At 37.3% G+C, this 137,927-nt stretch overlaps 3 protein-coding genes across 4 annotated transcripts; 2 read left to right on the top strand and 1 right to left on the bottom strand.

Moving 5' to 3' along the window:
• The first annotated feature begins 20,163 nt into the window (after nt 1-20,163).
• On the top strand, nt 20,164-35,150 carry LOC108674164. The gene is made up of 4 exons (XM_018162077.2): nt 20,164-20,289; nt 23,452-25,150; nt 31,027-31,150; nt 31,822-35,150. Exons 2-4 carry the CDS (start codon nt 23,452-23,454, stop codon nt 34,445-34,447), a joined length of 4,449 nt encoding a protein of 1,482 aa, XP_018017566.1. The 5' UTR covers nt 20,164-20,289; the 3' UTR covers nt 34,448-35,150.
• Nucleotides 35,151-35,515: 365 nt separating this feature from the next.
• LOC108674153 lies at nt 35,516-43,474 on the bottom strand. 2 transcript variants are annotated; one of them, XM_047881421.1, is made up of 6 exons: nt 43,416-43,474; nt 38,640-39,194; nt 38,010-38,178; nt 37,709-37,878; nt 37,006-37,141; nt 35,516-36,606 (listed from the first exon to the last, which is right to left on the bottom strand). In XM_047881421.1, exons 2-6 carry the CDS (start codon nt 39,165-39,167, stop codon nt 36,587-36,589), a joined length of 1,023 nt encoding a protein of 340 aa, XP_047737377.1. In that variant the 5' UTR covers nt 39,168-39,194; nt 43,416-43,474; the 3' UTR covers nt 35,516-36,586. The 2 variants fall into 2 exon arrangements, with proteins under 2 accessions (XP_047737377.1, XP_018017555.1); XM_018162066.2 differs by having other exon boundaries at nt 37,010-37,141.
• A 3,369-nt stretch (nt 43,475-46,843) lies between these two features.
• On the top strand, nt 46,844-137,921 carry LOC108674142 (dorsal-ventral patterning protein Sog-like). The gene is made up of 16 exons (XM_018162055.1): nt 46,844-48,153; nt 103,250-103,353; nt 126,622-126,805; nt 127,910-128,168; nt 128,894-129,035; nt 129,661-129,956; nt 130,653-130,839; nt 131,492-131,529; nt 131,988-132,211; nt 132,337-132,595; nt 133,043-133,185; nt 134,034-134,201; nt 134,804-134,934; nt 135,451-135,678; nt 136,213-136,296; nt 136,618-137,921. The coding sequence occupies exons 1-16, from the start codon at nt 47,946-47,948 to the stop codon at nt 136,867-136,869; spliced, it is 2,907 nt and encodes a 968-aa protein (XP_018017544.1). The 5' UTR covers nt 46,844-47,945; the 3' UTR covers nt 136,870-137,921.
• Nucleotides 137,922-137,927: the final 6 nt, after the last annotated feature.

Genomic DNA, 137,927 nt, shown 5'->3' with positions numbered 1-137,927 from the left:
AATTAATTAATTAATTAAAAATTAATCATATAGTTATATGTTCTGTCAATTGATTCATGCATTGTCTCCAACTTTACGCAAGAGTTAAAATTTCAGATCGGTTGGAGAGGTAGAAGTGTGTTAAATATTGATTATAATATTTGTAGCAGACGCAGACAAGCAAACAAACAACAAGAAGTGAAATTAAAGAGAAGCGTTGTAAAAATAAAATGCTTTTAAAAATTACTTTTTAAATAAAAAGCTTCGAAAGAATACATGCGCAGTGTCTCCGATGTTAAACATCTACAATGAATTTCTAATTTTATTTTCATATATTAAAAAATTATGATAATTTTTTTATCTATGAAAAAAATTTGAATTTTCAAAATTATTTATTGTGGCAATTGATACATGCATTGTCTCCAACTTTAAGTAAGTGTGCAAAATTTCAGATCGATTGGACAGGTAGAAGTGTTTTGAATATCGATTATAAGATTTGTAGAAGACAACATTTTTTTCACTTTTTTTAATTAAAAAATTAATTTTTAAAATTCTTTATTCGCTCAATTGATTCATGCATTGTCTTCGACTTTACGCAAGTGTGCAAAATTTCAGATTGATTGGAGAGGGAGAAGTGTTTTGAATATCGATTATAAGATTTGTAGAAGACAAAATTTTTTTTTCACTTTTTTTAATTAAAAAAATTAATTTTTAAAATTATTTATTCGCTCAATTGATTCATGCATTGTCTTCGACTTTACGCAAGTGTGCAAAATTTCAGATTGATTGGAGAGGCAGAAGTCTGTTAAATATCAATTATAAGATTTGTAGCAGACAGACAGACAGACAAACAAACAACAATTAAGAAGTTAAGTTAAAGAGAAGTGTTGAAAAAACCAATCGCATGCAAAAATGGGTTTCGTTCCACTGACAACTGCACAATCAGAGCAAGAAAAATCAGAGCATTTCTCTCCTCCGGGACATGTTAAAAATACATGGATAAAAAATGAACACATACCACCGGGGACCAAACAAAAGAAAACTTGGTTTGATCGGGAAAAGTAAAATTACACACTGCAAGCCTGGAATAGGAACAATGAATTGCCGGTTTTCCGATGCCATCAATAGCACAGGAAGACAAAACTTTGCTTAAAATAAAGTTTTTAAATAATTCATGGTGCATTCGACGGAAATTATCCAAAGTTGAGCATGAATGGTAAGAAATGATCTAACTTTCGGCAACAAAAGCAAGGTTAGTTGCCAATATACATCATATAAAATTCAAGTATAATATTAAATGTACGTTAAGGAATGTTAAGAATTAACACGAAAACAAATATTCTTATTCCCGACGCATAAATGAGAAAAAGTTGGAAAACAGTTGAAAAATTTAACTTTATTAGAAATCAAATTTATTTCGTATTATTAGCGGGCTTGCGTTAATCTACACTTACATCAACTCTCATTTTCAGAAGATATTAGCAATAAATATTTACTATAGCATTATTTAAAATTATAATTAAAAATATTACATATTATTATTTACTAAAACTCAAGTAATCTATCAGATTCCGCTGCATTGGAAGGAATTTTATGAAGGAGACTTCGCGCTAAACTGTAAATTCAGGAAAATGTTAAGGCATGTTGCAATGTTGATGAATCCTCAGCATTGCGGAAGCTGCAATTCATACAATTAGGAGTTGTCTAATGTTATTGATAGTAGAATAGCAAGGACCATTATTTTTCACGGACATAGAACTTATGAAATATTTTTTATCATATTTATTGTTTAATTATAATTACTGATTAAGGTATTTAATATAATTCTAAATTTAATAAAGATACAAAGCGTGCGCAGTCGGACGCATAAGAAGGAAACCCAATTAATGAACGTCGTTCTGCCCTTGGCTTGTACGATGGAGCACGTAATTTTATTTGTAATTACTGGTGTAAATATTGTCGGTCTTTCCTTTACCATCAATTAAAATTGGTAGCCATGAAAAACATGAATTTACTGCATTTTATAGATCGTCAAAGATGAAATTTGCCGTAATAAACATAAATGATATTTAAACAAGAAAATATATAGGTACTGAAATTTTTCCGCAAAGATTTTATTGTAAATAAAGATGAACTTGAGTGTTTACTTTTAACGTGAATTAGAGTAGTTTTTCTCAAGCATTGCCATATGTTTTTAAATGTTTCAATAGCGTAACGTTACTTTCCTTCGTTGCACGTAAAATAATAAATATATTATCGCGTGATTACTGTCACACATGAAAGCAGAACAGACAACATACTTGTATTTAACGTCCTTAGCAGGAAGCTGCGTTTACACTCGTTCGGAATAAAAAAATTTAAAGTCTTTTGTGATGAGTGTCCGGTTGTGTCTAGAATATCAAGCTTCACATGATTTAGCCAAGTCTATTACCGGTTATTAATTCAAGTTAGGTTTTTAACGAGTGCAACGTTGTTGGCGTACGGCCAGGCCTATTGCCTAAGCAGCGCGCTACCTCACGACGCAACTGAAAACTATATTGAAGACTCAATGGTGCATATATATAGGCNATAGATGCTGTCTCTTATACACATCTAGGAATTAGAGGCATTTAAACGAACATTCACGTCCAAGACCAGCGTGATGAAGGGCCTGCGATACCGGGACAGGTTGAAGCATCTGGGTCTGTAATCACTGCAGAGGAGCAGATAAAAGTATGACTTACTGTACACTTGGAAGATGATAACAGGACAGACTCCAAAATTTGAAGGTTAGACTTTCAGAAAACTGACATCTTACAAGGAAAGAAGGAGGAGACTGCAGGATACCCCATTGAACAAACGAGCTATGGCCAGAGCTCGGATTCATCGAAAGAGATCTCTTTCCGTGGCGGGTCCGAGGCTGTTCAACGCCTTGCCGAAATAGCTGAGAGGAGGGTGGAGGAAGTTCATCATCGCATCATTCATGAGACGATTAGATGCGTTCTTGAGTATGATCCCAGATTGTCCGCCTATGCTACACGTCCCTCAGAAAGTAGTAAGCAACAGAATTTTGCATCAGCTGGCTCAAATGAGAGCAGATTAGGACGTTCAACGTTACCTTTACGCACCGGCGCCGCTGGGTGACATTCTGCATATTCTCATATACCAACGTCCGTCGACATGATCGAGAGGAGTCAAGCGTCGTCAAACTCAGGGCCTGATTACGCTGACATGAAGTGAAGTAGGTCTCCTGAAGATGTGTAGTTATACTGCGAGTCCATCTATACTCAGAAAAACTAATGGGTCATGTCCAAATAATGACGCACTTCCTACACTTGGCACTGAAACGCTCTTAGGTCTGGGCAATCTGGGCCATGATGAGCCGCATGCAAAGGCAAAACGTGCATTGTAACTAGTAAGAAGTCACTCGAGTTCTCCGAGTCCAGGGTTGAGCCTCCGTAGTATCTTAAGAGATATTTCTGGTTATAACCTCTATAGGCTAGGCTAGGCTAAGTTTTTTTTCAATGGTTAGTTAATGTTAGGTTTTCTTTCAATGGTTACGTTAGGTTAGGCTTTTTTTCAATGGTTAGGTTGGGTTTCCCTCCTTTCAATGTTTACCGCCCCAGTTTACGTAATACCGCAGTCAACGTCGAGTGGGTACGGGATAAATCTTTGATATATCAAACTATCATAGGTAAGGTCAACTGTTGAAACCTTTGATAGAGAGGTAATTTTGGATAGCTAAATTGATATAGTTTCGCTATATCAATTTATTTGATTGATAACAAAAAGGCATGCTATTCATACATCACTTAGTATTAGAATTATTGGAATAACTGCAAGCGTGGTGTTGATTTTATTTCTGTTTAATTATCACTAATTGGATATCGAATTCCATGGCAAATGATTCTTTCGTTAGCTTCCTCTTCATTTGTTAAGTTAGAATAAACAAGCTTCTTTAGTGGGCACACGGGCTACTCTCATTTTCCGCAACTCCAAAAATTATCTTCCTGCAATTATATACAATGTAAAGAAGAAAAATTACTAAAACTGATCGACAAATTCATCAACCTGGCGCCTTGCAATACAACAGTATCTTTTCACATTCGTTTCTCATTATTGGAATGTCTTATATTGTAAAATATATAGTTGCGTTCAGCAGTTTTAGTGCCAACCGTGGCTATTGGGACAAAAGTTTGTCTCAATATTAAATTCCACAACAGTTTTTCCTCCAAAGCCAAAGGTGATTTGGCATCATGGGATATTGCGGGGATAAATTCAAGGAGCAGAGACTGCACGAGTGCACGCAGCATACAGGGGCTGTGGTAACTAGACAGTTTATCTCTCATAGAGCCAGGAATAGTGCCTGCTCTATAGACTCCCTGTTACCAAGCTCTGTGAAGGCAGCCCGCCCAGCAATCTCTTCAGAGTTTCAGACGAGCAGCAATGACTTGTAGCTTCTCAGTATTGTAGCTTCTTGGGCCAGATACGCTCATGCCTATTGAGATAGAGTTCCTACTGTAACTGTTGAAATATCATAGGTATGATATTTCCGCAACTTTGGAAAAAATATACATTGTAATATTTTGGTTATACATGTAAAATATCGATAAAACAATCCAAAATGAAGTGGGAATTTTTAACTATNTTGTTTGAAAATATATCTTCGCTTCAGTCATTTTTAGCGCATTTTCTCATATATGGAAAAGAGGCGCTATTGTGCTCGTCATGTGTCCGTCCGTCTGTTGTCTGTAACTGACTTCACGTTTTCATCGATTTTGAGAAAATGCGCTCTCTGTCACTTCACTGCTGTGAGTACTGAGTTAAATTTTTTCCACTTAAGATTGCACGTCATTTGAACGAATAAAATGTCAGTCCAGAAGGTACAACATTACATGCGATCTACACAAAGATACTGGGTAGATTCCGATACACCTCGTCAGCAGCGACGTTAATTCGGACAATTTTCTACGCTTCAGACAGGGTCTTCAACTTTTAACTTTTGATTATGAAAGAAAATATTAAAAAGATTTCTCAAATAAATTTTCTTTAACATATGTAAAAAAAACATTTTTCTTTAATTAGGTCGCCATGAATAGAAAATCATCAGGGTATTTTTCTCATATCGTACTTCGTTGAAGAAGTGCAAGTCACTGAGAAAATAATCCTCAGTTGGGCTGTGTCGCCATGAATAGAAAATCATCAGGGTATTTTTCTCATATCGTACTTTGTTGAAGAAGTGCAAGTCACTGAGAAAATAATCCTCAGTTGGGCTGGGAATCCCGAACCTTAATAAAAATGCTTGTTTGTGCCGCTGCAGTGAAGATACGAAGCTGGTTTTTCAAGCTAGTTTTTCGATTCAAGCAAACGAATGCGTTTGCAAGTGGAAAAATTTGAGAATCACTCATCATTGCAACTGCATATGCGCTTATTGATTCAGTTAATCACTGTTACCTTAAATTCGTCATTCACTTAGAAGCAGCAAACAGAAACGAAACATCATTAAAACTAGATAAAATCTACTGAAAAAGCTTCTCAGTGTTAAACATCATTTAGGTCATTCTACCTAAGGGCCTAGTCTATTTCACCTTTTTTTGCACGTAAACACCATATACAGTATAGAAGTTCAGTGCAAGTCACTTAAATGCAGTAAAATGTTAACAATTGGCACGAGGTCAGCGAGTGGAGGATGGACACGTACGGACGTTCATCACAAAAACTGACTCCATATTAACTTCTCGAAGCAAATAAAAAAAATATAACTCGGTACTCACTGCAGTGAGTGACAGAGAGCGCATTTTCTCGTCGACGAAAACGTGAAGTCACGGACGGACGGACAGACAGACGGACATGGCGAGCACAATAGTGCATTTTTTTCCATAAATGAAAAAATGCGACAATCAGTAAGCTTTTACTTGTATGTTTTTTTGCCAAAAAGTTCCAATGTTCTTGCCGTGTAATGGGAAATTTTTTCCTGACGAATTTATTACTATATAAAATAATTTCCATGGATACAAATTTCCCGTTGTCATAGCACATAGCACAATTTATACGTCAAATATCAATCGAGAAGGCCCGATCGTTAGTTGAAATAAGCAATGTTTTCAGCAATATCAATATTTAGAAGACAAGGGGTAACATTTTTGTACAATAAAATCAGAATGAATATAAATATAATTTTTATATGTGATAATGCCAGATTGAGTTTTACACTTCTTTATATACATTTATAATAATATGCTATATATCATTCAAATGTATGCATAAATACAAATACTATTTGTTTACATGGTGAAATTATTTAATCTTGAAGATTCTGATTGGTCACGATCTAAAATATCCAACAGGACGCACAGTAACCAAACGACGATCACTGCAGCCTACAAGGCTAAAAGAATTAAGTAAATTTGTTGTAAAATATTTGACTTGGTGACTGCGTATTGCCAGGAGGCAGGAGTGGAACAGCATGCAATTGACAACTGCACAATCAGAGCAAGAAAAATCAGAGCATTTCTCTCCTCCGGGACATGTTAAAAATACATGGATAAAAAATGAACACATACCACCGTGGATCAAACAAAAGAAAACTTGGTTTGATCGGGAAAAGTAAAATTACACAATGCAAGCCTGGAATAAGAACAATGCATTGCCTGCTTTCCGATGCCATTAATCGCACAGGAAGACAAAAATTTGCATAAAATAAGTTTTTAAATTATTCATGATGTATTCGACGGAAATTACTCAAAGTTGAGCATGAATGGTAAGAAAATGATCTAACTTTCGGCAATAAAAGCAAGGTTAGTTGCCAATACACACAATATAAAATTCAAGTACGGTATAATATTAAATGTACGTTAAGGAATGTTAAGAATTAACACGAAAACAAATATTCTTATTCCCGACGCATAAATGAGAAGAAGTTGGAAAACAGTTGAAAATTTTAACTTTATTAGAAATCAAATATATTTCGTATTATTAGCGGGCTGGCGTTGTTCTACACTTATATCAACTCTCGTTTTCAAAAGATATTAGTAATAAATATTTACTATAACATTAATTAAAATTATAATTAAAAATACTACATATTATTATTTATTAAATCTCAAGTAATCTATCAGATTCCGCTGCATTGGAAGGACTTTTATGAAAGAGACTTCGCGCTAAACTGTAAATTCAGGAAAATGTTAAGGCATGTTGCAATGTTGATGAATCCTCAGCATTGCGGAAGCTGCACTTCATACAATTAGGAGTTGTCTAATGTTATTGATAGTAGAATAGCAAGGACCATTATTTTTCACGGACATAGAACTTATGAAATATTTTTTATCATATTTATTGTTTAATTATAATTACTGATTAAGGTATTTAATATAATTCTAAATTTAATAAAGATACAAAGCGTGCGCAGTCGGACGCATAAGAAGGAAACCCAATTAATGAACGTCGTTCTGCCCTTGGCTTGTACGATGGAGCACGTAATTTTATTTGTAATTACTGGTGTAAATATTGTCGGTCTTTCCTTTACCATCAATTAAAATTGGTAGCCATGAAAAACATGAACTTACTGCATTTTATAAATCTTCATAGATGAAATTTGCGTAATAAACATAAATGGTATTTAAACAAGAAAATATATAGGTACTGAAATTTTTCCGCAAAGATTTTATTGTATATAAAGGTGAACTTGAGTGTTTACTTTTAACGTGAATTAGAGTAGTTTTTCTCAAGCATTGCCATATGTTTTTAAATGTTTCAATTGCGTAGCGTTACTTTCCTTCGTTGCACGTAAAATAATAAATATATTATCGCGTGATTACTGTCACACATGAAAGCAGAACAGACAACATACTTGTATTTAACGTCCTTAGCAGGAAGCTGCGTTTACACTCGTTCGGAATAAAAAAATTTAAAGTCTTTTGTGATGAGTGTCCGGTTGTGTCTAGAATATCAAGCTTCACATGATTTAGCCAAGTCTATTACCGGTTATTAATTCAAGTTAGGTTTTTAACGAGTGCAACGTTGTTGGCGTACGGCCAGGCCTATTGCCTAAGCAGCGCGCTACCTCACGACGCAACTGAAAACTATATTGAAGACTCAATGGTGCATATATATAGGCGCATAGCGACAGTAGGCTATTCCTACTACGGGGTTGGCTAGAACAGCTGAGCTCTTAACATGTAATACATTTAAAGCAGGGGTCAGCCAGCAAGGCGTTCATGACGTTAAGGCGATATATTATATTAACGATAATCTTGAGCTATTTGTAAGTTGCGAGAGCGTTCCTTTCGACAACTGCAAATCATTGACCGGCGAGAACACATTTGAAGATATACTTGGACATACTTTGAAAGATTCTTAATAATTGAACTAAAAAGAATCATTAAAGAATAATTGAACCAAAACAATCTCTAATTGAACTATTCATAATTATTTTACGACCTGAATAATATTGATTCGGCGGTCTTGACTTGCAGGTAGGATTAGTTATTATTCATATTAACTTTACTTTAAAGTCTGAATGGTGATTTTTCAAATGTCATCAGTTTTCACTGTATATTCAGCTACAAGGGCTTCAACCCCAATAACGAAGATTTATCGCGTTATGAGAAACTGCTGACCAGAAAATTCAATTTTCATTTGAGCGATTTAATTTTTATTCGTGCGTTGGAATCATCCCTTCAGTGAATTTTGGTTTTAATAAACAAAATCGAGTCATAAACTTTCAGTGCCAATTTTATTTCATTTTGATATCATTTTACCTCGTATTTCATGAACAATACATTTGAATTGAAAGGGAACACGTGCATTAAATTGTAGGCTTAAAAATTCAAATTTCAACTATGATTTAGATCTATTCCTGCAATGATTTTATGAATCATATTCATATTCTCATTTTAGCCACAAATTGTGGCATGAAAATATGTCAGAGTACATAACTAAACATGCCACGCATTCAAACCGGAAGTGAGCACAGATTCTGAAAAACTTATGATGAAGGTGCGCATTCATAATCCCGATTTACACTAATAAACCCATTCTAGACTACTCACTCACAATCCACAGTTTGGTAGTAATTCATCGATGCATGAACACTAACCTACCAATCGCATTCGACGCGCATTCGTCATTCTACCTTCACACGCACACGGCGTCATCGTCCACTAAAAGCTCACTTGATGTTGATTTTAATATTTTTAACACGCTTAATAACTGAGGAAATAATTATTCAGTTGAAAATTTTACCGGATTTCTGTTTTTTTACTGGCAAAAATGAGAGCCGTGCATAATTAACGTAAATAAGTTATTTAGATAGTTGATAATTTTTCATTATTATTACCACGTTATTCTTGACTTAATTCGTATCGTGTGTGTCTGTCATACAAAATTCAAACCTTAATTTAGAGCACTTCTAAACATCCTAGTAAGTTGAAATTTGGCATGCATGCTTATGCTGCCTAACAATTCAAGATTTGATCTTCAATGTTTACCGCCCCAGTTTACGTAATACCGCAGTCAACGTCGAGTGGGTACGGGATAAATCTTTGATATATCAAACTATCATAGGTAAGGTCAACTGTTGAAACCTTTGATAGAGAGGTAATTTTGGATAGCTAAATTGATATAGTTTCGCTATATCAATTTATTTGATTGATAACAAAAAGGCATGCTATTCATACATCACTTAGTATTAGAATTATTGGAATAACTGCAAGCGTGGTGTTGATTTTATTTCTGTTTAATTATCACTAATTGGATATCGAATTCCATGGCAAATGATTCTTTCGTTAGCTTCCTCTTCATTTGTTAAGTTAGAATAAACAAGCTTCTTTAGTGGGCACACGGGCTACTCTCATTTTCCGCAACTCCAAAAATTATCTTCCTGCAATTATATACAATGTAAAGAAGAAAAATTACTAAAACTGATCGACAAATTCATCAACCTGGCGCCTTGCAATACAAAAGTATCTTTTCACATTTGTTTTTCATTACTGAAAATTCTTTTATTGTAAAATATATTGTTGCGTTCAGCAGCTATGGTGCCAACCGTGGCTATTGGGACAAAAGTTTGTCTCAATATTAAATTCCACAACAGTTTTTCCTCCAAAGCCAAAGGTGATTTGGCATCATGGGATATTGCGGGGATAAATTCAAGGAGCAGAGACTGCACGAGTGCACGCAGCATACAGGGCTGTGGTAACTAGACAGTTTATCTCTCATAGAGCCAGGAATAGTGCCTGCTCTATAGACTCCCTGTTACCAAGCTCTGTGAAGGCAGCCCGCCCAGCAATCTCTTCAGAGTTTCAGACGAGCAGCAATGACTTGTAGCTTCTCAGTATTGTAGCTTCTTGGGCCAGATACGCTCATGCCTATAGAGATAGAGTTCCGACTGTAACTGTTGAAATATCATAGGTATGATATTTCCGCAACTTTGGAAAAAATACACATTATAATATTTTGGATACACATGTAAAATATCGATAAAACAATCCAAAATGAAGATGGAAATTTTAATTATGCAACACCGACACGCAATGATATCATTTCAACCCATGTTCCTGTGCGATTCTGGGGTCATTGTAAGGAAAATAATTCATTCAAGAGAATTTTATACGAGAATTTTGGTAATCTATTGTAAAAAATATTCTTCGAATTTAGAACATAAATCGTTGGTAGTTAAAATTTGTAATCCAACTAAGTACTGTATGAAGGTGCAGTTTGCTCATTATGCTCCCATCGTCATGAAAATTAAATAATTGAATAAATGCAGGTCTGTATAAATACCTGCTATTTACCTTCCTCTACAGTCTACAATAACATGTGAAATAGTCACCTGAAATGCCTGCAAGTCCACAATATCCTACCAGACTTTTGGTTTCAGCTTAACCTCGTTTCAGCCATCTTCAACTGAACAATCTCACGTGAATAAAATAAAAAAAAATCTGTCACCAATCCCGAGTTGTTTCGCCGAAATTCGTCGCGCCTGACCTGAATGGCCAAATCTCTATAATTCGCACATGTTTCTTGGCATGAGCTTGATTCGTTTTCAGCTGCAGTTGCGGAGCGGCCCATGCAGTTGCCAGAAAACGTTGAGACTTGACCACATGTTTGGCTGTTGTCAAGCGCGACAGACACGTTGAGGCTTTTATTGCATCAGGAACCTAGCAGGTTGATGGCCATACAACTCACGTCTAAAGTTTATTTCAAGAATGATATAAACACGTAATAATAATGCATTTGAGGGCCTGGGACTTGATAGGCGGACATGCACGGCATTTTAAGAAAAAAAAATTTGTTCAAATTGTGTGGATCGTACCATATGACACCCATCATCACGCGTAATTTGTTAGCGGTTGTAGTAACGTAGGCAGCATGCAATCAATATATAGTGGAGATAACGAATCGCGTATTTAGAGAGATGCTTCAACTTGCAATGACATCCAAAGTGGAAACAACTCCAAAGACGATAAATTGCTGATGCAAATTGATAACAAACTGGAATTTCCCCAACAACGAGATACTTAAAATGCTATTCCAGTTATTTCGCCTACCGTTTTGTGAAGGAGTAAGTAACATGAAATGAATCTTGTCGCAGTTTTGAGAACCAGTCGTGAAAATTCCACAACGGTTTTATTTGATGCCTCTGCTTTCACTCAATGTAAGACAATCCAAATACATTTACTACAGATCCAAAGAACATCATGTATTATTTGATATTCTAAAGAACACATCTATAGATGCACCTTCCGTTTTAGATTTAAACGGAATCAGATAAGGCAAACTGAATCCCGTATTCTGTTAAGAGAATATAATTAAATAGTATTACGATAGTACCATTACTCTCACCTTATTAATTATTCAAGTGAATATTTGCACTGTGCTGGAGCATATCTATTAGAGAAGATGACCGGCATGAAGAGGCTGAGAAGAGCTGCAGCAAACGTCCGCACCATCTGTGCTCCACAGCCACGATGTTAGCACGTGATCCCTCCTGTTGCTTGCGCTATGCTACCCTGAGCCATAACCGGCGATGGCGCTAATTTTGTGATACAGGGCCAATTTTATTGACGTTTATAATTTATGCGCTCTTTTAATTATCATGAATATTATATTTTAACTTAAATTTTAAGCGCTCATATTTTTTAATAGCTGTATTTGATGGTGTTGTTTTCCTTATTGAATGTATTGCATAGCACGAATTTGTGAATTGACAAGTAATTTAAACGTGTATGCGGATGAAAATATTGGTGCCGCAAAATATTAGCCATTGAAATCAAAAGTCTAATACAAACCTTTTACAGTAAGCGTCCTAATATCCGCCATGGTTGCTAAGTCCCACACAGGAAAATGAAATATTTTTTTTTTGTAGTAACGCAGCCAAAGTCATTCAATATGGTATGGACTCAAGTCATTTTAAATTTCATTACGTAATGATATCTGACCAGAAAAATGTGTTTGTAGGTATATGAAAATGACGTTCAGAAAAAAATCGTTGATAAGATTGGCTTTCATGAGTTATGGTATATTGCGAGCAGACTGGCCATTTTCAACGTTAATTTACTTCAATATCTAAAAATAATTGCATTTATCTCTGTGATAGATTTATCGATCAGAGATATCTATCTTCAATTCAGCCGTTCGAAATTTTCTTTTCGTTCGGTGATCCCTTTTGGCCAAGGTCCAGGTTTTTTTGCAGCATATGACGTCGGACTGTAAACCGTATTAGCTCACGGCCAGAAAAGAAATTCTGGCCAGTGACTTCATGTTTAATACTTCACTGAATATAACAGATGTCAAAACTTGTTGCTTTTTCATTGATTCATTTTGTGAATAATCCTCAAATCTGAAAGTCTTTACGCTTGCTCCACAAATAGGCACAAACAGTCGTTAGTCAAGATAGAAATGGCCGTATTTTACTTAATCAATTGTCGTTGTTATGTCAAACACTATATGCATGTGCTAGCGATTATATATATTGTAAAACTTGCAAGCTTACCAGATCTAAATTTTGAAAACCTAATTTGCTGGTGCTGAGTTTTATGCATTTTACAAAATACGTATATGCATTCATGCTCATAAACATCCGACGACTATCTACGTCCGTCAAATATAATCATCAGTCGACAGGACGTCTAACTTGGGACATGTAAAGTGCATAATATTGACATGCATCTCTTGCGGTGTCACAGCCTCGTAAAAAAATTCTGTCAGCAATCCAGAGTTATTTCGACGAAATTCGTTGAGCTTGACCTGAATTCTGTCAGCAATCCCGAGGTTCAGTATGATTTCAGCGTTGACAAAACACAAACGCTTGCCGAGACCAATAGCCATCTTATTTGCATGTCAGTGCCCGAGGAACATGTGAATGCTCACACGGACGTTGCTTAATAATGAGTGGAAAAAAGAGTTCATTCTTTTAATATTCCTGAATAAATTCTGTGTCAACAACTGCAACGATGTGATGACCTGAAGAACGTTTGTAAATGTTACACGGATCGTACAGTGGTGTTGGCTGATGCAATGCAACACATACTAACGTAATACAGTCAGCTTCTTTGCAACATATACAGTCGTATTATTGACAGACCATTTGCAAGTGAAAGCTAAATAAAGTTGAAGTCATCTGTATACTGTGGTAGTGTTTTAGCGCATTTTCTCATTTATGGAAAAAATGCACTATTGTGCTCGCCATGTCCGTCTGTCTGTCTGTCCGTCCGTCCGTGACCTCAAGTTTTCGTCGACGAGAAAATGCGCTCTTTGTCACTCACTGCAGTGAGTACTGAGTTATATTTTTTTATTAAATCTGCGAAGTAAACANAGTGTTTTTTTTATTCAATCTGCGAAGTAAACAAAGTGAATAATAAAAAAGCGGGTGTTCGAAATTGAGCTCAAAATTATCGTTGAAAATAGTTTCTATTGTTCGTTGTCCAATGCACTTTAGAATGATTATTGATTTTTTATTTGTAAGACAAATTTATCTGAATTTTGAAATGCTTCGAATACTAATTCATAACTATTGATAGTTTCTGTTGGTAAATCGAGATTTCGATCTTGGATAAAGAATGCTAGAACAAAGTTTAAACTCTGTTTTGTTGATTTCTAAGACGCCAAGGATATCCAGACGGTCGTGTGATGGTTGGTTGCTGATATGAACTGCTCTCGAGACACTGTGAATAATATCTTATCTATAACTTACAATAACATGATATTGGCATAACAACAACCCAATAGTAATGGCAAGATGCTGGCTCTGATAAAACAAGTTTATAGTTGCTCCGAGCAAACCTAAAAACTTGATAACGTTTTTTAGGAGTACTCATATATAGTACATGGAAACGGCAAATCTAAATTTTTATTATTGATTTTTTTTCCTAAGTTGTTATGAATATGCCTTGTGGGAGTATGCCGATGTTTACACTAGTCAAATAAGATCAACCAAATCATATAAGATCAAATAAGATCAAACAAATATCAAACAAATATACTTGGTGGTCGAAATTGCTAGTTTCAAATTTCTTCTTCTGTTCGAATGGCCCGCAGTGAAGATCGCCACCAAGCGCAGTATAGCTCAAAAACCGCAAAAAACTCGAAGTGCCCGTAAAGTTTATCAGGAATATCGGCAGGAGAATGGAAGATTCTGACTAAAAAATTCTTCAACAAACAGGAAGCCATGGAACACAGTCAGGAACTGAAGCCGGTTCATGGAGTCCAGTAAGGAGACTACATATGTACATATTCCTAAGGGGAACATGAAGCAGTGTGTGCGTTAGGATATTATGTGCAAGTCTTTACAAACGGTAACAAGATTGCCCACCACGTAACAACTCCAGGAAATTTTACTTATTTATTTTTACTCTTCTCCCTTACACGTACTATCTTTTAATTCTGCTGACCTCAACCCTATGAACTTTTTAAGGGTCGCTTCTGAACGGAAGACTCCTTGGACACCGGCAAGAGTAAGACCATTCTCATCAATCTTCCGAAGGTCTTTCTTAAAAGTCTCTGCAATGAGGTTTTGAAGAAGGCATGCAGATTTCGAGGTCGTTTCGAGGGCCTCGTTGATGCCAATAAGGAAGGAGGCATAAGCTTAGGTTCTCTCGCAGAGTACATATACTGAACCAAACACAGATTAGATTTTAGTTGATACAATTTTTTTTAATCGTGGGATTCCTTTGGGATCGGCGACTGAAAATAAATATAACTACTGTTCAAACCATGGGCCTTATATACTGTGGATCGACGAAAAATCATTAGTTAAATGAAAATAAATGTTCATTGATCTAGTATTAGGAGTATGTGAAACTGCACTGGCGTCATGGATGAAATGGTGTTTATAAAATTTTTACCCAAATTTGCATTTTGAACAGTTATTGATATTCTATGCAGAAACCACGACCACAGCCATGAAAAATTGATAATAACGTACGATCATCGAAATCGAAATTAACAAATTTATTAAAATGATAAAATTCTAGCAGTTCACGTATTTGTATGTTATGTGATTTAATTTCTGATTTTAAAACGAAAATAAATAATCCGTTTCGCACATAATCTTTCAGAATGTGTAGATTACGGTACGTTAGTTTATGTTAGCCGGTTAAGATGCCATAATGTAAAATTTAATGTTTAGTAATCTGTATTTATTTCAAAATCTCCACCCTGCATTAATAAATATTGAATGTTTATTTCTGGCAACATTCATTGCTGTGTTGCAGCTAGAAAACGTGTGAATGATTTCTGTGTTGCTCCTAGGAAATGTGTGAATGATTTATGTGTTGCTTCTAGTATATGTGTGAATGATTTATGTGTGCTTCTAGGATATGTGTGAATGATTTCTGTGTTGCTGCTAGGAAATGTGTGAATGATTTCTGTGTTGCTCCTAGGCAAAGTGTAAATAATTTCTGTATTGCTTCTAGGAAATGTGTGAATGATTTCTGTGTTGCTGCTAGGAAATGTGTGACTTTTTTGCATTGTATTTAGGAAATATGTGCATGATTTATTTGTTGCTTATAGAAAACTTGTGAATGATTTCTGTGTTGCTCCTAGAAAATGTGTGAATGATTTCTGTGTTGCTCCTAGAAAATGTGTGAATGATTTCTGTGTTGCTCCTAGGAAATTTATAAATGATTTCTGTGTTGCTCCTAGGAAATGTGTGACTTTTTTGCATTGTATTTAGGAAATATGTGCATGATTTATTTGTTGCTTTTAGGAAATTTGTGAATGATTTCCTCGTTGCCTTCTGGGAAATGTCACGCGGTGCTCACGTGTTTCTTGACTGAAGTTCGTTCGTCTCTGCTCGGCCCAGAATTTTTTTAGTGACGCGCTCATAGCCAACAGCTGATCCCGTACCCCAATGCATGCGGACGAAATAGATGTTTTAAAAGTGATGATAGATTCTGTTTTAAGTGATGATTGATTATATTGTTTTCATTGGCTTTGGGACAAAATTATCAAATTTTTGACGAATCATGTGCACCTCACTGATGTGAGTTATCAACCTGAAACTGCGCACACATATTATTGGACAAATTTCTGACTTTTGGCGATTTGTTTTCTTTCGCGTGTTTTATCCTCCAAAAATTTAATATTAAAATATGTTTTTTACTCTTCACATTCAACCGTCTTATTTTTGCAATCGAAAATATACATACAAATTTTTAATTGTATATTCGCCACTGTTTTCCCTCGTTTTCTTTTAATTAATCTCTTTTTTTATATCATGAACCACATTACATTTTATATTTTTCACGAATATATAATATTTTTCGAGGCTAAATTATCAATTTTTAACCATTGAAACATAGGAAAGCTCCCAAGCATTAGACAGTCACGTGATCACTCGACGAGCCTGCTCCTCCTCTCACAATTTTAGCCCTGCAGCCAGATAGCAGACGACCGACTGCTCTAGCTGCCGTATACCAGGTAGTACCCCCACCGAGGCACTCCCCTTATTGTTGGAACCAAGAGCCCACTACAACCCCCGGGAGAGGGAAAAAGCGGCTAAGTGTGTACTAACATTTTTCTTAACTCTAATGTAGCCCAAGTGGAATACTCCGAAGGCAGTCACCGAATCGACACTTCTCCGAACCCGCCTGCGAACTCTCCTACGGACTCAACTGCACAAAATAACTTATTGTTCCCCCGAACCACTCATAACTCCGTGAATACTGACCGGATCTGCTTGAAATTTATACTGTCTATAAGTAGTTATTATCAATGTCCCGCGATAGGAATAATTACAGAGTTTTATTTTACATCGTTTTTAATTAACAAAAATAAACATTTTTAGGGGAACCGAAACACTCATAACTCCTTAAATACTGAGCGGGTCTGCTCGGAATTTGCAATATATGTCGTCATGCTTGGGAGCTTTCAGCTTTCCTAGGTTTTAACGATTAAAAATGGGTAAACTTTTCTTGTAAATTTTTACATATTCTTGAAAAAGCTTACATGTTCATGAAAAATGTAAAGTGTATTAACACATAGGCCACTTTGGGTATGCACTATGCAGCCTGAAACCAGCAAGGAGTAATTTCACCGAAACATTGTCGGAATCCTTGCAACTGAGTACCAATTACTAAGCATGTAAGGGGAGACTTTCTTATAGTTTATAAGAAAGTTTATTGTTAAAGCAACTATGAAAATTATTCGTTATTAATGTGGTTATTTTGTGACACCACAACTCGAATGCGCTGTGGAACAAGCTGAGAATTACTCCGACAGATGCAGCCTGCTGTATTTATGGAAGCGAGAGAAATGACCACTAATTTGATAAGCTCCTATTAGCTGATATTGCATTGCCTCTCTGCACAGCCAAACCCAACCTTTGCTCCAACCACAGAGTCTCTCTACGTTCGCCGGACAATTCCGTAATGCGACGGCCAATCTGTGATATTAAAGGACCAGTCGTTTCACCATATGTGCCCGTCGTTTCCGTTATAATTCACCATTTGTGCCCCTTCAATACTGAACGGATTTGCTCGAATTTTGGAATATAAGTAATCATTAGCAATACGCTGGGGCTAGAATAATTAAAAATTTTTAAAATTATTTCGTTTGCAATGTAAACGAACAAACGCGTTTTTTTAGTAACCTAACCGCTCACGACTCACCTAATCGACACTTCGGCGGTTCGGTTGCCTGAAAATGGCGCTTTTTCGTTTTAATTGAAACGAAGTAATTTAAAAATCTGTAATTATTCCTACCGCAGCGTATTGATAATAAATACTTAAATTTCAAAATTCAAGCAAATCCGTTCAGTATTGAAGGAATTATGAGTGGTTAGCTTGCTGAAAAAAATGCGTTTATTACCCTAACTAAATGATAAATAAATAACTGCTAAATGACCTAACTGCTGATAAATATGATTTTATTGAACACAAATCCATATATTTTGAATTATTTAATATTTTTACAACATTTCAATTGTTTGTTATTATCCACTTCTTGTTGTTTTGATTGTTTGCCTGCCACAAATCTTATAATGGATATTTAAAAATTCGACCTCAAATCGATCTGAAATTTTGCACACTTGCGTGAAATTGGAGACTATGCATGAATCAATTGACAGAATAATAATTTGAGAAATTAAATACTTTATATATTAGAAAAAATGTTAAAAAAATAATTTTTTTATACATTTGAATTACAAAATAAATGCACTGTACTTCTGTACTTTAGTAACATCGGAGACACTGGCCACTTTAGAAGTGTTGTCATCAAAAAATAATTTATAACCGCATATTATTTCATTTCTACATATATGTGCCTCTCCCAATTAAGATGACCAAAAAAATTGCTTAAAATACAAGTTTGCGCTTATTACGATTCCTTTTTTTTATATGAGTCTGCCCTCAAAATTTTATCATTCTCTTATCGAGTTCATGTAGAAAACTTTTATTCTTTGACAAACTGTATTATGATCGTTTTCGCTCGTGACAAAAGTTTAAAGTAAACACTATGTCTTTTGTTATCAAGCCTTAAAAAAATAAGCAGATATGAAAAATTGCATTTATTTTCCTTAAACCTAATATATATTCAATTAATTTATATAATAATGGCGAGATTATATGATTTAGTTGTTTTTCTTGGAATGAGGCTAGTTTTTATACAAGGCTTTTCAGACAAAATGTCTGAAATATTGAAAAAATTATGAAACAGTTGCTGATACATTCAAACGTGCTTGCCAGCCAATGTTTCCCGTTAGGTCAGTAAATATCAGTTGGTGTCTCTAATCGTGAATTGTAGATAATGCAGAAATTTTATATAAAAGGCGTTTGATATGTTACTTTCAGTTCTACTTTTGCGGCTTACAAGCAATTTTCTCATTAAATTTAATCGAACATCTTCATTACAATTAAGGAATAAATTTATAATTACGTCAATAATTTCCTTATAAAGTTTATAAATGCCTTTATACATGACATTACAAATTGTTCAATATCATTTATCAGGCCGAACTAGGTAAATACGGCCAATAAATTAATAATTTAATATTAATTAAAGTAGAACTTCTCGAGCATGAATGTCTTCTTATCTGCTACAGAAAGAAAAAATCTACTAGAAAAAAGCCTCAAGTGCTGTAAAATTTCATTTAATTTTCAATACTCGTGAACTACTTGGCTGGACACCAACAAAAAATGCAAAAAAGCCATTTTCTCGATCACCTTCACTAGGCAGGATAAAATATTTCATCTGTGAAGGTAAAGCTTTCTCTCGAAACTTGTCAGTGAACTGACCACACTGACGCACTGAGTGTGAAGAAAGCATTCAATGTGTGGTTTAACATGCTCCGCTGACTCTAAAAGTTTTGACTGCGGTACCCGATTCGAGACGCGGAATTCCTAACAGATAAAATTCTGCTCCGTGCATGATTGGTTGCTTATGCTAATTGTGCCACGAATGAAAAGTTTCTTCTTTTCTAGTCGCATCATAAGTTATGGTTAGCTTAGTATGTTTTATTTGCTCATATAAACATCGCCCGCCAGAGATATAGTAACAACAATGTAGAATGCAAGATTAAATTATCAAATTGTATCGAATTATATGTACAATATTTTTTTAGATCGATAATTCTTGCTTTACAAGCAGGACCGCGTTAATACCAATTCAGAATTACTTGATTAATTCATGTAATTGCTAGATTAGCAGGTAACCCACTTGCGTACAGTAGCGGTCTTGGCGTTGAAGTGTGTGGTGCCGTTTAGTTAGCCAGCGACTGTGGCGGTGGTAGGTTGGGTTCGAAGTGTGGGACCGCACTATTTTATTAACTGAATGTTTTGAACTGATTTGATTATAGTGATAATTAATGAATTCTACAAAAGTCTTGCCAAGGTGCGTGTTCTCCTCTTACTATCCTTTAATGCAGAGTTTTTCATGAGAAAAGTTTTCAAAGCTCTGAAGCAATTTATTATGACAATACCATAAATTACGCACAAGATCCTTCGATCAATTACGATAGACTTGGAAATGAATTTTAATGTTTGTTTTCATCTAGATGGACTGAGAGTTTTCCACTTCTATCATTTGCTTTAATTTGAGAGTAAGGCGAGGTAAACATCGTTGCGGATTTTTTAGGAAAGGAAAAAATGTGGTAGATGAATATTTATTTTATAAATTACAACTGATACATTTTTCAAGCAGCATGACAAAATGACATCACAATATCTCTAACTTTCTTCCACATTTTCTCTTCTTCGTAATCCCCCGAGAAATTCCAACAGTTTATCAAACGACGCGCATTCGTCATTCTACCTTCACACGCACACGGCGTCATCGTCCACTAAAAGCTCACTTGATGTTGATTTTAATATTTTTAACACGCTTATAACGGACAAAATAGAAAAACATTTACTCTTACATAACATTTTACATGACTTAAATGTTATGTAGGAGTAAATGTTTTTCTTTTTTGTCCGTTAAGAAAACGTGGTTTTTGAAAGTTTTTTTATTTGTTTTATTATCCTTCTATACTATCCGTCCTTCATGAGTTCATGCTCAAGATGAAAAATTGATGGCAATTAACAAATCTGTTAAATTTCAAATAGTTTGAAATTTTCTCGGCCTCTATGACTGTGCAGTGCTCTCAATGATCTCAAATTTACTGCAATGGATTTTTTGTGAAGATAAAAGCAAGAAGCAATTTACAGTCAAAATCTGTCAAAAATTTCCAAAGATTGAAGATTCTTTCCTTCACTTTTCTTAGTAAAACAGGATAAATGAACAGACCCAATAAATATTATCGTTATTCTTTCTCAAATTTGTGATTTGTTTCAATGGTCGTCGAGTCGATTTCGTGAGAAGTTTTCTCAAAAATTATGGCCATTGAAATATGAAATACCTGTTCAGTTAGTAAAATATTCTTCTTCTTGCAATTGTGATGATATTCATGGCTGACATTTTTAGAAATATTACCGTAAAAAGATATAGTTAATATATTCATTCATGTAATTTTTAGACCGATATTATAATGCCACTCTGATCTCGCATGCTAAGGGTAGATCTGGCGGTGGTGAAGGGAGGTTTTTATTCGTAGTTTAGTTGAAAAAAATAAGGTTACAGACAGACTGAATTTAACACTGGACGATTTTTTCTTTTAGAAACAATCCAGATGTATGAAAATTGGCTATAATTTGGCTTTATATTTTTTTAACACCTTGTGCCATTTGCCATCGACCAGCAGCCTGTAGGAGTTCCTTAATTGTGAGGCCTACATTTTCGAATGCATATAAAAGATAGGTTAAAGGCAAGATAAATAACTTATCTGATAAAATAATTGATTACACAAAATAACTAGGAATTTATAACAAAAATTTCATTCAAAAAGGGCTAAAACGTACGAGTCACCCCAGGCAAGCACCTGTTGGCTCTAAAATCTAAATTGTCAATTTGTGGTGAAGTAGATTGCTTTTTCTACTTGAAATTTTAATCCACACAGTCAATAAAAAAGATGGGGCATGCTTGGCGCATACAAGTTTGCACACGTGTAAGTTACTAATTTACGGCGTTACCTCATTTAAGCAGAACATTTAAACACAATGCAATATTTGTGAGAAAAAATATGCGCATCCTCATTTTCATAAACTGGATACAGACGACGTAGAGACAAAGAACTTGAATACCAATTTTTTTGAAAAATACTCATTGTTTTTATTATTTTATTATGTACTTTTATTCTTTTATTTTGCCAACCTTGATAGGCGGCGCTTAATTTCTATGCTTCGCGACCTTCCTTTCCTCGCTTCCAGCCTCTGATCTTATCAATATAACAGAGCGACATTCAGATGTGCATAAATAAGGCTCATGTTTCTATATATAGCCGGAGTCGCAGGTTGGCTGCCGACGCTTGTATAATAATGGACACTCTCACTTTCGTAGCGCTACTCGATCGCTGCGGCCATCATCCGTCAAAGCTCGCAGGCTGAGACGAGGACATTTCTTTTGTTGATATTTTTCAAAATCAATTCATGAGGAACTAAATTTGATCCAGTACGTAATTGATAAATCACTCGAGTACCCATTCATTGTCTGAGGTGCGAACATTCTTTCTCTGGGGTTGGGGTTTTGACATCGATCAGTCAACATTTTCTTGTTTACACTTATCAACATCAACTCATGAGGAACTAACATTTAATCCATTACGTGATTGAGAAATCATTCATTGTCTGAGGTGAAAACATTCTTTCTCTGAGGTTGCGATATCGATCGGTCAACATTTCCATAGAAAGCAAGATCATTGCTTGTGTGACTTGCTTCTTGACATGACTTTTCAAACGAATATTTTCACTAGAAATTTACTTGTTTTAAAGTAGCTCGCAAATTAACAGGCTTTGCTCATGCATGATATCACAGTATAAAATATTTTTACCTTTACTAAGAACGACCTGAATCGACCGTCGATTACCATAGCGGAGTACCGAGTATTTTCGGACACTCTTTCTTGTCATCCAATGAGATCAGTGTAAGTTGCCCCTGTTTATTTCAGTCGGTAGATACACTTATTATCATGGTCACACAGTACTATGCCAAAATATTTAATGTAACTGCAGACAAAATGCTAAGACTGATTGCATGATAGCCCAATCACCGCCCTGGGATACGGGTGACTGAATATAATACGTATTGGAAGTGACTTTGAAGTAACTAGTTCAATTATTTCGAGAATTTCACGAGAAGTTGCGAACTATTTTTTAATATTTTCATTTGTAAATGTAAGATCGGAATACATTATCCTTTGTCTCTGTAATCCAAATGAAAAATTTCGCCAATGCATGAACAGAAAAAAGCGCGAGTTCTGTATAGAACGAATCGAATCTCATATACTTAATACGTACTTCAAAACGATGATAGCAGGTCAGGCAACGTTTTCATTTCTTGCTTTAAATAACATCAATCGAACTGAAGGATCGGGCGCATTGCATGGTCTCCGCTTTTTGTTATGGGTTGCAGAAAATAATAGCAATCAAAAGCAATTGATCGACAATCACCTTTTTTCAGATGAATCTCATCTCCGGTGGCGTGAGAGCGAGAGAATGGCGTCATTTGCAAAAGCTATCCGCCTTCATAGTAATTCTGCTAACGACCAGCGTTTCTTCTACGGATTGGAGAGGAATTTCGAATACGGAGCTTCAAAGAAGGAGTCTGAAATTAGGCACAAACCAGCCTAATTTCGTGCAGCAGTCATCCACCAGCTGGGGTACGAAAGCGGGTAATGACGATGATCTGAAGCAAGAAGAATCTATTAATCATCCAGGACACATTCGCTTAGGTGCAGGAGTCGAAGAAGATTCTCCTCTGAAGCGAGGTATATCTAAATCTTTCAAGCCACCTTATGATGGTCCTGCACGTGATGTACCTGCGACCACTAGAAGTCCGTATGTTTTGAAAGTAATTTATGAAAATGACAATAAATATGGAGGCTTTCTTGACTTGAGAAGCGCTGAAATACAAGCTAAAGAGAAAGCACTCACTACCGAACCTGTTCCACAAACGTTGAACGGAGAGGCAGCAAGTCAGGTTTCGAGCCTGTCCTCATCTACATTGTCCAGCGACCCTAAACCTTCTGTCCACCAACTTGAAAGTGTTGGATTCTTTTCAATCTCTCCCACAGTTCCTGTTTATCCTCAAAATTCTTCAAATGTAGTTGTTGCAAATAGTCCAACATTTTATGAAAAAATCACAACTCACACAAATCTCCCTGAAACAACGTACCATCCTCACATACCGTACCAAATTGAGAATAGCAAGACTAACGATAACTTCAAGCCTTCTAATATTGACATGTTTCGACAATCGATTCAAGCTACAACTGAGACGATCTTTACCACGTCTGCACCTCAGAACAATGAGGGACTGCCCACTGGAATTCATAAAAAGATCGCAACGAAAATTTCTCCTCTCGCAAGCATTGCAGCTGACGCTTCTACAACCACCGCCGAGGGGCTGCCCTTTCTGGTAAGCGATGCCAACGCCATAAAGGGCGGTGTAAAAGTAATCAACTTGGGAAGGCTGGACACAAACGCAGATCCTAAGTCAAAAGCTATCCTAGAACAAATGAAGAATTTTTTTGGAAGTCGCTTCCAAGAGAATGTAAACCGTCCAGCATCTGTATTAATTTTTCAAAATAACAAAGAATCACTTCATCAAGGACATCAGCTCACCTCGCAAAACCACCCTACTGGAGGAAAATTCGATATTGGACGTCTTTCAAATCTTCAGCTACCATCCCTCCATGATTTGTTCAATTCGAGTCAAGCGCCAATAGACTCGTTTAAGTTCACTGGAACGAATGATCCATCATCTGCTCTCGCTGAATCTGTTGGAAACTCATTGTACGTGTCATCAGCTAACCCGTCATTTATTGGCATGAAAATCAATCACGTGAGTAGCACAGATAACAGCCAAGTCAGTCAAGCGAGTGGCAAAGACATTAGTGAAGCCAGTGTTAAAGATACCAGTCAGGCGAGTGGTAAAGCTATCAGTCTAACAAGTGGCAAAGATATTGGTCTAGCTAATAGCAAAGACATCACTCACGCGAACGGCAAAGATTTGAGCCAATTCAATCTGGCGAGTGGAATATCGGACATCAGTCGAGTCAATACTGGCAAAAGTGGCACTATCAACGGCATAGGAATCATGGGATCGCCGGTGCACGCTAAATACCTCAACAAGCTCATTCCTGTCACCGCATTCATCGGTAAGTTACTTTTGGCATAAAAACTTCTGTTTTATCAGGTAATGTATTGATGTAATTTTCTTTCAAAAATATGTCCGTATCTCATTGCATGAAGTAGTGTATAGTTCACGAAACACCATTTGAGATACCGTTCCATGCACTTACCAACAATGCAGTTTTAAATGAACCTGTTTCTTCATGTTCTCTATCCGCCAGCTGGGCTCCGACCAAACTGTCTTATATCAGTGAATGCAATTCAAGTTTTTTGTCTCTCTCATAGAGATCCTCAGCTGTATTCCTCAACCAATCACTTTTTATATTGGTTACACAGTTGTATATGCATGCCCTTCTCCGGAGAGCGTTGCAATTATCCATATCAATGTCGCTTACACAACTCAATGCGTAAAAACGCGTGAACTGGAACGTCTCAGAGATCTCGAGCATGCGAGACGAACGTGCGTGTCTGAAGATGGCATAAACACCAATCTCGCGCACCCGTTTATAGGTTATAATGCACGGTTATGAATCTCAAATTAGAGTGCATTGCGCAAAGCAAGGTTCTGGTTACGGTAACTCGCACCTGCATGGGTTTCTGAAAAGTTTATGTTCTCAAACCCACGAACCAGACTATGTTTTTTTTTCTAAATGTGTGGATTCTAAGTTAGAACTAAAGAGCATTTGCTCGAGAACATACGATAGCTTAATAAATAATAAAGCGAAATTTTATTACTTAGCATAAAAATGTTCGTATGTCTGCATGTAAATGTGTGTCAGGAGCTCGAGAAATTTGTCTACGACAAGGAACAAATTTAAAAAATTGATTTTTCCGACGCAAACTTTCTACTGGGAATTTGAAAGTTACTGGAACCTATCGTCGCGGAAACGACTAAGTGATAGAGTTGGCTGCAAAATAATCGGCTTTGACCTATATTGTTAAGAAAATTTTGTTTCCAATACAATTTTTGTTCAAATTTGACATTGTGCTTGGTGCAATTGTCTCGAATGTGTTGGAGTAAAATAGTCTGAAATAGCCACATTCTGTTTTCAATTTTGGCTAATAAACGGCAGATTTACCGCTTCAGCTCTCATCTCATTTAACTTTACCATACTTCAACCAACGTTTAAATTACGTTTTAACTCGTATATCCCTGATCTCGGAATGGAGATAGAAACTGGTTGAAACTCCCGACTTATTAGCTAAAATTTGAAAATAACGTTCCTTCATATCTTGCAAGAGCGTAATACCTAGAATCATTTCCATTTCATGATTTCCGCAACCTTATATCTTCATTTAATTTGTTTCTATTTACTTTATTTTGACATTTGAATATCAAGAATTGAAATAATTTAAAATCGTGAAATTTGCAATTATGTGGGAAATTTTTCTCACTTGCTCATAGAGGAAACGCCTTAGAAGAACTTTTTTTTTTCTGCTGGATACCACATTATTGAAATTAACATTTTTTATAATTGCTATCACCTCGTCCATTCGGTTTATATATACTCCATTATATAAATATTCTAATTCAGCCGCCCAATCGCCTGGCCCAATCAACGCCAGTAGCACTAGCTGGTAAATCAATTCACAATAAATTTTATTCAATTTCACAATTTAAGTTTTTCAATTCACAATTTATTCCTCCTTTATTTTGTTCGATTTTGTAAATCAAACATAATTCCTCGTAATTATTCAAAATGAAATTATCTAAATTTTGCAATTGAAATAATTTCACAAAACGCGTCATTAAGGCTCTACTATTATTTAAGCTTCATGCGGTTCCAACGGTTCCGATTCTCTCCTTAAAATGCGCAAAGAAAACGAATGTAAATTTTTGTATTTTCGTTTGCGCGTTCTGGCGTGCATTACGGTAACACAGCACACGTGAACACTGATGTATTTCATTATGAGGAAAACAATTTTGATTGACGTAGTGTCAATCGTGAGTTTCTTACATGAGTGACTTCGGCCTCATGAGATGTCCATTGTGGAACGTCAGCACAATTTTACATTCGTATTATGTTACGAAAAATGTTATTCTTTGAAGATTCCTTTTAAATTCTTTCATTTATCAACATCATTCGATGAAAATCATTGCCCAACATCATATAGTTTGGGTAATCATTTCTCTTTCGTTTCGCTCTTATGTATGTTGCGTAATTTCCGTCACGATTTTCTGATTGCGTCCAGTTTGAGTTAGTACGTCGTGCTTCTGATAAGAGATGCACTCAACAAAAACGAACTCTAAATATAACAACGTCTTGGTCTTCGCTCGACGTTACCGGCGAGTCCATTGTTGTGCTCGTGAAAAAAAAAGTCAACCGCATTTTTTAGCTAGCGGATTCAGCGTGGCGTATCGTTGAGATTTCACACCGCAAGGATTTTACCAATCGTTGAAACTAAGGTCCAGGAAATTAGGAGGTTCCTTGTTACTTTGTTTGCGAGCGGTCATTATTCTGACGAAATTACGTTTATTCTTTAATAATTTCCTGATGTTTAACAAGGCAAAATTAGATAAAACGCGTAGCGCACACTTAGACATACAAATGGAAAGCCATTACTTCATGCTAAAAACTCCAATATGTATTCAATCGTGTCATATTTTTTTTACAAATTCAACCATTTGATTAATGCATTAGATTCTCATCACGACTTTTGTGATTCATTGTGTGGTTGAATCGAACCTCGTCTCGTGAGCCTTCGATCGTGACATCGTTCTGATAAACATGCGTACTAATTATCGTTTTTTTACAAAACGTCGCAAATTATATACATCTATACCCTCTGCCGACCGATCACTGCTCAATTTTCTTCTCTCTGTAGTTCACCTCGTTTGAAAGATTTGAAATTCAATGCTAAATTCTTTCATTGAATGGAACGATAGGTTTTTTCACTCGGCACTTAATAGTTAATTTTTAAGAGAGACTCTCTTTTAAAGGCTTTGATTCGGTATATTGAGAATCTAAAACAGGATGTCCATCGAACATCTGCTTGCCAAGCATCGTCACCGCACTTTCTTTCTGGCGCGATGCTCCAACCTATATGGAAGAACCTCTTTTGTTGACCGACACGCTGCATGGATAAGGAAATAATTCTTATTCTCTTTAATGTTTGTTAGTTTGCGTTGTTCCTAATGGCCAATTGTTGTTAGAGATAATAAACCAGTATCAAGATGTCAAGCTCAAGTTGTTGCATAAATGTTTTTATTTTCATAATTGGCAACGAACTTTACAAAAGCTATGAGTCTAAAATAATATAGGGGTCCAATAAAAATAAAAATAAAATAATAAAATAAGTCTAATAATTTATTAATAATTTTTAGATTGAAGGGTCACTAGAATGGCTTCATGCATATAATTGACAAATATTGTTGCCTTTCCTGCAAGTATGGATGACAGAATATTTTGCGCGACTAATAAGAAACTTTGTTTGTTTTAATTAATCCCGTACATGTCGCTCATACAATCCCCGAAATCTCAATCACGTTCCAATCTTAAGAAATTTGTTAGCAAAACATTGATATTTTTGACTCGTCGATTAAAACTGAATAAACGAATGATAATTTAATGCAATGAATACTGCATTATCTAAAATTTGTAACCTACAGCTGCTAAACATTCGCGCAAATAAAAAACTGAATAAATAATGACACACTTAATTAGCAATGATAAGCATTTTTGCCGCGCCAAACTGGGTCTGGATGACTCACACAATTGTCACACTCATTACTCTGAGTGCAGATGCTGGTTGTCCCAGCAGGGTCCATACTTTCAAAACTCGCTAAGTTAACGTAAGTACTTATACTCTCTATTTTCTTGTCTATGATTGGTGGATTTTGCTTGAAATACCGTCAATGATTGGCTGATGAACTTACGATCTCTTAACTTTTTTTGAAAGTATTGGCCCAGGTCTAGACCTGCATGCACCAACATTTGTTATCCGGTCGCTCGGTCACGAGTGGGTGCTTTAGCTGCTTTAATCTCACTGTCATTATTGGCACGGAAAACGACACTTCGTTTCCGCTGTTCTGGCATTCAGCTCTGCACGCGGATCATTCTATGTCTGAGGAACATACGTTCGGTCTTTATTATATACTTTTTTATTTTTAAAGTTTAATTCTGATTATTTGTTTCATATTTTTTAACATACAGGGTTTTAATTTTTCATTGGTAATCATTATTAATGTGTTTTAGTGTACAAAAGTGAGAACTCATATGTGGACATCTGCTTAGCAATATAAATTTCTATAATTAATATCGTGTCTCTCGATATGTTCACCGATTTTTTTTGCAAGTCTCGAATATATTTTGTCTATTAACAAGAAAATTAATCGTTAAAATTACGTTACGATTTAACAAATATCGTATTTTCAACGAACGATTTTATTGAAAACCAAAGACACGATCACAATATTTCCTGAGCTGATTAAAAAACCATTGCTTCCAAGAAATATTTTATGCAATGAGAATAAATAAAAGCTTTTAGGAGCATTCAAGCTTAAATTATAAAATTAGAGGGGTTGAATAAAATAAGAAAAACTACAGGGGTTGAATAAAATAAGAAAATCGCATAACATTTTAAGAACATAATTTTATTGAAAAAATTGCGCATTTTAATCTTTATTGTTTCATTGTTAGTGTATTATTGCTGCTAATTAATATATTATGCTTCTACAGATATTTCACAAAATTTTTGTGACTATAACCTTATAAAAATAGCAAACCTCTCTGACTTTCACAGAGGCCAAATTCCAGATGCTGTAGAAGTCCCGAGGGTAGAAAGACGGAACTTCTAGGATAATTAATTAAGTACACCAAAGTTAGGGAGAGGCTAAGATACGACTGAAGGATGTGAGACAAGTTTATTAGTCCAGTGCTAGAGATGGACTGACAAGGAGCAAAACGGCTATGACAAAGTTAACACAAGAATGAACTGTTTCATAGGTGGTTTGATTCAAGAAGTCAGGCGGGATGTTGCTACAATTATTAATGCTCCCATGGCAGGTGCTACTGTGACAGAGAGTTCATGAATGCTTTACTTTTCAAGAGATATTGTCTCAAAAGTGATAAATGCTTTAGAAAGAGAAGGAAAAAGTCCTCAGCAAAGCACAGGTCTGGCCGAAAGTTAAAGTTTTCTGAGAGAGGCCGTCGGTCACTAAATCAAATTATTAGGGAAAATTTGAAAACCACGGCTCTAAAATTTACAGCAAACCTCAATCAAGACTTACAGATTGTACAGAACCTGGTTTCCGTATCAACTGTTCGTCGTGAGCTGAAAAAATCTAGATCCTAATTAAGAGCTTAAAAAAAATACTTTGGTCTCAAATACAAATGCTTCAAAGCGTTTAGAGTGGTGTAAAAACCTAAAGAATTGGTCGCTCAAGCAGTGGAAAATGGTGATTTTCTCTGACGAATCACCGTGTACCTTATTTCCAACCTCTGGTTGAGTGTACGTTTATAGAGGGTTGAAAAGAAAGGCTGAACGAAAGTTAACCTTGGGTTTAACTGAAAAAGGGGTAGAGAAAGTTCAACTGAAGAATGGGTTAAAATTTATCTGGAAATAATTTAAATTTGTATGAGTCAATACCACGTCGAATTGAGGCTGCAATTGTCGTAAAAGGTAGACTTACAGCATGACTACATTATATTTTAGGGATTTTTAAGGGGCTTCACTTTTTTGACCAACCCCGGCATATCATAGATCCTGAATACGTTAATTACCAGCGGATTTCTAAAAAAAATAAATAGAAAATATACTTTATATTTGCTATGAAGCCGAAATGCCGACATCGTTGTGCAATTTTACGTCAATCATTGGATTTTTTATAACATTTTTCATACCGTCATGATTACTCTTTTGTCTTCCCAGACTTCCACTTACTTATTTATTTAAATTTCAGATTCAAACGCAGCACCTTTGCCTGGCGTTCATTTTGTGCTGAACCCGTGGGTGTACAAGTTCCCTCCGTGGTTCGAGCCTCACAACCCTACACCTCCTGGATATGTTTCTAACAGCACTAACGAGTAAGCATTAAACGCCAAAAACTTCGACTATACGCCCTTCTTTACGGGGTGGATAAGTTGTTTATGTACTCAGAATTAGTTTACCTGTTTTTCTCTGTTCCCGATTTCCCATGCATCGAGTGTCCGAACTATTAAGCCTCAATTTGTTCGTGTAATCAAAGAGTATTTATTGATTATTTACTTGATTATATAACTTATTAAGATGAGATACAAATAATCTATAGCTATAGTAATGTAATAAAATTTAACTGAAATGCTAGTTTTCCGTAGCAATGATGTGTGGGTTTTTCGCAGTTCTATCCTCGCACCACACATTTTCTGGTATCAACAGGCGGCAACAAGCGTTATAAATACATATTTATATCTTTCAATTTTTTTTCTCAGTTTAAATCGCTTCCTGATTTGATGCACAGCACAAGACAACAGTGATATTTTTATTGCTTAACAATTATGATGCCTTCAATATCGGAAGTAAAACTTCAAATTTCATCAGTCTCATTAAACTTCTATGAATGACAATTTCGTTCATTTTAATAACGTTTTACATGTCAATATTGCTGCAAAATTATGATGATTTAATGTAGATTATTTATTTAATTTTTAATCGATTATTTATTTTTAGTTTATTTATTTTTTTAAGATTGTTTCCTTTATTTTGTATCCACTTTTAGATTACCCGGAGACATCATTCTAGACCTAGAAGACTTGCAAGCTCCATCCGACGACGGCCAGTTGGTAAATGTACGAGTTCCGAGCTTCACGCAGTTCAAGGATGAGGTTATCAAAACCATTCTTGAATCCAAATTCAGGAATGAAAACCGAAAGGGAAAGGCAGTTGAACACAACGACAATGGACAGATGAATAATAATATGTTGAAGGATGAAACGGCTAGTGGCACGCATCCAGGAAAAGTGGTAAGTGGAGTGAGGGATATCGAACTGGATGTTGATATAGCAGAAATTGAACACAGTATTGATCATGACTTGGGCAGCGATGATGATCTTTATACCAATTCTGCTGAGATTGACAGTGGACGACAGTATACCTCGTCCGGTAGCTCCAGGCCCAGCGATGGCGTGACGAATCATTTTGGGAATCCGCCGAGTCATGGATTTGATCACCAGCAATCAGTCGGAGGCAGTGACGCATTTCACGATGATGAGGGACATCATGGTGTTCATGGTAGCGGACCATCAAAGAAATATCACGAAACCCATTCGTTTGACGGTAGCAAAGTACCGCCTCCTCATGACGATATTCGTACTTATAAACCCTCATTAACGAACAATGATTATACAAGCAGTAAGCCTCCTGATATTCAAGAGTTCGAAGAACCCGACGAAGGCAGCGATGAAAACATTTTCAACAAGAACTTAGAGTCAGATCATCATTTCCATGACGGAAAAGATGAATTCAACACTGATGCAGATAGGCCCTTTGGTCATGATGACATCGAACTGTATAATGATGGCTATTCGCCCTCACCGGTTTACGGTACTCCTCATTTCCATTTCCCAAATTCACACAGTGGAGCTTTCTCAGGGCAAATTTCCAATTCGGCTGGGAGTGAATTTAGTTCAGAAGACGTATCCGATTATAATCACAGTGGAGAGATTAATTTAAGCAGTGGAATCACAAATTCCGGAAATGAGATTTCAGGAGTACCAAGCTTCCCCACTAGACCCGAGCACACGCAAGCTGCTGGACTTGGACACGCTGCTTACGATCCGTCAGATGCATCCTCTAATTTTGGCTCTGACACCACTAATGATCAAGCAGGAAAATTAAAGTCAAGTGCCGGGGATTACAGCTTTGACAACGTGCATGGTGGTTACCCTTATGGTGTTCATGACAGTGAATCTGATATTGGTTCTGATTCACATGGAAGCAATTTTGAATCAGGAGTTATAGGTACAAATTATGACTCAAGCGCACCAAATGATTTCGATCATCACAACCAAGATGAGTCTGAAACAGAACTTGACACTCATAATCACTTTGGACCAGATGGTTCTGTGGGCCACCATCAGCTTAGTTCACTGGATCATTATAGTTCGTCCGATGGGAACGCTTATCAAAATGATCGCCCTCACCATTACTCGGAGGTACAAAGCGGCCACGGTGGCAACCCTGGACATTCAACAGGGAAAATTATCTTTAGAGATAATGCTGAAGTCAATTATGGAAACAGACCTGACCATGAAGGGGGACAACTTAGACCTTTTTCAGGGCACTCTGCCCCAAATTACAAACCTTTCCGACCCTCTCCTCCCGATCCAACCAGCATTGCGGATACTTCGTCGCTGCAGAGGCCTCTTCAATACCAACATATACGATCCAAAGTCCCCAAACAATACTTTCAGCAGCCGCATGGCTATGCGTACGGAGATAAATACTCGTCGGTGTTTGTGTCGAAACCCAAATACCTGAAGTCGCTGTATGGGCCTCCTAGTAAACAAAAATACAATCGCAATCACGGCAATAAACCCTTTAGGCCTCATCCTATTCTTGGTATGAATTATATACTGACGCCTCACAAGTATTACTACGACAGCCATCGTTCCACACCAATTATGTCATCAGGTCAGGCAGTAACCTACTGGGTTCCCAGTAAACAGAATTTCTACCGTTCTTCGTCCACGAAACGACATGACTTGGAAGACAGTGGCAGCCGCCTGTCAGAAAAAAACCTTGTTGTTGGCTTGCATCCTGCAATTCAGGAGATTGTCAACCCGAGCTCCCGTTTGGCACCCCCTGCAAAGAATGCCGCTGGTAGGAATTTTGGAACACCTCGTTTATCAGAAGGCCTTGACTTACTTCCATACCTGAATTCTTTACACGCTTCTCGTAGAAGGAAGGATAAACTAAATATTTCTGTGCCTGTTAGTTACACAAATAATCCGCTACGAAATGTTTCCGTTACCCCAAGCGAACCTTCCAACCACGATTTGTTGGAACAATCTAATTCAGTAAAAAGGAATACAAAAAAACATTCCATAGAAAATGGTATTCGAGTCGATATAATTTATGGATCTCGGAAACCTATCCCGGCTTTGTATAAAGATTTATCAAGTGAAATCCCGATCCCTCCGCATCTTCTCAATAGTAAATATCCTCACGTAGTGGTGAAAAATTCTAAAATAAGTAATGGAACAGAATCTTTTCCGCGGCCCTTGCTTCTTGCGAGCTCTGCGATCCTTGGACGTTTGAAACAAAGGGTCACAGAATTGAGAAAATATTCGCCGTCACAAACAAGCCAATGGCATTGGCCAGGAGAAGCTCAAACTCACAAGTGAACCTTGTTACAAAAATTTGAATTTCCTAATACCTAAAAATTTGATGTTTCACGTAAGATGTACATTAAAACATAAACAGAAGATACAAATATTTAGCAAATTAATAGGTTTGTCATAAGTGGAAATTATTGCGATTTAATTTTTCTTTGAACATCAAATAAAATTAAAGTTAAGTTTTTTATTAAAGTTGTTGAAGAAAATGGAATTATTCCACGTCCACGGAGTTAAAAAAATGAAAATCGACGTAGAAGTTGAAAAGCTTCAGTATATTACAGGGTCCTGAAGATCGTTGTAAGTATTTTTTTCTAAAGATCTGTTGACATTTTTTAATTAAGGTTGCCAATTTAATTGTAGATTACATTCTGCATTTGGTACGCTAATGCAAGATGAACCCTCCATCACCCATTTTTTATACATTATAAAGTCATCCGTCGTCCTCTGTGATCGATATGCTCTGCCGCTACTATATACTGATGAAAATTACGAGGACTAAGAATTCTATCTAATATTTAATAATACTCCCACATCCAAAAATGTGAAATCCCGCCTCTGAAATCATTAAAATGTGAAATCCCCCCCTTCCCCTCTGAAATAATGAAGATGGTTCTAGGTAATTGATTCTCATATAATAAAACCAGGTCCAGTTAGCAATCGTTGTTATTTATTCTTTGTTTTTGTTTGCTTCTAAATACACAGCATTTATACAGTATTTGAATAGTTTCATTTACAACGTGTCGTTTCTGTATAGTATCATGTTGTAGAAAACGAAACTAACGTTCATCCAGAAGAGATTATAATGAATGCAAATGAGCTATTGAAGCGAGAAGCGTGTTGGTTTAGAGAGTCTTCGGTTGGGAAAGGTTTTACTACTATATAGCCACAAAACCCGGTTGTTTGACTTGAACGTGTTCAAGAAACATTGTTCAAATGTTGCGTTAGCCTTTAATTTAGTAAACAACGATAGAAGTAGAACCTCTCGATTCAAATGAAAAAGTAATTCATAGACACGATTTACATTTTTAATTACAAAACGTTTACAAATGTAACGGGTTTTCAATAAAATGCAAGTCGCTTCTAATTCTTTATTCTGAATACAATAAAATACTTATCACAGACCGTGCTCATTCCAGGTAATCAAGGTGCTTGGCACTCTTTGTACAGTATTGAGCAAACGTGTTCATCGCACTCGAACAATTCCACGCACAAACGTGCACTTATAATACTGGTGATTCATTAGGACAGTTCACTCGAACTCGTATGTAATTGGAAGTTTTCACAACACTGTGCATTTAGCCACTCAAACAGCGCGTATTTATAACAATATAACCCTTATACACAAGTACTAAATGCATGATTCCATTGAGCATCACTAGGACTTAATCATGTATAAATGCACGTTCTATATTCGTCATTTGTACCGTTTTCACTCAAATTTGAAATTCACACTAATTATATTAGTTAATTAGAAAATGCTTTAGCATCCAGATTTACGAAAAAAACGCGTCTTGCCACCAGACAATTCATCTTAAATTTATATAGCTAATAAGTTGATAACTGAACTGAGTAATAATAATAATCATTTAAGCAAGTTAATAACTGAAGGTTGTGGTAGTATAGCCGATTATATGTACATGTTGAACAGAACTCTAATATTAGCCATTTAAACTATATAGCTCGCGAAAGTTTATGAGAATGACGAGTTCAGATATTCTGAACAGAAATTTTGCAATTTAGTTATCGAAGGAATATTATACGTTTTAAAAAATCCGTTTGCTTTAAACATCATAAAAATTTAAACCCCAAAAATTTAAGCGAAATTAAATTTTTATAACGAAATTCGTACATTTATACTTGCTCTTGGGAATTATTTCTTTACACTCACTGCGAAAAGTTTGGTTCATTTAAATATATTAATTTGCTAAACTCTAGGTTGGTTTATTATTAAGGCACTCGAAGAATACTTTTAACTCTAATTATATTATCTATTAAGACTGACTGAATAAGGCACTCGTTTTACACGTATTTAGAGCCATACGCGCTGAATGGACACCAAACGTACCGAAACTGACATATATTCTCATGAAAATTATTCTGCAACGGCCGATTTTGGCGAAATTTTCGAAATCTGAGAGGCGTCATCTAGCTCATTGGAAGGATTTCTGAAAAAAAAAACAACGGCATTCTTAAAATATACCGCCCACTGGAACGCTCTCTTATTCTGAGTGCGTTAAATACGATTTTCATCTAGCCGCTTGTTTGAATTGAGACCATAAAACTTGATTCAACATGTCCAGCTCAAAAATAACATAACGTTAAGGAAATGATGACAGTATTCCAGTAAAAATGTCATCATATCGAGTTAAAAGCTTCATTTTAAATCGGTATTATCAACGATAAATTATTTAGCCCCTTTTATTACAGGCCAATAGAGATAAATTAGAGCAATTATCATTTAGAAATTGCGTTCATCGATTATTTATCCGGAAAAAAGAATAGCAGCTAACTACAGTTTTGATTTTATCATTATTGAGTGAATTAATTAATAAATTTTTATTCACTGACATTAACATTCTTGGGCTCAATTCCTCTTTCAGCGAGCAGGAGGTCCATGGCCAGCAGCTGTTTTTTGAACTCGGCGATTTTGAGCCGAAAATGAGCGTTTTCTGCTTCAAGAAACGCCGCCCGCTGAGTGATCTGGAACAAATTATTAAATTAACCTTCGTTAAATTAATAACATTGCCAAATGACAATTACATAATCACTCAAGTTAATTCATGCAATTAGACTTCGCATTCAAAATGCTCAGCTAAAATATGACACGTGACATCCAAGATTGAGAGAATTCCAAAACAAAATAATATATAATCCGAAATATAATCTCTAAAATGTGCCCTCTAATTCACACGAACGAAATCGTTTCTATATTAATTTAGCTTAACTCAGAAAAAGTATCTGATAAAGACTGATTTATTTTAGTTCAAGTTATGTAAGTTTAATTTAAACGTGTTTAGGTTCATTACAGTGAGGTTTATATTAATTTAAGCAAATATAAATTTAGTTTCTATTGGTTGTTAGTTAATGTAAGTTTAGTTTATACAAATTTACTTAATATCAGTTAAAGTTTATATAAATATATAGGATACTAGTCTTTAGTTTAAGTATGTTCAAGTAGTAGTTTAGTTTAAGTATGTTAAGTATATTAGTTCAAGTTTATTTAAGTCAGCTTTAGCAAACTTGAAGTTAGTGAGCAGTAACACTCACGAGAGACTCCCTGAGCTTCCGCTGGTCCCTACTCTTCTTAGCCGCTCTGTTATTACGCGACCGTCGCTCGTAGTAGCGTTCAGTCTTCATTTCGTCAGGAATAGGTTTCTTCTGACCGCGAGGCTTACGTTGCCGAACAGAAACTAGAGCCTTCATTATCAGCGCTTGCTCTGCACAAAATAGAGGTGATTGCAACAATATTTCCTTAGAAATAATTACATATGCGCCCATAATAGGTATGATAAATAAGGTTTAAATATCCTCAATTGTTATGATGTAAATGCTAGTAGACGCAGCTAACCTGGAGGCAGCGGAGCTGAAGAGTTCAAATCAACATCTTGGGTACGCGATGGCGTTTCAGAAGATGAACTCTGAAGCGGTGACGTCGCCGGTTCGGGGTCAAAATTTCCCAAATTTATTGGAGTGTAATTTGTGAGGGGCTTTAGGGAAGCTTCTGCAGGCGCTGGAGCCTGAAAATGAGAGATTTCAGCATTCATATATATTGATCTAATTGATATTTCCTCTAGCGAGTATAATTTTTCTTCCTGAATTTTATTCAAAAGAAAGTTGTGAAAGGTGAATCTATGATTACATCAAATGAGATTGTTTTGATGAACGTCAGCTATGTCATTCATTTCGAAGAAAAATTTATTGTGCTTCTTTTCCATAACGCGCTGCAAACTAATAGGAAGTTCAAAATTTTTTTACTTTAACTAAATGCTGGTTTCTGCCACCGTAGATTTTATTTCGTTTTCGTTCTTTAAAAATTTTTTTTTACTTCAAACTCATCATTTCTTCACTGGCATTTGTCTGATTTAAGTATTGTGGCATTATGATCACTAATTGTGGCACTATAATCAGTTCTTTATTATAACTTATTTAGTGCATCATGCGTGACTACGCATTATACAAAATAAATAATTAATCGCACCTGTGTAGTGACACTTTCACTGTCTCGTGGGACTCTGGAGGTGAGGGTGAGGCCAACCGGAATGGTGACGGTTTGATCTTGAGGATCATCGCTACAGTGAATCCTGCTGACAGTGATGTCTTTGCCTTTAATTTTATCGAGCACTTCATCGTCCGTGATGAGGCATTCACTTACTTCACGTTTTTCATGAGAGATAATTCTGGTCTTGGTTAAATCAATTGATTCTGTCACTGAAGTTCCAGAGACATGACTAGACACATCAATGCTGCTGTCATTGCTGTCATCGAATGCGAATTCATTGTTGCGAAAAGGGAAATTACAAGCGTTTTCTTTGAGAGCGTTTGCGAGTTGGAGTTGAGCGACTAAAAAAGGGTTTTGAATAGGATTGAACTGTTGTAAGATATTGTTCATGTAAAGCTGCTGGTGTGCCACGGTCACAGGATTCATCTTGAGTGTCTCGAGATTCAGAGGATGCAGAGTAGGAGAGTTGAGGCTGCCTAGGAGACCGAAGGATGGGCTGCAGTTCATGATGTATAGACGTTGAATGTATGGTTACTGTGGAAGAAAAGTAGAATTATTGTCTTCATTGATCTCCAGTGGGGCCATAGCTATAATAGGATGCGTTGGTAACTTAAGAATGTATAGGAATGGCTTGATTTACCTAGCGATGCATTATTATTGGTTCCATTAGTTGCAGTGAAATGTTAATGAAATTCGTACTTGTGAATATTTTTCAAACTCGCTGAATCGTCATGCTTTTTATAATGCTAAACAAACAAAAACAAATAATAAGCGAAATAATATTTTGATTACAGTAATTATCATAATATTAACAATCTTGAATTATTATTCATCGAAATAATGGTGACAATAACGTAATTTTTAATGATAATAAAGTGTTTGTTTGGAAATTTTGTGTGGCATTTTGAGCCACACAAGCTGCGCTAATCAAAAAATTTACATGAAATCTAACGATTGGTGGATGATTACCAGCTAATCTGTTTTGGATAGGTCTGGTCATAAGGCCAGTTTTCATTTCACAAAGAGAGAAGTCAAGAAAATTACAAGAATCGGCAACTATGGTCAAACTTGGCCTATTCTTCAATGCCGATACTATACTATACTATACTATCCTATACTATACCATAATATACTTTACTATAGTAGTTTACTATACCAGACCCCAAACACATATAATTATACGGAACAACTCTTCCATTAAGCCGCCGTACGGATAAGTCTACGGACACACACTGCCATCATCTGTCCAGCCTAGCCTGGTCCAATCAATAACCGTAATTGAAGGTAATGCTTGGTAAGAATTGAACAGTGTTGAGCAACACTGCGACCGGTCAGGTCTCCAGGATAAATTGGGATCAATAGGGAGGTGGAGCTCAGGGTGGAATATTTGATAACAGTGATGGAATATGGAGAGGATATACTGTAAAATGCAAAGGCATTTGACTATATTATTTCCATAGAAGATAGAAAAATGTCATAGGAGATGATGCAGATGAAATATGCCACATGAAACTTGCTACCACAAGCTCTAAGGATATTTACTAACAACAATAAGATGCAAGTAAAAATAATATATTAATTTACTCTGAATGAAATTCCATTTTAAAATTAAATATATTTCTTATAAGAAAAGAAACGCATTTCTTCAGGAACTATATAGGTTGTCTACCCTATGTACTAACTTATTACTTTACTTATAAGTTTTCCAACCTTTTGAATACACAATTGGGTCCAAGAAAATCAGTGCTAGGGGATTTCTATATAATGTCTTCAAATAACTCGTGTGTAGATGAATATTTAAAGGCTTTTTCACGCATAGTTTTGTGGTGTCCAATATTTTTTATGAGTTATATTTCAGTTTTAAATAACGAGTGGAATCACTGGCTTGATCTAAAAATTGTTAAAACAGTTGCGTGAGTTGAAACTAAAAAAACTATGGCTGTTGAATGAATGCATAGCAAATGTCCGGACATAACAAAAAACATTAGCACGAGGCTTCCTCACACCGAACATTTTTTTCTGTTCATTCCATCAATTCTGGTGAAATATATAGTACCAGTGCCATGAAAAAATGCAAATAATTTTTAACACTGAAAATACTAAAGATTTTTTTGTTATATTATTTATACTAATACTAATTATAATTCAATATAACCGTTCGAATTTCAAATGAAATACCTGCTCCAGACTCTCAATTGATATTGAGAATTTATCTCACGGCGATATATTATTAAGATGATTTTTGCGTTGCCGCAGTTACCCATCAATAATTTTGTCCAATGTTAATGAAGGAAGTCGTTAAACATGTAACAAGGAAAACCTAAGTCTTTTCGCAAGTTTTGAACTGACATCAAAGCCAGTAGAAAATATTGTCAAACTTATTTAATATTGGCTCAGACGTTTATTGATAAGTAATGTTTATGGACCAGAACCCATCACTCTTGGTTTGTTTATACTTTCCTTGCCCTCATACGTTGCCCGTAATATCATAACTTGTTCATGGTAACGTAAGATTTTATTCACCTCGACTTTTACTTGAATGCTGCGCTAGATTGAAAAAAAATAAAAAATAATGAATAAATAAATAAAACTAAAAAAATAATAGAAATAAAGTTCTCTTTAACTCTTCTTGAAACTTTCAATAATTCAATCACGCATTAAAAATGGTAAATTAAAAGTAAAAGTTTAATTTAGAGATTGCCTATGAATTAAAACAAATTAATATCAACAAAATTCATTCTTCATTATTATTATTATTATTATTATAAGTCGTAAGGTTGAGCCGTCCAGCTTTACCATCTCTTAAATATCTGCAGGGCAGCTAGAAGGCAGGAAGAGTTCGTTCTATTGCAGCGACGTCGGTTTGCGTGGCCCAGTAGCTTAGGCAACGAGTGCAAGGATCAATGAGCGTTAAGCATTATTTAACGCGACCACCTGTGTAACACGCTAATGTATCCTCGTGCGACCAGTGAACCTGTGTCGTGACCCGACCCGAGGTGACCGCTCGCTCCGCCCCGGGACTATAGCCCCCGCCTTGTCGCTAGCACCAACGCAAGCCGCTCAGGGATCCGATTGATTCGCGCATAATGAATTTATGAAGATTATATTGATAGATTAAATTGAACAAGCGAATTAATTTAAATGTACCACGAAAGAAAATAATGCTAGAAAATCTTCAATTGTCTTGCTGCTGCAATGCCATTACGATTTTAGACGATTTCTAATGATTCATCGATTGAAAGTATGAGCAGGATTATTACCATTTTAATCTTCAGTGAAATTATATTTTTTTGGCCGATGACATAAGTTTAGCGAAAAATCCATTCGGGTAATGCGACATACACCGATCGCAACTTCCACCCCATGCATGCATCATCTTCGATGCCGATGCACCGCTTAAATTAAAAAGATCGATGATGGAAATGGCTGTTTCCATAACCAAGATTAAGAATTTTTAATATTAATATTAATAATTAATAATTATAGTAACCAAGAGAAAGCTCTTCTATATTCAACGGAACCGAGGAATAAATTACCTTTGCAACTGGCGAAATTTAAGTCTTTCTGGGACTTTTAGCTTGATGCGTGTGACAGGATTTGAAATATTCGCAATGGTTATAGCTATAAGATTATTGTAAATCTCGGCTTAAGGCCAATGATAAGTTGTAATATTTCACAAATTATTAGCTGTCGTTATTTTGATCTGAATTCGAATATTTTAAATTCTCAAATTTTCTGTACACTATATAAGCCACACTTTTCCTTTCTCGGCTTTAAATAACTTGAAAACCTAAATATTAACATCAATTAGATAGAATTAAACACAGAAATTAAACGCTTGAAGTGTAATTGAAGACTTGGTTGGAGAGTAGTTTATTTTAAATGGTTCTTATGGTTCTTATATATCCAGCGAGGTCCCCTGCAATCGAACATTGCAATTCTTAAAGGCTGAATTGTAGCGGATGAAGCGTCCTGGAAAATGACGTCGCTCCATATAAACATCGTGAGAATACCTCAGATACGTTTTATTCCGCATGAAATTTTAGCGTAATATTCAAATTATTGAGTAATCATTCAATCGGGTTGAATAAATAGCGTATATATTTTAATAGATTTAAATTGACGAGAAAAGACATCTAACAGAACTATTTAGGTGATCTTGACATATGAAGACCTTTATACATTTTTTAAAATTACCTTCATTCTGTCACTTCATGTTATGAACTCTAATAAATGATTAACTTCAAAAATTATCTATCTACTTCGTTCTTCTCAAATTTACTAGCCGCTATATGGCATCTTGTCGCGTTCAACTGCTTGTTTCTTCGAGGTGAAGTTTGAATCTTAGAAGCGCTAAATCCAACATGCATGAGAAATGAGGTAACTTCCAAAAAAGTTGTCTAAGTGTCTTTTAGCATCATCAAACAAACTTGTCAGATCTCCTCGTGTATTGAAAGGTTAGCAGATCCTTTTATTTTTCAGGTCTTAAGTTGTTTCGCAAAAAAACACATACTTTTGAGTACAATGCGATTTAAATATTTGTATAAAATCGAAAAATAGTTTATATAAGTACTTTCAAATTCCGGAAAAAATCGTTGACACGAAAACATGATTATTATTTCTCAACAGTCTATGTGCTTGGAATATTATAAATTTAATCTCTAACACACATAAGAAATATCAGGGAAATACGCTGCAGTATAAGCTAAATTCTCCCAATGTTACATAATTCCATCATCAAAAACACTCCCTTACCTATAATGTTGAGTGTGTGCAAGCTTGAGGCTCCAGCTGACCTAACGCCACCACCTCCGGAATTACACTAACGCTGCCAACCCAAGCCAGCGTAACGATCAGCGTTGCTTCAAACAACCTGCTTGAACATTTATTACCGCAGCCACAGGAGCCATCGATCTGGAGGGCTTTTCTAGCTCCACGACAGCGAACTCTGACATGCATGGAGTTTTCTAGCTCCACGTTTTCTAGCTCCACGACAGCGAACTCTGACATGCATGCATGGAGTTTTCTAGCTCCACGTTTTCTAGCTCCACGACAGCGAACTCTGACATACATGGAGTGTGTCGTGTGGTTGCGCAGCCGTGGTGCGCGCACGTATTTTGCGTCACTATCATTTATTATTTAGAAGCCTATGACCGTAAATGATTTATAAATTAGAATTCATCTATATTTCAGATTTAGAAACAATTCACCAATTGGGTGACATGTCGTACGATCTTTATTAAATTTGAAAACTATAAATATTATCGAGAATTTGGCCATAACCTATAATTTTATTGTCAGCCGTTGCAAACTACAAGACTCGTTTCCATCTTCGTGAGACAAAGTTTATGTTCACTCAAAAAATTCCATGATGCTACATGAAGAGTTCCCCGTAAATCTAAATATTCGCAAAAAATAGTCAATTTACTTTTTTACAAATTCTTTTTATGCAAGAAAATTCAAATCATCGAAAGTACATAAGCCGTAGGGCACCCTTAATTTCAAACGTCGATTAAGAATGTACAGCATCGAGGGATGGACTTAAAACTCACTCCTTCAATCTCACGGTTCTTCAATTTTTATTTTTATAGAATTGAAGTCAATCTTAAAATAAAACAATTTTTTCATCTATTAGTTAATGATTAGACACTATCCTGGAAGCACTTACGCGATCGATGACGTGAAGTGATCCTTGCCTTGCGCCACGTGCTGCCATTGCGCCGGTGTCCGCAATCCGCATGACCAGACGCCGCTAAAAACCGCTCAGCACGCCATCATATAATAATTCTCATTATATAGTCAAGTTCTCGCAAATCCGTTAAGAGGATCCTTTGCCTTATTTATGTATTAATAATAGATTAGGGTAATTGATTAACATTGGAATTAATTTTTTGATAATAATTTTAAAATAATTTACAAATGAGATCATTCATGGATCGTGACTTTCTTCAATAAAAAATATTTTATTGTTTGTTAAACCGTCTTTCTTTGGATCAAATTTACCTAATAAAATACATATCACTTTTTCAAGTGAGCACTAATAAATTTTCACGCATCTTGAATTTACTAAAACCGAGACAAATGAATATCATTGTATCGGTAATTCCTGTGACAGTAAGAAGTTATCAATATGTGAGGTCAAATATATATTTTTGGAGTTAAATAGATTTTTCTATTTCCGAAAACATTCTATTGGTTGCTTTACTTGCATATTATATAATTGGCCTCAAATCCTACGTAATTCACTTAATTTGATGAAACCTAACAATGAATTCCGTGTTAAATTGAGGCCAGCTGCATTATTACAATGCACTTTAAAAACATTCCTGTATTAGCCTGTACAACACACGAAGTCTTGAAAAACGTCCAAAATAGTTTAAATAATGCAGGAACAATATTTTAAATTCATTGATCTCATTGCACCATTCACATCAAGCACACCCACAGAGCCAGACCAATTTGCAACCTGTCAAACATGGCAAGGTAACTGGGAAGAGGAGAGCGCTCTGCGCATGCGGAATGTTCATTTCTTTGTAATTTCCAAGCACAAATCTGGTCTTTTGGCGCAAATATGCAGAGTATCTAATATTTAGCATAATTATTGCAATATCAATGACAAAAAGTAATGTGGAGACAATCTTTTATAATCTAGAACCCGGAAGAGTAAAAATTTTATCGTGCATTTCATAGAGCCTTTATGCTTTCACACAATGTCGCACCTCCGCGCTCTATTGATATAGATGATCGAAACCTAACTTATATTATTTAATTCACAGAATTATGGAAATATTGTTCAAACAACAATTAACGAAGTTATCTCTAAAATACTTTCTGTCAGAAGCGTTTTCTACTATCATCTTACTTCCGTAGTTGAGACTAAATTAAATTTTTTTTCAGGATGTTTGCTGTGAAATGGCGCGAAATATAAGAACAGTGGTATTTTCATTAGCCGATGTTATTGATTAGGTTTACGAATGAAGTTAGCAACACGAATAGAGATTTATATAATTTGTTTTAATTCGTCGCAATTTCTCATTTAATTCACACGTTTGGCTCTCTTGTTTTCATCTATATTTTATGTCGATAAAATTTGAATTGCTCGAATTTTATTTTTTAGCTGTTCGTCACATTTTTTTATGAAAAAGTTAATTTTTTTCACAATTGTTCAATGTGCTCTGGTAATCGTTTGATTTGCTCCCGAGGCATTTTCTACATATGAAAAGTAAAATGCAATTTATCACGACATGTATCGGGCAAAAACGAATTATCGTGATTGAATTTCAAAATTAGATCTTACTTTTAATTCTATTCAGTTATTAATAATATCATAAATTCATTCCAATGTTTGTGGCACACGTACGATATTTAATTTTTATATTCTCAAGATAATAATTCGTAGAACTTCATAATGTTTACTGGACATGATGTCGGAATGATTGTTGATAGTGTGAAAATGACCACTGGTCTGATGCCAGTCAGGTCAGGTGAAAACTTTTTACTAGAAAATATCGGCCCAAGCCACGTGAGGTTAAACAATATTTGTTGTCTTGTATTCTTCGGTATACTTAATATTTTGAAAATTGTAAGAACGTAGGTTTCCACCTTCTTTTGATAATATTGGTCTCACCATCTGCTGAGCATAAGTGATGCAGACAACTGTTTTTTGTGTGACTAAACGTCTCGTGATCTGAAAACTGTGAAGAGAGAGACAGCGAGTTGCCCGCCGCTGTCGGTGCGTATACTGCTACTTTGAGAGGCAGCGAATCAGTCAGTGCATTGCAGTGATGCCGAAAGGTTGTGTCGTTCTTTAATCTGTGGGTCGGAGGTGCCGGCCGGTGCACCCCTGCCAAGCATAACGTGCAACATACAAATTGGTTCTGTGACGACAACTTTTTGATTCTTGCATCAGCTTGAGATTGAATGCAATTAACTTCTCAACAACGTACAATTTGAGAACTTAATCCGAAAAAAGTTCCCTTGTTCGTGGGAGTTTCCCATGCTAGTATGCACGTTTTTACTACCACATGCTAAGAAGTCAACTATATCCTCCTTTTTTCTTTTGTTTGAATACAATATTTAACTTAGTTCATTCATGATATGTTTTTTTTATAATGTGTAAAGCTAATAGAGTAGCCTCAGTTATTTGTAGAAATTGATTTGCCAATGATTTTGATAAATTTTTCAGAGAATACAAGTCTCGAGAAAGTGTGTGCATCATCTACTTATTTTCAGACATCTAGACATTTTTGTTGTGGTACGAGAGCTTAATTCGTGGGCGTTGATTGAAAATACGCTTATGGGTTTTTGAAGCATTGCAACTTGCATGCAGTGTACCAATAATTCAATGTTTTGTTAGCGATAGAGAAGATCAAATAACTTACAACTCGACGCATGTTGTAAACTGAGACTCGGCGAGAAGTGGTTGTCGTGAAGCATACGGCGTGCACACGTGGCTTTTGAAAACCAGTCGCTTGTCGCTGTCGTTTGTAAGCTGTATACGTCCAGCATCACGCCAAGTGCTGCTGTTGAATGACACATGAACTTTTCACCTCTTGTATAGCGTTTAATTAACTCATTCGGCACAGCTCTTGAATCAGGTGTTGCATAGGAGAAGATTCAGGAATTGAACGTTGACATAAACCGTGAACGCTGTTGCGGCTCAACCGATAACAGCAACAACAAAAAGCTTTTGATGTACGTTGTAGGAGACTGATCGAGTGATACCTGGCAGTGCTCCTGTTACCAAGTTCAGCTCGGTCTGGCATCTCGCTCTATACAAATGATGCCCTTGAATGCATTTAGCTTACTGATGCCACTATACTCTATTTAAACCAATGAAGAACCAACACTGAGTTACGTGACAAGTTCATGGTGTAGTGTGGGCACCTTAAGGAAATTTTTTCGTTAAACTAGCAGACGCTTTCTGCAATGTGTAGTTTAATATTTCGCCTCATGATACACCCTTTTCTGATTATGGTGCAACATAGGTTTACAGTTATGGTGTGTGACTGATTAGTCTCTTCGGTACTGTTGAAAATATAAGACTTGAGCTTAATAGTAATTAATAATTTGATAATTACGAGTACAAACGACAACGAATACTGAGTAATAACTGTCACAACTTACTATTTAAATACAAATTAATCGCTGACAGTCTCGAGTGGCTGCGGCCGCGAGGAAGTTCTAAAATCGTTATCTCTTATCGAGAAAATATCGGATTGATTCGTGCCGAAAGGTTACAATACCGTGCCATTAACGTGGTTAAAGTCTTCACGTAGGCTCACGATGGTGCTAAAGTTGGCGGGTATCTTGGGATTCAGTGCGTGTCGGTGGGTGGTTTCTGTATGGGTGCTGGCGCTGCTTCTGCCGCTCTTACTTGAGGTGGCCGACACCAGCGTTCAGGCCAGCCGGTCTTTGGTTGATGAGTCCGGTAGTCTTGACGCGGTTGTTTCTCCGCGTCAGGAGTGGAGGCGGAAGCGACGTAAAAATTCAGGTGAGCAACTCAATATTGTGTAGGTACTGAATTGATAATGTCAGGTCAGGTTAACCTCCGAGCATTATCTATACAACTGATAATTTCAGGTGGTTATCGAAAGTTTATTGAGTAGATTGTTAAGGTGGTTATCGAAAGTTTATTGAGTAGATTGTTAAGGTTGTTATCGAAAGTTTATTGAGTAGTTTATTATTTTCATGTGTGAAGTAGTATATCATTCATGACAACTTCAACAGTACTAAAGCTTAACAGTGACGGTATTAAACCCATAACAAACTTATTGAGTGTTGTAAACAGAAGCGATTGAGAACCTCGATGATCTCAAAGTTATATACGTACTTTTGTGACTGCCAAGAGAACATCATTGATCATTCCTACCTCTAGATTTACATAGGTCGGCTGAAATATATCGTATTTCGTTTAGTTTTTTTTCTGATGAATTTTCGCATCCATATTTTACGTCTCTGAGAAGTACAGGTGAGCCATAGATTTATTTATTGTATTGTTTAATTCCCTGAAAGTTATCTAGATGTTAATTTCATGTGAAAATGAAATCCATCCATTTTTGCGCGTTATAGCTTTTCAATTAAGGTTATTATCTCGTGCCGTGCACCTAATAATGCAGCTGCTCATTAAATGCCCTACATCATGACGCCTGGCAATCAGTATTTACCGGATCAGCTTGTAAACCGACGAAGGCGGGAATGAGTGTACATAGAAAACTACATCCGTGAGATTAAATTTCTTTAACTGGGTTTGATATCGTATTAAATTCTCGCTCGTTCTGCTTCTGACGACTGTTCTCATTATAATTCTGAGAAACTTTTTAGTGCTAATTATTTATTCTATTTATTTCAAACCGATCACCTAGGTTAGGGATATATTTAGATTGATAGGTGCCTCACTGAAGTACGCATAAATTCCATTATTACATGTTAATAGACGTCAATGAAAATTTCTGCCGCTAAATTCTAATGATTGATTCTTGAACAAATATCTTGCGAGTTAATTTGATCGATGTTTATGGAGCTTTTTATATTTATTTTTGATGATTTTTTTCTTCTGTGTACTATTTATATATATAGTTTGTTAATCTAAACCAATTAATCATTTGTTTGTTTTTCACACAATGGATTCTCTCCCGTAAGCTGTTCTTACATAACGTTTAATTTCACCTTCTCAACCTGAGCATTCGTATTATGTACAGCTTTTTCTATTTTTGCCAGGTGTAGGTTGACTCGTTCGGACGCCACGTCAAGGTTAGCTTGTTTCATATGGTGGCATGCGCTCTCTTCTGTCGTACCGTCCCAGTAAAAATTTACAGACGCGGCAGCTTCTGATTTGGATTACCAGAAGCTGGGGCGACTCTAAATTTTGTTAGGGGTAATCTGCATTGTTGGCGCGATGCTTCGGGAACACGTCGGCGCCATACGTCAAGATTGTATCTATGTCTCGCTCGTATTGTGACCCTAGATGTAGCAACACGTGCGGTTTGAATATCGAGAAACTCAAATTTAAATGCAAATGCTCGCAGTAACTCGTGCGGTTTCAAGAATTTAAAGGCAGGGAAAATTGCCAAAAAATTCACCATAAGGTAATGTTTCAAGGTTATGTTTCAATAGTGAGGAACTATGTTTCAAACTTGAATGTTGCTATGTCCTGTTCGCTTTCAGTATTTAGCACAGAGTTTCACAACCATCGTTCGAAAACGTCACAGTCAGCATAGATATTTTTGTTGAAAAAAATTGGAAATTTTTTGAAATCTGACTCAACGACCCAAACATTCTTTCAGTTCAAGCCTGTGTTCTCATAGCGAGCTATGCACTGGGATACTTTGTTCATTATAATCCTTTAAAAGGCAAGAGTTCAGTCATCAAAGTATCTAATAACCTCAAAATTTGCTTTATAATTGTACGTGTTGTCTCAGTGCGAGGAGTTGTTAATGCGTGTTGTGTGGCTGCTCGGCTGACCGTCTTTAATAAGACAATGTGGCCATAGCCTTATTAACACTTGCGACGTGAGACTATTACTCAACAGGAGACGTATGAATTTGTCTTTGTGAGTCTCTTTACCAGTGTTTAAATGATTGCTTTTACTCAGTACAACATTTTGATGGCACGATTTTAGAAAGATGTGATGTGTGTTAATTAAATTGTGCTTTCCATTGTTTAGTTGTTTTGAAGACAGTTTCGTTTTTGAAAGAAAAGTTATTGTAAATAGGTAGTGGTAACGTAGCCCGGTTTAATTGCATTCTGACTTTCTCTATGAACAGAACGGAGTAGAATGACAGACGAAACAGGAAAATAATAGATCAAATTAGGCGCTGAATGAAGATAATTATCTATTTTACTGAATAAAAATATCATTATATTTTCGGCAATAAATTGTATCAGACTTAACGTCTGGCATTTTCGTAGGTCGTTCTTGTATCGCGCTTCAATTAGTGTCAAATTTGACGTGCATTAAACTCGACATTGCCGTAGACTTGGCTAAGCTCCAATTCTAGCGGCGTTCATGTGTAACTTTAGGCGTATAGGACATATCCGAGTGAACAATTTTACCCTTTACTTCTTTTGCAGACAGGTTCTTTATCTCTTTCCTTATGATATTCTCATCTGAACTGTGATTCCATCCCTTAATTTCTTTCCTCCTCTTCCGGTCGCTAATTTCCTAAAGCAGGTGCGGGACACCTTTCCCTGCATGACGGGATATTTTAGCAATGGTTCATTATGCATTACTTACAAAATTGAATTACTTATAGCACTCTCACCTAGATAAATGACTCACTGACGAAATCCTCTACTTCACTTTGAATCCATTTTATGTGACTTCGACAAGCCGTAAGTATATAAATTAGTTACGCGGATGGATTTTGTAAGTACGTAATGGTTTATACTACGCGATTGCAGACAGCTGTTCGTCCTCATGTCTGAAAATGATTTAAAGTGTTAACAAAAATATTTTTAATATGTACTGATTTAACTAGGTTATAACGTAATACAGTGTGCATTTATTATGTTCAAGCACGACCGAATAGGCTGCCGTGCTGACTCATTGATAGCAGCTTTGTATTTAGGCGTACGTCGTTATTTTCTTTATTGCATCTCATATTCTGCATTGCCAAAACTATAATCATGTGTGCGTTAAAGTGCAAAAATTCCATTCCACCATTTTTTATCCCTTTAAATTTAGAATGCGCAACTATATAGAGTGCAAATTACTATGCCCTGACTTGAATTATTTTCCAGATTTATCTCTGAGCACGTGGATGGTTATATGTAGGTAACCATTGTTGTGAACTCGCATCCATATTTGCGTTGTTCCTCGTGATATCTTTCTCGCTATCGTGCTTTTTACAATTTGGTTACCTTTTCTCGAATAGGCTTTTACTGAGTCTTAGTGTTTTTAATTAAGACAATTTATGGTATGATCCACCTATTTGCTTGAGGGAGAGCAAGCCTCGTTCTTAGTTGGAATGAAAACTATTGTCAATATGTGCGTTTAAGAACAAAAATTTCAGTTCACGAATTTTTTAGCTCTCCAAATTTAAAATGTTGAATTGTAGTGTGTAAAATACTATACCATGACTTGAATTATTTTCCAGAAATGTATCATGTATGTGACGAAAGATGAGAGAAGAATAGTTATCGTCTCGTCATTAGAGAAGGAGTTATCATCGAGTGTATACATTTTTCTTCTCGACTGTCTTCAGTTTGCTTATAGGTACTGTTGTTAATGAAAAACGAGCTCTTTCTATCGCTTCTACTGAAAAATAATCTAAATGGAAAATTGAATTACTTATAGTACCGTCACCTAGATAAATGCCTTACTAACGAAATCCTCTCGTTCACTTTGAATCGATCTTATGTGACTTCGAGAAACCGTAAATATATAAATTAATTACACGGATGTGTTTTGTAGGAACGTTATGGTTTGCTAACGCGTTTCAGACAGCTGTTCATCCACATGTACGTCCTATTTTAGGAGCATGTATGTGCGGAGAAAATGTATTTTTATTTAAAATATCTCCATCGTTCATGCCAATTATTTTAAAATCTATAAGAGCCGAAATGGGCATGAAGGAGCTGCAACATTTCTTTCTGAGTGCACTCATTGCCTGCGATGGAGAGGATGAAGTGAATTTAGGACCTCAAGATGGGAGGTGAAGAGTTGAAGGCGTTTTAGTGTGTGCTATGCATGAAGTGACGTCTACGTGGCGTGTTGCTGCAACTTCTGGTGCTGAGTAGGAGGCGTTCCTTAGTCGTCAACTTGTGACTTGGTTACAAAACAACTTCATCTTGCAACTGCTGGCTGCCGTTAGAGGCTCAGACCGACGTACGCGCGTGCCTATACGAGCCTTCACAAGCTGCTCCTGCCTGCATCTTTTGCGGGTACCTCTTGTACCTGCAATCCTGCTTTTGCTTTGCTTCGTTAACCATCCTCATTTATTGTGTTCTCTCAGACACTCTGTTCGTTTGTAAAGATACGTACCGATCGATTCAATAATCACTGACTTCTACACAAGTCGCCTCAATCACAGACTTCCGACAGCTCAAGCATTTGCTGTTTCTTCCGTTGATGTGTATAATTATTGCATTATATGAAAGAAGCAATTTAAAATTGCGAGTTTTCGTTTACTAACTCTTTCGTAATTCTGCAGGTGTAATTCTTTCATAATTTATTCGTATTTAGCAGACAAACTCTTGATTGGCGTGCCATATCCATACTAATGCCCCAGTTTTCTGATTCTTGGCTTCGAAAATCTAAATTAGCACCTTTGAACATTTTCTCATAAAACATAAAAGTACCGACTAGTTTTTCCTTTCAAGGCAGAATTAAGGGAGTTTTACTGGAATTTTAGTTGGGTTCCTGTAGCCTCGATGTGCTTTAAATTCGAAGGACTCCAATCTTGGCAAGGATCCAAAGACAGCGAAGATCTACGTCGTTGAAGAGGCAGCCATACGAAGAGGCTCCAGTGCACTCCATCGAACTATACGTGCACTTCATTCACTCCTTATATGTACGTGCCATAACAGTTCGATGAATTTCCGCTTATTGTATACGTGATAAGCCCAATTGTCTGCTAGGAGTATAACGTAATATTGATTTGATTGATTTCTTTACGACATCACCGGGACACAAAAAAACTCTAAAATTAGCGTAACGTAAATTTTGCTCCATTAGGTGTTGTTTTTTCCGGTGCCTTACTAATGGAAATTCTTTTCGGTAAGATGTCACGTCACTTAAAAAATGAAGGTTATTATCTCGCCCCATTGCGGTTTATTTATATATTTTTCTTTCTTCTATTATTTGGCCGCTATCTTTCAGCTCTGTTTAATTGTTTGTCAAGACTCACTACGTGCAAATCAGTGTTTAACAATGTTGAACTGTGTGTGGGGGATAAACCCACGGATCTAAATAGTACTAAACAACATTAGGGTTAGTAAATAGGTGCCTCTGCACTCAAGAGCTTCCATGCCAACAGTAGTAGCTATAGTAACTACGGTAGAATTCCGTCTACCGGTAATTAAGACGGAATTAAAATCCTATAATTTGTTACTTTAAAGTAAAATTACACTATGCTCTTGACACCCTAGAACTTAGTTCGGGAAAATGAAATTTGGGTAATCCCGGTTAGTCAAATTTACTTAATTTTTTTCTTTCCTAAAGTCTCGTATAATGCAATACCTATATTTATCATGTATATGGGAATCGTTTCCTATGTTCATCTTCTTGTTTGTGCACAAGACGAGCCCTTTATTGACCGACCACTTATTTTTTGGTGACAATTTTAATTCTTCAGACAATGTCATTTCCTCATTCGAGAGACGAATAGAAAATATTTTGAGGAGATGATAGATTGAGAGGCCACGCATAGGGGTCCTTTGAAAGCCCCATGACGCTCGAGTGGTTCGCCGTGATAGCACTTCAAGCTCTGCTCACCATTGATAGTTGATACCACCTGCCTCTGTAGATGCGGGCTGAGGGTGGAGGGAGAATCGTGGCTTGAGGTGGCGTTAGCGTTTAAATAATTTTATGAGAGTCTTGTTTGATCTGTCTGATGGTGACATTAGCGTTTCTGAATTATTGTCTTCCTAAAACTCCTGGTGACGTTGGTTTGGGTATCAACTTTAGCTCCGGGAATGATCTGTTCGAAACGCTAGTGTTGGTGTCAACTTGTGTGATCTGGTGGTGACGTTTAAAGATTTTTGCATCTTGTGTGCCTAACCTAATCTGCAGGTGAGATTAGCTCTGTCATCTAGTGTGTATAGAGTGATTTTTGATGGTGTTAGAGTTGGGGTTGGTTTCATTTTACTTGCCTGTTGTGAATTGATATCGGACACTAGCCTTGATGTTGGTGTTACACTAAACTGACATTATCTGTTGGCTTTGATCTTTGACATTATCTGTTGGCTAAACTGACATTATCGTCTGTTGATGAAAGCTTTGATGACTGGCATTACCTGTTGATATTGATGCGCACATTATGACGTGTGTGTCGTTTGTTGGTGCCGGTGAACGTAATAGTCGCCTCAAACGGGGCAAAGCTTTAAAGTGTAACATAATCGAATTTTTGATACATATATTAGCGTAGACTACTCTTATCCTCCACTGCTTTGCGAGTTGAAATTCACCAGAGCAAGATTTCCTCCTTTCGGTAATTTTATATGCAGAAATTTGCGCTGATTGATGTCAATGACGTGGCAGGGTGGATTACGGTGATATCTTATCCTCAAGGTGAAAACGGATGGTAAGAACAAGGAGCAGCCATCTCTATAGAGTGCATGAATATTTTCTGCCGATAATAGGTGCATGGTTTTATATAAAAATTTTGGAAACTACTGGTAGTTTTTGAAACATAGTTTTCACGGCTATATATGCGAAAATTATGTTAGCCGAATCTGCATCTAAGTATGATAACACAAGTTCAGGCCATCTTTAGTTTGGCGTATCCCATCAATTGGGTCTACATTTTCCTCTTTGGAAGCCGTCGTTGAAGTGCCTCTTTGGCTCGGTCGCTCCTCAAGGCCAGGCGTCCTAGGCTGCTGCTGCTGATTTTAGTGCGCGTGTGTCTAGCTCATACATTCTGATAGTGAGGATTGAGTTTGTTGTGTGCTGCTAACGTGTGCACTTAGTCCTATAACTGCACACTGTGCCTAACCGAGCTATATATATAGAATATGTGTCGCGTTCCCGTACCACTAACGTGTTTTAATTGTGTTAAGTTGTTTACAGATTTGTACCTTTTACCTACCACATCAGTCTCCTGGGTGTTGCCTTTTATTTATTTTGAGTGTTTATATGCGTAAATTTAACCAATATTTTTATATGCCTAATTACGCTCACATTCGATATTCTCGCTTTATATTCTTGTCTAGATCTGCAATTAATTGAGCCCTCACAGAAATGTGAGATTTTGTGCGAATTGCCATACTCTTTTTGTCCTTGCCATGGGCCATCATATACGTTCGAATCGGTGAAATGACTTATCGGTGCTATGCGCAGAAAGTGACTCTATTTGAACAATGTCAATTTTTCTTTGTCTTTTCATCAATTTTTCTCAGTTTTCTGAGTGTTCAACCCACGAAATTTTCTGAGTGTCCAATTTGTTTCGCTTGTCCAGTGTACTAATTTTCTTCTTAACTCATTATTTCTGTGCGTGTCGAGTGTTAGCATCAGTCATTGCATGGTTTCTGATTTTTAAACGGAAGCATTCCAGTAGTTCCTTCATTTTTCGTTAATTTGTTCTGATCTTAGTTTCCGTGACGAGTTTTTGAGGCATCTCAGTGATCTCACGTAAATTTAGTTGCGTTTTATTGCAGTTACTGTTGGCATCCTTCCGTCATCACTCATCACGTCTGTTCGTTGGTCCAGCTTTCTGCCTGCGCGACAATTTACTTGAGCTTCCGCATGAACTTTGAGACAGCGCCTGTTTAGGAACTGCTGTGTTGACTTTTACTGCCGTTGAGGCTATCCGAGGGTCAGCTACTCAATTTGTCTTCTCTGTGAATTGTCAAAACCTCCTCTTTTGTTCCAAGTGTGCTTCAAAGTGTACTTGTGAGACCATGTGTTTAACAGCTGCTTAAACAGCTTTCTTCACTAGATGGAGGACTGTTGTACTAGCACACACTGCTGCTATTTACCTCCTGCTGAGACGGGTTGACCCTTTACAAGCCTCTTGCGTTGACCCTTTCCGCCCTTGTTTGCTTGGCACTCTGACCCCCACGTCTCAAACTGGCGGTACCCCCCTTTCTCTCTCCCTCTTCGCGTCTCACCGGCCATAACACAGGCAAGCTATGGCTATGGCCCGTCTCCCCGCATGCTATGGCTTGTTTTGATCTTATACCAAGATGGTGCTCTTACACACGGCGTTTCTAAGAAGCCCAGAACAGACTGGACGAAAGTGGTTTTATCTTGACGTACGATAGGGAGCTTGAGCTTCAAAGCAATTGGCACATGCTGACGCAGCTGTGCCTTGAAAGTTTGTTATGTTCTTAAGCTGAAATAAACTTTAACTCCGCTCCATGTGATAATTCTGTCCTAGGTACAGTTAATCCTTTGTGTTGTATCACAACACTGATTCTGAGTTTGTTTCACATGTGGCCCGCTTGTTACTTTCGTCTGGGGCTTGGAATAATTGCAAGTGTGTCTGATGACGCGTAGCACGTTTCAAGCATGATATTTTTAGAATGTTTCTTAGCGTGTGGTCCGATTATCGGAGTGGTCTGCAGTCTGGCTGAACGCAGGCCAGCGAGTCGAGATTTGGCGCTGCCGCTATAGAGCCACTCCTTGCATTGCTGAATGGGCGAGGCGTGCGTGGTGGCGATATAAAAAAGCCAGACGCTGAAGTGAAAAGCGTCGTCTAGACTCGAGAACCCTGAGCACCTGCTTTGTAATGCAACATCTAAGTTTCAAAGAAAGTCTCCAACTCGGAAATGGAGCACTAGTTAAATTTGCGATGATGAAAGACAAAAAAATCATATGATGACTGTATTTGTGATGCAACATCTACGTTTCAAAGAAAGTCTCCAACTCGGAAATGGAGCACTAGTTAAATTAGTGAGGGTAAAAGACAAAATAATCATATGATAACATCATGACAGTATTTGTAATGCAACATCCACGTTTCAAAGAAAGTCTCCAACTCGGAAATGGAGCACTAATTAAATTAATGAGGATGAAAGACAAAAAAAAAAATCATATGATGACAGTATTTGTGATGCAACATCTACGTTTCAAAGAAAGTCTCCAACTCGGAAATGGAGCACTAGTTAAATTAATGAGGATGAATGAGAAAAAAAAATTCATATGATGACAGTTTTTAATCTTTGTCTGGAATGCGAATCGAGTACCGGTACACACATGGAAAAGGAAAAAAAATTAAAAGCTTAGATCTCCATACGGATGTTTGATGATACAAACGATGAGCGAAACTTCTTCTTGGGTGTTGTTTATCGTCTGGTGATGTAGGTAGTTTATTGAAATACGTAAATGAAGCTCATAAAAATATTTTGCTTGCGTTGACGAATGAACTGTCTCACATCCGAGCCTTATAATGATCGTGTTTGAAACTTAAAATGTCATCGTATTCCTGGGGCACCAGGATGTATCATATGTTAGGTTTATTATTTTATTTAACTTCAATATTCCTTTTCACAATTCTTACCTGTGCACTAGACAATGGCCTTCTGTGGTCATAAATTGAACTCACTGTTGTACTAGAACTGTGGAAGTTGTTTGTGGTTCAGTAGCACTATTTTCATGTTATAACGAACAAAACATGATGCTTATATTTTGTAAGTGCTCGTCTCTAATGTAGACTCTATTGTATATTTCATTTCATTGACGCTCCAGTTGTGAGCATCATTATGAGAGTAAAGTTTAACATAGATTATTCATGTTTTTATTAGGGTTAAAGTGGAAACCGTTGAAATTAGCTCGTTTTGGTCTGCCTCTTACAACTCAACCATCTATATATGAGGCACTGAACCGAATGACGTAATTTTTTACGTCATATTTTTGTGTTATTTTTAATAAAATGTTTATTCGTGTGATTTCCATGTCTCCCATACGAGGTTCTTTGTACACATTTTTGTGTGACTGACGTCATTCGCGTTTCCTTCATATTTTTCATTTATTTTGCAGTTCCTGCGTGTTTTTTTACTTCTCACGCTTACTTTCGAATGCGTTCGTCTAATCTCACGTTTTCTATCATTTTCACAGGCTGCAGCCACAGTTTCCAGGCTTAGCGTTCATTACGTCCAATTTTTATGCTTGCTAATTCAACATTCTTTGCTAACGCTGCTAATTTGATTTGGTGTACTTAAATATTAATTATTCACTCTCAAAAATCATGTATTTTTGGTGATTATTACGCACGTGTAGCCTTGGAGCTTCCAGCAATTCTATATGACCGGCCTATACCGTCCCATGCAGTACAGCATTGCTCAAGTGCCACTCCCACCATGCACTACGACTGACGCTTCAAGTTCCTCTCAAGTGTCGAGGTAGAAGTAAATAATATTTTATATATATACTGTTCAAAAGAAGTGGTGTTAAATTTTTTACAGCCTTTCACAAGCTTAATGTATAATTTATGTGCATGATTGTAGGAGCTGGTGTCACATTACGTCTGATCAAACGCGTGAATGGTGGACGGCTCAGAATGCCAAGGTCCATCCTGATACACACATGGTGCTGCTAAGGCTATCATTTTGGACGAGTTTTCCTATGTAGAAACTGGAGTCTTATCGGGGACGGCCGGCCATTAGCGATTGAGTGGGCGCCCATAATAAACTTGGTAGTTATTTATAGTTGACGAGGGGATGTTGGTTCGCCAGTTTCTAATCTTTATCCTTCAGATCTGTCATCTCAAGTAATTGAAAAAATCTATTATATTTCTATTTCATGTTGCAGCGATATCTTCGTGTTTCATAACCGTTTATATGCATTCAGTTTCTGTATTTCTTTCACCCATTTGTTGTAGGGAACAATCAAGATGGTATCATCGTTTGTCGGTCTAATCGACGACTACGCTGATCATTACGCTGTTCATTAGAGCTCCCCTGAAGCGTTACGGCTCTTCGTCATCTCTCTCATCGAGCAACGTGATTGATAATCGCTCCACTAATGCTGATGAATGATGCTTGTTGCAAGTGTTTGCGGTCTCTCTAGAAGAGATCTGCAAGCGCCCATGGTTGGCTTGGTGCTCCTTGCAAGTTAGCGAGGATTCTGGTATGAAGAGATTTGAAAAGGATGTAGCGAAATAAGTTGAATTGAAACTACATTCAAGGACCAATATAAATTTAGAAGGAATGTAATGTATGTTAAAAACGAATATATATAGTAAAATAAAGTATATGTGTACGACGAATCATACATGAATTCGAAAAACAAAAACTTTCATAGGAAGCGAATAGGAACAAATTGCGAAGGGAGCAATTAAAGGGAAATTTAACTCAGAATAAAGATCATTATAAATGTCATTTGATATAGGTGACTTCAGTCCGAAAATGAGCGAATCCCGCATGCTGTAGTTCATTTTATCATATATGAATTCACTATTATGTAATCTTCCATACTAGTTTTATCCAGTAAATACACAGTGTATGTGCGAGCCTCTTGCCTTGATGTTTAGTTATGCCACCATAAGAAAACATTAATATTTTAATATTTCAAAGTAATTCTTATTTTACTAATGCAAGCAAAAAAGATTTCACAGTTAGCGTCAGTTATTCGACAAGTTTGTTTTTAGAACATATTTGTATTTTTATTCCAAGTGTACTTTGACAGCCTCGCGCGTGTAAACTCATTACCTACTGAACATCGTGAGCGAGTGTCCGTTTTCGTTATCTGTACTTTTATTGCGCTATATGTGGGCTAGCGACTAACACCTGATGCACGTTGAAGGTTCATTGCAACAATGTATCCAAACATCAATAATATAGCGTACTTGCATTTGTCATTTGTCACGTTCGTATCGTGCGTGTATCGTGAGAACTATTTGGCAGTTGAGAACAATTTGGCTATTTGCTAGTCGGTATGTCGTTCAAATGTTGATTGTTTTGCATCTTTGAAGTTATGTTTGTAGTCCAGAGAATTAGCATTTTGAACATTATTTTTCATCGCATTTTTTTGTTAATTATTGCTGATGTACGAGTGAACTTTTAAAGTTGTATATTTTTAAAACTAATTTATGAAATTTGCTGTAGATTTTGTTCAGTAAGGAAATCAGCGATGGGACGGAAAATCATTGTGCTTCATTCCTTTTTTTCTTCTTGCTTTGAGCTGCTTTTGTGAATCGTAATGCTGCAAATTATCTTTGTAACAAAAAAAGGATGACTCTGATAAAGTGACCGCAGCGGCCCATAACAATTCATTCACACGAATTGTTATCGACGATTCCACGACACCAGGCCATTTTCGGTAGGAGTCGATCTCCTAACATTCGGCCTTGTTATTTTTTTTTTTGTAGCCAAAAGGACGTAGTAAACTTGTTTAAAGGTCATTCCGGCCGTAAGATACTCACTTACTCCATAGACTCTACCTATCTATGCGTAGGGGCTGAATGTTTGGCCCAAGCGTTGATGCGACTACGCAAATGTGGCTCGCTCCTGAGCAAATTGAATTTGTTTTCTTCTTTCACTTAGACCATACCGCCATAAAATTCTTCCATTGCGTCATGAAACTGGCGGTTATCTCTAGTTGAACTCAAGTGCTGATTATAAGATCTATTCATAAAGTTGCTACTCTATGGTTTTGTTTGATCAGGTTTTTGCCCTTCACTGGCGGTTTTTCATCCAATTTTTATTTATTGTTCGAAATGTTGACTCGCTTACGGCATTCCGGTTGTTTATTGTTGAATACCGGTATATTCATTAATTTCATCAGTAATTTGACTAGGAGAAAATGTTATTGTTTATATGTACTGTTTGTTTCTTCATATGTATTAAATGTTAAGCGCATTTTTTAGATCATCACTGCCGTTCAACTCGTTTTTGTTTGCCATCTGGCAAACAGTTCTGTTTTGTTTGCTTTCGCAGCTCTTGTTATCATAACTTTTGTTATCATACAAAAATTGTCGACTCCAATTATTATTTTAAAAACATTACGCAAATGACTTTCCTGAAGCCCGTAAACAGTAGCCAGTCCTAGGATATCTTGCAGTGATAAAGCTTATTTTTCTCAGAATTCAAAACAATCTGAGCAGGCTCAGATTTTGGCAGTCCTAACTTCCTTATTTACGCGATCATCTCTGGGCTGCTGATGCCAAAACTTCCGCGTGTCGATGGCTCCGTTGTCGCGAGTCTGGCCATTCAACCAAACTTTCGGCACTCATATATTCCAGAAAAGCATTACGAAACAAAACATCTTAGTGAAACTAATACTCTTTTATATAGGTATTTAATAGTATAGGTGTGTTTATGTGTTAGAAGCACGACACTGTACAAGTATAACAGGGTTATTTGAGCGCTAATTCTTGTCATTATAGATATCGCGTCAGGATATTGTTTCCTGTAGTAGAAGGAATTGTATTTTTTGTTATGATCAACTCACACGACACGGGATGGATTGAAATATTGAAATGAATTTGACCATATTTTTGAAAATTGAACTGCTTTGCATAAATAAAATCAGGATTACAAAGAAATCAGGATTAATTTCAAATTACAATCGATGGTTAAATTTGTGTTATTATACATTCTCTGTTCAGTTAGTGTATGATCATAATCTATGTTATGAAGGGATTCTCGAATCTCTGTGATCATCTTTCCCGAGAAACGACTATAATATTAAAGTGTACTCTCACGATATTGCAAAATAATATTACGACAACCTATTATATTTTTAAAGATGTATGTGTGTTCATTGTTTAGGATGTTTTGAGGTGTGGCGGTTTCTTCAGTACGATTGCATCGAACATTATCCATGTTGCCGTGCATCTGTTTCGGGAAAATTTTTGTTTAGATTCTACGAAGAAGATTGAAATATATTCCGAATAAATGTTTGGACAACGCATACTGTTTGAAATTTCTTATTTTCAGTTTATTAATTAAGAATTATCCTGGATGAACTATTTCTTACATTTCGGGATTCTTATTCAATGCAAGTTCATTAATTATAACAGCTCCAAAAGCAGCCCAAGTTGTTTGCAAATTCCACACCGCGAAAATTGTAAAGTTTACTGATATTCATATTCAAGACATTTATTCAGGCATATTTAACTCATATTCACAGCATATTGAAGAGCTACTGCTTGCACAAGACAATATATTCTGTACCTGCGCTCAGAATGATTTACGTGCGTACGTGTAGCAATGATTTTTATTTTATTCTTTATTTTATTATTCTCTTATTTTATTATTACAAGAATGAATAAAACGCTAATACACATAATCAAAAAATTAAGGAATTAGTATATTTTATCGTATATTTATACAATAGTATATTTTTTATTATTTATTATTTATTATTATTATTTATTATTATTCATCTTTATTATTTATTTATATTTATGCAATAGTATATTTTTTATTCATTTTATGCAATATCTCATGATGCAGCGAATAGCCATGAGGCAATTGAATAATGAGTCAGCGAATTTTGATTGCTATTGATGAATTTTTGCCTTTTATATATTTCAATGTGATGAGAATGTAAATGAACAACGAAAAAATAATTACATATAACTCATAATTTGTATATGTTAGCTAACGAATAAAACTATTATTATTTGACGAGTCAGCGGATCTCGATTGCCTTTCATAGCTTTTATTCATTGATATTAATTGCATTGAACTTGCAAAGGCGTGATGCATATGTAGCCATTAATGTTGGCGCGACTGTCTGGCACGCACGTATTAATTAGGTTGTTTTGTCTGCCGCCGAGTCGGGAGCATTGTTTCTTTTCGGCTGATTCAGCAAACGTGGTTTCTGGCATCGGCATTCAACGGCGCGAGCTTCTTGAATGAAGTTAGGTTAGGTTTCTTAATTTCTTAAAATTTGGTTGCGAGCAGGATTCTTGAGTTGGGATTTATGCTATTTTGTTCTGTGATATCTCTTTATTATAATGGAATAGGATTAAGGAAACATTCAATTCAATTTTATTCTTGCCTCAAACGTTTATTGGACTCGTAATTAATAGCAACTTCATTGCTTGACAGCGTACTATATGCAGTTTGGTATATCGGATAAATATTATTAGGAAATATAGTATATAGTTCACTTAGAACTGTTAGGAATAAGTTCACTTAGGAACCATTTGGAACTAGTTCAATTCAGAAACATTTTGGACAAGCTCACTTGAGATCTAGCTGGAACGATGTCACTCCAGAAACATGTGGGACAAGTTCACTTCAGAACGAGATCACTTCAGAAACATGTGTGGCAAGTTCACTTCAGAACAAGAACACTTCAGAAACATGAGAGACACGTTCACTTCAGAACGAGATCATTTCAGAAACATGTGGGACAAGTTCACTTCAGAACGAGATCACTTCAGAAACATGAGAGACACGTTCACTTCAGAACGAGATCATTTCAGAAACATGAGAGACATGGTCACTTCAGAACGAGATCACTTCAGAAACGTGAGAGACACGTTCATTTCAAAACTATTTAGACATCTCACGTCCGTAATTTAGTTAGGGTCGAGATGTCTTTGTATTGATGTATTCTCGCATTAACGCGCGATTTGATGATAATTAACTCAATACATTGTAATTGAGATAAAGTCTCGTTTCGACAGCGGTGATTGTGTCCAAACATTAGATGAAGATACATGTTTTTAGCTTTATTCCTATTTTATGGCATATCGTAAAATGAGTCTTAGCAACTGGAATGTTACTTTAGGTATTATTTAAACTTGAAAATTTTCTGAAGGAGTAAGGTTTTCCTGTTGCAAATAAATTTTGTTGGCAATAAGTTATGTCAACGTTCAATGCATTCAAATTGCAATTGAAGAGTTCAGGAAGTAAAAATGGTGAAGTGGCATGTGTTCAAGTTGCAATTGAAGTTTTCAATTTATTATAATAAGTAATTTTTTCGATGCGGTGATATTTCCTGGAAAGCTCCTTATAATAAATTGAAATAAAATTTTTCAGAAACTTATGAATAAATGTAAATCCTAATTAAGTTTTGTTAGAGCCGAGCCACTCGATATTACGCGTATAAAATGTTTCCAAAAGGATTGTGTGCAACAGAACGGCCCGATATCATGTGAGCATTTGATCTGAGTACGTGGTCTGGTTAATAACACCATGTGAGCTTCTTAAATAGTGTCTGGTCCCATTCTTTCCGAATAATTGTCTGTCTACTTGTTCACTATACTTATCTGGTTACGCTTAGTCGAAAAGATATTGATTTATTTTGAGTTAACTGCGTGTTTCTGCTATGGAGTACTTTTTCATGTTGAAATTCAGGACTATTTTTCCTTTTTGTGGCAAAGGTTTTTCCATTGTAATTCATGTTTTATTCGCTTTGTTCTTGTGTTTTAATCTATTCGATTTTTTTCATAGTTATCTGAAATAAATTAAATTTATTCTACTGACATGTAATTCATTGAAATGTAATTCAAAACCTGTTAACAAAAAGTAAACCTCTATTCTTTTTGATTGATATTTGAAAAATTATCACACTCACTATTTGTATTTCATTCTGCAAAGAATCATTTACGAAGTGATCGGCCGTAAACTCTATGTATATCTGCATGATCAAAATCATTATAATTTTTTACAAGCATTTTGGTGGTAAACTACGTGCATACCTGCTGTACGCACGTCTTGCACGAAGCAAGTTCAGCAGTTATGTTAAGAATTTTCATTATTTTTTATGCGTCAAATTGTTATGGTTAAGCTGTCAATTAAGGTGAGCGCCACAGGTTAAGGAGGGCTCAGAAACTTTTTACTCGTTTTCAAGTGGTTGGTTAAATCGCATTCCTCCGATAGATGTTTATCCTACCCCTGCAGCAGAGATAATTTGTGCCATAGACTAACGTTATGATTTATGGATGCAGCAATACTAAATGGTTAGTTCGTTTCTTCTGTTAATGACCAGCGAAATATGACTGCTGCCACCTTATGGGTTACTCATTGCTTGTTCGACGCAAATGACTGGACAGCTTATTGTGTTATAAGTCCAGAGTTCTGCTCAGTTTTTCTTATGTATAAATGAGACTTTTACATTGTTACTGCTTCTTAGACTTGACAACCTAGTCAATAATTCGTATGTTAGTCGAGACGTCCCTACTACTTTTAATGAGGGCCAGAATTTGACTGCGGTATACCTAATCATTTACTTATTGTTAGTGTGACGCAGAAGTCTTGGCAAGTATTCGAACTATTAGTCGTGCTGTCGTGGTCAAAAATTTGTGTTGGCGTTAATAACTATGATTTAGGTTAGGCGGGGAGCGTCGATAATGCGAGTGGTAAGCTTTTAGTTGCTGCAGTGCTGCTGTGATGCACGTACGCCTCGCCCCAGGCTCCCAATTATCATTCTAATTCGAAAATTTCACCGCTATTTTAGGCTTAGATGCGTTCAAAGTTCCATGGCTTACTATAGATAACTTTTTACGAGCAATTAACCCTCTAACTGCTCTAGGAAGGAATTCCTCGAGTATTTATGTAATTTCAACCTGAAATTTGATTGATTGGGACTCGTAGAAGTAATTTCTTATTAATATTAACGCTTTTTACAGTGAGAATTAAATTGATTAAGTTTATTATTACCATGTACATGTACAATATTCACGGCCGTTTTTCATCTGTTATTTATTATTTTTATAAATATTCACGGTAACGTTGCTTACACAATAGGAGCCAAGTGACCGGAGTTTGTGGTCGGTTTGTTACCAATGCGCCGAAGATTTTTTGTTAGGGGGCAAACCTTCCCTCCTGAGGGAGAGGGGGGGCGCCGCGTCAATTGCCGCGTACAGAAAGCCTTGGCGCCGGCGTAGCACCAGCGTTTTTTTGCACCGCTGTTATCGTATGTCGGGATCTCTTATAAATGAAGTTGATCCTCTATTTTGTGACGCGTCGCTGCCCAGTTTCAAATTATTGATGGATCGTCGCTGGTGCTCCCTAATTTAAATAGTTACCAGAAAAATACCAGGTATGAAACTCATCCTCGACCCGACGTCGAATATTTCATGGCGATTCAGCTTGACACCGAGCATTTTTACTCTAGGCTTATGCTAGATTATTGTTGTTAATTCTAAATCCGGCTGTATGTTCCCACGGTAATGAATTTAATAGCTTGTTTCCTCATGGCGTGCTTGCATGCAGCCTCGTAAAGCGCTGGATATCTCGCTGTAACAATCGCTCTAGCGTGCAGCTTGCGTATCTAAAACCACACTAACACTGATAGCAACTAGCAATAGCGTGAATATTATTAACATAGTTATGTGAAACATGATCTTGTCTTCATTTAGCCGGTACCAGGTTGGAGGGAATAACTTGCTTGCTCTGTTGTATTTTTTTTTTTTTGCATTTTCGGGTGTTGAAACAAGTTCGTGTGAGTCGCTCGAACTTCAGGAGAGCTGGTTACAAGTCAACGAAAGCTGGTATTTGTTGTTGCATTTGCTGACGTTTTAATGCTCGTCGCATTTTAATACTAGGAATAATTCTTGTAGGATTTAATTCTCGCCTTCTCTTTCTTGCGTTTTTAGCGCATTTTCTCATTTATGGAAAAATTGCACTATTGTGCTCGCCATGTCCGTCTGTCTGTCCGTCCGTCTGTCCGTCCGTCCGTGACCTCAAGTTTTCGTCGACGAGAAAATGCGCTCTCTGTCACTCACTGCAGTGAGTAATGAGTTATATTTTTTTCATTTTCATGTACGTTCTTACCGCTGTGCCGTCCCCGCTAAACATCCCATCAATGCTCCAATGACGTCGGTCCTACTTTCACTGCTACGTGTTAATGTCTACGAGGCTACGAGCAGAGCGATACGTCAGAGAGATGTCGCGCCTATGGCCAGCCTTACACTACTGGTTTTAATTTGCTTGCATTCGTATAAAACTACTGGTTTAATTTGCTTGCATTCGTATTCCGCTACTGGTTTAATTTGCTTGCATTCGTATCCCACAACTGGTTTAATTTGCCTGCTTTCGTATCCCACTACTGGTTTTACTTGCCTGCATTCGTATCCCACTACTGGTTTAATTTGCTTGCATTCGTATCCCACAACTGGTTTTAATTTGCTTGCTTTCGTATCCCACTACTGGTTTAATTTGCTTGCTTTCGTATCCCACGACTGGTTTAATTTACTTGCTTACGTATCCCTCTACTGGTTTAATTTGTTTGCTTTCGTATCCCACTACTGGTTTAATTTTCTTGCATTCGTATCCCACTACTGGTTTAATTTGCTTGCATTCGTATACTGGTTTAATTTGCTTGCTTTCGTATCCCTCTACTGGTTTTAATTTGCTTGCTTTCGTATCCCTCTACTGGTTTAATTTGCTTGCATTCGTATCCCACTACTGGTTTAATTTGCTTGCATTCGTATCCCACTACTGGTTTAATTTGCTTGCTTTCGTATCCCACAACTGGTTTAATTTGCTTGCATTCGTATCCCACAACTGGTTTAATTTGCTTGCTTTCGTATCCCACTACTGGTTTAATATGCTTGCTTTCGTATCCCACTACTGGTTTTAATTTGCTTGCATTCGTATCCCACTACTGGTTTAATTTGCTCGCTTTCGTATCCCACTACTGGTTTAATTTGCTTGCATTCGTATCCCACTACTGGTTTAATTTGCTTGCTTTCGATCCCACAACTGGTTTAATTTGCTTGCATTCGTATAAAACTACTGGTTTAATTTGCTTGCTTTCGTATCCCACAACTGGTTTAATTTGCTTGCATCGCTGCATTCAAAACTGGGTTCATGCATTGTGGGACAACACCACATCGAGACCACAATTTCATTAAGATTTTTAAAGCATGCGCGAAAAAAATGGTCTGGATTCTACTTTTTTCTTCGATGTTTGCGTCATCAAAAATCTTTATTTTTGAAGGTTGCCTCTCTGGAAATTCTTATGGTCGAGTATTCGATATCTTCCTGGATCAGATGTCAATTAATCCGGGCTGCGCTTTTTTTAAGCAATTATATGTTTTCTGAACTAATATGGTGTTCAGAAAACGACCTAAGCGAGTTTCTTTTGTTTGCATATGATTTTGGAGTGATAAAAATCAGGACAAGAATGCCGTATACCTTGAACAGTTCCCAATTTTTGTGTATGAATTAAAATTACGATAATTTTGCCGAATTATCACCTTAAACCTTGGTCATATCATTTACTGTTGCCATTTCTGTCTTTCTGTATATACTGTATGTGTGTATTTTAATTTGTGACAATTTTCTCGTCCTATGTAAGATTTAAAATACACCCTTGCATATTTTTTTTATTATTTATCGGTTTTAAATTTTTTCGTACTAAAATTTTGTCTGTGTTTATATATTTTTTTCTGTGTCATCGTTATGATATTTATTACAATTATGTTATATAATGTCGGAATTAATCTGAAATTATTGAAATGTTTCAGTTATACCTGTAACTTATTTATGATGGCTAGTTTTTGAGACATATTAATGTTATAACTTTCGTTACATTGGACAAGTCGAGATGTCATTCACTCACGATATGAAGTTGCGGAATTTGCTGTGTCGGCGAAGTCGGAATAGCTTGCGCGGCGGCCTAGCTGGCGCCAGACGCTATATAAGTAGCGGGCTCCTACAGTGTAAATTTACATCAGGTTGTCGGTGGCCACTGATGTAAAATATATAGTGTAAATTTACATCAGGTTGTCGGTGGCCACTGATGTAAAATATATAGTGTAAATTTGCATTCTATAGTGTAAATTTACATCACGTTGTTGGTGGCCACTGATGTAAAATATATAGTGTAAATTTACGTCCTATAGTGTAAATTTACATCAGGTTGCCGGTGGCCACTGATGTAAAATATATAGTGTAAATTTCCATCCTATAGTGTAAATTTACATCAGGTTGTTGGTGGTCACTGATGTAAAATATATAGTGTCAATTTACATCAGGTTGTCGGTGGCCACTGATGTAAAATATATAGTGTAAATTTACATCCTATAGTGTAAATTTACATCAGGTTGTTGGTGGCCACTGATATTCCCTATGTAAAATAATTTTATTGTCGACCTTGCTGGTCAATTCAAATGTAGATTTACTATCCTACATTGTTTTGTGGTTTAACTAACCTATACGTGTTGAACGTCAGATTAAAATGGAATGATTCAACTGGGAAGTAACAGCAAATTCGGTTAATGAGATTGTCGAAAGTACTTGGCAGATGTCAGTATAATGAGTTGAAACTTGAAAGTATTAAAAATTTTTTCATTCACATGAATGACGGGGATTGCGTTAAGTTTTTGCAGAGATATTAATCATTTACTGGGAAAATTTATTTGTTTTGGAAATATTTATAATGATAAAATAATAACATGAGTTTGAGTAATTAACGACAAATTCAGAAATGTTAAAATTATGTTTAGCAATTAAGGCAAAAATTCGGTTGACTGCCTGCGTGATATCAAAATCACTCCTTTGCGAATGGTAATTTATTTTAGCTTCTCCAATTTGCCAGAATTACATACCCATCCACGGTTGGTTATTTCCGGATTCCTTGAACTTTCGGTTTGTGAATTAAAATGTCATGTCCATGCAGGTGGTATTCTTTAGCAAATGCCAACGAATCAGGATTTTTCGAGATGACCTTGAGCTTATATTAGTGACGGTTAGAATACGAATCTTTTGCAAGCATTTGTCAGCGCTGTGATGCGCGTTATGTATAAGGATCTACGCTCAATGTGTCGAACTCATTGCCTTGAATTCATCTTTCAATAGCGTTTAATTAGCCTATTGTATTAACCTGTCGAAATAAGCTTAAGTTTAGGTAGATCTTGCTTATTCGTATTTCAAAAAATACTTATTTTATGAAAAAGATTCTAGTATTTCAAAGTTTATCAACTTACCGCCGAAACGCACGAAATGTTTATTACAGTATCTGAAATGTTATTAAAAGTTTCAAATAAATTTCCAGCAGAAAATTTCACAATATGTATGATACATAGTCTTTCATGCATGACTATAACTCAGGAAAGTGGTTCATAGTTTCAAAACTTCTGACAACTTTCAAAATATTTTTGTGCACTTCTCTATTGAAAAATGTGTGTTCTCTGCAGCTGTTATATTTATTTATTATTTTTTTATCGAGTTTCGCTAGTTTATTTTATTTTGGAAATTTCAGTAAACACAAAAATACAGGTGTTAGATAAAATAAGGGAAACACCTGAGAAATCCACAAAATATATTTTAGTTTGGTGTAGGTCCACTTTGTGCAGCAATTACAGCCTCAATTTTCCGAGGTATTGATTCATACAAATTGTGCATTGTTTACAAAGGAAATTAAACCCATTCTTCAGTTAAAACTCCCTCTAGCTCTTTTAAAGACGATGGCGGCGGGAATCGACAACTGACTTGCATCTCTAAAGTAGACCATAAATGCTCGATAATATTCAGGTCTGGTGATTGTGGTGGCCAAATGAGATGCCCAACTTCAGTGGAATGTTCCGTGTGCCATTTCTTGATAATTCTAGCTCTATGGATCGGGGCATTATCATCTTGAAAGATGGCGTTCCCGTCCGGAAACAGTGCTTGAACCATTGCATAAACTTGGTCCTCCAAAATTCCTAAATAGTCACCACTGTTAATTCTTGCGCGAAGAAAAATCATTGGTCCGCCGGATTTCCAGGAAATAGCATCACAGATCCCCCGCCATGTTTTATGGTTGGGAGGAGGTAGTCGGGATTAAATGACTCTTCTAGCTATCTCCAAAGCTAAACTCGGTCAGAGGCTGGTAATAAAGTAAACTAATATTCGTCAGAGAAAATAACATTTTTCCACTACTCGAGGGACCAATTCTGGATGTTTTCACAATACTATTGACGCTTTGAAGCATTTTCATTTGAAACCAGCGGTTAGAATCCAGATCTGTGCAGCTCTCGGCGGACAGTCTTTATGGAAACTAGGTTCTGTAGATGTCCATTGAGGTTTGCAGTAATTTTTAATATCCATGGTCTTTAGATTGTCCTTCACAATTCGATTTAGTTAACTACGGTCTAAAGCTGTGCTGTGATGGACATTTTTCCTTCTCTTTCATAAGCAGTCATTACTTTTGAGACAGTTTACCTCTAGAAACGTCAAGCATTCGGGAAGCTTCTTTCACACTAGCACCTGCCATACGGGCACCAACAATTTGGCCTCTTTGCAAGTCAGAAAGGTTTGCCATTTAAATGTTATAGGTTAGGATAAAGACACAAAAATTTACTAAAATGCCTGTGCAAGGATAAAATATCAATTAACAGCAACAATAAACGAGAAAACATAAAAATATGTCACGTTTTGTTTATAACATGTTAAAAAATTACGATATCAACTTGTGAGGTCTTTCCCTTAATTTATCCAGCCCCTGTATATTATAAGTTAATTTTATTAATGAAGAAAAAATATGTTCACAAATAATACGGAGGTACAAAAAGTTGCAGTATTGATGAAACCACAAGAAAAACTTTTTGCGCAATTAAAAATAACATTAATCGATATCATACTTTCATTGCGAGAAGAAAATTCCATTACAAATGGGCGCGGTCACTAAAATAAGATGAAGGCATCATAGCAGAAGCAACATTTTGAATTGAAAGAAGCACTCAATAAACTAAAGGAAATTCTGCTGATATGATATGCAGCAAGTTTATTTAGGAGAACAACATGCAGCTTGTTGCACGGAGAATGTTCACAGATTGCAACGGGTGTTCGGTAGATGCAACGAGACCAACCATTGAGTAGAGCGCGCGCGTGTGCAGCGTGCAGATGATTCAGATCGTGAAAGTTAATTCTTCACTTCGGAACTGCACGTAATTATCGATGGAATTTTCCGTACATATAACTGAACGTAATTATCGATGGAATTTTCCGTCCATATAACTGAACGTAATTATTGATGAAATTTTCCGTACATATAACTGAACGTAATTATCGATGGAATTTTCCATCCATATAACTTGGAATGCATGGAAAACATGAACTCTGCACAGGGATATAAGAGATAGGATGTAGTTTGAGGAAGTACGAAGCGACTAGCGAGTTTTGTTTTGTGCACGATTAGCTAGTTTTATATGGCAATTATCTCTAAATTTCGTGCATCTGTATCAATAAGTTTGAAAACTACTTGTAACTAAGATAAAAATGCAAATTCGGAATCTTTTCGGTTTTTAATGAGATTTTATAGATCCCTTCATTGATATTACGTACGTGTTTTCATTATCGATGGAATTTTCCGTACATATAACTGAACGTAATTATTGATGAAATTTTCCGTACATATAACTGAACGTAATTATCGATGGAATTTTCCGTCCATATAACTTGTAATGCATTGAAGATATGAAATCTGCACAGGGATATTAGAGATAGGATGTATATTTGAGGATGTACGAAGCGAGTAGCGAGTTTTGTTCTGTGAACGATTAGCTAGTTTTCTATGGCAATTATCTCTAAATTTCGTGCATCTATACCAATAAGTTTGAAAATACTTGTAACTAAGATAAAAATGCAAATTCGGAATCTTTTCGGTTTTTAATGAGATTTTATAGATCCCTTCATTGATATTACGTACGTGTTTTCATGTGGTCAAATCAAGTATATGGATACTTATTATATTTTTAAAAGCTTATTGAACGTTTGTGCATGTAAAAATTTGTTCTGCTTCTACAAATGTACTCGCACTTTTAGAGTAATACTCTATCGGGCATTTGAAAAAAAAAACGAAAATCTATCGGGTTTTAAAAAAGTATATCGGACATTTAAAAAAAAACTGGCATTTTAAAAAGTTTTACACGTTACTTCGATGCCAGGAAAAGTAGATCTTCAGATGGTCCGAGATGGTGGGTGAAAGTAATACCTCTTAATTTGATGCTTCCTGGTATGCATGTGGTATTTCTTATCTTCGAAATTTGCTATGGAGTTAAGAAGTCTTACCAAAAGTTTTTTTAATGTTGTTCATGGGCCAGCTATGCCATGAGTCGGTCTATGCATGGAATGCTATGCGCGTTGTCCTTGCATTGACGAAGGTACATGCGTTGCATTCAAGATTAGCTATAATAGGCCATAAAAAGAAACAGATGGCAGGTTACTGCTGCTTCTTTTGCTTACATGGAACGGTTCTTGTACAGCTTATTTAAGCTGACAATTAGATCTAACCAGGCTTTGTTTTGCGTGCGCTCTATCATGCGCGAAGCACGAATGGGCATCTCTCGGTCTGGTTTGAAGTTAAGGAATCATGTTAAACAGTATCAACGAATTGCTGAACTTGTGTATTCTTTTCAAGTGATAACGCTGAGTTAGTGGCTGTTCATATGTATAATTATTATTATATTTATCTAGTATGTGAGCGTCTTTGGTGGCCGCAAGCCACAATAGAGCGATTGTCGTCTTCCTTACAAACTTGAATCTTCATTCAATGCGAGGATTTAATGGCGTTTGTACATGCTAAATACAAGCCATGCGATTAAAAACCGAATATTTTTTATTTAGTTTCCTTAATGGTCCCCATTTTTACTAACATATGAATTCATTTCCAAAAGATGCATCGCTTTTCAAAATTCCTTAAGTATTTATGTGGTTTTACGTTTAAATATCCAATAATTTATGCGAAGAAGTAATTCTGATGAACTAGATGAATTAGACCTTTTTCTATGCCCTTAACTGGACTCCCAGTTACTGTGCAACATCGATTATTGACTCGCTTGCTAAGCCTTCCGTTTTTGTCAAGGACTCAAGGTTGTAGTACTCACCTAACCTAACCTAACCTAACCTAACCTCAATAGATCCACCATTCATCGGTAACGTTTATATGCGTTCAAGCTAACATATTGTTCATATTAAGATGCGTTAACTTAAAGTCATCTTATTTCATCAAGTGTATAGTGTCTTCCATGTTGGCATGTTGATTACATGGGTATTCTCATACATTTAAACTAAAACTTATCAGTTATCTTCATTGAGTTGCCAAGATATATATAAGCTATAAATTTAAAGAACTACTAAGACAAATTAACACTTACCAACAGACGGACGTTGAACATACGGCTGAGCGAAGAAGGTTGTTTGATAAAATAATATTTTAATATATTTATAATATTTCATTTTACTATATTTATACGTTTGATAGGTGATTTTGATTTTTAATATATTTATAATATTTTTCTTGTTAGACTAAGCCTCCTCAAGCCTTCGATGACTGAAGGCATCATCCTTAGCATCCTTAACTAAGCACTGAACTTTTTTTTTTTATTAGTGCACAGATGAGGAAGAATTAAAAATACCCTCGTAACAGTTATAATGAATTATTTCATTTCTCTGGGTAACAAAATTTCAAAAGAATTAAACCCTCCTTGCACTTTGTTTTCAGCTAAGACAACGCAACCGCGTTGTCTTCATGGAACGAGAGCACAGCATTCACTGGGCTTAGACCGAAGGAAAATGATGTCTCTATTATCTAATTCTTATTCTTCAAATAATTTACTAGCGAAAAATAAATAATCATAGCTTCTAATAATAACTCAATTGCACATCTTTCTGCTTTTGCTATGGTGTTGACATAAAAATAAATGAACTGAAAATAATGAAAATGCTCGACGGAACACATGCAGTTATAACAAATTATCAAATACTCCAGTTACTTTAATGTTCTTGTAGTCCGACGACTAATGCCTTTCACGTATGAAAACTTGAGCAACGTTAATCTCTGATACATCGCGAGCTGAGGCCACAACTAACCACATATGTCTCCCGATTCTTCTTCCTCTTACAATTTGTGCACATTGTACTTGTTATCTTCATTTTAGTTACTATTAACAAAACCAATTCACTACACCTAATAATAATTAATTACTAAATTACTAAAATTACTTTTGGATTACACAAGCACAAGAATAAGAGCGAGCAACCTGACTCCGACATCTGTCCAGTTAGGTTGCGCAATTGACACGGGACACGTGAAGTAAACATTATAACAGTGATTTTATTGTTAATATCCGAATATTGAAATGACTAATTCATTTTATAGTTCTCATATATTCGAATCATACATTCAAATTTCAATGCATACGTATTTTATCTGCCTCACGTTTGCGATAAATATTCTACTATAATAAGTGAAAACATTTAAGTTCATCAAGGAAGCCTTCGTCACTAGGGAGTTAGTGAAACAATCTCCACGCGTCCTTTCTATGTAGATGCGCTTGATGGTTGCGAACGTTCATGGTCGCTTCTAAAGTTCTTCGACATCGCAAGTCCCTCATCCACCTTGCGATCCTCAAGAGCTCGCATTCGTCCGCCCGCTGCCATCTCCATCTTTGGATCGCATCACGGATCCACCCTCGTTCGGCTTCCACGTGAGACTCGTTGGCTGCCAGTTCAGAACTTCAGAGTCGAGCTGAGCTGTAGGCGGCTGAACTTTGGGCGTTGAGAGATCTAAGATTTTCGGATAGGTCGTCGCTTTAGCGTTGCATGCAAGAGTTCGTTTACCGATAATCTTGCACATAGCCATCGAATCATTATGCGTTCAATTTGTTTAACTTGCCAATATTGTTAATCAATCATGAAATTTTGTACAAAAATACCTTGTGTATAGTAAAAAAAAGCATGTTGTGCCCTAGCAAGAAAAATGCAAATTTGGAGTAGGAAATTTCCGACTGAATCTGCGTTTTATTTTAACTTTCTGTGCTGTCCTTAGGAATAATTTTTTTACATTTCTCAGCTTTTTTAGCACAAGAATTACAAATCGAATATAATATTAAGACGAATGTACTGCCTGCAAAACGAATTCATCTAAGTATTCATAAAAAGGCACTATTCGATTAATAACGTTTTGGGCTCAGCTAAGTCGTTGGTCGGGTTCTTGAAATGACGTTATCCACTTTAAAAAAATTCTTTTGGGGAGGCTATGCGAAGCCTGTGCGTGTATTCTACGCGACTCGGGTTGTTGTAAATTACAGAGCAGGGGCCGTCCCATACAACCCGGATGTTTTCCATGCATGTATAGCAGGAATAAAAAATGAACCCATGGTCGGCACTTGATGTCGCGACCTCCGGTGAAAAATGAGTATCAGTGTTTTATACCAGCTAAATTTTTCATTTGTTCGCCTTAAATGTCATCAATCTTAAATGTCATCAATGAATCTTCTAACATATTTAGATGGACGTTGAGAAAGTGGCTGAAATGCTCAAGACATAATCCTCTACTTCGCCATGATGAAATGTCCACAGATTTCTTAATTCCAGTTAAAAACATTTCAGTACTCGTTGAATGTTGTTAGGACAAGAACGCCAGGGAATAATACCTTATTCAGCGTCTGCTATGCCAGAAAATAATGAACTTTATTATTGACGTCCACTCTTGTGAAGTTGCTCGAAAGGCCTCGTCAGATCTTGCAACTTACGTAGAACCCGATGTTTTCGACCCACTCTTCGATGAATGGTGAGGATTATCAGATCAGTTCTGTCCGTATAAGAAGTTCGCTGATGAGCCATGGACTGCACATTGTTTTTTCACGTGATTCGTTGAGTTTATTCATGATGATGATGAGACTGGCGACTATCATCCATGTTGTCACGCGAACCTTTAGTTAACGCGTCTGAGTGGGAATCAAGTTAAAAATTAACGTCAACCTTTGTACAATCGTAAAATATTCACTGACCGCAACATGTATTAGTTCGTTAAGGATCGTTGTACCATGTATGCAAAGGAATTTGATATCCTGCATTAGTAACGACTATAAACATAAATTCACAAAAAATATTTTCAAAAATTAGTTCCAAATTCATTCCGGAAATGGTTTTGCCGTATTTTCATTCCATATGGTGATTAAATGTTCCCCAATGAATCTTCGAAATCTGTTTAAATTGATCGAGGTTCGGTCTAGGCTGAATCGATCGAGCATAAACGAAAAAACGTGGAACTTTATGGCCTGGGTTTCGTGTATCGTCGTCACTAATTGGCTAGGTAATAAATCTTTGACAGCACAAAAATTCAAGACAAAATCCTGCAACTTGAGATACGTACGATTATCATTATTTCGAATAATGGGAATAACTTTTCAAATTTATCTAGTACGTAAGAGTGGTTTTCAAGTTTTTTGCAGATACTATAACTGAACGTACGGTCGTCTTAAAATTATTGAGAATGCAGTGCCGTGCCAGTGGAGGATGAGTCGCCATGGACCTCCATGAAAACTGGGAAAATCCCTTCTTAGAAGAAAGCGGTCGACGTCTGCAAAAGACTTAGGTTCTTGCTCGATATGTTTCTGTTTATTTACACGTGTTTTCAAGACTCCGCTTCGTTTGTCTCGCCCACACGGTGCTAATTCTACCCGCATGGATTCAGAGAAAAATGTATGAGTGTTCGTATAAACTTGGCTACAGGTGAGCGATTGGTCTTTCCTCAGTTTATGGTGAGTGCGTCTGCGTGAGCGACTGGTAAACGATAAGAGATCGTTTCCACTTCGGTCAAGTTTTACGTAAACTATCAATCTTTTCTGTGAATTCTGTGTGTCGTCTAGCAGTGTGCAGGCGTGTCGCTAACAAAATTTCCTCGTCGCAAATTTGTATAATCAAGGTTGAATCTTTTTCTGAGTTCAATCTGAATCTCTGGTTGAATGAATCTCTTTCGTATTTTTAGTCGCAAACCTTGTTTGCTATGACCGAAATTACGGAGACTTTCACAAACAGTTATTTATTCCTATCAGATTGATACTTTTTTTTGTTCACTGAATCACTTGATTTGTAGTGTAACTCACTTTTAGTATTGCAACATCTTGCACTTTTGTGTATGGTAAGTTTATATTTAGCTTTTTATTTTCAGTGTATTTTATTTCCCTTGTCGGACTGGATGGTTTCAACTGCACCTACAATAGTTTCAACTGTATGACTACACCAGTTTCAACTATACCTAGACTAGTTTCAACTGCATCTACACTAGTTTCTACTGTACATACACTGATTTCAACTGTACCTACAATAGTTTCAACTGTACCTTCACTGGTTTTAACTAAACCTACACTAGTTTCAACTGTATCTACACTAGTTTCTATATATATACTGTACCTACTCTAGTTTCAACTGCATCTACCTACAATAGTTTCAACTGTACCTTCACTGGTTTCAACTATAACTACACTAGTTTCAACTGTACCTACACTAGTTCCAACTGTAACTATATTAGTTTCAACTGTGCTTACGATTATAAAGTTTTCTTTTATGCAGCCTGACATGAATTAATTAATATGACTCGTACCTGTGGAGTAAACTTACTCCAGAAATTCGTCATTTTCCATCTACCCCTTTATTTTTGTTAATCTTATTGTAATTGTTAGATTTTGAATTAAACCAGAGCTTCAACTTCAACTTTTAATAGATCATCTGATGCCTATGCTCGATGCTGAAGATTTATAAATTTGTCAGAATGTCCATTAATGACCATGTTGCTCGAGGAGGGAGCAGTTTATGGCTTTACAAAGTTCCATCAACAATTTTATTAAGATCTTTATGCAGAAAGATAAGCTCAATTAGTGGTTATATGTTTCAACCCGTTTAATATTGCTATCAGGATGCTGGTGTGCCGAAGAGTTTACACCAAACTCTCGGACTTGCATCAGTTTTACTTGCATCGTTCTCGAGTTCAGCAACTCGATTGAAGGACGAATGCTCGTAGTAACGAAGCTTGATGTGGGCTGTCATATTCCATTCTGGCTGGTGAAGCTGGCGACAGGGTGCGTTAGTGGAGGCCGTTTGTCTCGTCGCAAGCGTCGTCAGCAAGCAGTCGTCGCCAGGCACCGCATACATCAAGCGTCTCACTGACTCCTTCCTGAGGTATTCGTCGTCCGGGTGACCTCGATGTTGCTGCGCTCCTAGCTAATCTTTATTGAGTATATAAGTACTTATATTATCATTTATCAGTCTGCTTAAATCGCAAGTTTACAAGGAATTTAAAAGCAAAGTGCACTACAAATCAAGTGATTCAGTGAACACCAAGCAAATTCACCATATCGATATTGAATACGTTTCGGAGTCCAGCTCCATCATCAGTTCGAAAAACTAAACATGAATAAAATCATATTATTATATCAAAATTCTAAGACAGACATAAAACCTAAACAAGACCTAACATTATATCGAAAAAAAAGGACTCGATTGAAACAAATTAGTCCTAGGGTGTTCACGAAAAGAATATAAAAGCCTAGTGATTCACTATTTCCAGATTACTATATGAAATAAACGTATCAGTTTCAGTTGAAAATAATTATATGATTCATGCTTGTTCTATCTCTCTTTGTTTTGCTGTTGCGTAGCCATACTCATTCTTATTAGCTCGATGTCATCCATGTTTTTGTTGATGCTCATTTTGTATCATTGTCTTCACTACTCTTCCTGTGAGTACACATACTAGTGACCTTATTACCACCAGTGTTGATGTTGTTGCTACATCCTCACGACGAATCGCATTTATGTTTTGCTTTTTTATATTCGTAACTTCATCTGTGCTCGCTTGTTTTTAATGCTTTGTGCGACGTTTCTTGCTTCACAAGGGAGCGCTGCTATATTTCTGTATTATAGTCTTATGATATCTGTAACTAAGTTATTCTTACTCAATGTCAGTCAACTATTACTTTTTTTTAATTATTATCCCATGTGACGCATGACCAATGTTATTCGACTATCTTCATTTCGTGAGGCTTACGTCATGTCTGTTGTGCATGCGCAACCGCAATGAGTCAATTAAAAAAATTGTTCTCCTTCGAAGTGAAGTTTAGTGTTAGTGCTTCAGAGAACAGATATAGTGATGCATCCATGTAAACAAATTAGGAGCGTGATGGTATCAGACACAGCATTTTTCAAATAATTGGCATTCATCATGTAGGTTCATTTGGGCGGAGTATATACATACATGCGACACGCTAGGTGTTCAAAAATCCAAGTTATTTGAGTTCAGTTTGTATATTGAAAGAATTCTTGTTTCGTGCGATCATGTTCCCTATCTTCATTGCAAGGTATAAATATATAATTACATTATAAATGGATTTTGAATTATCATGTTTAATATTTCGCTCTATTTGAAAATTTTAATTATAATTAGAGTGCTTCTAATTATAATTAAAATATATTATTAATTAAGCTTTTGATTAAATTTAAATTAAGCTTCTTAAATTAATTAAGAAGCTATATTAAATTAAGCTTCTGATTTATTTTTAAATTTAGCACCTTTGACCTAAATCTGCTATTTATATTAATAACTTAGTGAAATTATGTATATTCAGTTCATTCTCTGTAAATAGCTTTTCAAACCTCGTTTTTTGCATGGTTCCGTGGCAAGTGATCGAGGCCTCGGTGAAGCGACAAGAGAAGCATGGTAACAGTTTATGATTTGAGGCGCCGGTGACGAGTTTACCCTGCAAATATTTGTGCCAGGTCTAACTTCTGTTATACCGTCTCAACAGATGTCCATGTTGCTTAGTTTCCTTAGCATTTGATCGGGACTTAGCAGTCCCAGGCCACGATAACTTCTGTTATACCGTCTCAACAGATGTCCATGTTGCTTAGTTTCCTTAGTATTTGTTCGGGACGTAGCAGTCCCAGGCCACGATAACTTCTGTTATACCGTCTCAACAGATGTCCATGTTGCTTAGTTTCCTTAGCATTTGTTCGGGACGTAGCAGTCCCAGGCCACGATAACTTCTGTTATACCGTCTCAACAGATGTCCATGTTGCTTAGTTTCCTTAGCATTTGATCGGGACGTAGCAGTCCCAGGCCACGATAACTTCTGTTATACCGTCTCAACAGATGTCCGTGTTGCTTAGTTTCCTTAGTATTTGATCGGGACGTAGCAGTCCCAGGCCACGATGGATCGCCGCCACTGATGGATCGCCGCTCAGCATGCTTGAGCAGTAAAAATTTGTGATATTCCTGTATAAAGTTATATATTGTACACGTCATTAATTGGTAAATTCGAACCCTTATAGGTCAAAGGACGATGGATGGATAATAGGATAATACCACAATTTTTTATTTTATTAACTGTATCGATGTGATTTTATTACTTTCGATAATTATTATAACTTTAAATTATATTTTTATTAGTATTAGTTACTATATGTACTAGTACGTAGTTGTGTTTTTTCTAGAACATGCTTATTGCTTGTATCCATGCCTTCTCACATCTCTCGCTTTTTTTCATTTCACTTATTTACAACCCTTTTCTTACGTATATTCCTCCTGCTCTCACCATCACCGTATATTCCTCCTACCTTCTTCACTACCGTATATTCCTCCTGCCTTCACCACCACCGTGTATTCCTCCTACCTTCTTCACTACCGTATATTCCTCCTACCTTCTTCACGACCGTATATTCCTCCTGTCCTTACCACCGTATATTCCTCCTACCTTCTTCACTACCGTATATTCCTCCTTGCTATTGTGCTCGTCATGTCCGTCTGTCCGTGACTTCACGTTTTCGTCGACGAGAAAATGCGCTCTCTGTCACTCACTGCAGTGAGTACTGAGTTATATATTCCATGTCTATATATTATCGACGATAGTATCTATGTCCAAACCTGTTCATTCCTATAGATACATTTTGGCCGCGTTTTTGGCGGCCGCTTCTGTTACCCACTACAAGGACATAGTATTTTTTTTTTGAAGGCTCGTCATGAATTATAAATCCAAGTCACGGAGATATATTCCATGTCTATATATTATCGACGATAGTATCTATGTCCAAACCTGTTCATTCTTATAGATACATTTTGGTCGCGTTTTTGGCGGCCGCTTCTGTTACCCACCACAAGGACATAGAATTTTTTTTTGAAGGCTCGTCATGAATTATGAATCCAAGTCACGGAGTTATTTATTTATATTTTGATCATGCATGGGAGCGAAAATTTATTGGGGGTTTTCACCACGTTTATCTGCAGCGAGTGTCGAATTCTGCTCTAAGATTCGTTCACTCTGACGTCATGTAAATCCGCTCACTCTACGTCATTTGGGCGCTACTGCGACTGCAGAAGGTTGCGCTTGTCATTTCATCTTCATTATTCTCACCTCAGTGCAATAAGCAAGATCCTTTCTGTAGAAATTCAGTAATAAAATTACCAGTTTGCTAACAATATTTATATTTTTTTCGAGAATGTTTGGTTTAGTTTTCGTTTGTGATGCGTAAATTGTCAAATTCGGTGAAATTTAGTCGGTAATATCAGATTGATCAAAAAAATTTCCTTTTTTTCAGCTTTCTCAGGTAATAGTTTTTGAAGGTATTATTTTACATTTTTGAGAATGTTATTTTTAAGTTCAAATATTCTGTGGCTCTTGAAATTCTATGAAAATTTAGGTTTATTTCCAAAGTTCAAGAATGCAGCAAAAGTGGTGTTCTCGTTCTTGGATGCAAGCCATGTAAGTTGAAGATGTCACCTTTCAATGCCTTTTGCGCTGTGCGTGTCTATAGTTTATGTGGAGTAATGTGCTTCTTTGTGTGCTGTAAGTCAACATCTAACTCATATTTTCGTTCGAAATTTCTGCAAATTGTTTCTAATCACATCCATATTGGCTGCCATATAATCAGTGGCCTGTTGAAGGCTGCATTTCGTAGATAAGATGAATGGTGTTCGTAATCAGCTCTTTAAGTGCTCCATAGGATAAAAAAGAAGGCATGCAGTGGTCTATATGTGCATGCAAAAATTCATTTCTGCACTTATATCATTCCACTTTCACTAGTGGAAATATGCGTGCAAGGTCAAACTATATGAACGAAGTATTCATTTCCATTTGTTTTATAAATTTAATTTTCATTCGTTACATTTCGATACTCATCAGTGTGATGCCTGAATTATTTTCTTTTAATTTTGTACTTATTTTGTGTTACATCAAACTGTTTGTGCACAATTTGTAATGTGCATTTATCAAGCTCAAATATTTGAGCCGTTTTGTTGACACGTGTAAAGGTAACCGAGGAGTTACCTTTTGTGCGCACGTTGCCCAAATTAATAACCTTGCAATTGATGAACTTGGCTTTGATATCGGCACCTATCAAACGTACGAGTGCTCAATGATCACTTACTATGTCATGCTGAGAGATGAGAAGACAGGCTTGCAACATTTATCTGCCTTGAGTTACTCTAATTAATATAATTACAGTCCTATCAAATTACAGGTTTGATTTGAATAGCATGAATAAGAATAATCCAATTATAGGGATATTCATTCAATGGTATATGAATAAATGTTTACAATCGTATTATAGTTAATCGACCTTCAAATAGTCGACGGGAACCTCGAAGGGTTGAAGTTCCTAGCTCCAAAATTGGAGCTTTGAGTTTTGATTTCGGTACGAGTAGCCAACTGTGTGAAGTTCTGGTCGAAATCAGTGAGGTTAAACATGTATAGTGAATTTTGGAACAGCGAGTTGCGTGTTCGAGACCCGTGATAAGCTGTGACAATTGTGTGATGTATAGAATCGGCGCCAGGCCTAATAGTCTAATTTGCAACGCTGACACCGCTATTTCGGGTCAATTTCAATTGTGAGGATATTTGGGTCTCCTATCGTCCCAGAGATATCTTTTCGCTATGAGCTCCATTTTTCGTTTTACTTATGATAGCATCAGTTCGAATTTTCGTAACGTGCCTCTAGACTTAGGGCAGTAACGCTTGAAAAATACTGCATCTCATAACACCCATCATTAATCGTATTATTATACGACATTGAGCCTTTCTCCTCATCTGATTCGTTTGTTGACGCCCGCTATAAACAAATTTCATCATACAAATTATACAAATTTAGACTCTTATACTTGATTCTTTGCAATATTTCCGGGATTTGAATTTTTTCATAAGTATTTATTGACTTTCGTTGGTAAAGTTTGAACAGCGAAAGTAGGCAAGTTGGCCAAGTGGGCCATAATTCGGCCCTTTACAAGTGTCCCACTGAGACGCGACTTGCTGATGCCGCTGAAGATGCGGTGTTTTTGGCACCGTTATCTGGTAAGCGTGCACCTCAACAAACTCGCATGCCGTCTCAACTCCAATCAAGCTTGGCAACGCTCCAAGTTTACCCAAAAGCTCAAAGTTAAGAAACTCTGAGTGCCTAACATCTCTGTGATGGTCATACTTTGTCTGAGTGTAATCTAAGAGGAATTAAACGTGACTTCGACATGAGAAAGAGGATCAACGTTTCCTTGTTTATGCTCCGGAATTTTTTCTATATTTATTCGAGACCGCGAGTTTTTTTTTCTTTGGTTTCGCCGAACGACCTTGAATTTGTTGGAATTCTTGCCAATGCTGTTTGGGTTTTGGCAATGCTGATGTTTATTACAAATCTACTATGAATTGCAATTTTCCCATAATTTTATTTTGTATAAAATTACTCATCTGCATTCATAACAGTTTTAAACACCTTTCTACGCAGTAGCATATTCTTTCTCTTGCTTAATTTTTATTAACGTATTTTTAATTGATCTCGCGAACACTTGGCACACTACTGCCTCGACCGGCAGTTACTAATGAGCTTGTTGAAAGTCTCACTATTTAAGTTATTCGATGTTGCGCCATTGGGCGCTCAGAAGCCACCATTAAAGCGAGAGAAATTCCGACAAGAATTGATGGACAGACAGACGACTGCCCGGCCGACTGATGGACCCCAGCGAGGGAGGTGGGCGTGCGGAAGGGACTAGTTTCAGCCGCGGTTTTTTATCATGTCTGCACTTGTTTTGGCCGCCACTATTTGTGCGTATTTTTGTGCGGGTGGGGGGCGTTAGCAGCGGCTATATGCTGCCGCTGTTCTGCATGCCACTCCCCTCGTCTCTTGTCGTACACCCTCATCAAATTACATAATCTCTGAGCATCTACGACGCAATTAACGAAAGCATAATTGTTGATCATTTCTGGTGTAAAACCAATAAAATCATAGTGTCAGCTCTCGGTTCCAAGAGCACTTGCGTTTATTAATTTATATTTACATCACACTGTGATGCCCCAATATGATGGTCTTGAGCATCTGCATACAAATATGAATTCTGAGCATGTGTGACTTTTTATTTTGCAATTTGTCTGCGTTCTGGGCTGGAAGAGTGCAACTACTGCGCAGTTTTCTTCACTTAACTGTCGCAGAGTCCGCACAGACTCACTCGCCCCGAGCCCAGCTCTTATTTTAAACTACTTGACACTTGCTATCTCAACGTTAATGTAAGCCAGTGATGTAGCATCGCTTCGTCTGACACGTATAACTACTCCCCGACACAGAAAGCTTCAGTGGAGTGCTATATGGGCCCCCAGACGAATGCTCCTTGTGCTCTCAGACAACAATTCAACTCCTGACTTATTGTGATGAGATGTTGTTGCGTCGGTGTGTTTGGGTGTCATACTATCTGGCTGTTACTGCATTTAGCTTCCCCAATGGCGTCACCCTCATCCCTTAACCTAACTTTGGCTTGAATGGGTGGCTTGTTGTGCCTGCTTGTTCTTTATCTTCCGACGACTTGACGATCAAGTTGGGCGAGTACACACTTACTATGCGTAGGTAATGAGACTTGTCTTGTGTATGTTCTGTGGCGTAGGTCGTGTTTAATTGGCTTGTAATCCCTAGACTCCTTCCTGTGTTTTATTATTCAATTAGCGTGCAAAAATAGTGTATAGAGCTGCATTTCCGCCTTGGTGTTTGTTATTCAAAGAGATAAGGCATTATTTTATGTCATTGCTCAGCGTGTTTCGAATGATTTTGTAACAGTTCGCAATGTTGAAATTTGTTCTATTATCAGAGTTTTTGAACTTTTTTTTTATTCGCTTCTCAATTTAATTCTCAATTTTACTATGTTGTTATTTTATCCATGTGAAAATTCGTTTCCTAATTGAATTTCTTTATTTTAGTTCTTCAGGTTTAGGTTCGTTTTATTTTTCCGTCCGTAGAGATTCCGTCCTTATTTAAGTCCGTCCGTAGAGATTCTTATGTAAGAGAAGTAAGTTTGAAAATGTACTTATTTAAAAAAATTTATTTTGTGAAAATATTTGAGAGAAGTTATTTCAAGAAGATTCACTTCTAAATGAAGTCTGTTCGAAAAGATTCTTATTTGAGAAAAGTCCACCTGTGCTGATTCTTATTTACGAGAAGTCCTTTTGTGAAGATTCTTATTTAAGAGAAATCCGTTTGAGGAGATCCTTATTTACGAGAAGTCCTTTTGTGAATATTCTTATTTAAGAGAATTCCATCTGTGCAGATCCTTATTTACGAGTCCTTCTGTGAAGATTCTTATTAAAGAGATATGCGTCTGTGAAGATTCTTATTTAAGAGAAATACGTCTGTGAAGATTCTTATTGAAGAGATATGCGTCTGTGAAAATTCTCATTGATGAGATATGCGTCTGTGAAGATTCTTATTGAAGATATGCGTCTGTGAAGATTCTTATTTAAGACAAGTCCGTTTGAGAAGATTCTAAAGGCAGCATTGCGTCTCTTGGCAGACTCACGTACGTTAGTCTGTCGGCTTGGCGTTGAACGCTTCCCATGTACAGTTTGGCTCACTTCCCACTCCCTTCAGCCGGTGAAATTTTTTGTCTTATTTCATCTGCGTTGAATTTTTGTTATTTTGATCATTCAATCATTTCATAAAAACTGGTGGATCGAATTTCATGATCCTCACTGTCACTCTAACTCAATAATTATCGATCAGATTACGAGTCGGGGGTGAATCGTACAAGTTGACATTCATCAATTGGCGTTGACAACTGAAAAAGAAAATGGGACAAAAAGGCGTGTATTCGAAATCATGTGTTTTCCATCTACGAAATTTGTGTTTTTTTTTTTTTTTGAGGGAATTTTCCAGAAGTGTAGGTGTATACTGTTGAATATTTCGAATTTTTCGTCGGAAACTGTAGAAAACATGTTCATTATATACTTTATGAATCGTAAAGTAATGAGCCTTGACTCTCCATGAGTTTGATTTGTGACACTTCAAATATTTTAATATTTTTGAATGTTTGGATTTGATATTTGACAGATATATGATCTATTTATATAACTTGAGGAAAATAATCTTCTCAAACTAAGGATGGGAATGACTAACAATGTATCCATTTCTTGTCCATGTGTGTCGCCCAAAGTGAATCGAATAAATATTTTCAACTTGAATTTGCATAAAAATATTCTTCATGGAGCTTTGCAAACTGGAAAAGGAAAAACGCTGATACGTCCAGCTGTGTTGGACAGCATCTTTCTCCAGCACGTGTCGTCCAAATGTTCGTTTAGCAAATTTGAGCTCACAGAGAAAATTGGCAGCTATCGTGGGTGTTGGAAACTTGGAAGAGGTGTGCCCGCCATGTCTTGTATTTATTAACATGCTTTTTATGCCGGCGAAGCTTACGCAAAGTTGATGTTTATGCACCGTGTGATTTCATCGTTAATTATAATACCGCGGTCGCTGGAAATTAGAAAATCTGTGTACCTTTATGTGTAGAGAACTGAAGTTTTGTCCTATTAAATCAGCTAAAAATGAACATATAAACCCCGTGAAATGATCGCTTAGGATTACATCGTGGGCGTTGCAGCTCAAAAGAGAACTGAATGGCCAACGAACTCGAGGTGTGTTATTACAGGGCCTTCCGTGTAGGGCAACTCGGGTGCAGGTGGCGGCGATCGAGAAGCTGCAGTGAGAAATATGGTTGTGTTCATTTGCTATTGTTGCCTGCCATATTTGGAAGTGCTTCGCTAACGAGGTGTCCTTATGGACTGCCCCTCACCCCCAGTCACAGCTGTTCGTTCTAGACTTTACACTTTGCCGCCTCTACTCATGAATATATTCCCAATTTGGTTATAGTATTGTTTATATAAATCTGAATACTATTAATTATGTATTACATATACGGTGTTGCTAAATCGTAAAACGTAGTACAAAAATTGAAGCCTTGAAGCCTTTATGGTCTTGCTAAATTTTGTTCATACATTTTAGCTCTGAGACTATTTGCTATTTTCTCGTGATAAATAGTATTTTGTTGTAGGTTGAAGCCAGTATATTTCACGCTTGCGTGTTCTTTGTTATTTTGCCGGAAATCGTAAATTTCCTGTGACTTGAAGCTTTTTGACATGAAGTTTCTGGGTTAAAAGGACTGTTTAACCTTCTCAATATCTCAATATACTTTGCTAAAGTTTGAGAGTCTCATCAGTAGCCAGCCATCATAATAGCTCCTTGTTCGTTCTCAACAGCGATGTAATCTCATTGGTTGCTCGGCGACTGTACTGATCTTCTGAAATTACCTCGTAACAGATGAAGAGTTTCTAGAAAACTTTTCTTTGGCATATCGAAGCTTCAGCTGAACTGATGATTGCCTGAGTGACAAAGTGCATGCCGCTAATGTTAGGCCATCTACAGAAACTTTACGCAGGCTGGTGGTATTTTTACCACGATTTTATTCAAGGTGATCATAGAGAAGCGTCAAGGTAAAACATCCATCCTTTGGCGAGGTGCTGTGCGCGAAATTCAACCGCGTACGTGCATGTGAGATGCGTTAATGTGTAGTTCCTTCTTTTCTTCGCTTCAAATTTTCATGATACGAGTTCTAATTTTTCATATTTCTCATCCCTTCATGATGAGATATAGAGTGATCGAAGAAATAAGAAATATATACAAAGTAAAAGCTACCAAAATGACTAAATTTACTACAATTCACGAAATTCCGATAATTTTTTAATCTAGTGAACGAAGGAAACGACATTACTTATATACCATTGACCATCTAATCTTATTAAGTTTACCCCTGCTGTTGGTGCACTACAAGCGAACTTAGTTTGTGACTGCCATGCATTCGCGTTGGGTATCGGCTGTTGTGATACCTCCATCTCCATGTTAGGGACTGCAAGTTCAGCCTTGACTGGCCATGTATAATAAATTCATGTCAGTGCGTGCGCTGAAGGAGAATATGCCTTCTGAAGTTTTCAAGTATCCCCGCGCTTCCCACTTGAATCTTGATGAGATTTGTGAGAAATGCAATATCCACACAAGTCTTCTGATGCATAAATTAATGCAACGTATTTTTCTCAGCTTATGATCGCCTAGATTAATATCAGGACCCTATGTTATTGGACTTGATATCATTTATATATTAACTACGTTTCAGTTACCGTGACTGTCATTGTTGTGCGTTTATCACATGAAGAGAAATCTGTGGTCCCTAGAAATGGTTTGCTAATGGCCGAACCTGTTTACAAGCGAGCACGCACCGTGTATGGGACCATTCAACCAATTTACGTGTAGTTGGCCGTCCCAAAGATTGGTCTTCTGTATAAGCGGCTTATTGCGATAACATGGAAGTGTCGACCATTAGTGCATCGAAAATTATGGATCGCTTAGCTAGTCACCCTTGCTTAATTCTTCCTGTCTTAAAGGCCGGTTTAATCTGGCTTTCCAGCTATATTTTTGGAGCGCTTTTGTCGTGAATTATGAAACTCATGGCCAGTTACAACTGTTTATTCGCCTTCTGTGGTCGTTTTATTCCGTCTGCCTAGCATGCAATTTGGTCCGTCAACTTGAACGATGCGTTTTGTTCACAATCGTTCTTCATGAACCGTTTTAATCGACCTCCGGGTAAGTTTCTGAGTGGCGAATTTCATCTTTGACTTTAGCGTCTCCGTTTCTTATTTCTGCCAAGCTTAGTTTCTGATTTGTAGCGTCTTAGTTTCTTAGTTCCGCCATGCTCAAGTCCCATCCCCACAACGAAGTAAAATCGTGACCCACTTTTGCTCAGTTAGCAAGCGCTCTTTTCGAGTGTTCTCTGGATCGAGCTGTAGGTTGAAAAATTAATTAAATCATTCGCGAAGAGAACTTATCATAGTGCAGGGCAAGATTCGCAAGTAAGCAAATTCCTGCCTGTCTGCTGTGTTTGGTTGCGTTAACTTAATGTTTGTACTTTCTGTGCAATATACCACTTAGTTTCCGTTGAATTCTGAATTTTAATACCGACTTTTGATTAGATGCGTTGAGACAAAACAGCTTTGGATGTCGGAGCTTCTTGAGGCGTTCGATCAATATGACGATCAATGCCACGCGTTAAAGTGTTTGTAGTTCGGACATGCGTCTGCCATGATTGTTATGAATCGTATGTTATAATTTTAAATCTTGCAAAAAGTCATGTTAGGTACATACCAGATACATAGATTCAGTCTGAATTGTTTCCGTGATGGCTTACACTGAGCATTTCATACCTTCTCATCACCTTACATGCAAGCATCGATATTTCTTGTATGGTGTACTGAAGCTGTCTGGACTGTTTGCATGATGGCATAAACTGAACATCAGAATTTTCTCACTGAGACATCACATAGCTTGGGGTAAGTCGCAAGTTGTGCTTGGCATATGGCGACCACCTCCATAACAAGACCTCGAGCCGTCTCAGCGCCGTGCCAGCTCTGCTTATGTTCTCACCGTGTCAACTTATAAGGTCGGCGCCAGACTCGTGCGTCTAGAGCTTGAGTCGGCGGCGTCTGTGCGAGCTCTGATACGATCACTCCTGTCAATATGTATGCACCATGTCGACAGTGAAGAGGTGGCCGCGTTATATGGGGTACAAATCTCTGTTATGTAGATTTTAATATCTTAGAGGCCGTCTCTTTTAATAGCTTATTTTACGTGGAGAGAGATCGTCTCACTAGCTTTCTTTACGCCGAGAGAGGCCGTCTCACTAGCTTACTTTACGCCGAGAGAGGCCGTCTCACTAGCTTACTGTACGCCGAGAGAGGCCGTCTCACTAGCTTACTGTACGCCGAGAGAGGCCGTCTCACTAGCTTACTGTACGCCGAGAGAGGCCGTCTCACTAGCTTACTGTACGCCGAGAGAGGCCGTCTTACTAGCTTACTGTACGCCGAGAGAAGCCGTCTTACTAGCTTACTGTACGCCGAGAGAGGCCGTCTTACTAGCTTACTTTACGCCGAAAGAGGCCGTCTCACAAGCTTACTGTACGCCGAGAGAGTGGGTGAGGCAGGTCGAGGGGGAGATGACGTCTGGCGTCTGTCGTGGGTGACGCTCTCTGCTGGCCTCTTGCGGTCGGTCAGTGGGTTCGCTTGGCACCTGTTTAAAAATGTACGCTGTATAACGTGAACATTCTGACGCACTTTATTTTTACTCTAAAATTAACTTAATAAGATTGTAATAAAGTACACGACATAACGAGAAAATTACGTTCGCTTCATTAATATTGTAGAACTGTAGATTATACGGACTTAGAAGTGGATACTATGTAACGATTTAGAATCTGAAGTGAAAGACAGCAAAATGTACGCTACCTAACGTGAGCCTTATGTCAAACTACAAATATATTGTAAAACCTACTTACTGTGAGTTGTACAATACCCACTTACTGTATTTACTACACTTGACTCACGTAATGATGTGTACCTGATGATATACAGTGCCAATATTAAAATTATGAATACCTGCAGAGAGGCAACGTTGCCTTGGTTTAATGATATGCAGGGTGATCCACGGCAACTTCGTAATTTGAAAGCTCACTAAAAAACTATCAAATATATCATTACAATATAAATTTTATTGAAAAATTATTCTAATTTCGCACCGAACAGCTATACATGTAGATGTTGTAGGAAAAGGGCTAGGAGTATTTCATATGAAAGGCAAGGTCATGAAGTTTTGTGTCCCGCCTAGCCAGTTGCCACTATGCATTGGACAAGCGAGTAACGTGCGTTTGCTGTTGAGGAGTACTTTCTAATGACCGTTTTGCAGAGTTGTCTGAGACAACATTTTGCAGAGCGCCTCAACTCCTTGAGAGGTGACCTTCTTTGGCCGGCCCAATCCCCCATTTTGCTCCGTGTGATTTTTTTTATGAGGTTATCTTAAATAAATTGTTTTCAATGACTGTCCATGGACCCTACCTAATTTGAAGCAACATACGCCAAACCATTTACAACATAACCGTCAACATGCTTTAGCGAGTTAAACGGAACTTTAAACATCGACTAAGTGCATTGACTATGTGGGTCCATCATTTGTCCAATGTAATCTTTAAAACAAAGTGCTACAAAAATTCAGGTAATGTCTTTTTCAATTAAACTTATATTATAATATCTTTACTAGTTCTTTTTTATTGAGTTTTTAAATCAGGAAGTTTCCGTAGATTGCCCTGGATGTAGCTTAAAAGTACAATATGATATTTTGAATGATGCAAAAGCCTGCAACTTTAATTTTGATGGGCTAGTAGTATTCAAGGAGCGTTTTTAAATGCGCTTGCCATGATGTTCTCGAATAAATTTAAAGAATATTGCCTCTGCGTATGTAAGCCAATGTGTATACATTTTAAATTTACCACATACCACATAACTTCAATTGTGGACTCCAATTGTAAATTGTACTTTGATCTGAGAATAAAGACTACTAGATCAGTCAAAGTTAAAGCTGAGCTTTGACCCTTCACAAAGTTTTTTGTAAGGCAGAGCTCGTGAAGCAGCGAGTTGGCGCGCAGCATGGGTGGCCATGGGCGTTGACAACATACGCAGTGGATGTGAGCATCCGCTCTATTGTTTCTTGTATATAACATCGACTCACTTCTGGTTACCGTGTACTCATTTTTGCTTCTTGTCGCCTCCACTAAGGAAGAATTATAACCGATCAAATCGAAATTATTGCGGAGAATCTTTCTTATTTAAGAATCTTAGCTTGTTCCGAGTATTCGGAACAAAAGGTAAGTATGTGTGCGGCGAATAAAAAAAAGGTTAGTATGCATCAAGCGTCTATGAGCTTGATGCGCAATTTCATGCATCATCAGACAGGTTTGGCGTACCGCGTGCTCTTGAATGCGTATAAACTGCATGGGTGGCCATGGGCGTTGACAACATACGCAGTGGATGTGAGCATCCGCTCTATTGTTTCTTGTATATAACATCGACTCACTTCTGGTTACCTTGTGCTCATTTTTGCTTTTGTCGCCTCCACTGAGGAAAAACTTATAACCAATCAAATTGAAATTATTGGGGAGAATTTTATTTTTATTTAGCTTGTTCCAAGTATTCGAACAAAAGGTAAAGTATGTGTGCGACGAATAAAAAAAGGTTAGTATGTATCAAGCGTCTTTGAGCTTGACGCGCAATTTCATGCATCATCAGACAGGTTTGGCGTACCGCGTGCTCTTGAATGCGTATAAACTTACGCTCGATGTGCTGGCGCCACCGCTACCCAGTAAAAATTTACAGACGCGGCAGCTTCTGATTTGGATTACCAGAAGCTGGGGCGACTCTAAATTTTGTTATGGTATACCCGAGCAATGCGGTGCCTGGTCATTAAGATATCTCGGCGTCAGGAACTTTGCCGTTTGGCTTCCAGTAGTTTATGAGTTCTAGATAACTTCATCAGTGGACAAACGGATAAAAAAGCTCAGATGCTTCGTGTCTCTGCATGCCTCACGCTCTATACTTGGCAAATTTCAGAGATGACTGCGGAGTGCTTGAAATGATTTATAAAGAGCCAACGATGTTTCTTGTTTTATACGTTTCTTTTCGTATCGGTGTTGGGTTTGTTTTCCTTTCCCGGGTTCTAGAAAAATATCCAAAGCTTGCCCTCCACTCAACAAACAATCGATATTAATGTTATTCGATGTTAAAAAATCGTTAACTTCCAATGATGCAAAGCACTTGTGTTTTAAGTTGTAATTTTGTCATGAATGAATGAATGTTCGTTTTATTGAATTCTAGAAGTTCATCCATGCGATGGACGGTATCGTTCCAAAGAAACAGCACGTTATGGTGATAGTCAAGGTTTCGTTCCAAAGAAACAGCACGGTATGCTGATACATTATGTAATGCCGTTGTAACGGCTTTACATAATGGACGGTTTTGTTCCAAAGAAACAGCACGTTATGGAGATAGTCAAGTAAAAGCGCAGCCTGAATGCCGTTGTAACGGTTTTACATTCAAACAATCGATATTAATGTTATTCGATGGAAAAAATCGTTAACTTCCAATGCTGAAAAGCACTTGTGTTGAAAGTTGTAATTTTGTCATGAATGTTCGTTTCATGCAATCCTAAAAGTTCATCCATGCGATGAACGGTTTCGTTCCAAAGAAACAGCACGTTATGGTGATAGTCAAGTAAAAGCGCAGCCTGAATGCCGTTGTAACGGTTTTACATAATGGACGGTTTCGTTCCAAAGAAACAGCACGGAATGCTGATAGTCAAGTAAAAGCGCAGCCTGAATGCCGTTGTAACGGTTTTACATAATGGACGGTTTCGTTCCAAAGAAACAGCACGTTAAGGTGATAGTCAAGGTTTCGTTCCAAAGAAACAGCACGTTATGCTGATAGTCAAGTAAAAGCGCAGCCTGAATGCCGTTATAACGGTTTTACATAAATCATTTCTAAAAGGATCGAGACGACAGGAGAGGAAGTGCCGCCCTGGCGCCAAGCTACACCTCAGAGCCACTTCAGCCTATCACTTGTAGCTCTCGATTGATATGAGAGAGACCGCATGCGGTGCCTATACAAATGCTCTTCTTATCTTCACTTTCGAATCTACGACATTTTACTACGCGACATATGGTTGGTTTTTCTTGCCGTTTCATTATCTTCACTTTGGAATCTACGACATTCTACTGCGCCACATGCTCGTTGGTTTTTCATACCGTTTCATTTCTATTTAAGAGCGCTAAACGACTCGTTCTTCTATAGTTTTTGAACGCTTTTGTACATATTTTTGCGTGAGAGAAATGATTCCTGCATGTACGGAGAACGTTCTCCTAACACAGTGGTTCCCAAACTTTTTCAGGCTGGCGCCCCCTTTTGCTCCCCAGTGAATCTTTAGCGCCACCCCCTCCCACAGACACATGTAAAAACAAACGCCTCTTTCTTGATAGTACGCTGCAATTTTAAAAGAGAAAGGTTAAACACAAATGTGTATTTCACAAATAGAACCCCACTCGGTAAACCAATAAATTTTTTACAGTTTTAACTGTTTCCGCACTAGAAATTCAAGACGGCTCGGACAAATATACGGCCGGACTCGCAGCCGGTCTCACGGCCAATCTCCAAATTCAGTGACCAAGTAATATCTCCCAAACTAATTAACGCAACTCGATAAAACTTGGAACACGTATTCACTAGGACCTAACGGTGATGTTTAACTGGTGAAAAAAATTTTTTAATTTCACCTTCATTTTGGAGTTATATGGCGATATGGGCCAAAATTCGCAGTGATCAAAGAATTTCTTCCACACTACGGTACTGAACAGATTCGAACTAAATTTTGAATATAATTCCTAAATACCAAACGGTGATTTTTAGCTCGTGAAAATTTATTCGAGCGGAACATGTTCTGCACGTGTTGTGTACAAATCGTCAAACAAACGTACAAACTTCTGACTTCGACTTCGTGCGCGGACTGCCGCCCCCCTACTGCCCCTTTCTTCCTCACCGCCCGCCCCCCTCCCAGATCTTTCCACCGCCCCCATGGCAGGGGGGCGATATCGCCCACTTTGGGAACCACTGTCCTAACATTACAAATGCGGGGGACGAATACTCAATGACAGTGATTGTATGTTTTATGGAACAGATGCAGCTTGATTGTGACTAGGATCAGGCAAAATATTATAGGACTAGGATCAGCACGATGGTGACTAGTTAGGGCACAAGGTACACGACCGCGATGGTGACAGGTTTGGGTAGTAAAAGGCAGCATGATGTAATTGGTTCGAGCAAAATATGCAGCATGATGGTGACGTGTTCAGACAACAGATGCAGCATGATGGTGGCGGGTGCAGACAACAGATGCAGCATGATGGTGACTGGTTCAGACATCAGATGCAGCATGATGGTGACTGGTTCAGACATCAGATGCAGCATGATGGTGACGGGTTCAGACATCAGATGCAGCATGATGGTGATTGGTTCAGACATCAGATGCAGCATGATGGTGACGGGTTCAGACATCAGATGCAGCATGATGGTAGTCGCATGATGACGAAAGTGCCCCAGAATATCTTTCTCTAAATTGAGCAGCTCATCTAGCAAGACAACTTATGACCCCTACGCTGTAGTCACGTGTGCGTAAGCTTAATCATATTTAAATTAATAAACAAGTTTGTTCATGATGGTGGGAAATCGCTTTCAAGACTAGGCCTGCCTGGACGGTAACTAAAACATTAACAGGGATAATTCAAGGAAAATTCACTTTTCCTCAAACATCTCGTATTTAAGCGGAAAAATTGTTACCCTTTTTTGCAACTCACTTGCAAATAAATTTTCATTCATTATGTTTTCTCAAAATAAACGAAAATCTACGCCTTCCCATCAATCTTAAAATTCTTAACAATGATAATTCCTATAACAAAATTTATGTCATTTTCTGAATACCTTCTTGCGTCCTTTGTATCAGCATTAGTTTGCCATAACAAACGCATGAGCACAGAAGTGCTGCGTTAATATACCTTCACTTGTGACTGCAAAGGACTCGCTTAGTTGCGACCATTGCTCACAATTGTAACACCTTATTTTTGTGGGTCGGTTGTCAGAACGACGCAACTGAGCGGCGTATGCTCGGCCATATCGTGTTCCTACTATTTATTTATTCGTATTTTGTGTGGTATTAGTGTAGGCTGAATAAATATGGTATTTATAATGTATAAGAATGTTATGAATCCGACGGAACATATGTTCATGAGAACGTTTCGTCGGTTAGCTACGTCGTGTCAAGTTAAACAAAAAAGGTAGAAAAATTTGGTGCTTTTTTCAACTTCCAGAATTCTAAAACAATTTGAAACTTATCATATTTGGGTCTAGTTTGACATACACGATATTGGTGCGATTTCAATTCATACACACGATTATGCTCATCTAAATTCAAATTTTAAATTCGCAAGCTAAAGACATTAATGTTTGATTTCCATTACATATCGACAACCTCTCATCATTTCACTAATGCTATGTATTTTCGATAACTACTGCTTTCGTTTTCAAATTGATCGTTCCATAAAACGACTTTAAATTAATTCCCCACAATTTTTTATTTTTTTTATTCACAATTTTTTATTCCCCACAATTTTTAATTAATTTTATATCCCAATAAGTTTAACGCTCAGAAAAGCAGGCATAGTCTGCCGCAGGCTGTTCATTGCGTGGTGACTAGCTCGAACAATTCCATTATCCCTATTTTCCATTTAATTTCAGTCGGTTTTCGTGGTTTCTGAGGTGAGTTTCCCAAACAATTTTATCTAATTCTTTTATTATTGAACATTAATTATTGGAAAAACATGAATTTGGAAATAATTCCTCCCTTTAAAATCCATTCTCAAAATTATAATACTTGTTTGGTATTTCGCCTGCTTGTATTTTTTTACAATGACTATTATGCTCCTATATTGCGACGTCTTGAAATAATTTCAAGTCCTGCTGATAATATCTTAGGTGGTTGATATCTTCAGCCCAGCAGTGAATGACACTTGGTGCTGACGTATAAATAAAAAATCGCACGATAATTTCTGTCAGCAGCCATATGTTGATATCTGTTGGTCAAGATCTTCGTGATCCTCTTGGTCAAGATCCTCGTGATCCTCTTGGGCAAGATCCTCGTGATCCTCTTGGTCAAGATCCTCGTGATCCTCTTGGTCAAGATCCTCGTGAACCTCTTGGTCAAGATCCTCGTGATCCTCTTGATCAAGATTTTCGTGATCCTCTTGGTCAAGATCCTTGTGATCATCTTGGTTAAGATCTTCGTGATCCTCTTGGTCAAGATCTTCGTGATCCTCTTGGTCAAGATCCTCGTGATCCTCTTGGTCAAAATCCTCGTGGTGCTCTTGGTCAAGATCCTCGTGATCCTCTTGGTCAAGATTCTCGTGATCCTCTTGGTCAAGATCCTCGTGATCCTCTTGGTCAAAATCATCATGATGCTCTTCGTCAAGATCCTCGTGATCCTCTTGGGCAAGATCTTCGTGATCCTCTTGGTTAAGATCTTCGTGATCCTCTTGGTCAAAATCCTCGTGATCCTCTTGTTCAAGATCTTCTTGATCCTCTTGGTCAAGATCCTCGTGATCCTCTTGGTCAAGATCCTCGTGATCCTCTTGATCAAGATCTTCGTGATCCTCTTGGTCAAGATCCTCGTGATCCTCTTGGTCAAAATCCTCGTGGTGCTCTTGGTCAAGATCCTCGTGATCCTCTTGGTCAAGATTCTCGTGATCCTCTTGGTCAAGATTCTCGTGATCCTCTTGGTCAAGATCTTCGTGATCCTCTTGGTCAAGATCCTCGACCTTTCTCAAACTTTGGTCAAGATCCCTTTCTCGCATCTCGAGTTGTTGAACAATAAGGGCTGTGTTGACGGTGTTCGTATAGTTTTTTATTTACTTTGAGGTTTATTGATTTTTTTCATTTCTTTCTATAACAATTGTTTAGGTGAAGCGTACTTGTGTTTCGGCTACGTGTATTTATTTACGTTTTCTTATTAGTATAGGATTTTTTTTTCATTTCACGGCTGTTCGGCCTCTTATTTTGGACGCAATTACTGAAATGCACATAATTGCCCATACTGTTGTATACGTATACTCGTTTTCGTTGCTATATTCTTTTAATTTCAACTGCTAAAACAGTTTGTAAGCGAAACAGATTAATAACAATATGATTATTCCGCAAGTTTATTTATAACCTTTTCTACCATTGTTTTTTGTATTACCTTTTTTATGTCATCGGCTGGCGCCATGTCTTTTTGTAAAATACCTTTATATTAATCCAACAAGGATCTGGAAATCGTGCTTGTTTGCATACCACCCCATAAATAATAGCTAAACTTAATTGCACGATAAAGTTTACTAAATTATATTATTAGGGTGATGCAACATTAAATTGAGTTCAATGACTGGTTACGCTTGTCAAGATTGTGCGATCAAAGTTGCGATAAAAAGATAGCGGGAGATAGTTGACGAGATGTGCAAGGTGGTCTTGATTGACACTTTTGATCACTTGAAACTTTGCTGATCTTTGCAATGTTATCGTTGACAGAGACGCTGATGATGTCGACGTTCGTTGTCATGTATTCCTGAGAGTCGATGTCATATGAAAATTAAAATCATTTGAAAGCAACCGAATATTTTTGGTGGATCATTTTTTCGCTACAGATAATACTGCATAAATCTTTAATGTTGCATATGTGTAGAGTATGTTATATATAACACACGTAGAGTAAGTTCAATGCATTAACATAATCGTGAACTCCAAAGTGACATTAATTGGCTTGATGGCCTCAACACTCAAAAAATGCCAATTTCCATTTAATTGTGAAGCGTTGGATCACTCTAGGTGAGTCTAGCGTATACGGATATTCAAATCACAACCGTAACCTTGTCGTGCTATGTCACGTGTTCGTGACATTGGCACGATAACCTAGCTTCGTCCCGAGAAAGACTGCTGCGTGCTGCATCTCGCATCTGCCACCGGCTGCGAAGAGGCCGTGAATGCAGTTCATTCATCGTCGTGATGGATGAAGTGACGGCTGCTTCCTGTGTTCTGCCTTCTTGTACGTGCCAGGCTGCACGTACTAACCTATCTCATGACATGTGACGTCACACCGTCACTGCTGCATTAGTTCTTCACGTCAGCGGCAACACATAAAAGAATATAACTCAGTACTCACTGCAGTGAGTGACAGAGAGCGCATTTTCTCATCGACGAAAACGAAGTCACGGAGGGACAGACAGACGGACATGGCGAGCACAATAGTGCATTTTGTTATAAATGAGAAAATGCGCTATAAACCTCGAATGCTGCGTATCGTCGTAGCGTCGGTGCCTTGTAAATGACTGGTGGAATGTTTTATGTCGTATTCTTATACTCCTATATTAACTGCGACCCTAATTCTTTTAATTTCACTCATTAACTGATGCCGGTTTTCATTTTTAACGTGTATGTGTTGTATTCTGTAGCTTCAATAATTTCACTCATACATGTGTTTAGAGCGGCAAAAAAATGCCTGGTTTTAGTGTGCTGTCAATGACCTCTTGTGAAGTTCGTGTTTAGGCGATAAATTGAATGCGATGAAGTGCTAATTCGACGCTGCCGAAGCCTATAGGACATGTTGGACCAGCTCATGCATATTGAGAGGCTTTTGGTTGACGCATGTTTAGGGTCTTTCGCCTCACGCATTTCAGGAGACTTTCAGCTGACACACCTTGAGATGCCTCTTGCTGACGCGTGCTGAGAATTTTTTCCAGCTGACGTAACTTGAGAAACAAGCGTCAGCTGACGAGTGTAGAGACTTTCAGCTGACGTAACTTGAGAAACAAGCCGTCAGCTGACGAGTGTCCAGACTTTCAGCTGACGTAACTTGAGAAACAAGCCGTCAGCTGACGAGTGTCGAGACTTTCAGCTGACGTAACTTGAGAAACAAGCCGTCAGCTGACGAGTGTCGAGACTTTCAGCTGACGTAACTTGAGAAAAAACCGTCGGACGATGCGCCTGTTGATCCGAAATGTTTTTGTTACTTACTTGGTCTAAAGGACGTGTTGTTGCGATCAAGTTATACATAATTCGTGTACAGGATTACAAATATTTCAAAATTTTTAATTTTTCTACTCCACGTCTTGATATTATTCTGCAATTTCCCCATTGTAAATTCGTGCGCCTTGATTTATAACTCTTTAAGCAAAACATACGTAGTGTAGTCTAATATAATATTTCATTTAACTTTATTTTGATATTTTTAACATTTTATTTCCTGGACATCAATTTTCTGGCGTTAAATGTGTAACCACATATGCAATATTTGAGACGAATATCATCCATCGAGTTTTCTAGTTATTCTATGTTCTTATGATTTTTTTTTTTCGTTTGGCAGGATTGTATTCACTTGGCTAGCTCGTCTTTGCTTTGCTGTGAAATGAGTCAAGCAAGACGCGCCGGCACTCTTTGCTCTTCAGGCTGCCGCATGCCTCTGTTCTGACATCGACATCTCAGGCGACTCACGCTCGACTGAAATGCAGGCGTGACTCGTGCGACTCATGCTCGACTGAAATGCAGGCTTGGCTCGTGCGACTCACGCTCGACTGAAATGCAGGCTTGACTCGTGCGACTCACGATCGACTGAAATGCTTGCTTGGCTCGTGCGACTCACGCTCGACTGAAATGCATGCTTGGCTCGTGCGACTCACGCTCGACTGAAATGCAGGCTTGGCTCGTGCGACTCACGCTCGACTGAAATGCAGGCTTGGCTCGTGCGACTCACGCTCGACTGAAATGCATGCTTGGCTCTTGCGACTCACTCATGCTTTGCTCGTGCTGAATTTCCTCTCACTGAATCATACATTTCGCGGCCACCTCATTGGACTTCTGCCAGCCACCGATTGGAATCTCCTTTAACTAACGATTTTTTTCTAGGTTGTAACGTCGGCATGTACATGATGCCTTATAACTCGTGCAATTGGTCAACACTCTAATGTTTAGGAGAGTCCCTGTTGACAAATTAATATGTTAAGTTATTGGTTTATTCTCGTACAATGGTAATTAATGTTTATCTATGAGAGTCCTAACCAACGATTCCATACCCGAGAGAAGCATTGATATGTAGGAAATGTACCATCTCGAAATAAAGTTATCTAAATAAAATATTAACTTCAAACTCAATTGAAGCTTCATGGTCCTGGGGCCATCATTTAATGTTGGATCAGTTTTTTGTATAATCATGATTTCTATTGACATTTCACTATTTTATTCATTATTTCGTGCTTTACAGTCTCAATTCACTGTAACTCGTAGCGAATAATTTTTCACACTAATTTTCAATTCAAAATTTACTTCGCGGTCAAATGGACCCTATATAGAATACGAGAGTTTTCTCACCCAGAGTGTGCGTTTTTGTGCCGTCGACTGTGACATGATATTGTCCGTCGTACTCTTATTGCCGAACTTAAAATCGTCTGAAAATTGCGTGTCTGCTACATTTGGCTGCCGGGAGTTAGCTATCGACTGTCATAAAGTGTAGTCGAGCGCTACATTGCCATGCCGAGTCGCTGCCAGCACATCGCATTTTTAATTTGTAGGATCTGGGCCTATACTTTAAAAAAAATTTAATTTACAGGATCTGGGCCTATACTTTCAAAAAAAGTTAAGAGATCGTAAGTTCATCCGCCAATCATTGACGGCCTTTCGAGCAAAATTCACCAATCATAGACAAAAAAATAGAGCGTAAGTACTTACGTTCACTTAGCGAGTTTTGAAAGTATGGCCCCAGATAATTTAGAAGTAAATATACGTGAATGTTGAATTAATATGGGAAGTCTCTCTGTCTGTTGTTAAATAAAATTGACGGTTGTTTGATGCTGAGATTTTTGCTATACGGCTGTTGAATTTTAATTTTTAGCTTGGGGTTTTATTTGCGAAAAGCATGCGTAGTAATGTTAGAATACGGTACTAGTTTGCACTTTACGAATCATTATGAATCTTGTGCAACTAATTTTACATCTCTATAGCTTATAATATTGATAACCAAAGGAAATTTTGTGTTAAATTTCGAAGGAGTCTATGAAAAAATAATTCGTGGTTAATCGTCATAAGGCTTCTGTCATTTTCGTTCTTTTCGTGTAATTTTTTTTTAATTAATTATCTCATTGATTCTTGCTGATTTTGGTCATGGGTTTTGTTTTCCGAAATTCAAATTGCGTGGACAGGGCCAAAATTTGAGCTATTAACAGCTGTTTTAAGTGAAAGCTTGGTATAAAAGGTTAAAAGCAGCGTGCGAGCGTCAGCCTTGTGACTGCATGCATCCTACCGTGCAGTAAACTGAAATTCAATATTAATGAAGAGCGTAGGAGATTATATACACAACTTTTAAGGTAATTCCTGGAATAGTTTACTTTTCTCAACATACCATAGACCGGATAAATCTTGATTTTTGCGGATAATTTTTACGAGCGTAATGATTTAATATGCAAACATTGTAACTTGATAAAAAAATGAAATTTAATTAATTTGAATCTAAACTAAAGGTTAAATGTATTGTTGCAGAATGTCGTCTGGGGGGCCAATGGCACGCCATCAACACCACGTGGAGCCCGAACCTCGGACCGCCTTTTGGTGTATGGAGCTGCGTACGCTGCGAGTGCAATTCGGTGAGTAATGGTGCCGTATGAAGTGCAATACTTGTTGCAAATACGATCCTGACACAAATACAATCCTCGTACAAATATAAAACTCTTACAAATTCAACAACTAATGCAAATAAAATTATCGTCAAAATAAAAGGCTTGGCACAAATACAATACTATTAGGATTACAATGATAATTTTGAAATAATGGACTGAAATAGATTTTTGAATGAGGAAGAATGAGTCATCGTTATCTCAGCCCTTGTGAAATATGTGGATTGAGTGAAATATGTGGACCTACGGGATCGGTTATTGATAAACAGTGCCTATTTTTAATCGTGATACTTGTAATGAGTTGAAATGATTTTAAAATTATAGCTATATTATTATCAAGAGGAATTAGTGAAAATGCAATATTGCTCCTAGAAATAATCAATTTTTTATTGTAACTGATTGTGATCGATGAAACAAATATTTTTATTAGTTTGCGACGAGCAATATATTAATGAAATTACTATATGTTACGTGTATAATAATGAAAAATAGGATCTAACTAGATAAAATACCTACATTTTCTTGATACTGTGGGTTAATGTTTATATCTACTCATTGGGCAAAATAAGGCTGCACTCAGAAAAATAACGCTGCACTCTGCAGTTAGAGGGGCGCAACTGGGCGTAAGTTTCTCCAAAAATAAACTGTTCGCTCACACTAATAATTATAAAGTGAACGACTGAACGCGTAATCGCTATCTACTATCACAATTACGTTCAAGTAATAGAACTTGCAGCGATGATGTTACTTTATTCCACGGCTACGGTCTTCGTACAGAATTTTTTTTGAAAATTTTCGATGTAGTCGCGCGCGCATGTTGGGCAAAATTACTATGGGTGTCGTATTATAGTAACCATGGGGAATATTATTATTTGATGTGTTTTAAGTACTTTGATGATCGTTCACAGTTATACGTTTTTCGTCTTGTTGTACCTAGAGTTCTCTTATGTAGATAACTAAATTATCATAAAGAAATAATAATTGAATCTGATTATTAGCTTGCAACTAAAATCTTTGCGATCGCATAAGCCTTAAAATCGCTTTAATAAGTTACATTGAGTTCAGTATATGTTTGGAGAATCATGGTTTGTAGATTATTCAAATTTGAGCTCACTAGTCCATGTTTGGTTGAATAATCAAGTACTACACGTATTTCTAATCACGAAAGATGCTGCTCCATCATGATTACGGTTTTTTTTTGTTAGGCTCGATTATATTTATTTTTATTTCGGCAACCGAATTTGCCTTCAAGTTCCACGTTCGTCTCAGATTTTCATTTCGATCTTTAATTAAGATCTGTTTATTTGTAAGATGAATATATTATATTTTGTAGTCGCATTCACTCATAATGTACATGAAGAAATATTAATATTGGGAGAGCCTAACATGGATATGACAAGGATGCTTTTCCCGACACAATGGGCGATAAATACAAGCCTTTATTTATCATACAAGCCTTTCATTTAAAGCGATGGATACCCAACTGCATGGGCTCGCCCAACTCTCCTTATTCGTACTCATTGCTGAGCTGAGTAGAGTACAATGTATGCACGCTCAGAGTACAATGTGTGTACGCACATATTGTACGTCATGCACTGCAAGGAGGCGCTATCCTGCCAAAGGACGATAGTCACGATATTAATTTTCCAGTGTATCGTCCGGGTGATACACCGGACAAGATACTGCTAAACTTATTAAGCGATACGACGATAAGTAAGATAGAAATAATCTACACGTGTATTTACAAAAAAATTATATTTTACACGACATCGCTTGAAAAGATTTTGAGGGTACAGTTCACTGTACGGAAAAGGTTAATTAGTCACCCAGTCTTACCATGTATCTTCAGTGTTCATTCATTTAGAATGCGGTGCTTTTTCAAGAAATATCAAGGCGATCGTAAATTCTTCTCTAGTTTGGCTGTTAATGTTTGCATATTCTTTAGATAAAATTATCTATAAATTCTATTAATTTTCCTAACAAAATCCTGTCCATCGTATAAACGGGCACTCCGACGCCGGGATCATCACCCATGCAGGTCACGATCACAGGATTAAGTTTCGATAATCCAACGATGGCACGTGAGAAAAATCCTATATATGAACTATAGAAGCTCGTGCCACTTTGGGGATGTGGAGCAGATGTTACATTTGTGGGATTAAGGAAATCTGAGGCGAGGGGAAGATGCCAGGCCGAGCTAACAAGGACGTTGAAATGTTTCTTTACGGCTCTCAAGGCCCACAGAAGAGAGCCAAAATGAGATCGGGGTGTGGAAGGCAATATTGCCGACGCTGACCGGAATTTATATTGCGCTAAAGGTGTCGTATTTTGTCAGGGTGTGCCTCCTAAGAGCTTCTTGTTGAGCCTGTCGTTAGCTTTATTTACGACGAGGGGAAATAAGACAACAAAGCACAGAATTGTTTATTCGTCCAGGTTCGGGGGCCGGTGTTCCGTGTGGGCTGAGCGAAGAATCGATGTTATAGTGGTATCGGCGCAGTTTGTTTTGTTGACGGCGGTATTTCTTGGCAAATTGCTTAAAAAATTTTAATAATACAACTGTTGAAGCCCTTCACGTTCGATGCATTCGGACCCAGAAAGATTCTTCCTAGCAAGTTCAACCATAACCCAAACAGTTAAGATAGATTGACTCGTTTTAGACGCGAGAAACAATATAGGTTCAACGAAAGATAATGTTTCATAATTTTTTCTGAAAGATAACGTTTCATAATTTTCTCACCTTGTCTTGCTCCTCTTGGCCATCGATAAGCCATCGATGATCCGCCTATCATTTTTGACGAAGAGGAGCAACGTAGCAGGTCTCTTATTCGACCTCTCGTGGCATACCAGGCCTTGCAACCCTCCAGCCTGTTTTATCTACAGTCACCATCAAGTTTAATCAAACTCTTTTAATTTCACCAAATACACTCAGTCAATTTGCCGAGGAAAAACATTTTTTGTGTGTTCTCTGTTTGCGTTCGTGGTCATTCTTCCTAAAGTTTTAGGCATCGGGAAATTCTGCAAGAATCAAACCTTTAAATAATTGAAAACTAGCGTCCTTCGCACGATTCCTGACATTGTGGAAACTCAACGAGGCAGCTTTTAAGGTTAGATTGTTTCATGGTTACGTGTTTATTGCAATGCTGGATTCTTTGGCGACACTTGACCATTGTATATGTTTGTCCATTAGTTGATTAGCTTCCAAACATCGACCTCGCGCTTGACTAGCCATCAAATGTCCATCACCGTGGAAGGCTCTTCCTTCCCTGAAAAAAAAAGGAAATCTCTGGTCGAATTTTGGTTGGCCTATACTTGGCCATTTTTAAATATGATTTTCAATACGCTGTCTAGTCGGCTCAACAGTGGCTAGCTGTTGGAAGTGGTCTTGATTGCTGGAATTATTGCTCTTTTGCAGTGATAATTTGGTACTCCTTTGTCTTACTGATCTAGTGTTGAAGCTATGTACACTGATCATGATTTTTTTGTCTTGTCTTTGCACCATAGCCGGAGATTTCCAATTCATTCTGTGAATCTTTTAGGGGATATAATCTTGGTTAATTACTGGATTTCTATTGATCGTGAACGAATATAACAAAAAGAGATTTGGAATAGATTGTATACCATAAAGTGTTTAACGTTGTTACTCACGAACGTACTAAGATAACTTGATTGCTTAAATCGCAAATCTATCAAGAATTTAAAGCAAAGAGAACAACCAAAAAATTCACCATTTATTATGAGAGAAAACGTTTCCGTGTCCAGATCCATCGTCAGTTCAAACCCTATGAGACAAGCTGAATCAATTATTAAACTAAAATTCACATTGAAGATGATAAAACCTAATTTGACAAATGGAAAAAGTAAATAAACATGAGGTGACAGGCCTAAATATTTACAATTTCAAAGGGATAGGAGCTGAAGGTGACATGTTAACTAGGTTTTTTTTTTAAATATACATGGATTTTAAAATTCGTGATCCGAAGCACCGGTTGTGGAAGCTAAAACTATCGGGCTACCGGACACCTGGACATTGCACTGTTTGGCATGGACACGCACAGCTGAACGACGAGAATGCGCATTGCGCAAGCAGGTTTCCCGGGGCCATACTTTCAAAACTCGCTAAGTGAACTTAAGTACCGTACTTACGCTCTATTTTCTCGCCTATGATTGGTGGATTTTGCTTGAAAGGCCGTCAATGATTGGTTGATGAACTTACGATCTCTTAACTTTTTTTGAAAGTATAGACCCTGTTCTATAACTTCTGCCCTTATGCTCCGCCAGCCTATGGTATAAAAATTACAAGAGGTCATACCGACGCACACTGATGCACGCTGCGCACAACCATAGCTATCTTAACTAATAGGGACGAATGCATGAAAAGAGGTAGAGTATTTTTATGCTCGAAGAACGAGCCGATTTCTAAATTTTTCACCAACAAAACGTGTAGAACTGTAGATTAACATTAATAAGGTATTTTGTGAAAAAAACTTTCAAATCCTTAGCCATCGTCTCAGGTGCATTGCCAAAGTAAGGCAAATAACAACAAATTAATTTTTTATTGTCGCAATCGGGAACAACTGCAGAAAATTTTAGACACCAATTTCTTATTTTGAATGTAGACCAATTATGGCGGAGAACCATTTAGTGAAAAAATACTGCGCTAAAATTCAAATTCTGTGTGCATAGCTTGGAAAGTGTAGCAAATAAGAAAAATGCGGTTTATAAATGTTTGAATCCCATTTTATTGGAGACGAACTGAGCAAGAGCTGGAAAAGCTGTTGCTTACCCCGGTAAACGTTGACTTTCAGAAAACAGATGTCTGAAAACCGCAAATAGATATTGTGACATTGCAATCGAGAAAAAATTAACTATTTTTGGACTCAAACTACATGGTGAATTCGATACACTTATGTCGGAGGTTAATGTAATCATAGAAAATGCCCACATGAACGTTTTTGGCGTTATTTAAACGCCACTAATGACGAGCGCACCTCTTCTTAGTGAATGATGGGTTCACACCTCATGAAGGCACATGATCCCTTTGATATTTCACAATTTTACGGCATGGTATGTGTCTCATGATGGGTTGGCATCTCATGACTACCGGATTTCTTCTCAGTAAGTGATAGGTTAACCCCTCACGATGGTATATTTGGCTCCTAATGATTTATTGACCATGCACGATGGCCCATGTCTCCCCTTCTTGATGGCACATGTCTCCTCTTCTTGATGGCTTGATCCGATCTGCACCGTGGTTGATATGCCCGATCTGAACTGCATCGTGGTTGGCATCCTTGGCATGCGCTGTGGTTGGCATCAGGAATTGTGCGGTGCAGTTTACATGAGCGGTCGTAATGGGGAAAGTTTGTACCAAATATACTAACGATTTATATTTTGTATTAATTATCTTTAAATGTGGACCTTGAAATACCGGTGTCACAGTCGACTATGGATATCATCTTTATGTCAATTGCAGTTAATTAATAAATTTTAGCAATATGTTGGGGATCTTTCAACAATTCGCACAAGTGCCGATTACTTCTTCCTAGGTTCGTCGATAATTTTTATAATCACTAATTTGCTTATCACGTGATTTCACTTGCTTGATTTCACAAAAAAGCCCGGCTTAGTTCTTCGAAGAACGTGATAAGAGAAATTTCAAATACTGAAAAATACATTTTGTTTTGTTCAAGTCTACCTGCACGCATCCATTATTGCGTTCGGTCCGCTTTTATGTCATGGGAAAGGACTTACTTCGATGCTGTTTCTTCATACATGCAGACACGACCGGTTTTTGATCAAATTCGTATCTTGAAGCATGCATTGTTTGACAATTCTTTTGTATAAGAGCCGTTCTTTCTTGTGCTGTGTAATATTTGTGTGTTACGTTGACTAAATTCCCACTATGTTTGCGATTTTACTGGTCATTGTGCTGTAGCTTAGAGAAAAAATGCCGGACTCTTGCATATTAAAGCAAGCACTGCCGTATGGCACACGTCGTCTACGTTGCTCTTGCTCAGCCGACAAAATCTGGTTCTCGCTGGATAAAGTAAATTGGACAATTATTTGAGTTCCGATCTGGGAATTTTCCCTCTTATTCAGTAAGCATATCCGTACTGCATGGGACTTTTTTTTGCCCTAATAATGAAGTCATGTAAACTGGGTTTCTCCTCCAGAACGTTTTCGAACGTCCTTCTTTTGCGTTATTGCGTGTGACTGATTTAACGCCACTCTCTTGAAAAGTTATTTATAATATTATTTCACGATTAAAAAAACGCGGGGAAACTGTTCGCGGTTAGTCCCAGCATTAGGATTTCCAATATTCATTCACTAACATAGTTTTATTTTTATGATATTGAATATGGTGAAATTTGCTCTAAAATCGTTTTCACTTCATAAAATTTCTGTGAAGGAAAATTATGTTAATTTGGTGGAAACTTTGAAACTTAAACATCTACTTTGTGTTTATTACATCGAACTTTAGTGAACTTGAAATATTCGATCCTTCACGTTCCCTCGATTTTATTACTGCATTCGTATGTGCAATTAATATCTCTATATTACACATTGCCAATAATTAATTTGTTGTTATGTATAAAACAGGCGCTCACAGCTATGACAATATTGAAAAAATCCATCATACGGTGTATCGAAGGCCGGTGAATGCCTACCTTATTATTCACGGTCGGCCATGTATAAAACGGGCATAATTTTCAATCCACGTTGTTCACTACAGACCAGCGACTACAAGAAAGGACCGCTCCATTAGATGCGTGGTCGGAGTCCGACACTTTATCTCTAGTCAAATCTAGGGGCCACGACCGCTGCAAAAACTCGCAACCCTTTGATGCTCGACACCCTGTTACAGGTCAATTATATATGCGCTCTTTTGAAGGCCCGATTCTTATTCTCAACTGCATTTTACCTGCCACAGCCCGTATGCAGTTTCTCCGAACAATCAACGCTGCGACCACACGTGTACTCGTTCCCTTTGTGCCTTGAGTCTAGGCACCTTGATCCCTTCGATTGACTGTCAGCACGCAGGCTTCAAAATACATTCGAAATGCAGGGCTTGATTGCGTTTATTGAACATTTTCTGCGGGTAAGATTTGTATTCGTAACTTCAACGTACTTCTTGATTTTTTTGTATTTACTTTGTATATGGTTTTACCTGATCCATATCGTAATCACGCTCCTTGATTCCTTTCATTCATTTATTCTCGAACTTCCATTGAATTCATTTACTCTGCACTAGGCCTTGTTCATTGATAGTGCACAATTTTCGGTGCACAAATTTTAATTTTACATCTATTCATATTGACAATTTTATTGTTCCTTATCCGATGATCATCATGCTATCGTATTTTTTCTTAGATGTTACTTTTATTTCTTGTACGTATGTTGGTCACAGCTATCAATTGTGAGGTTCTTTGACTCAAGTAAAGAAACGTCTTGTTAAGAATGGAAAATTTTCGTCGAATTTTGTGCATAAATGTCTCTCCAACCTATATCAGTCCTTAACTTGATTTAAAGCACGGATTTTCTAATTGTTTTAAATGGTTTTTGTTTCTTTTAAAGTTAAATTTCGTTAATAACGTGTACAATTTCTGATTCCGCGTCATATATGTAAATAAATTTCATCCAAGTTAATTCGATCTGCTGTCGTTAAGCAGCTTTATTTCTTGTTAAAAATTTGTCGCGCGTATTTAATTGAAATTTGTGTCTATCATTCTTTGTTGATGTTTATGATGTTGAATTTTTGCTGCTGGTGTTGTGGTAGGTCATGTATCCAAGGCAATAAAGATTGAAAAATTTCAGAAAATTCGCGTTTTTTCAGGCTAAGCTTTTTAATAAGTTTAGTGCAGCCTTGAGTTCCGACACCGGCGGATGCTGGCTGTGCAATTTGGCGATCCGCTGCACGACATACTACATTTTATACTACATACTACATTTATATTATTTATTTATACATTTATATTATTATTTATCCATGAAGGTCCATTTATATTACTTTTCTGAAGCCCTGCACTATATAAGATAAGTGGTTCCCGTAGTGTAGATACCATTGATTTTCGCACCGTACGTGGTCCAAGTTCATTTTTATAATAGCGTTTCTCATGCGTTAGACTTTGCTAATTATTACGATTAAAATATGGTTCAAATATTATCCATTTGGTTTGCTGCAATACTTATAACATTAACGTTATGTGCGACCGATGATGGATCGGTAATGAGTTAAGATGGATATCTTATTTGATTTGTGTCTGTATTTGTCGTAAGTTTTAGTATTTATATTCGAGTTAATAAACTTAATTGAAACACTCGCAGGCAAAGGTTGCCCATAACTGAATTAAATGAATTTTAGTTCTTCTTTCAACATAAAAACATAAGTTAAAAGTTTTTCCACTTATGAACGCTTGAATGAAAAAAAACATTCACCCGCCGTGAAAAATCTGCTCCGCTTGATAATATAAATAGCTCTACCAGTGGCCGTTGTTACCATGCATTCCTGTACTTATATAATGTGAAATAAATAGAGATGTACTGAGGCAAATCGATTGCATTCGATTGAAGGAGTAGACTGGTTTCTAATAATGTTATAAACAATAAACTAGTAGTTAACAATTTTCACTCCAAAAAGATCAACAAGAGTCGCTATGTGTCCCTAAATTGTCGTGGTGTACTGTAAAAGATCAAGCTTTATAGAGTATCAACTTAATTGATTCTAGATTTAGTTTGATATGAAGCTGAAATAACGACTGTAAGTACTTACTCCTAATAAGTGTAGGTAACTAATTGTCGATTAACTAGTAAAATTTTATTCGAATTGGCAACACATTCAAAATTAATCAATTACTGAGAAAAATTCTAATATCAAACATAATAAAAACGTATTCCAAAAAATATTGTTGAGTGTTCGAATAATTCGTCCTCATATAATTAAATGTTTTTTTTTCGATAGCCAAAAGTTCGTATCGAATTCGCGTCTCTGATGTAAAATTGGGGAAACACGAAAAATTTCCCCTTGTTACGGGAAATTTGCCGTATTAGCGTGAGAAGTGTTTAGCCTGAAAGCGTTAATGGTCAGCGTGAGATGTGTTTACTTTCCCGTGCGTTAATTGTCAGCGTGAGATGTGTTTACTCCGCCGCGCGCTAATGGTCAGCGTGAGATGTGTTTACCTTCCCGTGTTCCACATCAAGCGTGCGTTATCTAGCGTAGTGGCAATTGCCTTATCTCTCATATCTGCTCTAAGTAGTTTCTTCCTGCGCGTACAGCAGTAGATATGCAACGCCATTCATTAATTACGACGAGTCCGTCAGCCTTGAGTTTCTTGTAAAATCTATTATCATTTGAAGTCGTAGGGATCGAGCGAGATCGCACTGTCTCGATCGATGTTCTTATTAATTCGTGACATTGCTGGTTCATGTCAATATACGCACTAGAAGTTCCAACAAACGGCTCACTGTGTCACCTGGAGTGCTGCCACTTCTAGGGCAATTTTTTTGCGGGCTCCTCCGGCATTTATCGCACTCTATGGCAATGAATCGGCTCTTTGTTTTGCAAGAAGAAGCTCTATTTTACCATAATTGTTGACAGTGTGACTCTGTTGTCCCATGTCAGTGCCTCTCCATTGCGTGACAGCTGGAACAACCTTTTATCGATGACTTTATTGATAAGGAATGGAACTATTAAAAGATAAGATACTGCCACAGCGTTGACCATCGGTGGCGCCATCATGCGTATACTGCGCGTAAAAATATTTTTTTTAGCGGCACCGTTTCTCTAAATAGCTACTCTAAATACTATTATTTTTCAATATTTAAATTTCGATCATATGTTAATTTAGGACGTTTAGACGTAAATGCAACAGAAAAATTCCGAAATTATATGGCATAATCAAGCCGGTGATTTTAAGTTAGTTTGTCGGCTCTAATTTCGAGTTTACTTCACAACCTTGAACTTTTGATTAACTCTCATCACGCCGGTATAGGTGAAACAGCAATAACCTACTGACTCATTTTCACTTGCCGCCACTATTTGACTCTCCCGCAAATAAGCTCGAAGAAAAGTGGAACGCGACACTTGTTTTATAGAAAAATATGCAAATGCTCTGAATTAAAGAGTGTTCATGTGTCCTCTCTTCTCCGGTTCTTGGCACGACATCCTCTTGACTAGCCAAATGATCGGCTTTAAACCCCTCATAAATTTTTACTAACGAGTGTTCTTTATTTTTACTCGAGAGGCGCGACGAGAGGCTGGTGATGACGAGGGTGAACATGTGAGTGCCAACACTTGCCAACTTGTTGTTGCACCTCACGGGTCACTTTTGACTAACGACCAAATCACGAGCACATCTGCAACGCCCCAGTCACATGATCATCTTGTCTCACGCCTCGTCTCTAAATAACAAGGCTGCATGGTTGAGCATTGGGCGTATTCATCCGTGAACTCGTGCTATTAATGCTGCGGAGTGCTAAGCGATTTATGCCCGCTGATTGTAAATCTTGTTCGCATTTTTATCTAATACCTATAAATTTGTTAGTTGGATGGTCGCGATGTTTATTCTCTTGCCTCAAGGAAATAGTTATGATAAATGTTGTTGGTTAAAATTGATCAGTAAATAAAACTTATGTATCAAATTGCGATGCAATAACTGCTTGAAAAGAAGAAATGGTAATTTTCTAGAAAATTTTCAAGTAATATCTTGCAATAGGGTGTGGCCATAGGAACTATTGCTTTTCGCAATAGTTGACGATTGAATCGTTGTACGATTGAATCTTTTAAGTTTAGGACCGTTGTGCGATTGAATCTTTTAAGTTTAGGGCCGTTGCGCGATTGAATGTTTTAAGTGTAGGGCCGTTGTATGATTGAATGTTTTAAGTCAAGGGCCGTTGTACGATTGAATTTTTATAATTCTAGGGCCGTTGTGAGATTGAATGTTTTAAGTTTAGGGCCGTTGTACGATTGAATGGACGTATGTTGACTAAATCAGTGAGCTACGTTTTAATTTCATGTTTTATTGACATTAATCACTCTCTGTAAAGTTTTGCCTATCGTTCGAGCAGGAGCATGGCTTGTATATTAATTGTCTTCCTAAAGTAACACTGAAGAATGGAACTTGCCTGTCAAGATACTTTCCACGCTTTTTATTACATTTACGCGAAGGAGAGCAAATTTATAAAATTTTGCCACTTTAAAAAATTTGTCTCCTTTAACCTATTTTCAACCGGATGCGCTTGTGCGTGCAATGAACGAGTCATTGTTAGATGCACTCATTGCTTGGATAAATAATTGTACATAACATGGATAGAGCTAATTAGTTTCTCAATGGCGGCCTGTGTGAGCGTAATTTTGCTTGCTCTCACAGGGTACTCTTGTTTAAACTCATTTCTTATGAAGGACTACACTGTTCTATGCTTGTTAACTGTCGATGCAACAGCAAAAATATCCTCAGACTTGATTCTTTTTCTCGGCTTATTGCAGGCACTGCACCTGCGAGTCTCTGTGCTGGCCATAGTTTCTTCAGTATGAATGGCGGGGAACTTTTTCCTCTATGCCGCACTTCGGTTGGCTTTCATCATTCATTATTTTAACTTTTAAATTAAATTCAGCCCCATGTACGGTTCTGTCAGTGAGTAACGTTTTTCGCATAGCGCAATTTCAATGTGAACGCATCAATGCTATTCGTGGCTTGATTCGTTTCTTCTTATATCACTTTTGACGCAAATTTATTAAATTTTTTTTTACAATATTTGGGCGAAAACTCTTATTTTTAAACATATGTATATATATATACATAATATTCATTTGTTGTTTATTTGTTTAATTTCACCTCTAAATACTTCTAATAAATGTACATTATTCCCATCAAATCGTCATAGATAGCGAAATGCTATTTCCTCTTCTGAAAAATGTATGAAATTTATTTCAAAATGTCGGATTTCATTCATGCAGTGCACACTATAAGAAACAAAACTCACTTATCGTGTATATGAAAACAAAATTCGATCGCTATTCGCTTCGTACATCCTCAAACTACATCCTATCTCATATATCCCTGTGCAGAGTTCATGTCTTCAATGCATTTTAAGTTATATGTACGGAAAATTCCATCGATAATTACGTTCAGTTATATGTACAGAAAATTCCATCGATAATTACGTGCAGTTATATGTACAGAAAATTCCATCGATAATTACGTCCAGTTATATGGACGGAAAATTCTATCGATAATTACGTTCAGTTATATGTACAGAAAATTCCATCGATAATTACTTGCAGTTATATGTACAGAAAATTCCATCGATAATTACGTTCAGTTATATGTACGGAAAATTTCATCAATAATTACGTTCAGTTATATGTACGGAAAATTCCATCGATAATTTAGCTTAACCAACATGATTTCTAGAAATGTGGCATGCAACGTAGGAACGAATTTTCTCGAGATGCTTTAAAAAACGACTAATCTCAATTTTTTCGACATAACTTATATACAATGCATTTTGCGCCGAAAAACTGAAGTGAAATTATGTATTTCTGTAAAAGGTTTTACGACATTATACCTTAAACCGGATAACCATAGTAATATCTTTATATTAATCTATTGCATCCACTGCATTGATTTGCGAGTATTTTTCTACCTGCAGATCTGATAGCCATCTTAAATTTGCACTTATTCAATTTACATGTCAAAACAAGCATTTAAAAATGATTGCTTCAAAACAGTTCGAATTTTAAATTATTCCATTGAGATCCACTATCGATCTGTTACTATATATTGCTTCGCTTTGTAGCAAATGAACGCTAGCACAATAAACATAACAGGCTGATTCACTCCTTAGCAGATTAAAGTCTTGTGCAGAGAAGGTGTAGATCTGCAGATCTCAGTGCAGATTAGTGATGTTCGTCCAGATTAAGATCCATTTATGCACAGCTTCTTCCGATTTATGGTGATAAGACTGTCGGTTTATTGGGGCTTCAAGGCTGCATGGTCTAATTATCAAAAATTACTGTTCAATGAATATAATTTGGGCGCTTGGTATTGTTTTAGAGTTGATTTGCTTGTGCTCTTTAATTCTGACTACTTATAAATTTTTCAGTTTGTGAATGATGCCAAAATATTTCATAATTCGTGTATCAATGATATTAATATAGACTAAAATCAAATTAATTAAATTTAAATACACAATTGATTGTCAAAAAGAAGTAACTGTTTTACTCTTTTGAAAATATATTTCCCGGAAAGTTATGTACTCCTGTATTATTTAAGAATCGTGTACTATATATTGCATTGAAATCAAGAACGAATGAATTTAGAAAGTTTCAATACGAACTCTGCATCATAAACTGCGGACTGACGCCAGGTGGTTTTTCACACACACTTTGCAAGAAACAGACACTTCATAATGACACTTTGATGTGTATTACTGGGGTCACTATAACCTCTGGTCTACAGATGTATTGAGCATCGGCAATGCTATTTGTATCTAAAGGCCTGGTAATTTGAGCTATCATCAGTAGGCAGAATGTTTTTTAACGGTGTCTCTAATTGTCCAAGGCAGACTTACTCATTTCCTATCCCATGTATTGCTGAAACTCGATCTCGGCTCCCTCGTCTGCTGAAAAGGTTGCGCAAATTTCTATGGTCGGTTGCTCACTTCTACTCTTAAGGTTCATTGTCATTACTCACAAAGATGTAATGGTTCAAAGAAAATCTACTTAATTAACGCTTTAAGGAGATGACAGTAACAATTCTTCCAGGAATTAGAAAATGCATGCTGAATTTACTTTTACTTTTGATAAGGAATTTGAAAATTTGAGGAATTCGAAAATGTATGCTGAATTTACTATTTGCTTTTTGATAACGCGAAATTTAATTTGCTTTTAATGTACATATATCTGGCCTGTGGCCTTGTTCATTTGCCTGTTATTGTGTTATAAAAGTACTAAATGTAAGAAAAGTAAGAATATTGTTATAATTTTTTTCTCGCTTTGTTAAAATCTGGAATTTATATCATAATGATTAAATTGCACTTCTTTTGACCAAAAAATATAAAAAGATATTCTATCGCGTATGACACTTCCCGCGGTTATAGTTAGCATATGAATTTGTTGAATTTTGCAACTTCTTCAACATCCACTTTTCATAAATGCGTTGAATTACTTCCATTACCGGATGATCTCACAAGACTAAATATTCAGCTTGGTTAATCAAGCCACATATGTGAAGATTCTCAGGTCAAGAATGCTATCATGTGGTTCATTTTTTCCTGCAAGTATCGTTTAAACATATGCAAATAAAGTGTATCTAATCATGCATACCTCCAACTCCACTGAAGGATTGCAAAATCGCTTCTATATAGTTATTGAAAAAATCTGCAGCGTGCGCGCGTTTGTACCTGAAAGTTTGGTTTTATTATTTTCTTATTTTCTATTAGGCTAACAACTACGTTGCGAAGGCTGCAATTTATAATTATGAAACGTCTTATTTGTAGGCAGGATAGAAAAGGTCAAAGATCATCCGGATTGCCGTATCATTCACTTGTAGTTGGCCTGCAGGTTGCTGAAAATTACATCTCGTTAGCGGGACCCATATTTGCATATGGAAGCATGCGAGGCAACATGAGTGGCTATATAGCCTGCGTCAAATCTGTTTTTTATTATATTTGATGTGCATTTGGACTTTCATTTTATATTATAAGTTTCATTTGTCGAGGACTGCTAAAAGTTGTTAGTGCGATTTTCTAAAAATGGAATTTTGTTATTTGCGCGTTAATTGTGTATTCTTAGTTAACGTGCAGTTTCTCTCCACGATTTGATTTCACTGTACCATTGAGACATTTTAATGAAAATGTTCTACTAAATTGCTGAATTCTAACTTTGAGACGCATTGAGGCCGGACCTATGAATTAATGTTGACGATTGAAATTCCACAATACATTTGGGACGAATTTATTGACTCTTCCGTCGCACATTTGGCCAAGTTTGGGTAGTAATGATATTGTCTCATTGTTACTCTGGCGCCTCTTACGCAATTTGTTTCCATTAAAACCTCAAAAAAAAAAAACCTTCATACATGTACGCGCTCCGCATGTATCCGTCTTCAGGCAGGTCCAATTCGGAGAGAAGCTCTTAACAAAACCCATCTGTCTGGAATTAAATACATTAAGATGGACGACCAAACGGTGCCCAGGTAATTACCGTCAATAATACAGCTATTACTTCTTAATTCACGTCAATAATGTGCTTGTTACTTGTATAATGAAGGTACCGTGTATGGCCAAAATCTGCTGGATCTCGACCCATGGGGCTCAATTATTGTACTATTTCTGCCGCATGTTAACTGAGCACTTGTTGTCTAATGTGCGTCTCGTCTTGATGACGTACGGACTCTTGCTTCAGTGAAGCTCGTAATAATCTTGTCTTGTTTATTTGCTCTTATTTCCTTATTCATTATTCATTCTTATTCATTATTTATTATTCATGTGTTCAGCTTACTTAATTCTGCCTCTTGTTCACTCTTCATACATTGTCTTAGATGTTTTTTGTGCTTCATTTTATATTTTATGTAGGTTGGTTCCTAATTTCATTTTACTGTCTAAATAATGCTTCAACAATGCATTATGCTTCATGTAATAAGAATTTTGCCTTGCATCTCTTTGCTCCGAAATTCATAAGCAAAAACTGAGCCATGAAGTATTTTCTAAGTTTCGATGTTCTATGCTAGAGAAATTCGACGCTGACTGTACGTATATTTAATTAATATCATGAATTTGTATTCCACGTCTTCTCTTGTTTGTTGCCTGATGGATTTACAATCTTGTAATAATCGTCGAGCGTCTGGCACCCTGTGTGACTTCCATATTGTCATTGAGCTACAAACAAACTAAACTTTCCGTCGTCGTTGAGGTTTCGGCAATTGCCACAATCTTGACAATCTTTTTTTAGTTAGTTTCGGCAATATCATGACCTGTCGCATATAAAAGATTTGTTATTGCTCATCCTAATAACCAATACCTATTATATTTATGTGAATTTTATATAATTGTTATTCTCCTGCACGTCTCGTGTACTAAACTATTCTGATCTTTGGCCGTTGGCTGCAGGTGAGCGGTTGGCCTCCTATAGCGCGGCCATGATTCATAATAGTTGTGTTGGTGCCACGACATCTGTAGGCGCGGGAGCCCTGCGAACGTGTGGTCCGGAGACGCCCAGCTGGCGCCGTGTGTTCCATCACAGCGCCAGCCGCTGCCACTCGAACATAATTGCTCGAGTGTTGCAATTGGCGCGATCAATTGCATGAATAATTTATGAATTGCGTTTTTTATGAAGAATTACAGTGTTATTTACTAGGATCAGGCTACAGGTCTTGCCTAGAATGTTGTGAAATCTTCCATCATTTTTCGCCTTACCTCCCTTGCTTTTGTCGAGTAATCAGCTGTATTGTTTAATCAGATGCAATTGACCTCGCTTTTTCTTTATCAGTCATGTTTTTCCTAGTGCAATGACGCGTTAATAGCAATGATTTGCATTTCTTACATGAATTCTCCAGTATATAATTAAATGAGTTATTAGTTATGCGTGTTCTTTAAAAACTGCTCAAAATAATCTTTTTCGCTGATTCATAGTTTGAAATCTTCTCTGTCCAATCAAGTGATGTTAAGTTTAACGACATAGTACTCGATATATTGTTGAAAAATTACATGTAAATGTTGTCTACATGACTTCAGCTGGTGATTCATTTTGTTGACTACTCAATCGCGTTTAGTTTGTCATGACGACGGTTACGTATTTGAAGCCCATTCCTTGTTGCCCATTAATGATAAATGATGAAGGTGTTGTTGGCTCGCTGCCGATAACGTCCAACATCATTAATAACCGCTTCTTTATCATTATCATTTTTTTCTATCTTTTGTTTCTTATCATTAACATTCATCCAAAGGTCCATTGGTCCATGTGCAACAAAACAACTAATTGCGTCAACTGTTTTAATATCTTATTATTCTTTCAATATTCTTCCAAGCGTAACTAATTAATTATGAACCCGTGTATTATGCAACGATTGACATGATAATTGCATGTTATGTACGCATTTTTGTCCAATGATCAATAAGTATAGGCTTATTTGTTTTAAAAACTAACATTCGCGCGAAATCTTCATGCAAAGTGCCATTCCAATTCTTTAAAAATATAACTCAGTACTCGCTGCAGTGAGTGACAGAGAGCGCATTTTCTCGTCGACGAAAACTTGAGGTCACGGACGGACAGACAGACGGACGGACGGACATGGCGAGCACAATAGTGCATTTTTCCATAAATGAGAAAATGCGCTAAAAATAGGAATTTATGTAATGGCGTTACTTGTGCCGGCATGGCGCATCTGCTTGTGGAATGTTGGTGTTCATTCTAGGCGGAATGGATAAAAATTATGCAATTTTGCTTGATTATTATTCTTTGTTTTGAATGGGATTAGAATTGAAAGCGTGTTGACCTGCGGTCAGACCTTCAGACCGTTCATTGCAGCAACACAAATTCATTTATTCAAAAATCAGAAGTAAACACAAAATTAGAATTTTCCAAAGGATCTAAAACATTTAACCAACAAGGCATTCACTACAACGGGAAGACTACAATATATTCAATAAAAAAATATAATTTTTTTCATTTTGAAAATGTTTCTGGTTTCGAATCATTTAGCCTTGATTATCTTTGTAGGTCCCGTCTTAATTAGTTTTTAACATTCCTATTAAATACGGAGAATACAAAAGATTGCAGGCAAGATTTTTTTTGCTGCTGAAAACTAGTAGGCTAATAAATATTCTAAATTATTACCTGGCTAATTAAATTTCACAACGGCCTGTTTTTAATCTGAATTTTGACTTCCAGCAAGAAAACATTCTTGAATTCAGCACTCCTGTTGCTTGTTATCTGTCTGCGCCATCAAACTTCGAGGAATTCTAATTCATAATTGTTGATGAAAGTTAGGACAGACCTCCATTGCATCCTCCGTCGGGGGTATCCGTGGATTGTCAGTTGACGCAACCGCTCGAAATAGCGCGAGATCGATGGTACTTTTTTCCTGCATGCTGTTTTATTCTCGACGCTACGTACCAAACGCTATTCAAATTGGCAGTAACTTGAATTCAACCACAAAAGTTCATGCAAATGATTCAAATTTGTCGGGGCGTAGTAGCACTTGTGTATTTAGTGCTGCTGTGTTTGTACGTTTTACGCGGTATTCTGTGTATGCAAAAATACAGTCTGTCTCGAGTTTCGTCAGCCAGCCTGCAATGTGGTGCAGTACTGATATAGAGACGCAACATGAGGCTGCATGCATGTCTACGCACTACTCTCGCGCACTCACTAACCTGTTCTCTCTCGCTCTCTTTGCTATTGCAAGCGATGATCTAAAAGCTCTGGTATTTTGCCTTTTTTCTGCCCTCTTGACACCGACCCCCGTACACTAAATTGTTCTTGCGGCTTATGCTGAGCGATCCCCCTCCCCTTCTCATAACCAATGCATGTTTCGGAGGTGGAAAAATTAGGTTATGAAAGGACGTTGTGCTCGTTGAAATTTAACGAGCTAAAATTGTGTTTACATTACCATATTATTTCGGCTGTAGTTCATACCCAGGTTCCCGTTTATACTTTAAATAACTCTTTTTAATATTGGAAAAATATCCTGCTGCATACAAAAATTCATTTAAACAGTTTTACTCCTTTCTAATATCCTCAGCGAACGATACTTGGGCCTCATTATATAAGTTTACATGTGTTGCGTCAAATTTTTAACTCGTATTTTTTTGACATTTTGTTCATTTGGAGCGAAATCTTTCTTCTTGTGGCTACAAGGTACAAAACTAACTTTTTAATTTTGCATATGCATCCTCATCAATTCTTACACTTTCCCAAATTGCGTGTGATTATATTGGTCAGAGTTTACCCTAAGATCCCGTTATCGGCTACACTTTCACATGAATTATTTCTACATGGGCATTTTATTTTTTCTGCCGTCGTAATTGTGCGAGACACGTTATTCGTTCGCTGAATGATTTAAGTGGAAAAGTTGTAATTATTCGGTTGCTTGATAATTTATCCAAGATCGCATATAAAATGCGACTTATATGCAATCATTGCTAAAATTGACGATGAAATTAGATTTAGATATCAAAATTTGAATTCTGAAATATAATGCAAAATTTAGAATTTTATGTTATAGTTGACCTTGCAAGCATTGAATGAACGTGAAACAATTCTCATTAGCCAGATGATAGTTCTGAGGGTTTGGTTTCATTTCTTATTCAGATTGTACCAATTTAAATTCCAGCTTAAGAATATGCATAAAGTAATATTTTTATTGCTGAGGGATGGGGAGAAGGTTGCTTTTGAAAAACCTGTCCGTGGTGCATTAGAAATCATCAACGAATTTTGAGTGGCCGCCCATTTCCCGTTGTCTGGCCGCCGATAATACGTCCGTAATTTTTCAAGTCGCACTAGAATCATTCAATCGTCGGCATGCTTTCATCTCTTATGTAGGCTTCGCTATAGAGAATATATATACACCTGCAATTATGTTTTTTTTTATCAAACAAGAAAAAGTTCGCTCGTGCATTTATACTATTATTCCATACTTCATAAACGCTTAGCTTATGGATGTTTTATTCGCTATGATTGCTAGGTATACTAACGCAGGGTTATAAGTATTTTTGCACCAGTTAAGTTACATTGCAATCATTAAGCTTAAGGTTGACGTTCATCAATGTACTTAACTGACTCATTAAAAAAATGATTTGCAAAACCAAAGTGATTTGGTACCAAAAACAAGGAAACCTTTAGTTTTGTACTGAAGATGGATATTCTTCTAAGATCTTTTTTTTAATCATCGCCTTATTAACTACTTATCTTTCCTATGATTTTAATAACCGTTGTCAATAAACTATAATACTTAAACACTGAAAAGAATTTGGCTGTTTTGCATTTTTTTCGTTGTGAGAAAATTGGCTACACAAATTTTCATTCATTATATAGCACAGGGCCTATACTTTCAAGAAAAGTTAAGAGATCGTAAGTTCAACAGCCAATCATTGACGGCCTCAAGCAAAATTCACCAATCATGGACAAGAAAATAGAGCGTAAGTACTTACGTTCACTTAGCGAATTTTGAAAGTATGGCCCCTGGTCTTTTCCCTGCATCGCTGAATATGTTGTGCTCTATATGCATCCACGAAGTTATTTCATGGAATTGGTTACTTCTTTCAAATTCTGCTTACGCATTGCACTGCATTTCATAAGCAAACGTGTTGAGTCTATTGATATATTGAACATCTTGGTGTATATTTACGCACGTCGGTTTTCGTTGCTCGTACACTTAAATTGGGTTGTTATTGTTCTCTGAACCCACCAGCCGACTGCTGCTTTAGCTAATATTTGAGTTCTGTTTTGATAGCCGGTAATTTGTGGGTGCTTATAGATTGCCAAATCATGTGTTGCCAAGACTAGATCCCTGAGCGATTCACTCAAAATAGACAGGTACTCTCAATTTTGCTCCAGCATGGATTAAGCGAGTGACTGAATCGATACAACATCTTTGAAATACTTAAAATTAAACTCATTGGCACTCTAGACCGCCGCTGTGTGTGGGTTTTTATATAATTTAACAAAGTATTGTAGGATTCTATTGAAAAATTGTATTTTCCCCTCTTGTATTCAACCCTCGTTGATGTGGGAAGTCTTGGCCAACTTCAATGCATGCGCTGTCATTTTTGTCCAGCATTCTACTTTTATTAAGGAACATATTAACTTCGTATTCAACTTGCAAATTGCTTCTTCTGATTACCCTTGTGGTTATCAACTTTTATTGCAGGTATGAACGAGATTCAATTGGCGATATCATAATAAATATGAATTTTGTTCCACTATGTCAACTTTTAATGAACGCGTGTGTGATTTTAGTTGATATCGTACGGGCAAGATAGCAAGCTCCATCAGGAAGCGTATTCTTCCAGTCACGATACAGATAATTTCAAACAAGTATCTGGTTTAATTTATGTTCAGATTGACCTGAAGATGTCGTCCACGCCATAAACATAAAACCAATTTCTGGGTGATAACAATGACACTCGTTGATTGAGGTTAGCTCCTATAGATAATTTTCATTCTGCAAATCCCGTTTTATATCCATCTGTTTTGCGAACAATTATTCGTTTGTTGACGCTGTGAATTCGTGTTTGTTAATTCATTGAAAGTGTAGTGTCTAAATTCAAACTGGTTTCATAGTTTGTAAAAATTGCATTAAAAGCAGATATATTTCGATATATTTAACATTTAGACTTCTGCGGCGTAAAATTATTCTGTGGGCTGATCGTATGCCGCGATGCTGGAGACTTGAGTGGGCAGACCGTATGTGTCTGAGCCGCGATGCTGGAGACTTGAGTGGGCTGATAGTATGCCTCTGNAGTGGTGTAGTGCTGTGTAGTGCAGTAGTGCTGTGCACTGCTGTGGTGCAGTGGTGCTGTGCACTGCTGTATAGTGCAGTAGTGCTGTGCACTGCTGTGTAGTGCAGTAGTGATGTGCACTGCTATGTAGTGCAGTAGTGCTGTGCACTGCTGTGTAGTGCAGTAGTGCTGTGCACTGCTGTGTAGTGAAGTGGTGTTGTGCACTGCGCTGCTGCTTCGTGCAACTTCTCTACTGTTTTGAAGACTACAGACTAACTACTCTACTGTTTCTGTAACGCTCAGGACGACGCTTAAATTGACTCCTGAAAGGTAACCAGTCAAGTAATAAAATATATCGTGACATTAGGCCACTAATTAAACTGTTCGTGGTTGTGTACCCTTAATGTTCATTGCTCTTCCTGAAAGGTAACCAGTCAAGTAATAAAATATATCGTGACATTAGGCCACTAATTAAACTGTTCGTGCTTGTGTACCCTAATGTTCATTGCTCATTCTTAATCGCTTCGGGGGATAATAACTTTCACGGTTCAAGGAAACACCTTTGATTTTCAGGTAGCCTCATTTATTTTTGACACCGCAATTATCCTGTCTTTGACTACGGAATGCTCGATGTGCAGTTTAGCTGCCTGCATTGGCCTCTATATAAAGTTTGTATTACTTTTGGGAACGAAAAATTTGTGTTATTAAGGACCAAGTTCTGAACTTTTGATTGCAGATTTCTTATTTATGTCTTGCATCCTTGAGTCATTATATATGGGCATTTTTGAGTTTCTTACCTCCAGCATAACAAAATATTCTGCTCTAACGTATAATTATTAACCGTTCGCTGCAATAAATATTTCTCCACATCTAGATTAAAAAAAATTGTATGTTAACGATATTCTCTTGATAATTTTCCAAACCAAACTGATTATAATGAATTTGTCAATTGTTGTAAGTATACGAAAATATTTCGATTCATAATTTTTCCCCCGCGAAAATATTTGTCAATAGTACCTTCGTAAAAATCTGCTTGCTAACTTCACTAGCAAGCTGTAACTTTTATTTAAACCTAGAACAAAATGTAGGTAAGCCTGTATACTAAGCTAGCTATCATTTGTTCCGGCGCTTGCAGTCGTGCGACCTCGTGTGCCAAGACTCAGCGCTGAACAATAATTTTCCGGAGACAGGTTTATCTGCCGTATAATTATGCGGACAAACAATTATGCCTGTCCCTGATGTCGCTTGATTTGTTTTGGCATTAGCAGTTTCATGTCTGCCTGGGCAAGTCGCTGCTTGCATGCAACTCTTAGCGAATCTTATCTCATCAGAAGTCCTCCAATTTATCGTTTCGTTGAAGTTTCTTGTTGTCAAGGCAGTTGGATTTTTTAAGCCTTCCTGCTCATGAATAACTCACTCATAGGCAGTTAAAAATGTTTATTAATTCTTGTTGCACACTCACGCAATGTGCATTAGTAAATCTGCCCACGATTTAAATCGACGAGAAACACTTAAACGCAAAGTAGGCTTCATACAAGTCAAACCTGGAATTAGAACAGGCAACGCTCACATGACGTCATTGTCTCAACGTGCTGACGTAACATGCATTAATTAGTTGGGTAATGAAGTGTCAGGCATTCCAATGACGTCCAAATTTAAATTAAAATCCCTACTCGAGACCTCATTCACAGGTCCTTTAGAGCATCGGTGGACGTTATTAGCACAAAGTAGTAACAACCATTAAAATAATACCCAATGTATACAATAATATGTACTAACGAAACTTTGTTGTTCTATTCGCAGGTTCAAAAGAAGCGTCGACGCGTGGCGCGCGTGAGTTGCGTTAACATCAAGAACTCTTGTCCAGAGGCGAACTGCTGGAACCCTGTGCTGCTGCCGGGCCAATGCTGCAAGACCTGCCCTGAGGAGGCCGGGGTGCTGCCACCACAGCTGCAGAGGGATGTCGCTGAGACACAAACTGGCAACGGTTAGAACTTCAGTTATATTGTGATTACTTAATTGAGTTATATATTCAATTATATTTCGGTATTCGATTGGATAAAAATAAATAAGTTGTATTATTATTATCGGGATTTGGATTATTGGATGTTCGAAAAAGGGATTCCAAAAATTCCAGGAGTTATGAAGCCTGGGCAACGCCGGGCTGTTCTACTAGTAAATATGAGACCAAATGTTCGCTTCTGTGGTCAATTTTAAGCGGCACGTCTCGAAATTGTCTTCAATTTCTAGAACTCGTTCCTTTGACGGCATTTTTAGTGATTCCGTTGTTAATTTTTTTTTTCAATTCACTGAAATAAAATGGGACTGGACTGACCGTGTGCGTCTGAGCCGCGATAATTCTTCTTATTTACCTACCATTTTTTGATTGCTGTATTGGCCTATGTGCATTATCATTGACTGAGCATTCATAAATATAGACTAGTATCTTGGACTGGCTTACGTGAAGCTGCGTTATAGTCCTTCTTTGCAGTAAATTCATAAAGCCAATAATTTCGAAATTAAAAAAAAAAAAATAACGGAAATTATTTACATCCAATTGTAGGCGCCTGAAGCAGTTTGACTTCACTCATAGTAAAAATCCACGAAAATTTTGTCGGAATTTGAATTTTATCAACATCAGAGAGAAAGTGACAGCAAACATGATAACTTTCCATTGGATTTGTGGTTGGTCACATTACCCTCAAAGTCTCACCAAGTCCCGAAAGTTTCCTCACTTACTCACTTGCTCAGACTTTGTGGTGCTCCAATTGCTCTTAAATTCTCACCCAGTCCCGAAAGTTCCATTATTCACTTGCTCAGACTTTGTGGTGCTCCCATTGCTCTCAAAGTCTCACCAAGTCCTGAAAGTTTCCTTTTCACTTGCTCAGACTTTATGGTGCTCCCATTGCTCTTAAAGACTCACCAAGTCCTGAAAGTTTCATCACTTGTTCACACTTTGTGGTGCTCCCATTGCTCTCAAAGACTCACCCAGTCCCAAAAGTTTCATTACTTATTCACGTGCTCGGACTTTGTGGTGCTCCCATTTTTCTTAAATTCTCACCCAGTCCTTAAAGTTTCATCACTTGTTCAGACTTTGTGGTGCTGCTAAACGGACGCACGTCCCAGTCGCCCGTGACGTCGGCTTACGTGGCGACAGGACGTTTGTCCCTGAAACGGTCAACGCTGCACTTCTCGTTTCTGCTGTCGCCTGAGATGCCGCAGCCCGAGAACCTGCATTTCCTGAACAGGGAAGGCGACATTCTAGAAATTCTCGAGGCGCAGGCTACTCCATTCGACGTGAACAGCAACCGAGTGTGTGGCACGTGGACTAGAGTGCCAAGGGAATACAGGTAACCATTTAATAATAATATTTGTATAAAATGTATGTATTATAAGGTTCGTCTAACTTGATTGAGTTCCTGCAAACTTTGTTTCTCTTGATTTGCGTTGGATATTTTTGGGGTTGGGGCTTGTGTGCGCGTGTATGTTTTCTGTGTCCTTTTGTTTTTTTTTTTCGTTGGGCGAGTTATTTCTTTCTTTCTTTCTTTCATTTAATTTGTTTGTATTTGCTATTTAATGTGTTCCTATTTTTTATTTATAGCGCATCTTTTGATAATTTGTTAGGAAAACTATGTAAGATCATTTTTTCTTTCATTTTTTTAAGACTGGACGGAAAAATAATCCTTGTATTCTCATGACTCTAGTAATTGATTCATATTAACTTTGTATGTAAACGCAATGTGGAAATGAGATTTTTTCTTGCTTGCATATTTAATTTTGTCTATTTACTCATGGGGCATGCATCAAAAAATTTTATATCTGCAAATGCAGTGACTTCATTTGGCTTAAATGCTGTCAGTGGCATTTAAATTTTTAGTCTGTTGATACATTAACTGTTCTCAATATTATTATGTAGCGGTAACTCCACTAGCCGTTTGCAGATAGATACTAAGTAAAACATGTGTATACGGACACATTAACCGTTCTCAATGTAATTCGTATCGAGATTCCTGTTAAATCGTCGGTAGACAAAGATAGTTTCCGCAAGTGGTGAAAACAAATTGAATTTGTGCAGGCAGTTGCTGCGGAGCGAGGACGTTTACGTAGCGCTGGTCCCTCCGGAGTCCACAGGTGCGGATGTTGTGAGCGGGCGCGTCGCGCGCTACGTGGGTGCCGACACTGAGGTCTTCACTTCGCTTATGACACACGATGACCCTGTGAGCCTTTATGTTGAGCTAAATATTTATATTTTCGTCAATGTACTGGCTGTTTTATCTCTGATGTCTGGATTTTGCTATTGTTTTTCCCAAACTGAAGATCTCAACAATATGAATATCCTAGTTCATAGTTCTAGAGAATGATCTTGCATTGAGATTTTCATAATAGTTTAAATGGAAAAAATTTAGATTTTCATAATAGTTTAAATGAAAAAAAATTAAATTGGTTGCTACAATTAATTCATTTACGCCTTCAATATCGCAAAACTGGTAAGATAAGATTGTTGTCTTACTAATTTTTAGTTTCGTAATTTATCATTATTCAGAATGAGCATAAATTGCTATAATTTTAATTCCTCGAAATGCATTGAGTGAATTGAAAGACGGAACGACGTACAAAAAATGAGTGCATGAAAATTAACTAAAACTTCCTCAATAAACGACTTTATTGGGAAGTGGTAATTAGTGACATAACTGGAAGTATAACCAGTTATTAAACAACAAATTTCAATGAATTATGTATCATCAACGACGCTCTTGTGTACTTCATTCTGCCTGAACTTGATATCAAAGTTGAAAACAATTGCCACGTAATAATTTCGTCTTGATACTTTTCCAATTTCAGTCATCTTTGAGCGGCTCTAGCAGCCCTGGACTCCCTGGGGGCGGTACGGCGATGGTGTCGGTAGACTCGAAGTCTGAGAGTCTACACATCAGCCTCATATTTAACGGTATTTTCCCTCCTGGGGTTGACTACAACGTATCTATGAAGCTGCAGTTAACTCCTTCACGGGGCCTACCGGCCGTCATCGAAACCTTCGTGCTGGAAAAAGTCTACACAGAAATCAATACAGCAGAGATTTTGACCACACTTGGCGAAACCAGTCTTCCGCAACTCACCCGAGGCAAAGTTCATATCAAGTGAGAGGATTTTTTTTTTGTGTATGTTACATTAAGTGTACAATTTCAGTGCTAAGTTAAATTAAATTATGTTCACATAATTCAGTTGTTCTCTTAGAATTAAAGAAGAAATATTTTTCGAATTCTTCTATCTGTGAAATTTTGTTGAATAAATTACAAGGATATTGGCTTAATTCGCAAAATTTTGATCTATGTTCTTGTGTTGAGCCAATACCATTTACCGTGTATCAAATCGAATTCAATTCGATTCAATTTTAATGCTCCGATGGACCGATTCCAGACCAATATTTCCTGCGATAAATTGAGATCTCAATAAATTTCTCCTATACTCTGATTCTAGACAAATATTTCATGCGATAAATTGAGACTTAAATAAGTTTCTCCTATACTCTGATTCCAGACAAATATTTCATGCGATAAATTGAGATCTCAATAAGATTCTCCTATACTCTGATTCCAGGCAAATATTTCATGCGATAAATTGAGACTTAAATAAGTTTCTCCTATACTCTGATTCCAGGCAAATATTTCATGCGATAAATTGAGATCTCAATAAATTTCTCCGATACCCTGATTCCAGACAAATATTTCATGTGATAAATTGAGATCTCAATAAGTTTCTCCTATAGGTACTCTGATTCCAGGCAAATATTTCATGCGATAAATTGAGACTTAAATAAGTTTCTCTGTTTTCAGACTCTGGGCAGAGTCGTCTCCGGAACTCGCTATATCGGGCACCGTGGCAGCGCGGGCAACCTGCAACGTTTTCTCGACCGTCCTCACCACCGCCAAGTCTGAAAACGTTGCTGAAGGAGAGAGATTCGGTGCTGGCTGGGCCGTGCTTTCTCTCACGGACGAGGGTTTTTTCAAGTATCAAGTTCAGGTATATTCAAGAAGCAGTTTTTTCATAAGGAATTATTGGCATTTCGTCTAGAATATTTAATCTTATTTTATTTAATTTAAATCATAAATTGCGTATTTGTATCGTGATGCATAGGCATTATTGTTACACTTCATAATAGCTGAGATTACCGCTCAGCAGTAGTATATTTCGTGTCACGCATCGCCATCTTGCTTGAAATATCTCAATAATATGATCCAGAGTTGTATTCCGGTCATCATAACATTCGAAATCAATTATTGTTTCTTAATTAATTAATTAAAACATTAAAAGTATTTAAAATAAAAAAATTAATTATAAAATTTGTATCAAAATTAATTATCCTGCTCGAAAATTTGTTGTACCAGAGACTCAATCGACATTATCGCTATCAGTGTCATCAAACAATTTTATGATTTGGAAAATAATCAGCGCTTGCTGCACCAATAATAGAATATCTGTAACAACGTACACGAATAACGCCCGGCAACAGGAGTTCCTATGGAATATAAAAACAAAGATGATGGCTCAAAAATTTACCATAGATTTTGCAATGAAAACATTTTCCTGTACTAAGATACGATTAATTTTTACGCCACCTTCTTTGTTTTGAAATTCCTTGTAATTTGCGATTCAAGAAATAATGTGATCTTAGTACGGAAGTTCCTTCAGTAATAATGGCACATATGTCAGGTCAGCATATTTTTATTTTGTAAAAAAGAAAATGAAAAATTATAGAATTATGCAATTCTCATTGGGTGAAACGAAATCCGGACTACGCCAGAGGAATATAAAAAATCAATTTTTTTTACTATTCAAACTATATCCAAAGACTCAAACCTTCACATATTGGTGTTGTGGAAATTTAATTAAATTCCACCAAATATTTGGAATTCCTATTATGTTTTTCTAGTATATTCCTATGTTCGAGATCACCATCGTTTGTTTTGGCTTTTAAATGAGTATTTATGCGGTATTCTTATTAAATTGATTCTTATTCTACATAGGTCATAAAATAATCTCACTCAACCTTAATTATGTATTGATTATCACTTCATGTGAATCATTATGTGTTCAGGCCGACGTACGAAGACTCGGATGCCCTTAATTATGTATTGATTGTCACTTCATCTGGATCTTTATGTGTTCAGGCCGACGTACGGAGACTTGGATGCCCTGATGCGAGGCAGACTGCAGGTTTCAGTCGTAGGCGAGACCGCTACACTCGAAGGCAACTTGGAGGTACAAGCGATGACCGACGCTGTGCGGTCCAGTCAGCCGACACTGGTGCGGTCTCTTGGGGTGCAGTGGGCCGCGATTGCCTGGGTCGCCGTGGACGAGGAATGCGTCATGCACTATCATGTGCAACTCGCAGGTGTGATCTGGCCGCGGTCTGATGAATTTATAACATGAGAGAAGAACATACGGAAAAAGATTTAAATGCAGCACAAATTATTCACGTCGGTAACTGAATTTTGATGGAATTATTTGGTCCCGCAGGTCCCTCCCCCCGACCTTCATGGCAGTTGGTATTGCAAGAACGAGACGAACTTTACGACCCTCGACTGATCGAACAGCGAATCGTACTGGAGGAAGCTGTCGATAATTCCGAGGTTGCCGACCACTCCACCATCCTGTCACAGGCGTCCTTGTCTCGCCTCCATGTGGGCAGAGTCTCGTTCCTCGAGATGCTTCTTTTTACTTCCCTCGACGCTGCTGTAGAAAATAAGATTTCTGGTGCAACTCTCTTGTCCGGAAGGTGAGAAGGGAATTGAGTCTTGCTATATCTCTTAGATGATGGGCGTGTGAATATTCTTTTTAATTTAGTAAATGGTCACAAGGAATTTGCTGGCATCACGGTTGATGCTGTATGGGGTTTCAAATCGTACACAAAAATAAAAAAATGAATATAATGGCTTTTAAAAGTTTCAATGCAGTTTGCTGTAGAAAAGCGTAAGCCCCAAGGACTTGATGTATCCGATTCAAAAATTTTAAAATTTATTTTTTTTTAATTTTCTGTCGAATTGATCAACCGTTTAAACATTGATACTTTAGGATGAACTAAGTTTTTCAATTGTATTAGAATAGCAAGGCCATGGTGAAAATAGTTCTCTGTATTTCTGAGACATGATGACGGAACTCATAAAATGGTATGCATGAACGACCATATTCGAGTTTCAATTGATTTTCATTTATGATATTTCAGACTGAATGCGATGTCAGTCCCAGCCTCGTGCTTACTGGACAACGCTGACGCTGAGAAGCCGCGCGAGAGACCGGGCTGTGGTTTCGAGTGTCTCAACACCGACGACGAAGACCGACCGAGGAGAACGAAATGTATTGATGATGGTGAGATTTCATAAATTTAATTTTAGTGAGAGTTTGTATGTAGGTGAGAGTTTTGATGTAGGTGAGAGTTTCGATGTAGGTGAGAGTTTCGATGTAGGTGAGAGTTTCGATGTAGGTGAGAGTTTCGATGTAGGTGAGAGTTTCGATGTAGGTTAGAGTTTCGATGTAGGTGAGATTTTCGATGTAGGTGAGAGTTTCGATGTAGGTGAGAGTTTCGATGTAGGTGAGATTTTCGATGTAGGTGAGAGTATCGATGTAGGTGAGAGTTTCGATGTAGGTGAGAGTTTCGATGTAGGTGAGAGCTTCGATGTAGGTGAGAGTTTTGATGTAGGTGAGAGTTTCGAGTGCCTCAACACCGACGATGAAGACCAACCGAGGAGAACGAAATGCATTGATGATGGTGAGAGTTATGACAGCTAAACAGCACTTACCTTACAATTATCTTAAGTTTGAAAACAACCTGGTGAAATGATGTATGACTGACTGGAATGCCTTACATGATTTACATTTTGCGTACAGTTCAAATCAACTATTATTTTCTAAGAATATGAGGGCTGTGAAAGTGTGGGAATATTTATAACTCCCAAAGTTCGAAAGAACATATTAAAAAAATGATAGAGGGCTGTAAAGTGTTAACGCGCACCAAAATGTTAGTAAGACAAAAAATTAAGTTAAAAATTTACTCTCTGTTGCCTCAGAAGTCGTCAACCCAAAAGTTATATCTGAACATGGATTGTTGTTGAATCTAAATGCATTCAAACAACCGTGAAGATCGTATGCTTCCTCATGTAGAATGATGGTAGAAGTGGATTTCCGTACAAAAATAATTGGAATTAATTTGCTCTCAGAAAAGCGAGTATACGAGGACGGTGCCAGCTGGAGGTCGTCGTGGTCACGGTGCGAACAATGCATGTGCACGCGAGGTTCCATCACGTGCATCTCTGAAGTGTGTCCTGGCGTGAACTGCGCTGCTCCTAAACAGCGATTGCCGGGGCAGTGTTGCGACATGTGTCCTGGTGAGACTAAAACTTACAGTTTATCAAACACTGCCTCGAGAAATACATGTGATTTAATTTTCCACTCATAATTTGACCGGAATTATATTAAATAAAAATATCTTTATATTATTTTAATGCTTATTGTTTGGTTTATACTTGTAGATTGGACGAACCTGTGCTCAAAATGTCCCTGAGTATGACAAAGAGCCGGTTCGCAATCACAGAGAGCCGGTTCGCAATGTCGATAGCGCCAACTGGCCTTAAGTATTAGCAGTTCAATTTTACTTAAGCACTAGATGAGTGACATGTTATAGATATTTGTTGGATACTAGGCAATGTTATTTTATTCGTTATGGCTTAACTTGTTCCTGTTTTTTAAGCTCTTTATAGATAAAGAAATTGTTTGGTTCAATTCTTGTTCAAAATCAGAACACTTTATTTCATTCAAGATGGATATCTTATAATAAATACATTACTAATTGATTTGATAGGTTATACAAGTGTATTCAACACACAATTAGGTCAACTCCCTCCGAAAAGCTCATTGTTTTCAAGGAAATTTTACGAGCCTGATGATTATTTTTCTTGAATGTAAAACTGTAAAAAAACATTTCGTACAGCCAATGAAGAAGAGCGGCGCTTCCGCGGACCAGGCTGTCACTTCAACAACCAGACGCACCCCGTGGGGTCCCAGTGGCATCCTTTCCTCCCACCGAACGGCTTTGACAAGTGTGTCACCTGCTCTTGCAATGTGAGTCAATATCACTTAATAAAATACTTACTTAATATATACTTAATACTTAGCAGTATTATAGCGGTTACAGCTTTGATCAGGCCGATTCACCTAAACATTGCAAAACATTAACTTGTTCTTGTTGCGGTCTCAAACACGCAACTCACTACTTTAATTTTACGTTGCCTAACCGCCCAGCCTCCTTACCGATGTGACCAGAACTTCTGCAGGTAGCTGGGATTGAACCCACAGCTCATTGCTCTAATCTTGTTACTCTGAACTGCGATTACTTGGCCACCCTGCACCAATGCAGTTTACCTTTATAACAACTATATTGTTAATATTCCCGAAATGCGATAAATGAACATTCCTTATGGTGACTCACATTTGGAAGGACATAGTTTGCTCGAACAAAACTTGCTGATGTGCTAAAAGATTCACTTATTAAGATGAATGTTAAATTTAAGACAATAATGCTTAACAGAGCTACGGTCACATTCGTCAGTACCAATTTCTCACTTATTTGTCTCTCAGTTGGGTGACGACCATCGCCCTCTCCTGAAGTGCTCGCGCATGGACTGCCCTTCGCTGCCATGCCCGCCATCAGAAGCGATCCTGGCGCCCGGGAGCTGCTGCAAGACGTGTCCTGTGCGGACGATTTCGGTCTCGTCCGCCTCGGGTCTGCCGAGCGACGACAGCAGGATCAACCGCGAGGAAGAGCGACGTGCGCAGCTGCTCAGCGAAGGTGGCTGTTCCGTGAAAGTGAGCGAAACGGGAGTCTAATTTAGAAATAAACGAGAGTCTTAGCTGAAATTCTCATTTGCATATAACGTCGTATGTTTTTTGGTTATCATTCAAACATTCCGATACTAACGATGCTCAGTCAATCCGCAGTAGAAAGTGGAGACAATTTTGGGTCCACGTTTTGATCTTAATATAGCGGTGTCCGCTTTTAGTAGGCCGTAGGCTTGTCGCCGCTTCTTAACATTGCAGAAAATCCACAGCTTGTTGCGGGCTTGAACTTGCAACTCACTGCTTCAAATTTTCTTGATTAACGCCCGGCCTCCTCGCCGATTCTGACCAGAAACTGGCGCACAGAGCTGGGATCGAACCCGCACCTCTTTGTTCCAATCTTGGTACTCTGAACTTTAACCACTGAGCCACCTCTCATTGCCTCAAGATTTCTGCTTAAAGATTTATTATCTATGAAATTGAGCCTCTAGATTTGTATAAGTCATGAAGTTGACTGTCACTATTCATTAGCAATATTGTATGTTATTGATGCAATTTTTCCAGGGCAACGTCCGAGCAAACGGCGATGAATGGCACCCACGGATCCCACCCGCTGGCATTCATAAGTGCATCAAGTGCGCTTGTAAGGTAATTATCGTCTTTTAAGAATTTGTTGTTATAAGATAAAACAACCATTAAGATGTTTCACAATGAATTATTGCTCACACTTTGCCTGAAAATTCAGCAGGTTCGCAGTTCTTTAGCTTACTTTTCGTTCCATGGGAGGATGCATTGCATGACTGATAAATATTTGAGTTCCTTTCTATCATCACTTCTCAACTTTCAAGAAGTACAACGCAGTAAAACTTATAAACTTCTAACATACTGGTTTTGTATATTTATTATAAACTAGGTTTCCTCACACTATTACCTTACCAAGATTTGCTTAAGCTCGATCATTCGTTGCAGGATGGCTTACTGTCGTGCCACCGCCTGCCGTGTCCAGAATTATCGTGTCCGCGTACAGTTCATCCCCAGGGCTCGTGCTGCCCCGTCTGTGCAAGTCAAAATAATGTTATTCCTCGCACCAACCTCAGTCACTCGCAGCCCGTAGTCCAGCGACGGCCAAAAGGCGGATCCAGCAAAGGACAACCGAAAAAAGGAGGGAAGCGCTTGAGGAAAAGAAAAAATCGGACAAATGATCGAGGACGCAGAGGCTGAGCTGGAAAAAATTCGCATTTGTTCCGCGTGTACGGGTTTTGTGGTAAAATTCTCCTAAATCTCTACGTTTTTCTTAAGTTTAATTGATGTATGGTTAAGAAAACGATAAGGTATGGTGACTGCCCGGCTGTGACAGAGGCTAAGAGCATCATTCGAGGTACGGAAAAATATGGTGCTGACTAGAACTGACTTTGCTTGGTTCATCCGAAGATCTTTTGCTCTACCTGGATTTCCAGACCACAAATAACATAGAACTAGAATTGTATGAACTGGATATGAAATGAGTTCTCCAGTACACGATTCGAAAGTTTTGGCCTGCTTTGGATATCTTGGTTCGTGACTCAAGATCTTTGGTTCATCTTAATTTAATCGTATTGACTGATCGTAAACTGTTCCTAATTTTGCTTAGTGTCTCGTAGGATAATCGTTCTAATTGTAAATATTATTGAAAAGCTACTTTAAGCGTGCGAATGCCGTAAAGAGACCGCTATTTTTTGTTTTGTGTATTGCTTATCGTGAAAATCATTCTGTACAGCGTAGTTATTGAATTGTTAACTGATTGTTAACTGCTCGGTAGCTCATAGACAATTCATCCCCTTACGAAAGCGTGGAAATAAATTGGCGTTGCAAAGAGATTTCCAGCTGTTTTTTGAGACAAGGCGCAAGGCACGTTTTTGACGAATATGTTGAACCATAAATTTAAGAGCGTCACCGTTCGCTGCATTGCGAGCTTCGGAAACAATGATCATTTGTCACATCGAATTCCAGTTGATCTCCTCACTCACCTATATCAAATTCTTCCTTGTTTATTGTAAAGCTCATTATATTTTCTCGTGAATATCTGTATTTGAGTGCCAAGAAAATAGAGCCTTGCGTACGCAGTGGAAACATGATTTTAATTCCGACAATTTGCCTAGTCTTGTCGCTAGTCTTAGACTCTGGGACTAGCATTACAACGAATCTAAAGTGGCTGGTCGGTGGAGATCTGAGCCTTTAATCTAATTGGTGACTACAATCATGAAACATGTTTTCGGAAATTAACATTTCTCTTTATGTTT

The sequence above is a fragment of the Hyalella azteca genome, unplaced genomic scaffold (genome assembly GCF_000764305.2).
Source record: "Hyalella azteca isolate HAZT.00-mixed unplaced genomic scaffold, Hazt_2.0.2 contig7930, whole genome shotgun sequence".
In the NCBI taxonomy this organism is placed as follows: domain Eukaryota; kingdom Metazoa; phylum Arthropoda; class Malacostraca; order Amphipoda; family Hyalellidae; genus Hyalella; species Hyalella azteca.
Note: the sequence above shows the minus strand (reverse complement) of the source record. Positions and strands in the feature narration are given on the sequence as shown.

Coding starts and splice junctions, on each gene's coding strand:
- LOC108674153 (XM_047881421.1), bottom strand. CDS start 39,167: ATGAACTGCAGCCCATCCTTCGGTCTCCTAGGCAGCCTCAACTCTCCT. Junction 37,879..38,009: donor TTCAGCTCCGCTGCCTCCAG/GTTAGCTGCGTC, acceptor TATTTTGTGCAG/AGCAAGCGCTGATAATGAAG. Junction 36,607..37,005: donor GCCCAAGAATGTTAATGTCA/GTGAATAAAAAT, acceptor TTTTTTTTTCAG/AAATCCTTCCAATGAGCTAG.
- LOC108674164 (XM_018162077.2), top strand. CDS start 23,452: ATGAATCTCATCTCCGGTGGCGTGAGAGCGAGAGAATGGCGTCATTTG. Junction 25,151..31,026: donor TCCTGTCACCGCATTCATCG/GTAAGTTACTTT, acceptor TTTAAATTTCAG/ATTCAAACGCAGCACCTTTG. Junction 31,151..31,821: donor GTTTCTAACAGCACTAACGA/GTAAGCATTAAA, acceptor ATCCACTTTTAG/ATTACCCGGAGACATCATTC.
- LOC108674142 (XM_018162055.1), top strand. CDS start 47,946: ATGGTGCTAAAGTTGGCGGGTATCTTGGGATTCAGTGCGTGTCGGTGG. Junction 126,806..127,909: donor TGAGACACAAACTGGCAACG/GTTAGAACTTCA, acceptor TCACTTGTTCAG/ACTTTGTGGTGCTGCTAAAC. Junction 133,186..134,033: donor AACGAAATGTATTGATGATG/GTGAGATTTCAT, acceptor ATTTGCTCTCAG/AAAAGCGAGTATACGAGGAC.